General features: G+C 43.4%; 5 protein-coding genes across 18 annotated transcripts; 2 read left to right on the top strand and 3 right to left on the bottom strand.

Moving 5' to 3' along the window:
- Positions 1-639: 639 nt before the first annotated feature.
- LOC142107208 (protein FAM118B-like) lies at positions 640-57,512 on the bottom strand. 13 transcript variants are annotated; one of them, XM_075190443.1, is made up of 19 exons: positions 57,423-57,510; positions 45,983-46,124; positions 38,287-38,375; positions 32,648-32,921; positions 31,360-31,587; positions 30,706-30,834; positions 29,334-29,619; positions 23,899-23,958; positions 8,954-9,174; positions 8,089-8,199; positions 7,096-7,214; positions 6,387-6,481; positions 5,600-5,701; positions 4,505-4,581; positions 3,614-3,774; positions 3,150-3,279; positions 1,947-2,051; positions 902-1,175; positions 640-816 (listed from the first exon to the last, which is right to left on the bottom strand). In XM_075190443.1, exons 3-18 carry the CDS (start codon positions 38,361-38,363, stop codon positions 921-923), a joined length of 2,430 nt encoding a protein of 809 aa, XP_075046544.1. In that variant the 5' UTR covers positions 38,364-38,375; positions 45,983-46,124; positions 57,423-57,510; the 3' UTR covers positions 640-816; positions 902-920. The 13 variants fall into 13 exon arrangements, with proteins under 13 accessions (XP_075046544.1, XP_075046549.1, XP_075046547.1 ...); XM_075190448.1 differs by having other exon boundaries at positions 32,648-32,900; XM_075190446.1 differs by lacking the exon at positions 45,983-46,124 and having other exon boundaries at positions 57,423-57,512.
- Positions 10,805-18,755, top strand: SRPRA (SRP receptor subunit alpha). The gene is made up of 14 exons (XM_075190457.1): positions 10,805-10,934; positions 12,508-12,591; positions 12,903-13,066; positions 13,304-13,458; positions 13,707-13,845; positions 14,435-14,591; positions 14,833-14,954; positions 15,033-15,151; positions 15,693-15,779; positions 16,264-16,436; positions 16,534-16,747; positions 16,836-16,999; positions 17,163-17,261; positions 17,453-18,755. The coding sequence occupies exons 1-14, from the start codon at positions 10,818-10,820 to the stop codon at positions 17,579-17,581; spliced, it is 1,923 nt and encodes a 640-aa protein (XP_075046558.1). The 5' UTR covers positions 10,805-10,817; the 3' UTR covers positions 17,582-18,755.
- A 3,717-nt stretch (positions 57,513-61,229) lies between the features above and the next one.
- LOC142107206 (surfactant protein C-like) lies at positions 61,230-69,623 on the bottom strand. Its single transcript, XM_075190439.1, has 6 exons — positions 69,403-69,623; positions 64,790-64,927; positions 64,492-64,629; positions 63,078-63,194; positions 62,561-62,683; positions 61,230-61,759 (listed from the first exon to the last, which is right to left on the bottom strand). Exons 1-6 carry the CDS (start codon positions 69,412-69,414, stop codon positions 61,676-61,678), a joined length of 612 nt encoding a protein of 203 aa, XP_075046540.1. The 5' UTR covers positions 69,415-69,623; the 3' UTR covers positions 61,230-61,675.
- Positions 69,624-91,949: 22,326 nt separating this feature from the next.
- On the top strand, positions 91,950-100,022 carry LOC142107204 (surfactant protein C-like). Its single transcript, XM_075190436.1, has 6 exons — positions 91,950-92,055; positions 93,878-94,015; positions 94,896-95,033; positions 95,241-95,357; positions 97,177-97,299; positions 99,719-100,022. Exons 1-6 carry the CDS (start codon positions 92,014-92,016, stop codon positions 99,809-99,811), a joined length of 651 nt encoding a protein of 216 aa, XP_075046537.1. The 5' UTR covers positions 91,950-92,013; the 3' UTR covers positions 99,812-100,022.
- Positions 100,023-102,399: 2,377 nt separating this feature from the next.
- LOC142107205 (surfactant protein C-like) lies at positions 102,400-110,679 on the bottom strand. Of its 2 annotated transcripts, XM_075190437.1 has the most exons (7): positions 110,623-110,676; positions 109,222-109,371; positions 108,932-109,048; positions 105,497-105,634; positions 103,974-104,090; positions 103,320-103,442; positions 102,400-102,831 (listed from the first exon to the last, which is right to left on the bottom strand). In XM_075190437.1, the coding sequence occupies exons 2-7, from the start codon at positions 109,312-109,314 to the stop codon at positions 102,748-102,750; spliced, it is 672 nt and encodes a 223-aa protein (XP_075046538.1). In that variant the 5' UTR covers positions 109,315-109,371; positions 110,623-110,676; the 3' UTR covers positions 102,400-102,747. The 2 variants fall into 2 exon arrangements, with proteins under 2 accessions (XP_075046538.1, XP_075046539.1); XM_075190438.1 differs by lacking the exon at positions 109,222-109,371 and having other exon boundaries at positions 110,623-110,679.
- Between the last annotated feature and the right edge of the window lie 7,014 nt (positions 110,680-117,693).

Genomic DNA, 117,693 nt, shown 5'->3' with positions numbered 1-117,693 from the left:
CAGTAGACTGGTAACTAGTTTCATGGTATGCCCTGTAGGAGGAGGTGCTAATATCCACCGCTCTTGTTGCCCCTCCCCCCACAATGCAACTAATATATTGTAAAAAACATTTTTAAAAATATCTTTCAATTTGAAGCCCAAAAATTTGCAGAAAAAAAGCAAACCCTGGTGACAAAGAGAGTACCCAGTATTGTGTATTTTACTAACTGGTGACAATCTTAATGAATGGGTTAAATGTCATTCCTTGTTTTAAAGGGACCCTATTGGCTAGAGGATATTGTCTGTATTACACAGGGATTGTGCATTATTCCTGTATAAGGAATGAGACAAATGACTGAGCACTAGACACCGCACAACGCATTTTGCTCACTGACGTCCTTTATGCATTCCCTCTGCGTAGGGGATTGTGACGCTGTGAGGAAGTTACAGGAAGTATAGTTTGTGCTTAGTTTTAAAAGGTTTTTATAGCATTTGTCATACAAAATATTAACTGTATATATCATTTCACTGTGCAGAATTTGTTATGTATTCATCACAAACCTGATACAAAGAATTCTCTTATTTGCCATTTTGAATAAGAATGATCATTTCATTCACATTATTAAAAGAAGAACAAAAAGATTTGTCTTGAACAAGGTGGACGATTCTTCACCTTTATACCAAGCGGTGACACGAATCACATTACATTCAGGTGCTGTTGAGGATTTTTCAGTTCGTTATACATTTGGGTGATATATTGTGGTGGTTTGTGCTGGAGTAACCCCCGCGGAGTCTGAGGATTGTGCTGTCCCAGCCTCAGATGATCAACACCTCCAGCTGTGGAAACAAAACCCTCCGTTACTGCGATGTTTGTAGCGGATCGGACGCACCACGTGGCTGACGCTATAGACAGACAACGCACCCTGTGATCTCCACTCGAATCATACGATGTTACTTTCCAGGAGCGGCTGGTGGAACAGGAATCGGTGGAAGCCGAAAGCGTTCAGATCCAAGGACTTGAAGTATCCATCGATAAGTAGCTCCGCCACTGCGCGTCCTACGGCCGGAGCGTGCTGCAAGCCGTGCCCGCTGAACCCGCACGCAAAGTACATGTTTTGCACTGAAGGGTGAGTTCCGATTACCCCGTTTTGGTCATACGTGTTGTAGTCATAATACCCAGCCCAGGCTGATTTGGCCTAAAAAAAACAAAACAAAAAAAAAAAAACCAGTAGAAAGATCTCAGCTTTAACCATCTATTGTCCAGAGATCAGAACTGGATAGCAGCAGAGGGCGGGTCGTGGGGCTGCTCTGTTCAAGCAGCCAATCGGCTCATTTTAATCTCATGAGGCAGATTTGGAGCCTAATGCTATTGGTGCAGACTAGGAGGGCGTGACTCTGAGCACCAATAGGCTCTTTATGGCTAACTACTTATCAGCGTGATGGCCACCAGCACAAACTTTCTCAGTTTGAGGCACCCTTAGGGTCTCCATAATTTTTTTCAAGGCACCACTAAGCCAAAATAATTACCAAGTAGTCCCCACCTTGCATTCCCAGCTTACCACCCTGTGTGATCTCCAAGGCACCCCAGGGCACCGCTGGTATACACTATTGTAGTCTTATAATTAACTCTCTAACATACATGTATTATAATCAGAGAGACTAATCGGTAGATCGTAGTTTGTGCCGAAACATCATTTTTATAAGTGTGTCCAGGATGGAATTTTACTGACAATGGTCATTACGTTTATTTTTATTATAATGTGACGATTGTAGCTGTAAAAACTGTATGTACAGATTTGTGGTCTTTTTAGATTTATTATAAGAAATTATTCTTTTGTATAAAGTTTTTGTCCTATAAGTGCTGGGATTTGTTTGTTTTTTGTTGTAGATTTTTGGATTTACTGTATTTATTTATTTTAAATCATACTATTTTTAAAATAAAATAATTTATTTCAGGGATTACTTACTTTTAAGCATTCGAAAACTGGCACTCTGTGAGCCAGGAGCGGCCAAACCTTCTGCTCAAAATAATCGTGGTCCACGTCCAGATTACTGGGGTCCGGCTCTTCCTCCTGCATGAAGAGGTCGGATAATGAGTTAGTGGGGTGTGTGGACATCCTGTCTCAGGGGCATACTGATAATATGTTACAGAAAGCATTCTAGTGTGCGCTCGTTGGATAATAAACAGACAAAGGACACCACTGCTAGTGGGGTTATACCCTCCTAAACATGACATATTCCCCAGTCCCTTACAATACAACACAATAGAATATATTATATTATATCACACTGTATTAGGTAAAGGGGCGCAGATGACGTTGTGGCAGAAACTGCTCTGAGAGACAGTATTGGGGCAGAGAGGAAAACTCCACGGATCACAGACCATGGTTCAGCTAGGCCGGAGTTATCGCAGATACCTGGATGCCCTCATTCCAGACTTCTCCAATGTTCTGGGAAGATGTGGAAGGGGATAAATGCTCTACCCTCTGTATAGGTAACACCACCGTGCGCCTAGTCTTCCCCCCCCCTAATCACTTTCCTGCAAGACTGGAATATACACCCCAGCACACGGGGACAGAGAGAGACGGTCTTCTTTCCAAAACCCTATTACACTGCTTCCCCGAGGGACAGAGAGGCGCAGGAGGAGGAGAGCCCACGGCGGAAGCAGATGGTAGAGGGCAGACCAGGGTTTCCTCTGCCCCACGACTCACATTGCTAACAAGGAAGGAAGACTAAGAACGCAGGACGTGTCTGTGGCCCTAACCTCTCCTCCAAGGGCACCTACAAACTGATCTCTGTGGTTAAAGGAGGGGGGAGGTTACGTTGGCATAGGAGGGAACTGCCTTTATCTAGGTGACCTCCTGGAGGTGGTACTTAATTATATCAGTCTGTGCCCCCCCCCCCCTTGGCAGAGAAATGGCAGAATCTGATTGGTTGCTATAGACAATTGGTTAGCAGAAAATGCCCGTACTCCAGTAGATAAGTGGGCGCTGTTTAGCGGGTTACACTGAACTCTCCAACAATCCGGGAACTTTCATGTGTAACAAAATCTGTGTGAAGCCCAGCGCAGTAAATAAATCCAACTCTATTATTAAAGATTGTCCACGTTACCCATCTATCCATCGTCATAAGAGATACCGTGACTCCTAGTACGCTCCACAATCACTTACCTCTGGCGGAGAGAGGCCTCCGATATAGTTGCCCCCAAATCCTTCTCTTCTGAAGTACGCCCCAGAGCTGTCTATGAGCAGCGGGCAGTCCATGCCAGGACCGTCCGGACAGTGAAACGTGTAGATGTATCTGGAAGAGATTTATTTTTTTCACGTTTAAAAAAGGTTTTGAATTCTTAATAAGATCTAAGAGATGAACTAAGTCCTGTTCTCGGGTTTCCTCTCGCTCACCCCGATTATCCCACTATACAGAGAAGTCCTGAGGCCTCTACACTAAGACAATGAGGATACAGAGTTACCCAGGGAGGAAGCGAGACTGAATTTATGGACCATGAAATCGTGTTATACTTGGGGGCCACACGGACGTGAATGTGTCGGGATCCTCCTGCTTCTCCGAATGTTTGTAAAACAGACAGAAAACATCCAAAAATCTATAATGACTCTGAAATTAGTGACAGAAATACCTTTTTCTGGGTTCGATCGGAAGTTTAACTTCTTCTATTGACCCCGGACTTCCGACGCCAATTCCGGCTAACTCCGCCACCTTAGAGGACCAGGCGCCGGCAGCGTTAATGACGGCCATACATTCCACCGTCTGGCTCTCCAGACTATTCTGCGTTCTTACCTGGAAAGACAAACCTCCGCTAGTAACGATGGACAAGTCTTTAAGGACAACTCCGCCTGTAGTGGACCTCTCGTAAATCAAGTATTGCCCGAGAATAGCAGGTAGTCGGTGTTCCTGAAGGAGGGAGCAGCGCTCAGCTCCAGGTAATGGGGGGGGGGGGGGGGGATTATTAGTTATCCATGATGGCCATGTTTGATTTATGAGGGGTCCATTAACGGAGGAGCTGTCCTTTAAAGATTCAAGTCAGTCCCCACGTATTATAATGTATTTCTCATTTAACATTACATGGTCTTTTTACCCGTTGTTTGAGGGTGAACCCAATTTCTTTACTTAGCTAACTTAGAAAAAGTTGCTCAGTACAGATATTTTTTTGCTGTCTAGATTATTCTTTGCTGTCAGCCCATACGGGGCAGTAATACCAATATAGGAGATGTCATTTGATCATTTAGTTTCAATTTAGGATTTGTCAAATTAACTTTGTGATCTCGCCATCCTGCGGCCTCCTGTATGTCTGCGACGCAGGTCTCCGTACTCAGACGCGTTGTACAGAACGGCTGCAGGAGATGCGATGTTGCAGCTGTTACATTAGGAGGAAGTGGGTAACGAGTCACATTCACTGCACTTTACATGAACAAACTTGTATTCCATTAAGAATTAGTTTTTGTTCATGGAAACACGGATTAGTAAAAGAAAACAATATTTTGTAAACCGAAGAATCCTCAGGACTTACTATAACCTCTTGGATGGTTTTCATGTTCACAATCTCACCGTCGCCCGTCACCATTTTATCTACGCTGCTGTTGAATCCTGCCGACAAGTACAGAGTCAATGGGAGAGGATGAAGCCAATATTATATAAAACTACAATAACTACAGGCAGAGCAGGACAGGCGGGGCTCTGAAATCTGGATAAAATTTGGGTAAACGCATTACACTTACCCAGGAGTAAAGGGACCAGCAATCTGTGATGGGTGTTGTCTAATAACCCAAATGGTGAATAATCCGTCATCCTACGTTTCGTGCTGAACAATAAACATCATCAAACCAGATGGCCAGAGGTTATGGACACGAATTGTCTATTGAAAAATATTTACTTTTTAAAATGTAGTTCCCACCAGCCCCCTCCTCTCCTCTGTGTTCAGGACCCCTGCTAAAACTTAGCCTCTGATAGAGGAGCTGATGTGCAGAGCTTGCTGTGCGGAGTGTTGTGTCTTGGGTACCCCCCGAAACATCGCTCTGCCAGGGTAATGGGGAAGTCTCAGGGAGGGACAATCGGGGCTTATTAACTCCACAGGCCAGCGTGGTGGGTGGTCAGCCCAGCATAGCAGACCCTGCATATAAGGAGCTTCGTTGTGGATGACATCCGGGGTCCTCCTGGAGCAGAGGGTGGGAGCCCTAAGGAATAAATAATTCAGGGCCGGGGTAAGGGGGCAAATCAATCATTAACTTTAGAAAGTTAAATCATCCTTGATGCATTGCAGCTGGACGTGTGGAATATAACAGGAGACTTTTAACAGGGAGCCCCACAAGCGTTTATACAGCGATAGGAGCCGGCGTTACCAGCGATCCTACATGAACGTTTACTCCCAGATCTCTGGGTCCCCAAGAGAAGACTAATGGTAGCAGCAGAGATTTGTCTCTCTCGTGGGGAACGGTCCTCGGGCTCCCACTGGACTCAGACTGGGATTAAACCATTATCGGAGCAGATTATAATAGGGCTCATCCTGCTATAATACAGTTTGGTTTTAGAAAGACATAGCGGACAGCCGGATCTGCATTCACTTCATGTCACAACGTAGAGAGGCGCAATTTGAGAAGTCACTCACCTACCACCTCTCCATGACAATGTAATACCCCCATAGACAGAGCCTTACGCCGGAGAGCATGGAGCAGGGTCCAGGGGTCAAACCAGCCCTCGTTCTCTAGACCTAATGGAAGTAAAGACCAGGTTAGTAGAGTTCCGGATACGTGTAATAAGGGTGCTGCCAATAATCACTAATCCCAATGCAAGACATCAGCATGAAGTGCACAACACATAGTCTGGACAACCAGCTGAACAGCCACAAATGTTTCCAAACAGCTCAATCAAAATCAGACGGGGTAAAGGTTTCAATGTGGTCATTTTGATCTAAAAACAACTAGATTGGCCAAAATTGCTGCACGTGTCTCCAACCGAAGCTGGACCTCACTACTATGTATTGTCTTTACTGACAGGTGGACAAAGCCGGGTTCTTAAAATCCCCAGAAACACGTTACTTTACATAAAGGTTTGTCCCATAGATTGTAAGCTTGTGATCAGGGCCCTCTTACCTCTCTGTCTGTCTGTATTACCCAGTATTGTTTTATCAGTGTTTGTTCCCAATTGTAAAGCGCTACGGAATCTGCTGGTGCTATATAAATAAATGTTGATAAAGGTGTAATATTCACAAATGTGGGTGATTAAGGTGATAATTGGACGTATTCACCGTGATCCCCATGAATCAGGGCTGTGCATTCAGCAGCCAGTGTATAATTGTAGCTTCACCCTCCGGGGCAGACATGATGGTACTGGTGGCCCTTTAACCATTCAGCCCAGCATGGAGGAAGTGGCACACGGCCCGGAACACATCTCACCGTAACTGCCCAACGCCACATCCTGGGTATTAATCCACGGAAACTTCTTCTGCAGCTGATCCGGCGACATAAGTGCAACTTTGGCTCCTTGTTCCCTGAGGGTAGAAGAACAGAACAAAATGTATCACAACTGCCCCAATCTATCACTTTATTCCACTTTACACTGAAACCTGTAAGTAACTATTACTAAGAGATCACCGCACTATTCAGCTGCATAACCAGTTCTCTTATTATTTATCAAGGGGTGTTTTACTCGTTTGTGCTGTTGTTGTAGTAGCGAGTGGAAGTGCGGCCTGGATGAACTACACAGGCCGCCCCCTCCTCGTTACACAGACGCGGTTATGGGGCAAGAGACGATCTCCTCCCCTCACATGTTTTATTAGTAAGATAAAAGTAAATAATTACAAGGCAATAAATTATCAACTCAACACTGAACCGTGAGTCACACATCGGACTGACATTTAACCTGCCAACGACTGGCTATAAACCTCTGTTTTAGTCTTAGTAAATTCTGAGTTTCTGAGAAAGTAACTTCATGGGAAGAGTGAAGGTAACATACCCTGTTCTGTCTTATAATACTAAGCCCATGTGACCGGTGCCTTCCCCCCACTACTAGAAATACAATAATCAATGCCTGGTCCGCTACCCCCCACCCAATACTAAGCCCATGTGACCTGTGACCTCCCCTCACTGGGCGATAGATCCGCACCTCTGGATTCTGTAGTTTTCCTGCAGGATCTCAGCTCCTTTCTCACTGGCCAGGAACAGGTATCCGGAGGGATTGAACTGGATGTCAACAGGATCCTCATCAGTAACATCCAGATATTCCTGCAAGGGGCCCAGACACTGACTTAGCGGGTTCAATATGAATTATTTTGTCAATGAACATAACACAGGAGAACCAAACTTTGAATGTTCATATTCGAAGTTGCCAACATCCTCCCCCCTCCCCACTGATCCTCCCACAAAACCCCACAGATCAGTTGTTTGTGCAGAGAAATGTTCCAGACTGACTGATTGATATTCCAAATGATTCGGTCAGATATGATGCTTTTCAGTCGTCTCCCACACATAGAATAATTTGAGTAAATTGAACAAAAACCTGAAATGTGGGTGACCAAGTGATGCAATTGTGGCCACCTTAAGTGTAAGACCACGAGAACCTATTACATAGACAGGGCGCTGCCCTCTGTGTCCTAACAGACATGAGGTTTCATTTTAGGACCATCAGTTATTTATATAGCACCAACATACATCATAAAGCTGTACAATCTAATCTCCATACCACAGGCACAGAAACACAGCCGGGTGAATGAACCCATTTTGCAGCATCACAATACTCTATAAAGAACTTCCACAAACACCGATTCTACATGCAGAATTATTACATGATCACTAAACCTAGAATATAAGTTTCTAGTCAGATATTACAGACGACACAATTAACATTCACAGACATATGAGACAGTTCCAGGTACTTGAAGCTGGTCTGTAATTCAGGGGGGAGATATTAGTGCGTGCACACCAGACTTCCTGTCTGTATATCTGATGGGTGGGGATAAGGTAGCTGCGCTCTGCTAGATGTGGGCCCATGTCCTTCTACCAAGGCGTCTCTTTGTCTTGCAGTAAATGGCATGTTAGACAGCGTGGTCCTATAAGTGACAACCTGTACATTGCAGTAACTCATGAATTGGGGTCTTACGTTGATATTTTGCAGGAAATGTGCCCCGAAGAGCGACATCTGGATGTTTTCTGGACGAGAGAACTGCTGCCGGATGCCGCCTGCCGAGAGAACGGTGGAGGCATGAGAGTACTAAGGAGCGAGAACGAGAGACAAGTCATTATATAATAACAGCCCTAATAACGCTCATCTATCAGCGGACCTGGGAAACACACAAACAAGGTTTCCAGAAATGATATATAACACAAACACCCCGCACTTCTACCCTCCTCTCTGGGGCACTCAAATGGTCTCTATGATGTGCCCTCGGGAGAAAGTATCATATTACCGTCCCATTTATTCTATACGTGCTCAGTTCTGGAACACAGCTCCAGAAAATAAAATCCACATACGTGTTGATATATGAAATTTGGACCTTTTTCAACCCTTTAGAGTAAGGTCTAGTTTGCCCACATGGTTGATTAGATACACTCTTGTGCAGTGTGTATCTAACGGTAACTGAATCAGCAGATGTAAAAAATACTTTTTTTTTTTACAGGAGTTTTCAATTCTTAATACTATCGCTGATTCAAAAACAACAACGTTCATGGGTAACACAGAGCACTATGCCCTGGAGAGAAAAGAAAAAAGTTAAATTCACTCATTATAATATTAATAACTACTTTACCGTTAATTATGTTTCTCTATGAGAAGTACCTATGGGTCTATATTTTAAGGGAGCGATCAACAGTTTAAGGGTTAATAGTGATAAATGAATTGACACATAATAACTTCTGCCTATGGCAACAAGTGAAAATAGTGGTAACAGATAGATACAGCGTATTCCCCAATGGGAGAAGGTTTTTGACCTTCGACTCATTCCTGCCGGCTACGCCAAATAACACACCGTGGGATCTCTTTCCACCACCACAATGTTGTACGCTCTCTTCAGCCGATACATTCTCTTCAGCCAATAAGCGATTGACCAGCCGACCACTCCGCCCCCCACGATGACGATATCTGCGTGCTCCGGCGGGAGATGGTCCGTGGACTTTAATGGACTCCAGTCACTGCCGGGCAGAAAGGTCTTCACTTTTTTATGAAACTTATCGAATTCTTTGTTCATGGCTGAGGGAGAAAACTATAATTAGCTATCTGGGCAAAGTAATTATGTAATGGCAAACACAATGTCAGTGATCTTAAGTTTTGTAAAGGTATGGGAACTTTTACATATGTTTGTGAATGTTACTACTAATTCCTACATCTAGGGCAATGTGTATGATAGATTTAGTGGTCTCATGATTTCTAAAAGAAGCAAATACTTTAAAAAAACAAAACAAAATCAATACAATAACGTTATCAGGGAAAGGTCAAAACAATGTAGTAGGCGAAAACAAAACCCCTGTTAAATTAATGAAAAACCAGCACCCAGTTAATAATATATAACGATTATAATAATAGATCTACAGGCCATAAGACAGGTTTAATACATAATACTTTAGTTCAAGAATTAACCAAGGCTTATTTGTTAACCGCCATTTGTCTAATCGTGCCAGTAATGTACGGTGGGATGAATGCCATATTGTGCAGTGGGCATTAATCTGGAGACCCCCCCCCCCAGGAACCCTGATGGGTCCCGTAGAACTTACTGGTTCTGCATTTGATTCCACTTATACAGATCCCATTGTTCAGTCTGATTGATATAAGGAGCTGAGTAACCCTAAGGGATCCAAGACAACACACACAAGGCGGTCTAGGGTCAGACCAGGGCCAGGGTGAGGGCGCTGGACGCCCTCCACCTCTTACCTTGTCTGGAACTCTAATTAAGTAAAATAATTAAACACCCCCCCCCTTTCTTTTGTCAGCTAACAAATTGGGGTATGTATAACACTGCAGGCAGATGGACACTAGATGAAGAACATGTTGTGGTCTAGGCGCTCTAGGCGACCGCCATAGTACTGATGGCAGTGCCAGCTCTGGGTCAGACGTGTGAGGCATGGTGATGGCATCATGTAGGGACCATCCATCCCTATGGAACAGGACATCACATCCTTACTGCCTCTATGTGACGGCCATGAGGGCTCCTCTGCAGGGATCACTGATCCCTACTCCTACATGCACCAGGGACTCAGGACTGGAGAGGGGAGAGACAGAGGGGGACATCCTATGTTCTGGGGGTCACTCACCGTCAGAGAAGTCCCCGGCAGAAGCTGCCCCCCGCTGGCTCCATGATAGGACCGCCCGGGGCAGTAGCCGGGATCTCCCCCAGCCCACCCGCAGCACAGACATAGCGGCTCTGTCACTGCCTCTCACACACTGACACATTCCCCCCCACCACCTTCACGTCATCACTGTACGACCGGGGCAAAGTCTGCAGCACAGCTGTCCATTACATGTTAGAGGGGTGGGTGCAGCAAGATGGCGGGCGTAGAGGTGATGGGTGCAGCAAGATGGCGGACGAAGAGGCGATGGGTGCAGCAAGATGGCGGACGTACCCTCGATGGGCGCAGCAAGATGGCGCACGTAACGCCGATGGGTGCAGCAAGATGGAGGACGTAGCGGTGATGGGTGTAGCAAAATGGAGGACGTCAAGCCGATGGGTGCAAGAAGATGGCGGGTGTTGATGTGATGGGTGTAGCAAGATGGCCGAATCCCCCCGGATGTTCCCGTGTCTCACCGCTGGGTACCAGGCGGAAGTGACGTAGTCCGGTGTTTCTCTGACGTGTCCCCGGCTGTGATCTCCTTAGTGTCACTGTGACGAGCACAGGAAGATGTTGGATTTCTTCACGATCTTCAGTAAAGGCGGCATCGTGCTCTGGTGCTTCCAGGGGGTGCAGGGATCCTTCACCGGCCCCGTCAATGCGCTCATCCGCTCCGTCATCCTGCAGGTGACCGCCCGGGGGCGCTGTGCCCGCTTTGTGCTAGGAGATAGGAGTCCCTGATTATATGGGTGTGGGGTGTCATGTATCGGGTTTCCTGCTGTCATTGGGGTTCCTGGTGGGATGGGTATATAGGGTGTGATGTATTGGGGTCACTGGTGAGATGGGTATATAGGGTGTGATGCATTGGGGTCACTGGTGGGATGGGTATATAGGGTGTGATGCATTGGGGTCACTGGTAGGATGGGTATATAGGGTGTGATGCATTGGGGTCACTGGTGGGATGGGTATATAGGGTGTGATGCATTGGGGTCACTGGTGAGATGGGTATATAGGGTGTGATGTATTGGGGTCACTGGTGAGATGGGTATATAGGGTGTGATGCATTGGGGTCACTGGTGAGATGGGTATATAGGGTGTCTTGTATTGGTGTCACCGGTGGGATGGGATTAAGTTCTTGCACTGTTGGGGTGTACACTGTAATAGGGGACGAGGGCTGTGTGTTCCCTGTGACATTATAGTCTGTAGTGTAGTAACCCATCTATATGTAGCAGAGTGACGGTCAGTAGAAGCGTTGCTCGGTCTTACAGGTCTGTTACAGGTGAAGGGAGGTTGGTTACATCATGTGGGTTTAGGAAGGAGACAGCCGGGTGATGTGTTGTTGGATCTGGAGAGTGTCAGAAACTGGGGGGCTGAGGGGTGACAGGTTATTGGGAGCCTGTGCATGCTAGGGGATTATACTAATGGGGGCCTAGAGTCTAGAAGTCCTGGCATGTGACATGTTTTAGGGGTGTGGAGCACGTTGGAGGCGCAGAGTATACTGAAGGTCCATGATTGGGAGCAGATTGTCAGTTCACATGTCATGACTGTAGGTGACACTGTAGTTGTATCATTACATAGTACAGACATGTCAGCCTGGTATGTAAATGTCTCATCACTGGGCTGTGTGGGAGCTGAGACACGTGTTTTGTTAGATATTTATTCAGATCTACACATCATGCAGGACTTCATACAGAGAACATGTGGTGACAGTGTCCATGTTATATCATACATGCAGGGGCTTCATGCAGAGAGAATCCATATTATATATAATGTATATAACGTGGTGTATATAATAGTGTATATAACGTACGTAGCATACATGATGTAGTCTATATAATAGTCTATATAACGTACTGTATATAATAGTCTATATGATGTAGTGTATAGTAAGATCAGTACAGTACAGACACTATATTACAGTATGCAGAGTTCTCATTGGAGAAGCCGCTGTAGTAAGGGAACCCCAAACAGACTCTGATTAAACTCAATATTTTGGTGATTTATGGCCCCTGCTGTCAGCCTTCTATATCTAACTAAGACATCTGCATGTTATTTCCAGGCAAAAGGCAGCTTTATAGTGTCCTGTCCTGGATGACAGACCCCCCCCCCCCCTGCTCCTTCTTGCACCTTACAACACTCTACGTATAAACTGATTGAGCAACTTCCATCGTGTGTATCACTAGTTCTGTCACCATTGTCCTGAATGTAACGTAGTGCTACAACATGGCTCCAATTTGTTGTCTTCTCTCTTGTGTCTTAGGAGAGAGGTGGGAACAACTGCTTCAACCATGACTCTCTCACCCTCAAGTACAAATTGGACAATCAGTTTGAGCTGGTGTTTGTGGTAAGTACCTTACTTACCTACTGACCGTAATTCAGAAGGACCATCTCCAGGTCCTATAATTATATTTATTTTGCTTTATTATATTGTGCACAATGTTTCCAGCAAGAATAGAGGTTCCACTGTAAACCTGTTCCCCAGGATAAAGCATCTAATCCAGCGCGCTGCCTCCATCCGCTCAGCATTGTTTCCGCCTACGCCCATCTTGCCCCTTTCAGAAGCTCCAGTAGGAGGATTTACTTGTGGGCTTGTGACACCTCTATGCAGGGACCTCGTGTCTCTTCTCTTTAACCTTCTGATATATAACCCCGCAGGTGGGATACCAGAAGATTTTAACACTGACGTATGTGGACAAGTTAATAGACGATGTCCATAAAGAGTTCCGGGATAAATATCGCAATCAGATACAACAGAACGGTGCGCTGGGGTTACTGAACGGATCCTTTGATTTCCAAGATGACTTCTCCTTTCTTCTCAGGTACCTAGAACTATCTCTATCTGGTTATTAGTGAGTTTCAATTACAGAATCCTCCCACAAACTGGCGGCTTCGTGGTGTATAGACGACTAGTGTGATTATGTGAATACTTTAATGTTATTTCTCACCTGGGCAGAATGTTTTCCCTTTTAAATTTAATTTTGATTGTTTTTTTGCTATTGTTTGGCTTGAACAGATCTGTAATTGTCTCCGACTTACAAGTCTTCTGTTTCCCCCAGGACAGCAGAGGACAGCAGGAAAGCTCGAGCCCCTGCCGCCATGAAGACATTTGAACAGTCGGAGAAGTCCAGGAAGACCGTCAAGTCCATGATTGAGAAGCCCGGGGACAAAGCCAAGGAGAGCAACAAGAAGACGAAGGCTTCAAAGAAAGAGAGTGAGTATAGGCGGGCGAGAATTAAACACTGAGACCGGCGGGTGCTGTGACCTGTGTCTGGCGGGATCTCCCCGGTGTCTGGTGGCTGCTGTGACTTTATCCCGTAGAAACTTATGTGGGGGTACCCAGAAGAGGAACAGGTTTATATTTGTGGGGACTCCCTCTCCACCAGCACCCGCTCCTCTGTCCTGGCAATCGCACTATGCAGTTTGTTGTTGGTGTTAAATTTGCATGGATCTGTCTTCCAGACACTGCACCAGAAGCGATCACGGCTTCAAATAAAGGAACAAAATCTGGGGACAAGGAGGAGCTGACCTCCGAGGAGGCCATACAGCGGAAGCGGGAGGAGTTCTTTAAAAAGAGAATGAAGACTGGAGACAAAGTCAGGTGCGGGCACTGGGGCCATCTGTTCCTATAAATTAGGGTTCTTTCGTGGAGCTAAAACTCCCACAGGGCCTGCTTAGACTTGTAGTTCAACAAAGTCTTTCCCCAGCCTACTGCCAATGTCGCTCTCCTTGTATGCAGAGCAGTTCAGGGAACGTACATTTAGACTTGTCAGTAAAGTGTGTGTGTGTGTCACGGTGACTCAGTGGTTAGCACTTCTGCCTTACAGCACTGGGGTCATGAGTTCAATTCCCGACTGTGGAGTTTGTATGTTCTCCCTGTGTTTGTGTGGATTTCCTCTGGGTGCTTCGGTTTCCTCCCAGACTCCAAAAACATACTGGTAAGTTAATTGACTGCTAACAAATTGACCTGTGTGTGTGTGTGTGTGTGTGTGTGTGTGTGTGTATATATATATATGTTTTAGGGGATTTAGACTGTAAGCTCCAATGGGGCAGGGACTGATGTGAGTTCTCTGTACAGCGCTGCGGAATCAGTGGCGCTATATAAATAAATGATGATCTCCGTGACGTCACTGTGTCTCTGTACACGGTCAGACTATTGTAAGTACTCATTGCTCTTCCATTTTTTACAGCAAATCCCCAAAGCCGGAGGCTCCGAAAGAAAAGGGAAAACAGCCCCGCATCTGGGGGGGCAAAACTTCAAACACCAAAGAGCTTGACTACAGCAAACCCACCACCAATGGCAGCGCAGAGGAGCCGGCAGTGCCGGACGACGACCTGGAGGCCCTGGTGAGGGGGGTATTGCTGATTACGAAGGGGGCACTGTTTTACTTTCTGAATGAATACAAATCTGATCGTCATGTAACCGTGTTTCTCCTTAGAGTGAATGTTACATTTGTTTGGAATGTTTGTCGTCTTTTAAGGATTGTTTGTTTACTCGATTTGCTGTTTTCATTAAACTCTAATAAAAGAATGTCATCAGTCTAGATGGGGGGCGGTATTTGTAATTTGGCCTCGTTGTCTCTTCCAGAGATCACGAAGTGGATTGATGTCAGGAAACCCCCCTGACGTGGAGTATGAGAGTAGCAGCGAGGAGGAGGAAGACCTTCCCTCTGTCACCACTAAAGCTGCCGCGGCCCCAACCAAGTCCAGGTAACACGACCGTCTGTAGCGGTAGTATAGGTGTCGGGCGCGGCAGCGTTGGCTCACCGCCATCTTTCTTCCTGGCAGTGTTAAAAAGAGCAGCTTCGGAGGCATGTTTGGGATGTTGAAGGGCCTGGTGGGGGCTAAAAGTTTAACTCTGGGAGACATGGAACCTGTTCTAGAGAAAATGAAGGATCATCTTATAGGTGAGTGAGAAATTGAGTCTTTAAAATGTATATTTTCCATGGTAAACTGAATTTCTTGACTATTAAATTGCAACTCATCAAGAAAACAACCCAGCCGCCCACAGTAAAGCGCATGCCACTGGTTTATCATATAATTAGGTCAGCACAAGAGTTTAACCAATGATCATACTAGAGTTTATTCAGCCTATTGTTAGTGGTTCAAAGAGACAAGGTCCTAACAGCTTCTTGACTTGAGTAGTCCCAAAAGAGGGAACAGCAGCTGCCCCCAATCCCTACTGGACCACCAGTAAACTTTACAGTGTTACATATTATACATACATCGTAAATCTATACATGTTTATACATTCGTAGTGAGAAGGTTCCGTACTGCACCTGACATACAGCGTGAGCTGGGAGACTGGGGGGACCCAGCGACACGTCCCATCTAGCGTCTTCTTCATGTTTAATGCCCGAGAAGGTCTAATGCTGGGTGCAGACGTCCCTGTTCTTACATTACATTTATATATTATCCCTTCCCTGTTCTTCCATTGTCTCCTTGTAGCCAAGAACGTGGCGGCAGACATCGCTGTGCAACTCTGTGACTCGGTGGCCAAGAGACTGGAAGGAAAAGTCATGGGAACGTTCTCCAGTAAGTGGGACACAAGGTGGATGGTTGTATTCTAGTTATAGTGATGAATTATTGGTTTGATCTCCTGAACAACTAACAAGGCAGATAAGGGTCCATCACCAGGACCTCAACCATTATTACCTGCATCAGATGTTTATGGAGCTCAAAAAGCAACCAGCCTGATCTCCAATACAAGTAACCCTCCGCTCCGCTCCTGGAGAGTGCTAGCTCAGATGTCCGAGTGAGTTGGGGAAGCTGATTGGATGAGCACATGCAGCTTGTCCAATCAGCTTTCCCAACACATGGACAATAGAGCAGCTTAGATGAAGAATTCCCCAGGTGTTGCAGTGGTGCGAGCATGACAAGGGGGAGGGGGGGTACACCATGTGATTACTGGGTGAGGGTAGGATAGAGGGGCTTTTCTTTCTTTGTTTTTTTTAAACATAATTACTTACCTGGAGAGCGAGACTTTGAAGCTGACCTCTTCCTCTCTGTCTGTTACTAGCGGTGACCTCGGCCGTGAAACAAGCCTTGCAGGAGTCTCTTGTGCAAATCTTGCAGCCAAAGCGCAGAGTTGATGTCTTGCGCGATGTGATGGAATCGCAGCGCCTGCGTCGTCCCTACGTCATCACTTTCTGTGGGGTTAATGGAGTGGGGAAGTCCACCAACCTGGCCAAAGTAAGTGATCCTCATCAATGGCTGTATAACTGCGCCACGGTATGTGTGTTGTCCTCTCTCCCCCGGTCACTGACCCCTTCCCGTCTTCTGGCTGCAGATCTCTTTCTGGCTGATAGAGAACAACTACAGCGTTCTCATAGCGGCTTGTGACACATTCCGAGCCGGGGCGGTGGAGCAACTGCGCACTCACACAAGACGCCTTAATTCCTTGCACCCTCCCGAGACGCACGGCGGCCGGAGCATGGTGCAGCTCTATGAGAAGGGATACGGCAAGGACGCGGCTGGCATCGCCATGGAGGCCATAGCGTACGGTAAGCACCTTCTGCAGAAGTTATTCTCCGTCTTGGCACACGAGTGATGATTATAAACATTTATAACCATCATATCCCCCCCCTGCAGCTCGGAATCAGGGCTTTGACGTGGTGCTGGTGGACACCGCTGGGCGAATGCAGGATAACGCCCCTCTGATGACTGCGCTGGCTAAACTCATCGCCGTCAATATGCCCGACCTTGTCCTCTTCGTTGGAGAAGCCTTGGTAGGCAATGAGGCGGTGGACCAGCTGGTGAGTCGTGGACGAACGGCCTTGTCCATAATAATAGTTTAGATCTTGTAGTGTTGAGAATTTGATCAGTTGTCAGACAGAAAAGTGTTGTAGTAAATGTGGCGGTTTTAGTCCATTTCTCAGATCTGATCTTTCTCTGTGCGATGTGTCTCTGGTTTCTCAGGTGAAGTTTAACAAGGCTCTAGCTGATCACTCTATGACCGAGAAACCGCGTCTCATTGATGGGATTGTGCTAACCAAGTTTGATACCATCGATGATAAGGTAAAGTCCGCTGTCTGCGTTTAGTGTGTCATGTTGTATTACTTTAGGCTTCTGTCTGCTATCAGAACACATATTGTATTTATCTTTCAAAACGGGGATCATGGTGATGTCGGCAGGTTGTGGGGTGTATGAATGTCTGTATGAAAACTATGTCCAACTTCTTACTACATCGTCTTATTCTGCTTTTCCAGGTTGGTGCGGCCATCTCCATGACGTACATCACCGGCCAGCCCATCGTGTTCGTCGGCACCGGCCAGACTTACTGCGACCTGCGCAGCCTGAACGTCAAGGCCGTGGTTGCTGCTCTGATGAAGGCCTAAGTGGTTCTCCTGCAGAAAACCTCTCCTTTAGCATTAAGTGCTTGTACCATTAAACCATGCCTATGGTCCACCATACTGGAACCCTGATCATAACCGAGCAACTCTGTCCTTCTGCCAGAATTCAAGATGAGCTTCTGCCCACGTATCATATCGTATTCCTGTACCGGGGGATAGGTCCTTATCTGCTGCTACCAAGTGTTACCCCACCAATTTAATTCGGTTTCCCTTACAGATATCTTACTGGTGCCCATGAACCTCGGCCTATCTTAATGGTTGTGTAAATACTGTTGTCTACATCACTTTCTTGTGAGCCACAGGCTCGAATCTCTCCGCTCTTGTAAACGTGAGGCTAACAATATATGGAACATGCAATATTCAGTTATCCACAAATCTCTTTAGAAGAGTGGATATATATATATATATTCATTCAAAAAGCCTGCTATGGGAACTTAAGGGTTGATACCTAGGATCAAAATAAATATATAATATATATATATTAGATCCTGTGGTCCCATTGAACATTTAATGATGGCTAAAGAGAAACAGTAACCAGTTTAGATGTGTAGAAGGATCCATGCCTCTGTTTCCACTTCAGTTCAATTTTATTTAATTTTGCAGAATTTCTTATAAAATACTGTATATACCGGGAGCCTCCCTGCCCTTATGACGAGACGGTGACAACCCTCTACAAGTAGAACGGTCCCCGAGAATCTGGCTTTGTGTGATTTGCACACAAATTGCGATGTTTCCGACAATAGATGCTGCATCAAGAATGGCCGGCAGGTGGCGCTAATCTTATTTGCATCTTTGTATTGCTGCTAAAAAGAAACTGCACCCCTTAAAGTGTACTCTTTGCCCCCACCGTGGAGGCACTTAGTGCCTCATGCCTCAGTAAGTTCCCTAGTGAAGGCTGAATATAGTCTGCCACCACTGTGCGCAGCAGATCAGCACATTTTGTTCAGTATATTACTGGCTCGATGCTTGTCTGTCTATGTAATAAATATATGTTCCTGCAGCCCCTGCAGTGTTGCTATAGGGGGGAATGGGGCTTATTATAATGTTTCTTCTTGTACCTCATCCAGTGGCACCATGCTATGCTGATGTGCAATATACAGATCAGAGTCCATGCAAGAGAGTAAAACCTTATTTATAAGAGAATACATTTCTTAAATAATCTGGTTGTGTGTGTACATTTTGTTACAACGTCGTGCAATGAAACCTCCAGCCCTCTGTTTAATGTGAAGCTTTTATTTCTTACGCAGGAAAATACAACAATGGTTCTGTAGAGATATAAAAAAAAAAAAAAAATCCAGATGGGAGTGTTATAGTGATGTCAGGTTTACGATCAAGCTTGGACTAAACCTTGCACTTTATTAACCAAGCAGAGATCAGCTTTCATATCTGTGCAGCAGGTAAGCTTTATGAAAGCAGATGACTGACTGGCTACACCGTGTGTAACTGTTGTTATGAGATGACTGACATGTCCATGAGAACAGTGACGTTTATCATGGTTTCTTGGATGATGAACTGGTGGGTGGGTCTGTACTGACCTAGTAATACATCTATTGGAGAACCCTAAGTCCTATGTGGGCCCATGAGATAACATGGCCGGATCAGGTAAGGATTAGACACTTTCAGACAGGGCCAAAGGCTCAGCTCAAGCAGACGGTATTATTAGTGTGATTGGACGATGACCACATACAAGGGTCAGAGGTCATCCAGTACCATTTACATCTGATAGATCCCACTTGTGGTCTGTATGAACTAATACAAACTGGGATTTGCAGCCACCTGAAAGGGGTAGGCTGTTGGAATTGTAGTGTATGTGGGCACCTTTTGGAGAAGGGGCTTAGTTAATAAATATTCACAGAAATGCCCCCATGCCGTTGTGTGATAGGCACGCCGAGGTGGAAAAGATGCATGTTGTACATTGTTGTGTCTGAGATAACCAGCCACAAGGTCTGTGCTTTGAGCAGTCCATACATATATATTGCTACAATGAACGTAAACGTAAAAACAAGTGCAAGAGTGTAATATACAGACGTGGGAACAGCTGAACGCCACGACAGGAGACAAGGAACCATCGTACAAGACCGCCACTCCCTCGTGGTCTGTCTGCCGTGCCTCCCAGTATCTTCACCAGGACGCTCGCCCGCTGCAGCTTCGTCCTCCGACCTTCATACAACGTATTAATGGCTGGATCATGTACTGTAACCTGGAGGAAGAAGTGAGGAAGTACTGAGTAAGAGAGATAGGAACTGGCTGCTAGATGGCGCTCTAAGGCTGAGACGTGGTCATGGAGGATGGTCCGAGATAGACAAAGCTCTAATTTGTTGAGTAATAAAACTTTAGGACTGACCCAGAACTCGGTGTCCAGTGTAGGACATGCTTAGAAGTCGTCCCTGCTATGTATAAATGGTTCACCAGCTGTCTAACCCATCTACATTATACATGCTACAGCTTTCTACCACTTCAAGTGATAGATCTGGTATATGGGCCTTAAAATCAGTTTAGGTGACACGGTAGATGAAGAATATATTTTTGTTTTGAAGTTGACTGACACAAATATTTGTAGGTTTTCTATTTAGTTACTGATGTAATATGAAATATATAGAGGATGATGAAGCAGACCTGACTCAGTGGTTACAGGAAGCTTGTGGGGTAAACCATTATGCATTAGAGGGCAATCTATGCGTACACTAAGACCAGTTACTGGGATGAGACACGATCATTATCTCATCAGGAGCAGATATTGGTGTCAGCTGTGGGATAGTTGTACCCATAATGTGATGGTGACAGCAGGTTTAAATAAAGAAATGTAAACAAAGTACACACAACACAATGGCAAAAGAAGAAGAAGTAGTGAGTGATAGCTGATGGGGAAACCCAACAATAGGTGGAATAGAAGGATAAAGACATTGGGCCTTGGAGCTAGGTAACAAGACCACCATCATCCTGATAGGTATATCAGACCACAGATCAGGGTAAGAATAGGATCCATTGGAACGGAGATCCATAGGAGGACGTCAAAAACCCACAGTCATTGCTGGAGAGGGCCGGATATAAAACACATTCTCTAACCCTTATCACTGAAATTGTATTTCAAAATGGAAATCTTTAAAAGAACTACGCCCCCCACGACTTACAATGCTGTATTGGTGGAGTTCACAATGACAATATGAGCGCTAGAGAGATTATTCTCTACTCTGCACCACTACAACTACTATAGCCGGGCAGCGGTGCCAATACCCCTCCCCTTGTCAAATTGCCAATTTAACCAACCAAAAGAAACAATAGCACACGTCCTGCACTCAGCAGCAGTTTTGGTTTTAAAGTAAATTCACTGTCACTTCAGTGGTAATGCTGGTGCTACAGTGTGAACTCCCAAAACTATTTTTCATTTTCCTAAATTACTAAACAATAAAGTCACCGTACCCTAACACGGTCTATATATAACATACATCTGCTTACAACATTGCAGTAGACAGTAGCAGAGTGTGACGCACCAACACAGCTGCTGTGTAAACAAACAGAATGGTACAACTCAGCCCGGTGCGGCGATGGAGCCTTAGTGGACGCTGAGAAGAAATCATTCTACGTATCCATGCGCTATGTATCCCAGACGTTGAAACATTTACAAAATAAAACTGCAAGATTTGGGAAGAGTTCTTTACCTCTTGTCATTACCCCATATATTACTCTGAAGGCTAGACTGTAGCAGCTCATACATTGCGTCTCTTCTGACTCCTGTATCGCCCCTTGCAAGCAAGGTGAATTTCTCCTCCTCCGATTGTTGCAGTAAAACAAATAAATGCTCTAATTTTCAAACATTTTAATAATATTACACACAAAAATAGGTATTTCGGATGTTTTCCTTAAAAAAAAGTTCTTTCCTTCAAAAATGCAAACTACTACCCAAGTAGAAGAGTTCAACATGTGTAAACTACATTTTATTTCCGCCCTCGTTTTGCAGGACGTTGTCTGGTGTCGTTGCCATGTTTTACAGTAGATGGATGCCCCGTTCTGGCTCGCATGGAGTATCGGTACTGGGTGGGCGGAAGAGTTAAAGCGACAGTAGAGGCTACCGGTGGACTTCCCCTTGACGTTTCTTCCAGTGAAGTGGAGATACTCGCTGGGGACGCTGCTCTGTGCATGTTGAACAGGCTGCGCAGCTCCCGCTGATTGACATTTTGTTGGATGGCCAAGAGCTGTAAGCTTGCGGCCAACTTACCAACGTTCGTATTCATCTGGGAGAGCAGATGGTTTCGGTCGGTCTCCACCTTTAGCATTTTCCTAAACACGGCACTATTTCTGTTCACTCCCCCGGTCAGCTGGCACAAGTCTAAATGCAACGCATTCATCTTTTCCATCATTCCTTTTCTCAATCCCTCCTGTGTGACGATAAAGGTCTTGAGATGCTCCTCAAAGGACCATGCAGCGGGGTCATCGGATGAAGACCTCTGGCACTTATCCACGGAGTTTGGATCATTCTTATGGGTACAGTTTGTCCACGATGGATCCAAAGACTCTGCGGACAGATGTGAAGGAGCATCAGTCTGCGTAGACCTGTCCATTATAGATTTTGTAGGCTCCTCAATGTGAAATGGTAGAAACTCGTACTTGGGCTGACAAGATGCCTCCTCCTCCTGCTCCTCGTAGTTACATGAATATCCTAAAATAGTAATGTGCAAATATTAAAATAAGGAAACGTACCACTTGCCTGAAAAAAACAACACAGGGGTTTAGGAGTAGATTTGGCTCATTTTTAGTTGCAATACGACTTCTTTACAAGTGGGACTTTCAGTGGGTTTAAAGGGGCAATTACTCAAATCCTTAAACAACATTGGTGCGTGGACACGAAGGTTACTTATGCGGTTTTGGGGTGAGTTGACGCGGGTGTCAGTCCTGTTTCTGGCGATCATTTCTTATAAAGTGTGTAAAGAATTAGAACAGTTCTGTACATGGGGCTTTTTATCTCAGACGGATGACAGAACCTAAATTAAGAGCAGCAATGGATGCTCACGTGTACGTAACCCGCAATTATTACAAAACGTCTCAAACTAGTAACAACCCCCCGTGGTGCACAGGACAAACCACTAAAAGGAGCAAGTCATGTCAGAGTGGTGGGGGCGGTCTCGTTCCTTTCCTCGGTGTAGTTAAACATTGAATGTCTCTCGGTTATTCTTGACTTGTAGGAACAATCTGACTTGAGATGATTTTCCGGAATCCAGGAGAAAAGTTCCACCAACCAGCTTACATTGTATCAGAGGACCTGAGCAAGAGTTGGTTCCTATTGTGGTAACCGTTGGTCATCTCGTCATCTCCCATTGTTCCTCCTATTGGCAGACGGAAAGTGATTGCTATATACGAGATGTTCTTCTTTCATTCTATGTTCCGAAATTTAATGTGGTTAAATAACTTCTTCTGAAAATGTGGCTAATTAGTAAAAACCTCCAAAGCACAAGGCCCCACCAGGTTCCATATGCACAGGAGGGGATATTTAGGCATCAAGGGAGCAGATACATTGTCTGTAGCTGGAAGTTCTCAATCAGATGTCTTCTGACACTTTCTACCAGAATATCATTCATTTAGAATATCTGCCCAAGTATCTTCTCTACTATCCCAAAATTCTCCCACAGTTTGATTAATCACAAAACATAGTTATAAAGAATACAAATCATAAAACCAAACTCTGCGGAAAGATTCTTAGAGTGAAAAAGTCATATCTGCATGTTTTATATATGAAACTGGCCCAGATTATAGGATCTATACTACATGCATCTGTGACTTCACTTTAAACATAGAAACACAAAACCGTCAATGTAAAAAACGACACACCTACAGAATAAAGACATATATAATTCATCTAACTCATTACGTCTGTACCACTAGTGCCGGAACGCTGACATTAAAAGAGTTCCGATAAGCAGCATTTGTCAATTTTCCAGGTTTCAAAATCAAACATTAAGGAGGAAATTTAATTCAACGTAAAATCCGTCTGGACACATTACGGGCAAGGAACCTCTGCTCATTTTTCGGCACTCCTCTGGGGTGAGCGAGGAAAGATGAGAGAGGATCCCTTGCCAGACATCGCCTCGTAGGCTCCGGTTACTGGATAAGTTGGTTGTTTTTATGAAAGAATAGAATATAGTGCTAAAAAAGGATTTAAATAGTATAATCAAAGCAAGCTAAAGAATTATAGCAACACCATAACTCCAGCTTGTCCTGAGACGGAAGATTCGCGGTCATCTACAAACCTTACTCACATCCCAGCAGGAATATGTATGAGAGACAAGACAGGCGTCTCTAATCCCTACCTTTATTCTGACAATTGGCAAGGCTTGGGCCATTTCTCTGAGGGAGATCTCTGCTCATCCCTGTTATACAGAGGAAAGAAGGTGATCAGTTATCGGCTCAGCTCGTCTTAAGCTCAAGATACAATTGTCTCTTACAAGGAAAATTAAACTAGTATTAAAATAGGTCTCCTAATTACTACACAGCCAAGAACACAATTACCACTGTAGAAAATTACTGATGTCAATATAAGACAGAAACAACTGGACCGTTCTACTGATTGTTTCCAGTAATCTTTTCGCCAGAGTAGAGAATTCTCCAATGTGATATATTACCCCTCTCCCGGGATGCAGTTTGGCCTGACCACCTCCCCTGGGACCCCAATATGAGCAGAAAGCAGCTCCCACCAGACCCCCCTGAACTATGACCTGCAGTGGCGGATGCTGGAGTCAGGGCAGCGCAGGATTGCAGGCTGCATCTGATTGGACGGCCGCATAATATTTACATTACTATTTGCAGGATGATTAGAAGACACCTGGGGACCTGTTTACAGCCCTGTGTCTCCCATTTACTGTAAGGGTGATTAAGATATTGTGCTTTTTATTGCCATATATACCATAAGCTACTGCTTCTGCTTGGATGATGTACCCATTAACTGGTATGCCATGCTGAGCGAATCCTATATATACAATAATATTATTCTCTTATATGGCCATGAGTCAGGGAGCTTCTATATAACAGGTATAGAGCAGCCTCTCCCTGGGACTAGAGGAACTGACGGTGTCCAGACCACTCCTCCATAAAGACTACGGGGCTCCCTGGACTGTGACCTCTGCTCGTACTGCTGAAATGTACTACCGAAGCCGAGTATAGCCCTATTACTTAAATGATTTTTGTTAGTTTTTATTAACACTCCTGTCTGTAATTTACTCACTAAATCACTGACATTGTAAAAGGAACCTGTTCCACTGGGAAAATTTATATTAGGATTATTGCCCAATACACTTCCTCCAGCCCCGTGTACCTGTAGGAGGATCGGCCCTCAGTAACATATCTGCTGGCGACAATAAAACATCTAGGAAAACAGAAGTTTACAAAGTTCTGGACAGTACAATACTGCCGGCTTTATTGGGGTCTCTGAAATCTGTTCCCCCTTCATTTTCATCTCACAGAATTGTCCCTGATTTCCTGAATTCCCCCCTTGTCCCATCTGCCCTATTTATTGCCTCTGCCCAGTAATGAAGACTCCATGGGGCCCTAGGCAAGATATTGGTTTGGGCCCCTTCCCACACTCTGTTTGTCTAAAAGATATGCAAAAAAAAAAAGGGTTAGAATAATCCGGGTCCTCAGTACCCACTGGGCCCTAAACAAAAGCCTAGGCTGCTTAATGGATGATCCGCCTCCCCCCCCACTTGTCTCTACTCCTTCCCTCCCCCATTATCTCATCTGCTCCAATCATACCTCTAATACAGAAGTGGAAGTTGCTCAGTCAATTTATAGGTTCACAGCAGGTGCTTGAAAGGGCGGGGTTATCCAATCACACCTCCCCAACTAATGACTCCTCCCTCTTGTCTGTTCCATTCATGTCTCACTCCACTCATCTTCCCCCACAATTTATCTTTTGCCCCCAGCTCCGATATCTAATTGCCCCTCTCTTAATCTACCCCCCCCCTGTATTCCACGTGACGATGGATGACCCAGCACAACCTGTTCAGTATCTACAGGAGTCTTTCATTGTGTATTATTGTGGCAGTGAGGTCGCAGTATAGAGATATAACGGAGGCTGGGCTGGTGCTGTCAGATCCGGGGGGAGGTCGCAGCATGGCGCCAGAGCCCAGACCTACTAACCAGACACAAGTCAATAGCATGGGCTGTACAGGATACACATGGAGTTACTGAACGCAGCATGAGTTGTGCGAGTACAGTCCTATAGGCTGACAGATCTAACTGTCAGCTCCTATGTCTGACCGTGTGAGGGCTACAAGGGTACGTGGGTCATGCACAGAGAGGGGGATTTACTGGGCTGGAAGTTATGATTTTAATGAAACCACTGGCACCATGAAGAACACGATAGGAGTCAGGAACTAGCCCACTGCTAGTCCATGGACTACTGAAATGACAATAACACTTATAATAAACTCTTGATGAAAAGAAATTGCCTTTTCCAGGACGTGACCAATAGGGGTCCCACCCTAGGGGGTAAACGTATTAGCCAGCGGTTTTTGCAAGTCAACAATATCCGGCGGCTTTGCAGGGAAAATTTAATACGTCAATGGCCGTCAAGGCAAAATTTTGTTTTGAAAATTTGGCCAGAAAAGCCGCTATATATCGGCGACTTGCAAAAAAATACTGGTTAATACATTTACCCCTAGGACTCCCGTAATGTGATGATCCCAAATGTAATCTGTGCTCCACAATGGAGGACACAATTATCAGAGCAAGGGGCAGCTCCCCCCCCCCCCCCCCCAGTCATTGTGACATAATAACATTATAATGTTCCAGCTTGGTTATTATGTGTTTGGAGTGAAGCAGAGAAGCGGTTCTGGGGGGCACGTAGCCTGGTCTACAGATCGGGTCCTCCCTTGTGATCCGCAGGACAGGCTGCCAGGTGCCCCAAACACGTCCTTGTTGTACTACAGTCAGCCGGCCGCACCACATAATACCCATGTCTGCTAATAACTGTGGGTGGGGGCATAATGCCCAGCACACTGGGTCCTCCCTTGTGGACTACAGATTAGTGTTGGCAGTGCCCCAGGTTTGCCAACTACAGATCCAGTCTGGTTCCATCAGCCTCACTTAGGCTTCGAGCTTGATCCAAATCCAAGACCAGCTTCCAGCTCCGGATCTGCCCCAGCTCCAGAACCAGTAATACATTCATGTATTATTTTTTTTCTGTAAGTAAATGTAATGTATTTGATGGTAATTGTACATATTGTTTTACATTTACATTTCAAAAGTTTGATAGATATCAGAAAGAGATTCAGGGTTCCAGATCTTGGAGCGGATTCTTAGTTACAGAACACCCTCTAATCTAGATTTGATGAGAGGTAACACAGTAAGGAAGGAATCCTCATCAGTCAGATAATGGTGCTGGGAGAGTTCTGCTCATCAAGAGTTTATTAAAAGTGGAGTTATTTTATAAAGTCCAGTGTACATTATTACGTTACTCACAATGCTCCCACAGCAAAATTACATTATAAACCAAGGAATGTATTTAATCTGCACCCAGCTGAGATGTCTATGAAATGTGCCCATGACTCACTTGTTTGCTGCAAGGAGAAGGGATCTGTAACAATCCTGGAGGAGAACGATTATTAAGGAGGACTGTACCCTACATGGTCATAGAGGGCCTGAGTCATTAACAAATGGAATATAAACACACGTAGATTGGGCGTACACAGGTCTGTTGTATACGGGTCTAGGTGCGCTCTGCTCTAACAGACAATACACTGCAGGATTTAAAGTCACAAAACAACGCACAGAAAAAAACTATACAATTAATGTCACCTGTTAGTAATATAGTCATTAATGATAAAATATTTTAAAAAGTTAATTTAATTAAATACACAGCTGCCATAGCTAGTAATCAGTACTTACACCAAGAATGTACCTGGTGCGAGTGATACATCTGAAAAACACGTACCTTAGAGATGCCCTAACCTTGAATCGGACGCTGCGTGCACTCGAGTTTGGCACGCCCTGACTGTACACTGACGACGGGGGCGCGCCCTGACTGTACACTGACGACAGGCGCGCGCCCTGACTGTACACTGACGACGGGCGCACGCCCTGACTGTACACCGACGACGGGGGCGCGCCCTGACTGTACACCGACCACGTGCGCCCGCCCTGACTGTACACTGACGACGGGGGCGCGCCCTGACTGTACACTGACGACAGGCGCCCGCCCTGACTGTACACCGACCACGTGCGCCCGCCCTGACTGTACACCGACCACGTGCGCCCGCCCTGACTGTACACCGACCACGTGCGCCCGCCCTGACTGTACACTGACCACGTGCGCCCGCCCTGACTGTTCACTGACCACGTGCGCCCGCCCTGACTGTACACTGACCACGTGCACACGCCCTGACTGTACACTGACTACGTGCACCCGCCCTGACTGTACACTGACCACGGGGCGCGCCCTGACTGTACACTGACTACGTGCACACGCCCTTACTGTACACTGACCACGTGCGCCCGCCCTGACTGTACACTGACCACGTGCGCCCGCCCTGACCACGTGCACCCGCCCTGACTGTACACTGACTACGTGCACCCGCCCTGACTGTACACTGACTACGTGCACACGCACCCCGTGCACACGCGCTTACTGTACACTGACTACTTGCACACGCCCTTACTGTACACTGACTACTTGCACACGCCCTTACTGTACACTGACTACGTGCACACTCCCTTACTGTACACTGACTATGTGCACACGCCCTTACTGTACACTGACTACGTGCACACGCCCTTACTGTACACTGACCACGTGCACACGCCCTTACTGTACACTGACTACGTGCACACGCCCTTACTGTACACTGACTACATGCACACGCCCTGACTGTACACTGACTACGTGCACACGCCCTTACTGTACACTGACTACGGGCATACGCCCTTACTGTACACTGACTACGGGCATACGCCCTTACTGTACACTGACTACGGGCACACGCCCTTACTGTACACTGATTACGGGCACACGCCCTTACTGTACACTGACTACATGCACACGCCCTTACTGTACACTGACTACGTGCACACGCCCTTACTGTACACTGACTACGTGCACACGCCCTGACTGTACACTGACCACGTGCACACGCCCTTACTGTACACTGACTACGTGCACACGCCCTGACTGTACACTGACTACGTGCACACGCCCTGACTGTACACTGACTACGTGCACACGCCCTGACTGTACACTGACTACGTGCACACGCCCTTACTGTACACTGACTACGGGCATACGCCCAGCCCCCTCCCCATACCGCCCATAAAGTCATAGGCTGTAGTAATGGTCCCTTGCGCTCTAAGATGAATTGGACGTTGCGGCGTTCTCTGTGTTCTGGTATGCGCAGAGCGATTTTACACAAAATAAGGCACTTATTGGCATTTCCGTTCCTTAATAAACCAGGCCCATAATGTCTTACGGAAAATAATGATATAGCTCTATAACTATAACAGGATGAAGATGCAGCTTTTCAGCACAGCAGCAGTTGAAGACATTCAATAGAGTTTCAGATTAATTGTCAAATCAATACATTTATCCATAACTAGAAACCTAAACAGTAGCAGTGATCCATGACCGTGAAATGGACGTCCCTGCCGCACATAAACCTCTCACCGGCATTAATAAAAGATGGTATCTGAGGAAGCATTGGAATGGATGCAGGAGAGGACACAACCACTGTGAGGCGCTAGTGAGAACATGTCGTACCTGTGCGTCCCTTGGTGGAGATTTCATTGGCCAGCCTCTCGAAGTACTCGGGTAAATCGGTGTACTCCGTGCCGTAGGAGATGACCTTAATGCCTTTGTCCAGCATGTTCTCCCGCAACTTCTTGAATTCATCCACGTCCTCCCGACGAACCAGCATGAAATGTTCCAAATCCGACTTGTGTTTCACCGCCTCCAGGAACAGAGCCTGGAACGTGGTGTCGTCCACAGTGCGGCCACAGCCCAGGAACAGGAAGGACTTGGTCTCGTACAGCTTCTGGATTTCCCTCTGCAGGAGGAATTAATGATATTATTCCCTATTGTATGTTCTACGTTCAGACCAACAGTAATGCCAAGTGCCCGTATACGTCCAGTTGGTTATGCCCTGTGCCCGTCTACGGCCAGTTGGTTATGCCCTGTGCCCGTCTACGGCCAGTTGGTTATGCCGTGTGCCTGTCTACGGCCAGTTGGTTATGTCCTGGGCACGGTCAGTTGGTTATGCCGTGTGCCCGTATATGGCAAGTTGTTTATGCCCTGTGCCCGTCTACGGCCAGTTGGTTATGCCCTGTGCCCGTCTACGGCCAGTTGGTTATGCCCTGTGCCCGTCTACGGCCAGTTGGTTATGCCCTGTGCCCGTCTACGGCCAGTTGGTTATGCCCTGTGCACGGTCAGTTGGTTATGCCCTGTGCCCGTATATGGCAAGTTGTTTATGCCATGTGCCCGTGTACGGCCAGTTGGTTATGCCCTGTGCCCGTCTACGGCCAGTTGGTTATGCCCTGTGCCCGGCCAGTTGGTTATGCCCTGTGCCCGGTCAGTTAGTTATGCCCTGTGCCCGGCCAGTTGGTTATGCCCTGTGCCAGTTCATAGAACTGTCAGAGTGTGTTTTATGCTGGTCTAACACGCAGCAAATTCATCTACCAACTTGACTGTTTTAGACCATAATTATGCTGCAATTACTGCGCATGGTCGTAAAACGATCTTCTCACCCTCACAAAAGAGTGGATCAGCGTTGATTTAAGGACACCTTGCTAATATGTGCGTACGTGGAAATCAGCCACCAGCATGGGCAACCTGTGAGCCGGATGCTGGGTTGGACCACTGAATGACGGGCATGCAGTGTGGACATGATGGCCACAAATCCGGCTGATTGTCCATCAGGATCCGCCAGTGGGGACAAGACTACGAGGGACCTCGGCAGTATATCTGCTGTGTACGAGCAGCTGAAGTGATAACTGACCCCGGGGCTGTAAGCTTCTGGTTACAGATAGATCACTGCTGCAAATAAACTTCCGCACAAATGGTTGGAAACACAGAGACTGAAACGCTGTATCTACTGACGTACTGTAACACTGACATTGGGAGGGGGGGATCTCACCATGACCTCCGTGTTCCTGAGCACGTTCTGATATCCGGCCGGGTGAAGGACGATCCCGCTGGGGTTAGTGTACACTCCGTGAATGTGCAGGACACTCAGTTTCTTCTTCTCCTGGGCCCATTCTAGTACCTGGTAACAGAACAACATTTCAATATGGCTGAGACAAAGGATTTTGTACTGTAACAATGTATCACATGGGATATCTGTAAGCAGAACTGTTCCTCTTCTTTGCCCAGTCAAATTACTTTCCAATGAAAACAGAACATCTGCTGAGTAGAAGGCTCCACAACGGGGCTATATTTGGGGATTACTGGGTCCAATAGCAACATTTTAAGGGTTCTCCTCACCAAACCCCTGCCAAAAAGTAAACTAAACAAAGGGAGCAGCAGTAACAAACATGGGCCACCTTCACTTCCAACTCTTGTAGGATCTACATAAGATTGTCGAAGAGCAGGGCCAGGACATTGCTCAGAGGTCAGACCACTCAGAAGCTAACCGGTTCTCTCGGCGCTGTGGTCATCATTTTTCCACACAGAAGTGAAACTCCATTCTGTTTAATCCGCGAATGAGGCATCATTGTATAACCAGTGGGCATCCAACGCTATGAGATGCCACCACACCACTGAGCCCATACCCGTACGAGCCCCGTTTTACCTTCTTTTCATCTGTCAGGTCTATGGACTCCAGCTGTTTTCCCTGATGAAACGCGTAGATCTCCAGCAAGTTATCAAAATTGGTTGTTAGTACCAAGGCCCCATGTTCCATCAGCTGCAGCACGGACTGTAACAACTGCTTCCCCGAATCCTCCATCTTTGACTCGAGGTCATCAAATACTTCGTATAAACAGTCTTTGAAGAAGGTGGAGCGCACATTACTCGTCCGCTACAGAGACAGGAGGAACAGATGACAAGACAGTTAGTGACAGCGGTAAATAAAAACAAATACAAAGTATAATATATATTCCTTCTTATAGACAGGACTGAAGAAAAATGTATTTCAGCATTATAGAAAAAAAGTTATCTTTATGTTTAGAATGTAACATTTGTTATCGATGGTTTAAAGGCCTCATACATGCAGATGTACATATTACATGTTCTCAAAGGGTATTTAACGTGTTTTAGTCCAAATAAGCTCATGTAAGTGAATGGACAGATACACACGAGCTTTCCGTCAAAATGTCCCTTCATGTTCAAGTTGAGGTGTGTTCAGAAGTGTTTAACACATGCGAATACTACCACGGAGTTGTGTGTGCTCACTTAGTGCCGTGAGCACATTCAGCAAGTGTTTATCAGGACGCGTTTCACCTGTTGCCAGAACAATTCCCTGAGTTGTTACCATAGAGCAGGCAGGGGTGGCGCGAGGAGCATTGAGTCAAATGTATTCATTGTAAAAAGGGCCACATCAGACTGGGGTCATATGTCCAGAAAGGAGAATAAAGGTAATAAAATCTGATCAAATCACATTGTCTGTGAAATTCCTGCTGAAGTTACCCAAATCTGCTATCCCTGGCAAAGGCAGTCCTTTTTAAAATCCAGTTTGCATTGGATCTACTATAGCAATAAAAATAGGTGGGTGGGGGCTACTGGGGTGTCAGGGGGCCTTTGGTTGTTAAAAAAAACCAAAACACATTTATTAAAAATAAAAAGTTAAAACAAAACACTGAATGTGGCATGTGCAAAAGTTAGGTCACCCTTCCAGGTAAGGTTTTTTGTTTTTAAATGTTTCAAAGCCCTTACTCCTGCCAAATACTGACTGGAGGGTTCCCCAAACCTGTCTGTCCAATTCAGGAAATGAATGAACGTGTTATCGTCCTATGACTTAGAGACTCAGTAGAACACGGACATCGTGGTGCCCTAACGTTTGCATACAGCGGTGTGTGTTTATACAGAGACATACAATAAATGTAAATACAGTTATATGGTCGTGTCCGGACTGTACTGACCGGAGACAACTTCTGGATGAGGTCATGAGCCACATGAATCAGATTCTTGTCTTCGTGGAGACATTTCTGGAATTTTTTGCTTTCTTCTTCTTCTAGAAGGTCAAAGTCATTAGCGGCATCCAGCAGAGCCTGGATTAATCCCTTCCAAGACTTCAGCGCAGGAACCTGGGGCGCTACAGCCGCACTGATACCTGTACCGATCACCAACACCAGCTCCTGGGGTTTTTTCGTTTTTAGGCTTGGTAAGAGCTTTCTGGAAGACACAATATCCAGTCTAATAGAATTAGTACCAGTTAGTGACATTGGCAGGGCCCACAAATCTCCAGTTACATAATGTAAATGTCTCCATTCCAGGGCTCAGAAGTATCCAATCTATTCTAATGAGAGACAAGAGGTCTGATTATTACTACTAGGCTGTGGGAATACTGCACAAAGGTCAGATTATGACATCACAAGACATCTATGCTTAGGCAATAACACAGGCAGAGAGAGAAATGGTAACAATGTATACTTAATCAAAAGAAACAGAGTAATTAACCAATTACTGAATTTGTGCCGATTGGGGTGAAGGCCGGGATAATGAACAGATGGCGAAGGGTCTAATGGATTGTAGAGCTAACGATCTAGGTGCTGGATCTTGGGATGGTGACCCATTAGCCGGTCTGACCGTATCTTAGTATGGGGAGCGGGGAAGACTGAAGGAGTCTGGGAAAAGAACAGGAATGATGATTGATGGATTGGGGTTACAGCATGGTATACTGGTATTTAGGGTTAGAGTAGGGATGATGATTGGGGTTACAGCATGGTATACTGGTATTTAGGGTTAGAGTAGGGATAATGATTGGTGGATCATCATCATCATCACCATTTATTTATATAGCGCCACTGATTCCGCAGCGTTGTACAGAGAACTCACTCACATCGGTCCCTGCCCCATTGGGGCTCACAGTCTAAATTCCCTAACACACACACACACAGACTAAGGTCAATTTTTTGATAGTAACCAATTAACTTACTAGTATGTTTTTGGAGTGTGGGAGGAAACCGGAGCACCCGGAGGAAACCCAGGCAAACACGGGGAGAACATTGGAGTTACAGCATGGTACACCAGTATTTAGGATTAGAGTAGGGATGATGACTGGGGTTACAGCATAGTATACCAGTATTTAGGATTAGAGTAGGGATGATGATTGGGGTTACAGCATGGTATACCAGTATTTAGGATTAGAGTAGGGATGATGACTGGGGTTACAGCATGGTATACCAGTATTTAGGATTAGAGTAGGGATGATGACTGGGGTTACAGCATGGTATAGCAGTATTTAGTATTAGAGTAGGGATGATGATTGGGGTTACCGCATAGTATACCAGTATTTAGGATTAGAGTAGGGATGATGATTGGGGTTACAGCATGGTATACCAGTATTTAGGATTAGAGTAGGGATGATGACTGGGGTTACAGCATGGTATAGCAGTATTTAGTATTAGAGTAGGGATGATGATTGGGGTTACAGCATAGTATACCAGTATTTAGGATTAGAGTAGGGATGATGACTGGGGTTACAGCATGGTATACCAGTATTTAGTATTAGAGTAGGGATGATGATTGGGGTTACAGCATGGTATACCAGTATTTAGGATTAGAGTAGGGATGATGATTGGGGTTACAGCATGGTATACCAGTATTTAGGATTAGAGTAGGGATGATGATTGGGGTTACAGCATGGTATACCAGTATTTAGTATTAGAGTAGGGATGATGATTGGTGCATTGGGGTTACAGCATGGTATAGCAGTATTTAGGATTAGAGTAGGGATGATGATTGGGGTTACAGCATAGTATACCAGTATTTAGTATTAGAGTAGGGATGATGATTGGCCATCTGTACATACTGTACTATTGGTTTTATTAAAGTGCACCATCTTTGAGATGCTTCTCTTTATATAAGCAGCCTTAGTGAGTGAGAAAACACATCCACAGCGACTGAGAACAGAGTTTAAATCCAGGACCAGGAGACCTCGGACCTATAGTGAGTGTTCCAGCAGCAGTTGTACTACGTAACAAATGAGTATTACATTTCTATACAGTTCTGACTACTCGTTAACCAGCTGGTAGCCAGAGTGTAATCTGGTGTGATGAAGCTCACTTATTAAACATGATGGAAGGTCAGCCTGTAAATGTCACTCCTAGAAGATGCTGATTGTATAGTCACAGAGGAAAACGTACATTATTCCTACATGTAGCTTCATAAATAATAACACTACCAGCAGAATACAGCTGGACAGTGCACCATAAAAATCAATGTACAATAATTCTCCGCTGCATGAAATATAGTCTTAGAAACACAGACTGTGTGTTCCCACACGGAACAAATAATGGTCTCCTGTGATACTGAACGTAGGATGTCCTCCTAATGCTATTATATGGATGTGGACCTGGTGAGATCACTAGTTCCTTGAGAATTTATAGACAAAATATTGTTTTAGCCCATAAAATCGTTCAGTGTACATAACGGATCTACTTTAAACGTTCCGATTGTCATTAGGCTTCATCATGAATACCTTGTACAGAATTCTCAATCTACAAAGGGCAGTACAACTAGAAAGACTGCACGACAAGCAATACAATTAACAAGCATTGTTGCAGAACTAGTAATTCGGAGAAAGAAGTTTTCTAAGAGATTATTTTACACGCGTCTTGTGACCTCACACTCCTTTTTACAACTACATTTGATGAAAAACACGACATGGTTTTATTAGACTGAGCAAACTCCACTCCATCTTTTCTGTTTTTAAAAAAATAAATATGGGAGGCCTGATCTGATCAGAAATAAAGTCGAGGATTTAAACGGCAAACCTCACTTTTATCTAAACTATAACGACTAGTTCTTAGTAACAATCTCTTAGATGTCTCAAGTTACTTCCAGTGTTACTAGCAGTGTGCAATGATACTTTGTATCTGAGGATGGAGGAGCATGGAGGAGGCAGAACAGGTAAATTAGGACCTAAGCGTGAGAAGGAAGATAAACGTGACCGCTGAACAAGTCATTTTACTGTGAGGAGAGATGGATCCAGCATCTGAGTTAATAAGTTGGATGATTGGTGTGCAAGGCTCACACTCCAAGTGTGCAATGAAGGAAGTTATTTGGCCTTAAGCCCGATCAGCTTCAGAAAGTTCATGTCTGACTTTGAAGCGGAAGAACAGGCGGTGGGAGGTCGGAGCACACAATACATGGTCTGACCTCTACAGGAATTCTTATACACCCCGTTGCTTGACTTGAAAAGCTGCAGCTTTCTGCAGTGTGATCAGAGGAGCCGTCAGTGCATCTAAGGCTTCTACAAGAATAATCTCATAGGGGGTCTGATTACTGTGTTTTGGCAAATGAGATGTGGAAGGGCGTTGTTATTGTTATAATCATCATTTATTCCTCCAATATACTTGTTGTCTGTACTGTTAACCCATGCACGGCTAGAAAAACATCACCACGTGGACCCCAAAATTCCAGACACCGTGTAAGAGCTCAGTTACATGTAGGCTGATCCCCAGAGAGCGGAGGTGCTGCAGATAACCTCTTAATCTGTGCGAGGCGCTGATTATAGGGACCTTGGAGGTCCTAGGTGCAGATGTTTTAAGGCATCCAAAGACCCCGCTAGTTTGCCTCAGCCGGTCAAACACGTTTAAAGCCAATCACTTGGCATGAACACTGAGCGACACAATGTTACTTGAATAAATCCAGTTATTTGTCAGGATGCCCAAATTCCGTGGGCTTCAAAATCCATGCTGACAACCGACGTTCCCCCCCACACAAGCACACTGGGGAAGAGGGGGGGGGGGGGGGGGGGGGTTCACTTGTTGTTTATCCACCAGGAATGGTAAAGGTTAAATAAAATCTTTGTGTGCAATCGGGGCAATTGGAGAAGCCTAAGTATGCGGATATTTCAGGACAGTTTGACAAGTGTGTAGTCAGTTTTGCAGGACACTGCCCCAGGGTCAGTGTGGCAGAAAGATAAAAGGTCTAAAGCCTCTGATATGTCTAATAAGGAGACTGCTGTGTATAAAGGGTGGGTGCAATCTGGGGAGTGGCGGAAGGATTTGAGATGTATAATATAAGTGTGGTGTTTTATTACATATTTGATGGCTGCTGTGTAATTTAAAGTGACCTTGTGATACACCGCTGGGTGCTGGTCTACGTACAGAGCAATGATACCTAACTCAGATGCGTCTGTGTGTTTCTCCGTGAGGATGAGTGTGGATCAGGCTGCATATAAAGACTCGATGTTCGTTCCTATGGCGCTGGTCCTTGTGTTCAGGGAGGACGATGGGAACATCAGGCAGAAAGCGGAGGTCAGAACATCCTACGGGGCCCGTGGTCTTCTAGTGGGTAGATGCAGCATTACCCTGAGGTATGATGGAGTAACAGCAGGTAACTGTGCAGAGGGACTGGAGAGGTGTCACTACCTAAAGATCATCTTTGGGGTTTGTGGTGTGTCCATGTCACACAAGGCTTCCTGACTGGCTGTAATACTGCACCCAACTTCTAACATTGGCCACATATTAATATATAGAGGGCATGTGCTATATGGACAGGAACTGCCTTCATTACGGGGAATTATTAACACAAAATAGGTTAATACATTGCGGCTTCTAAGTGTGGACGGTGGTAAAATGAGGCCGTCAACAAAACTGCACCGACATACATCTCCTCCCTTGTCTCACAATATCTCCCAACTCGGCAACTCCGTTCTGCACAAGATCTACGTCTCTCTTCCACTCTCATCACTTCCGCCCATGGTCGGTTACAGGACTTTTTTTCGGGCTGCATCCACTTTGTGGAATTCCCTCCCTCACACAGTAAGACTTTCCTTTTAGTCTTCAAACCTTCAAGCGTTCTCTGAAAACCCACCTCTTCAGACAAGGTTATAATATTCCTCTACCACCCTCTTAACCTCCCTAGGTTACCCTATTACCACCCTCTACACAGCGAACACAAGACAACAACCCTCTGACCAATATTGCCACACACACAGCCCACTCAATACTTTTACCTTTGCATTCTAGCTGGTTGTGCAATATGATGTAGCACATGTCCTTGTGTATCAAACCACTGTCCCATAGATTGTAAGCTTGCGAGCAGGGTTCTCTTACCTCTCTGTCTGTATGTATTACCCAGTATTGTCTTATTAATGTTTGTTCCTAATTGTAAAGCGCTACGGAACCTGCTGGCGCTATATAAATAAATGTTGACGATGAAATGTACGTATAATTATGCAGGAATCTGGAATCTGTCGAGGTTTAAGTTTTAATCTTTTACACTCTCTGATGTTTACAGATCTTTATTCACCTTGTGACGATGTTTTTTAGTATTTAATAGTAAAAGTATTAGAACAGTTTAGACTCCATGTTGACATGAACTTCATATATGTTCTCATGTACATGACATCCTCTCAGTGTGACGCTCAACGTGTACTTGGTCCTGTCATCTACAATCCCAGGTCAGACAGAGAGGGCACATTGATACCACTGCTAATAGTGCGTTATAAACGCTATACATGAATCAATGCATCCACATGTGGACGAAGGTTGGATATAATTATTATTTCTAGGGTCTAACTGCAACAGGATTCGTAGTGAACATTTACCTGGGTTTCTTGGGTAGGGGGATCCCGTCCTCAATCAGCATTAGCCTCTCCGACTTCAGATTCAGCGCAGAAGCCATCTAATCGCAGGACTGAGGAACAAAAGACAGAAACATACTGACGGGGTGTGCAGAATGAAGACGCGGCCCTGCATGAATTAACACAAGTTTCCAGAGGTCATCTCCGGGCACTGGCGTAGGGGACCTGCTCATCCCCCAGACTCAGCTGTCACTAAGTCAGTAGGAATTCCCGTAACAAGTCACATTCCAGCCGCTCACTCATCCAGGTCCACACAACCTTACAGACAATACCTACAATCTAACCAGCTTCCCCTCATACACCCTGAGTTCTCCTCGTCTGAGGAATAAAGTCACAGATCCCCTATGACCCCCCAGACTGCGCCAAGCGCTCCACAAACTCACCGCACTGGAGTCCGCTGTCAGAATGTAACAGTGGACAGGTTTACCGAGTGTCCTGGCTCTTATACACTAAAGAGGGAGAGATTTGACCCAGCTGAAGGAGAACTGCAAGGAGACTGAAACTGTTCCAGCATTGCAGCAGAAGCCTGCAAGTCGCAGATTTATACATCCGTAACGTGGAGAAAGCTCTGTCTGTCTCTGGGCTGGAAGTGATTGTTCAGAAGACCGGTGGTTGTCAGACTTCACCATGGTAGCACAGGGCGAGGAAGGGGGGCGGCAGGAAGTAAGATCTATGCCCAACATTAGGAACATTCTTCTATCAGCAAGAACAGCTGTTTACCTTGCTGTGCCAATCACTGTGTGTATATGAGGCCTCTGTACGTACAGGACACCCCGTCACATCACAGCCTAGTCTATTAGCTAGAGAAACAAGTCTGCTTATACCTTATGATGTATTACAGCTCCCGCATGGGTACTGGTTATCTATCATTTATATTGTTACATTAACATGCAGATAATCCCCGTAATATAGATCATCAGCACTGATTTACTACAGAATCTGACAATAAACGATCACATGGACTTTAGGGAGAGAGCCATTGATGACAGAGGAGAAGCTCGATCTTCTCTCTTGCAAAAATTAAGAGAGATAAATAGCAGCAGAACAAAACAGGGGCTCATCGCATAGGTGCACTTCTGATGTGTTGTTAGACGGGAGGTCCCGTTTTAGAAAGTAGCAGGATTGACGTTTGGATGGCTGCCCCGAATTAGCTTAAGAAATACATGAATTACACGTGACAATGATGAGAGAGAAAGAAAGCGATTTTTGTGCTTTATACTTCATCAGACGTAGTTTAAAGAGAATAGAAGAAGTGTTCACACTGAAACCTGCAGAACACGGTACATGCATGAAAATGACAGACGTAGAGGGTCTACAGTGCTCGTTACATTTCACACAGCAATACTTTCTCCAGGGCATCATATATATCTATATCTCTCATATATATATATATATACACATACACACAGATAGCCTGCAGCCTCTTCCACATGCCTCTTTCCAGCTACATGTAGATGCAGATCCCGCCTGTTACACACACCTCGATACACCTAACCCATGATTAGACATAAGCCAGTGATTCTACTTACAATAATATCCACCTAGGTGGACCTTTAACCCAACATAAGCAGCACACCGCCTCATGTAAAGGACAGAGCACAGTAATCACATGTACTCCAGCAAGATCACATCACATTCCACATATTTCAAGCAGCATCGATAACTTGCAGAAACTCTCCAATCGTATTTCCAAGCTGGCAGTCAGTGCTGGGCTGTGAGATTCATCCCTTCTGGACCACGTACAAACAATATAAACATTTTAAATGAAACCAGTTTAAAACTACTGCAGCAACTAAGTCAAAATAACTGCAGTAAGAGGAGCGCTCTGTGCCTGCAGGGGGGGGACTGAGGGATATCAGCGTTACCTGCAGTCAGGATATACCAGGTGAGCAGCGTGACCTCTGTGTTTGCTCGGGGGATGTATTTGGGGAGTAGATCCAGATCAGTCCGGCCCTGTCTGGCCACGGCTCAGATTTACCTGGGAAGTGATGTAACCTGAGGCCAGAAGAGTGTGTAATAAACAGCAGCTGATGCTTTAAATGCTGTGATAAAGCACCTTACCGGGACTGATTTATTACTGCAGCCAGTTCCTCATTCCCAAACCTGTACTCAGCAGCAAGGCAGGGGTTAAGGATTACCTCACACCAGGTAAATACACCTGTACTAACCACCAGTCCACCTGGCAGATTGAGGCAGCACATGTGTAAATCTGATGGTGTCCTTTATAAAACTACTGGTCACTAATGGTGCCCAGTAAAGCACCCTTGTTATTATAATGGTTATTGCTTATATAGCGCCACCAATTCAGCAGCGCTGTACAGACAATATTTGTCATTTACATCAGTCCCTGCCCCATTGGAGCTTATAGTCTAAGCCAGGGCCGGACTGGGACTAATAATCAGCCCTGGCATTTAAAGCACACGGGCCCACCTCTGTTGATGAGCAGGAAAAAAAATACGTGCCGCAGCGCATTTGGTGCGCCGCCAAGGGCGGGGCTACATTATGTTGGGGGCGTGGTCAAAATGGTGCATTGATACATACATTATAATAAAACATTACATTTATCAGGCCCTCCTCATCCACATTACATCACCCCCCCAGATACATTATGACACCCCCAGCCCACTGTACTTATCAATGCTTCTAATGCTGCTGACATTGCTGTAGAGTGAGCAGTGAAGCTCTTAGTCTCACGAGATTAATAAATCTCATGCAACTTAGAGCTCCTCGGCTTGCTCTGCAGGCTGTGCCCTGCCCTGGACTGACCAGAACTGGATTAAGGCTCGGGGGGCCCGGGCACTTAAGTCAGGGGGGCTCCTATGATGTAATTTGGCTATTAGACACATTTTTGACAAATACACAGGCAATACTGTGTGCACTACTGTTAGGTGCACGCAGTTCTGCCTTAACAAGCAATGACTAAGCGGGACAGTCACCCACCAAATTCAAAACAGTTGGCAGACTGTCCTGCTCTCTCCTACCTGTCTTGTCATTGTCACCACTTGTGGCTGCTGGTGTCTTTAGATCAGTTGCTGCTTGTCTGGATCCTGGAATGTTGGATGCCCTATTTGGAAAAATTAAAAAATAAAAATAAAAAATTAAATTTAGCCCCGGTGTTAAATCAATATAGCATCCACGTTTTAAAATTATGCCTCACTCCTGCCCCAACATTAAAATACTAGTATTCACATTTGATAAATACATCAATTTCCCTCCAACTAGCCCTGACATTAAATAGTATTCCCATTTAATAAATAAAACTATTTACCTCTCTCCAAACAACTCCAGCAAGAAATTAAAGAGCATTTACGTTTAATAAATATATCCATTTCCTACAACCACCCCAGGCATTAACTCATAATCACATTTAATAAATAGACCTCATTTTCCCCAAACAACCCCACATTCAATTAATAGCTCCCAAACCACCCCAGCATTAAATTAAAAATCCAATCACCCATCTTAAATTATTAGGCCCCATTATTAAATTGCTCCACCATCACCCCACAAATAAAATAGCACCTAATAATTACCCCCTAGCTGCAATTCACCATTAGATTAATAGCCTACCTCCCACATTATATTAAGACCCTCCCCCCTCACACATTATAGTCATACACCGGCCCCCACACACATACAGTAGTCATACTGTCACACACACACAAAACCTATCATAGATCCCCTGTCACACACACAAAACCTATCATAGATCCCCTGACACACACACAAAACCTATCATAGATCCCCTGTCACACACACAAAACCTACCATAGATCCCCTGTCACACACACAAAACCTACCATAGATCCCCTGTCACACACACAAAACCTACCATAGATCCCCTGTCACACACACAAAACCTACCATAGATCCCCTGTCACACACACAAAACCTATCATAGATCCCCTGTCACACACACAAAACCTACCATAGATCCCCTGTCACACACACAAAACCTATCATAGATCCCCTGTCGCACACATACTATAGATCCCCTGTCACACACACAAAACCTATCATAGATCCCCTGTCACACTCACAAAACCTATCATAGATCCCCTGTCACACACACAAAACCTATCATAGATCCCCTGTCACACACACAAAACCTACCATAGATCCCCTGTCACACACACAAAACCTATCATAGATCCCCTGTCACACACACAAAACCTATCATAGATCCCCTGTCACACTCACAAAACCTATCATAGATCCCCTGTCACACACACAAAACCTATCATAGATCCCCTGTCACACACACAAAACCTATCATAGATCCCCTGTCACACACACAAAACCTATCATAGATCCCCTGTCACACACACAAAACCTATCATAGATCCCCTGTCACACACACAAAACCTATCATAGATCCCCTGTCACACACACAAAACCTATCATAGATCCCCTGTCACACACAAAACCTATCATAGATCCCCTGTCACACACACAAAACCTATCATAGATCCCCTGTCACACACACAAAACCTATCATAGATCCCCTGTCACACACACAAAACCTATCATAGATCCCCTGTCACACACACAAAACCTATCATAGATCCCCTGTCACACTCACAAAACCTATCATAGATCCCCTGTCACACTCACAAAACCTATCATAGATTTCCTGTCACACTCACAAAACCTAACATAGATCCCCTTTCACACACACAAAACCTATCATAGATCCCCTGTCACACACACAAAACCTACCATAGATCCCCTGTCACACACACAAAACCTACCATAGATCCCCTGTCACACACACAAAACCTACCATAGATCCCCTGTCACACACACAAAACCTATCATAGATCCCCTGTCCCACTCACAAAACCTATCATAGATCCCCTGTCACACACACAAAACCTATCATAGATCCCCTGTCACACTCACAAAACCTATCATAGATCCCCTGTACACAAACTACCCCCCCCCCCCCTTACCTTGTGCGCTCCGCGGCGCGCTCTGTAGTGTCTTCTATCACATGGGACGGCACCTATCACATGGTGTGCACCTCCCATGTGACAGTCATCGGCAGATCCATTCATCGGAGGGGAGGAGGTGACGCGCGGCAATCAGTAAGTGTAGGGCCGACCCCATCGCTCAGCGCACAGACTGTCATGCCGAATTCTGGCATGACAGTCTGTGCGCTGAGCAATGGGGCCGGCCAGCTAGCAACCGGCCCATCTGGCCATCGGCCCTTCTGGCATTTTCCAGAAGTGACAGATGGCCAGTCCGGCCCTGGTCTAAGCTCCCGACACACACAGACAGACACAGACTGGCTGAATTTTGTCAGCAGCCAATTAACCTACTAGTATGATGTTTTTGGAGTGTGGGAGGAAACCAGAGCACCCGGAGGAAACCAACGCAAACACGGGGAGAACATACAAACTCCACACAGATAAGACCATGGTCGGGAATTGAACTCATGACCCCAGTGCTGTGAGGCAGAAGTGCTAACCACTGAACCACCGCGCTGCCCTTATCTATACAGTTATACATTTCCTGTGCCCCCCCTTGCCACTGAGTATAAAAAGAGGGTGGTCTTATCATGAAAGGACAAGGGGTATCAATGGGATACTACCAAAAAGGTACTAAGGCTTCGTACATAGGGGCACCAATAGGGATTCCGCATTGCGCAGAGGATGCTTTCGATGCACTGTGAAGGCTCATAGAGTTAGGCTTCAATGTGGCATTTGGTGGATGCGCTCGCTGTGAAGGAGGCAACACTGTATGTATCCACCACAGACCGCCGCGTGTCCACAGTGAGCGCTTGTGGACAGACAGAGTTTGTCACAGGTTGTGGTCAGCTTATGATGGTGGACGTGTCCTACGCCAGGTCAGTCTTGGCACAGGTTGTGGTCAGCTTATGATGGTGGACGTGTCCTACGCCAGGTCAGTCTTGGCACAGGTTGTGGTCAGCTTATGATGGTGGATGTGTCCTATGCCAGGTCAGTCTTGGCACAGGTTGTGGTCAGCTTATGACGGTGGACGTGTCCTATGCCAGGTCAGTCTTGGCACAGGTTGTGGTCAGCTTATGATGGTGGACTTGTCTTATGCCAGGTCAGTCTTGGCACAGGATATGCACAATGTGGCATCTGGTAGATATTAATAAAAATGGTCAGTGTAGTTTTTATACACAAAGGACACTCTGCCCATTGCACAGTTACTTTTATGTGACTCTTGTCATAAAGGTTGTGTCAAGATGAACCTGATCTCTAAGCTTCTCTATCTTTTCCAGACTCTCCCGGTGGTTTTTTGGGACTCACATTCCTCTTTTCTTAAATTTGTACGTCATGGCAAATCCCCTATAACTCGGTGGCAGTGCTCAAGAAGCCCAGGACTAAGGGAGATACGGGTTTTCCAGATATCAAACTCTATTACTTGACATCCTATTTGTCCCAGGTTGCGGTCACCTATGTCCCCCGTCAGACCATAGCGTAGGTGGACCTGGAGACCTCTCTCATGAGGGTCCCCTCCCTGGCATCACTCTGGGGCCCCCCTAATGCAGACAGATCTCCAAAGGCTTCCTCCCTCCACTGTCTCTGTGGGACTCACGTCGGCCGCTTTGCTTTGAATATTTCCAGGTCCCTGAGCTGCAAGCTGAAATCCAGCGAGTAAATTACTGTATTAACGTTTTTTCCGCGCACGATTACCGTAATATCGCTAATCGGACCGCGGGATTTTCAGCAATCCCGCCGACAATTGAATACCCCCCAAAGTATTTTCCAAACGAAAAGCCAACCTGGATGTACCCTAATACAGAAAAATAATACTTACACTGTAATCATAGAGTTACAGAATGCTCCACCTCAACTTACAACTAATAAGATGGTTCATTATATATGATCACAGGAGACATTTTTTGGCCTAAAGCACAATTCAAATGGAAGCATTACTAAGGCCACGAAGCAGCTAGTCCCAGTCATGTGATAGGCTGCGCTGTCAGTAGTGCTGGATTAGCTGTCTCCTCTGTGCCCCAGGTCTGGAGGCAATGGGATTTATATATGGAATTTAAACTCATTTTCCACATGAGAATAACAGCAGTTTCTGACACCGGTGTGAAATGAATGAACTATCAGATTACGTAACGAGAGGGTAAAGGGCTGGAGTGGACGTGAAATAGATAAACTATAGATCTGTGAGATAATATAGTATAATACATATCAGATAAGAGCCCCCCTGGTCCCGTGGCTGAGAGGTGAGGGAGGGGAGAGACGTCCATCCACTGTGTTTAACCCGGTCCCAGAACACACTACAAACCCTCTTCACTGACACAATCTGTGCAGCAAAATATAATTTATAAAACATCTATGTAGAGGGGATAAATATACAACAGCGCTGCCATTGTTGGGAAGACGCTGTGAATGGAGCGACACTGTATAAATCGTCTGACTTGCGGTAGATGGTTTCTCCTGGCCAGGGGGGTAAGGACTAGGGGATGGATCTACTAAACCTTCTACAAAGCATACGGGGAGATTCCGGACGTTACTGTATAGAACGTAGCAGACAAATGATCGCTAGAATCTGATTGGTTGCCACGGGCAACACCTTTAAGTCTTGGAGTCAGAGCTGTGGCTGCTGGTTCCCATCATCCATCTGCATTATTCATTCTTTCTGTAAATGTGTTGTGACCACGTCCACCACTTACCTGATCTTCCAAACAGAACCCGGCCGTTCCAAGCCACTGACCTCCCACGTCACGGAGGCCACAATCCAAGGATCAATCAGCTTTGTGCAATTGTCCGCTCACAGCATGTAAAGGACCCTCTACCTGTCCTGGGACCCCGACACTGGAACACAAAGGGAACTTTTTACTGAACTGAACCAGCTATTGTTTCACTTTATGTCAATGTAAGGAAACTTTCCTCATATATTTCCTGAACTCTGTGCTTCCTATACAGGAGATTATTCTATGAGGACTATAAACTGCATTTACATGTGAAAGTAACATAGTAATAAATGTGTTAATAAGAAGACACTTTATACTCAGCGGTTCGCTGCTTACAGGTATCCTAGTAGTTCCCCACGGAATCTCGCGCTGTTTATTAGGTATTACTGGGTGATACTTTGTCTCAGCAGAACAGGGTTATTATCACCAGTGTTAATGCAAATATTAATTCATGATCATAAATCACAATGTGTGTTACAATAGTATGGTGTATTTAATGGGACAATGAACCTAAAATACAAGGAAAGAATTGCTAAATAGACTGAGCTATATCCTGTGATTATTCTGGGAAATTATTCATCATCATCATCACCATTTATTTATATAGCGCCACTGATTCCGCAGCGCTGTACAGAGAACTCACTCACATCAGTCCCTGCCCCATTGGAGCTTACAGTCTAAATTCCCTAATATAGACACACACTCACACACACAGAAAGAGAGGGAGACAGACAGACAGACAGACTAGGGTCAATTTTGATAGCAGCCAATTAACCTACTAGTATGTTTTTTGGAGTGTGGGAGGAAACCGGAGCACCCGGAGGAAACCCACGCAAACACAGGGAGAACATACAAACTCCACACAGATAAGGCCATGGTCGGGAATTGAACTCATGACCCCAGTGCTGTGAGGCAGAAGTGCTAACCACTGAGCCACCGTGCTGCCCATTATTAGAAAAGAATATATTCCAAGGGAGGGGGATCGGGAATCTTCTTCTCAATGCACATGAGACTTGCTGACTGTAAGACTATGGACTGAACAACAATGAGAGCCCAGTATGGTTGATAAATACTGCTATCCTGTACTCAGCCCCCAATCCCGCACCTCTCAGTCACTATTTCTGTACACTTAGCAAGGTCCTCTTTACTCTCTGCTTCTGTTTGTATGGATTAATACTATAGATATCAGAGTGTTGCACCTATTGTCATCGTTCTTCAAAACTGGAGACATACGAACGAGCAGGACAGAAAGTGGGCAGGGCTAGAAGCTGTAGCCAATTAGACGATTATAATGCTACCAGTGGCACAGAGTATTTCAGCACTTTTATGAGTGCAATATGTAGGTCTAGGACGAGGTGCAGCCACTCTATACGCTAATAACGGCACAGAGTGGTAACGTGAGGCTCTCGCTACGCTGGTGCAGACAGACTGAGGCGTCATCTATATAAGAAGCTCCACACTCTGCCTGCTGCACACAGCGACATTTAGAGCCGCTGTACAGAAACGTGGGCAAATATTTGGCTTGTTTGGTCTGTTAGCAGCACCTTATTAAGGATAGCGCTTATCTTATATTCTTCTTCTTCCTGGTGTTAACACTAATCAGCAGGCAAAGTGCATATTTACTGTTCTATAGACAGCACTGATCCATGTGCACACATTAAACAAGATGGGATGAAAGAGGGCAGCGGTGGGTTAATCCCGATATATTACTGAGGTTACAGCTCCCACAGGAAGGGACTAAACACACAGATGTCTGGTGCATTAACCCTGTGTCATGTGGTGTACGGTGCAAACGGCATTCAAAAGGTGTGCAACGCTCTGCGCCCTGACCAGACAGAGCAATGCCCTGCATCTTAACCTGCCTGTGCACAACAACTACTACTACAGAGGGTCATAATGCAGAGAACAACACTAAACATGATCTTATTCTGTGCCCGAAGCAGCTGACTTCTGTATCATGTGACCTCACCTGCGTCATGTGACCTCACCTGCGCCATGTGACCTCACCTGCGACATGTGACCTCACCTGCGTCATGTGACCTCACCTGCGCCATGTGACCTCACCTGCGCCATGTGACCTGCTCTGCAAGAACTATCAAATCGGGTGGGAAATCTGGTCACCCAGAAGTCACACTGTCCAATTGTCAGATTTATTTATTAGACCTTGTAACACTTGTTTATCTTACGATAAAAAGCCTGGTATGTTATCAGATTGGTGCCTATCTTGGATTAAATGCAGTTTTAACTTTTTACTAAGACTGAGGGTAATGTGTGGCCCTTACAGGTTGTAGGTGGCCCCTGAAGAGGATCAGGATGCCCATCACATCTCTAAAGGCCCAACCCCCAACTGAGGTCACGTTAGGCCACGCCTCCTATGCACCCAGGCTATGCCCCTGACTCAACCCCAATGTGTCTTAGTCTGGACCCCCAAACCCTTTAACTGCTCCCTTTATAACCACAATGAAATGGACACATCTAAAGGTCACATTACATAATGCCCCCGACCTGGGATCCAAATGTAACGCGACGTGAGTAACCGGACGGCAATGAAATAAGCCGCACAGAAGAGAATCCTGAATGTTGCCCTAACTTCCTGTGCAGACATCATTTCCTCGTGTCCTGATTAACCAAGGGTTTAGATTATGTTTAAATCCTGCTTAGTGTTTCTCAGGTTAATTGTACTAAAATCAATCTGTCAACTACACGATTGAAGCAGCCCTTTTTGGGCTGAACCAGTAACCTTAAGAATGCAGCCTATCAAGTCACCAGGAATTAGAGAGGCACGAGGCACTTGGTGATGTCACTAATTCCTAGCGAGTGGTCAGCCCTCACTGTGCTCAGGTGACCGGTTCACTTTAAAACAAAATATGAAGAGGAATTCAACTTAATAGAAAAACTACTGTGCTGCCTGAAATCACCTGTGGAAAATGGAAAAAACACACTGTTTGCCATTTGGTGAACGAGTGACCTCCTTTACCAACATCCGTAACTATGGAAAGAACTGCAAGCAAATTGTTTCCATGATTACAGATGTTGCTCCGTAAGGTCAGTTATTTACAATTTGTCCGTCAACTGGCAAAACAGTGTGTTTTTGAGATTTCAACAGGTGATTTCGAGCAGATGTTTCAAGTACCATGAGATAACAGTCGGTTGAAGTACCCAGCACAGTGATTTCAATTAAGCAACGTCAGTTTCAGTGGAGCGACCCTTAAACGGAACCCTAGAAATAAAATGGGATATATTATATAAAAATGAATGTATAAATATATACAATACAAGGCTACCTCTTTATAACAACACCTCCTTTGCTATAATCCTAGTTTTTACCTTTATTTTAAGACAGTGATACAAGTGGTAAGAACTGTATTATATGTTAGTGATGTACAGCATGTGTCATTTTGTGACTGTTTAGCACAAGTCTTTGTACATAGACTCACAATGTGTATTGTAGTTACGACCAGCTCTTGGAGCAGACCAGCTGGCTGTGCATAGTTCACCTGCTCGGTACAGCTCGTACATTATGTAACTTCCTCGGTGCCTTTATATGGTATTCTGCCACGTTTGGCACATTAATCCACTGACGCTCAGCTGCTCCTTCCACTCCTGTTTTCCGGGAGGAAGGCAGCCGTGTGCTTTTATAAGGAGATTACTGACTTAATAGGGGTTATTGTATAATAATATACTTTTTATTGCTTTGTAGAGTATACTCGTAAAATACTGCCACAAGGATGTGCTGTAATGTCCTTAGTGATCAGAGCGCCGGTACAGGAAACGGCACCACCGTAGCGAAAGGGCCAAACATTTGTTAGTTACATACATGTAATAAGGATGACACATGTATGACTTGTTCTGTTGTAAATAACAGAAACTACCACAAGGCCACCTTTATACAATACAGCACCGTGTACACTAAGTAATAATCCGTAGCCCATCATCACGGAGTTGAGTGGAGCGTTAGACTGCACAACGCCCCCAGTCTCCAGACATCACTTCTCTCCCCCTGTGCGGTCTACAAGAAGTCGACTCGGCATTTATTCGATATTCTGGTTTTCATTTACTACAGTATTTTATATTAGTTACCAGAAAACAACCAAACAATATATGTCATTAGTCACAGCATGACGGAAGTTGGAATGTGTTACAACAGTGATCACTAGATGATGTAACTGTACTTACAATGTGGCTTTCACCATCCCTCTGTGTTTATTGTTTGTTATCATGCGATGAGAAATAGAGTGCAAGCTTTCTGCTTCTACACTGGACACTACGGGGGCAGTCTGGATGTCCCTGTATGAACATTATGGGCCCCATTCATTAACAAGCACAAAACAAACGTAATGTGCGTGCACATCGGACACAGACACGTCCATATTCAACAAGTACTTTTGAGATGCCCAAATCTTGAAGCAGACGCTGCTGTGTGCGCTCCAGCTTAGCACAACTTACTGTACACTGACTACGTGCATACGCCCCCTTACTGTACACTGACTACGTGCATACGCCCCCTTACTGTACACTGACTACGTGCATACGCCCCCTTACTGTACACTGACTACGTGCATACGCCCCCTTACTGTACACTGACTACGTGCATACGCCCCCTTACTGTACACTGACTACGGGCATACGCCCCCTTACTGTACACTGACTACGGGCATACGCCCCCTTACTGTACACTGACTACATGCATACGCCCCCTTACTGTACACTGACTACATGCATACGCCCCCTTACTGTACACTGACTACGGGCATACGCCCCCTTACTGTACACTGACTACGTGCATACGTCCCCTTACTGTACACTGACTACGTGCATACGCCCCCTTACTGTACACTGACTACGTGCATGCGCCCCCTTACTGTACACTGACTACGTACATACACCCCCTTACTGTACACTGACTACGTGCATACGCCCCCTTACTGTACACTGACTATGTGCATACGCCATTACTGTACACTGACTACGTGCATGCGCCCTTACTGTACACTGACTACATACATACGCCCAGTCACCTCCCCCCATTCCGCCCCCGACATTGTAGGCTGTATTAAGGGTCCTGTGCGCTATTAGATGAACTGGACGTTGCTGCGTTCTCTGGCTATGGATCGTTTCTGGACATGCGCAGAGCAATTATACGCAAAATACCGCATGTATCGGAATTTATGTGTCTTAATGAATCAGGCCCTATGAGTCACATGAATCACAATAGCACCGTCCTATACATTATCCTATAAGGGAAAACGTTATGTCATATTACACAGGAAGCACATTCATAATACATCTAAGAACGATATAACCATACGAGGATACGGATGGCAGACATGGAGGGTTAAGCTGGGTACACACCTAGATGCAATTATTGTGTAGATCACACAATTCATCCGAGACATTGCTAGAGTACGTACGCTCCCACAATTATGTTGTATTGTACTAAAACACATCTCATTTGTTGATTTTTTTTCTAAACTTCCTAAAATTCACGATCAACGATGGAAAGATGTTGGCAAATGTAGCAGTGTGTACGACTCAGCAGTGTAGGCAGATATCTGTAGTGTGTACAGAGTCACCATCTTCTCAGCAGATGGTTATGAGAGATGCAGATCACAGATCTGAAGGTAAGTCATGTAGGTGTGTACACATGTACAGACATGATCATCGGGACTTTCAGTCGTTGGTGAAATCATTACAGAAATCGCATCTGAAGTAATATTATATAGGTGTTTACCCAGCTTTACTGTCTGAGTAACAATATAATACATATACACAGTGCACACGAGCTATGGTAGTGTGTGGATATCAGAGAAATCTATACATCCAGTGTGATACACAATGTGTTACTTGTATTACCAGGTAGGAACATTTACAGTAATGATTGTAGTTGTGAGTCTGTGTGTCAGTCAGTGTGTGATGATAACACAGCAGTGTGTGTCAGTGTATATAACACAGAAGTGTCAGTCAGTGTGTGATAACACAGCAGTGTGTGTTGCAGTGTGTGATAGCACAGCAGCAGTGTGTCAGTCAGTGTATATAACACATCAATTTATATAACACACAGTGTCTCAGTTACCTGGGTGCCAGTCAGTATAGTACAGTACAGTATAATATAATATAATATAACACAGTGTCTCAGTGTAGTATAGTATAGTATAGTATAATATAATATAATATAACAGTGTCTCAGTTACCTGGGTGCCAGTCAGTCAGTATAGTACAGTACAGTATAATATAATATAACACAGTGTCTCAGTTACCTGGGTGTCAGTCAGTATAGTATAGTACAGTACAGTATAGTATAGTATAATATAATATAACACAGTGTCTCAGTGTAGTATAGTATAGTATAGTATAATATAATATAACAGTGTCTCAGTTACCTGGGTGTCAGTCAGTCAGTATAGTACAGTACAGTATAATATAATATAACAGTGTCTCAGTGTAGTGTAGTATAGTATAGTATAGTATAACAGTGTCTCAGTTACCTGGGTGTCAGTCAGTATAGTATAGTACAGTACAGTATAGTATAATATAATATAACACAGTGTCTCAGTGTAGTATAGTACAGTACAGTATAATATAATATAACAGTGTCTCAGTTACCTGGGTGCCAGTCAGTCAGTATAGTACAGTACAGTATAATATAATATAATATAACAGTGTCTCAGTGTAGTGTAGTATATAGTACAGTACAGTATAATATAATATAACAGTGTCTCAGTGTAGTATAGTATAGTATAGTATAACAGTGTCTCAGTTACCTGGGTGTCAGTCAGTATAGTACAGTACAGTATAATATAATATAACAGTGTCTCAGTGTAGTATAGTATATAGTATAGTATAACAGTGTCTCAGTTACCTGGGTGTCAGTCAGTATAGTACAGTACAGTATAATATAATATAACAGTGTCTCAGTGTAGTATAGTATAGTATAACAGTGTCTCAGTTACCTGGGTGTCAGTCAGTATAGTACAGTATAGTATAATATAATATAACACAGTGTCTCAGTGTAGTATAGTATAGTACAGTATAATATAATATAACAGTGTCTCAGTGTAGTATAGTATAGTATAGTATAACAGTGTCTCAGTTACCTGGGTGTCAGTCAGTAGTATAGTACAGTATAGTATAATATAACACAGTGTCTCAGTGTAGTATAGTACAGTACAGTATAATATAATATAATATAACAGTGTCTCAGTTACCTGGGTGTCAGTCAGTATAGTATAGTACAGTACAGTATAATATAATATAACACAGTGTCTCAGTTACCTGGGTGTCAGTCAGTATAGTACAGTACAGTATAGTATAATATAATATAACACAGTGTCTCAGTGTAGTACAGTACAGTATAATATAATATAATATAACAGTGTCTCAGTCACCTGGGTGCCAGTCAGTAGTATAGTACAGTATAGTATAATATAATATAACAGTGTCTCAGTTACCTGGGTGTCAGTCAGTCAGTATAGTACAGTACAGTATAATATAATATAACAGTGTCTCAGTGTAGTGTAGTATAGTATAGTATAGTATAACAGTGTCTCAGTTACCTGGGTGTCAGTCAGTATAGTACAGTACAGTACAGTATAGTATAATATAATATAACACAGTGTCTCAGTGTAGTATAGTACAGTACAGTATAATATAATATAACAGTGTCTCAGTTACCTGGGTGCCAGTCAGTCAGTATAGTACAGTACAGTATAATATAATATAACAGTGTCTCAGTGTAGTGTAGTATAGTATAGTATAACAGTGTCTCAGTTACCTGGGTGTCAGTCAGTATAGTACAGTACAGTATAATATAATATAACAGTGTCTCAGTGTAGTATAGTATATAGTATAGTATAACAGTGTCTCAGTTACCTGGGTGTCAGTCAGTATAGTACAGTACAGTATAATATAATATAACAGTGTCTCAGTGTAGTATAGTATAGTATAACAGTGTCTCAGTTACCTGGGTGTCAGTCAGTATAGTACAGTACAGTATAGTATAATATAATATAACACAGTGTCTCAGTGTAGTATAGTATAGTACAGTATAATATAATATAACAGTGTCTCAGTGTAGTATAGTATAGTATAGTATAACAGTGTCTCAGTTACCTGGGTGTCAGTCAGTAGTATAGTACAGTATAGTATAATATAACACAGTGTCTCAGTGTAGTATAGTACAGTACAGTATAATATAATATAATATAACAGTGTCTCAGTCAGTATAGTATAGTACAGTACAGTATAATATAATATAACACAGTGTCTCAGTTACCTGGGTGTCAGTCAGTATAGTATAGTACAGTACAGTATAGTATAATATAATATAACACAGTGTCTCAGTGTAGTACAGTACAGTATAATATAATATAATATAACAGTGTCTCAGTCACCTGGGTGCCAGTCAGTAGTATAGTACAGTATAGTATAATATAATATAACAGTGTCTCAGTGTAGTGTAGTACAGTACAGTATAATATAATATAATATAATATAACAGTGTCTCAGGTACCTGGGTGTCAGTCAGTCAGTATAGTACAGTACAGTATAGTATAGTATAGTACAGTACAGTATAGTATAGTATAATATAACACAGTGTCTCAGTGTAGTATAGTACAGTACAGTATAATATAATATAATATAACAGTGTCTCAGTGTAGTGTAGTATAATATAATATAACAGTGTCTCAGTTACCTGGGTGCCAGTCAGTATAGTACAGTACAGTATAGTATAATATAATATAATATAACAGTGTCTCAGTTACCTGGGTGCCAGTCAGTATAGTACAGTACAGTATAGTATAATATAATATAACACAGTGTCTCAGTGTAGTATAGTATAGTATAGTATAATATAATATAATATAACAGTGTCTCAGTTACCTGGGTGCCAGTCAGTCAGTATAGTACAGTATAGTATAATATAATATAATATAACAGTGTCTCAGTTACCTGGGTGCCAGTCAGTCAGCATAGTACAGTATAGTATAATATAATATAACACAGTGTCTCAGTTACCTGGGTGTCAGTCAGTATAGTATAGTACAGTACAGTATAGTATAGTATAATATAATATAACACAGTGTCTCAGTGTAGTATAGTATAGTATAGTATAGTATAATATAATATAACAGTGTCTCAGTTACCTGGGTGTCAGTCAGTATAGTATAGTACAGTACAGTATAGTATAATATAATATAACACAGTGTCTCGGTGTAGTATAGTACAGTACAGTATAATATAATATAACAGTGTCTCAGTTACCTGGGTGCCAGTCAGTCAGTATAGTACAGTACAGTATAATATAATATAACAGTGTCTCAGTGTAGTGTAGTATAGTATAGTATAGTATAACAGTGTCTCAGTTACCTGGGTGTCAGTCAGTATAGTACAGTACAGTATAATATAATATAACAGTGTCTCAGTGTAGTATAGTATAGTATAACAGTGTCTCAGTTACCTGGGTGTCAGTCAGTATAGTACAGTACAGTATAGTATAATATAATATAACACAGTGTCTCAGTGTAGTATAGTATAGTACAGTATAATATAATATAACAGTGTCTCAGTGTAGTGTAGTATAGTATAGTATAACAGTGTCTCAGTTACCTGGGTGTCAGTCAGTAGTATAGTACAGTATAGTATAATATAACACAGTGTCTCAGTGTAGTATAGTACAGTACAGTATAATATAATATAATATAACAGTGTCTCAGTTACCTGGGTGTCAGTCAGTATAGTATAGTACAGTACAGTATAATATAATATAACACAGTGTCTCAGTTACCTGGGTGTCAGTCAGTATAGTATAGTACAGTACAGTATAGTATAATATAATATAACACAGTGTCTCAGTGTAGTACAGTACAGTATAATATAATATAATATAACAGTGTCTCAGTCACCTGGGTGCCAGTCAGTAGTATAGTACAGTATAGTATAATATAATATAACAGTGTCTCAGTGTAGTGTAGTACAGTACAGTATAATATAATATAATATAACAGTGTCTCAGGTACCTGGGTGTCAGTCAGTCAGTATAGTACAGTACAGTATAGTATAGTATAGTACAGTACAGTATAGTATAGTATAATATAACACAGTGTCTCAGTGTAGTATAGTACAGTACAGTATAATATAATATAATATAACAGTGTCTCAGTGTAGTGTAGTATATAGTACAGTATAATATAATATAATATAACAGTGTCTCAGTGTAGTATAGTATAGTATATTATAACAGTGTCTCAGTTACCTGGGTGTCAGTCAGTAGTATAGTACAGTATAGTATAATATAACACAGTGTCTCAGTGTAGTATAGTACAGTACAGTATAATATAATATAATATAACAGTGTCTCAGTGTAGTGTAGTATATAGTACAGTATAATATAATATAATATAACAGTGTCTCAGTGTAGTGTAGTATAGTATAGTATAACAGTGTCTCAGTTACCTGGGTGTCAGTCAGTAGTATAGTACAGTATAGTATAATATAACACAGTGTCTCAGTGTAGTATAGTACAGTACAGTATAATATAATATAACAGTGTCTCAGTTACCTGGGTGTCAGTCAGTATAGTACAGTACAGTATAGTATAATATAACACAGTGTCTCAGTGTAGTATAGTACAGTACAGTATAATATAATATAATATAACAGTGTCTCAGTTACCTGGGTGTCAGTCAGTATAGTACAGTACAGTATAGTATAATATAACACAGTGTCTCAGTGTAGTATAGTACAGTACAGTATAATATAATATAATATAACAGTGTCTCAGTTACCTGGGTGTCAGTCAGTATAGTACAGTACAGTATAGTATAATATAACACAGTGTCTCAGTGTAGTATAGTACAGTACAGTATAATATAATATAATATAATATAACAGTGTCTCAGTTACCTGGGTGTCAGTCAGTATAGTACAGTACAGTATAGTATAATATAACACAGTGTCTCAGTGTAGTATAGTACAGTACAGTATAATATAATATAATATAACAGTGTCTCAGTTACCTGGGTGTCAGTCAGTCAGTATAGTATAGTACAGTACAGTATAATATAATATAATATAACACAGTGTCTCAGTGTAGTATAGTACAGTACAGTATAGTATAGTATAGTATAGTATAGTACAGTACAGTATAATATAACAGTGTCTCAGTTACCTGGGTGTCAGTCAGTCAGTGTAGTATAGTACAGTACAGTATAGTATAATATAATATAACACAGTGTCTCAGTGTAGTATAGTACAGTACAGTATAATATAATATAATATAATATAACAGTGTCTCAGTTACCTGGGTGTCAGTCAGTCAGTGTAGTATAGTACAGTACAGTATAATATAATATAACAGTGTCTCAGTGTAGTATAGTACAGTACAGTATAATATAATATAATATAACAGTGTCTCAGGTACCTGGGTGCCACCAGCCGGACACAGAACTCCTGACATTAGCCGGACTACGGCAGCCGGGATGGGACAAATCTTCCTCCTCTACGTGTGCAGTAACTGCAGAGCTCTGCTGCCCTCTGGTGTCCGCTCTCTGGTACTGCAGCCACAGCGCATGTCACCTGTTACACACTTACTATTACATGTACAGGACATTATTATCTTATTACAGGTCACTGAGGTGTTCTGCAACTATATAAATACACGGGAGTCCACGATATGTCCAATGTCTACAATCATTTACAGTATTGGATGCTTTAGTCCTTATAATATACTTTTCCTATAGAATGCTGAAGTGATGAGGTCAAAAAACTCACGGATTATAATAATTGATGACATCAGAGCTCGCGGTTTATACAGATGTTATATTCTGGCCTTTATAGAGATATTAACATCATTTGTATTAAATAATCACAATATTCTTTTAATAAGCACTGAATGTGTGGGAATGGAGTGCAAATATTTCTATTATTATATCACCTTCCTCACTTTTTTGTTTTATTGGCTAAGACCCTCCTTTAAACTTTCTACGCAACTTTTTTTGGTTTGTGGGCCCAGATAGAAAAGCACATGATGGGATACGGAAAGTTTCACTTCCGCAAGTCCTGCTTACTATTATTAATAAACCCCATTATCTTGTGATTCATCCCCTCTGACTCCCCACTGTGCCTGCTGTCTGTTTGCCCCCCCTTTAGGATGTAAGCTCTCACAATCAGGGCCCTCGTCCATCCTGTTTCTCTACCTATTCTTCTGCTCCTTCCTCAATATGTATATGCTATGTTTGGAGCTTTGAAGTCCTGGTAATTATTGTTTACTGTTCTGTATGGTTCTACCCTGTATGATCCGCTGTCTGTATTCTGTACGGTGCTGCAGAAACCTTGTGGTGCCCTATTATTAAAGATTAATAATAATAATCTGTGGGGTGTATATCCTATTCTGTCCACTCTATGCTGTCCACTCTATGTAGTCCACGCTATACTGTCCACTTTATGCTGTCCACTCTAGACTATACATCCTATACTGTCCACTCTATACTTTTCACTCTTTGCTGTCCACTCTAGACTGTACATCCTATACCGTACATCCTATACTGTCCACTCTATACTGTCCACTCTATGCTGTTTACTTTATACTGTCCACTCTATGTAGTCCACGTTATACTGTCCACTTTATACTGTCCACTCTATACTTTTCACTCTTTGCTGTCCACTCTAGACTGTACATCCTATACCGTACATCCTATACTGTCCACTCTATGCTGTCCACTCTATACTGTCCACTCTAGACTATACATCCTATACTGTCCACTCTATGCTGTCCACTCTAGACTATACATCCTATACTGTCCACTCTATGCTGTCCACTCTAGACTGTACATCCTATACTGTCCATTCTAGACTATACAGCCTATCCTGTCTACTCTATACTGTCCACTCTATACTGTTCACTCTTTGCTATCCACTCTAGACTGGACATCCTATACTGTACATCCTATACTGTCCACTCTACACTGTACATCCTATACTGTCCACTCTATGCTGTACATCCTATTCTGTCCACTCTATCCTGTCTACTCTAGACTGTACATTCCATACTGTACATCCTATACTGTCCACTCTACACTATACATCCTATACTGTCCACTCTATGCTGTACATCCTATTCTGTCCACTCTATGCTGTACATCCTATTCTGTCCACTCTATGCTGCCTACTCTAGACTGTACATTCCATACTGTCCACTCTATGCTGTCCACTCTAGTCTGTTCATCCTATACTATCCACTCTAGACTATACATCCTATACTGTCCACTTTATACGGTCAACTCTATACTGTCCACTCTATTCCGTCCTATGTTGTCCACTCTATACTGTCCACTATATGCTGTCCACTCTATATTGTCCACGGTATACCGTCCACTCTATGTTGTCCACTCTTTTCTGTCCACTCTATACTGTCCACTCTATACTGTCCACTCTATACTGTCCACTCTATACTGTCAGAGGACCTTGGAGCACTACAATCCCCAGCATGTCATGTTTCCTCTATTTGATTATAATATGCTGTTTACATTTTATATCCTTTTTTTTTTTTTTTAAATATCAACTTATAAGTCCCAGAAAATAAAAAATACATCAAAGAGACAGAACACAGAATGTTATTGTGCAGTTGGTTAATACTGAAAGATAGCGACATTTCCAGAGACAAATCTCTATACTCTGCATCTGTCTCTGGGAACTATGCCACACGGCAGCTACATTGTACCAGTGAGGAAGACCATCCAGGGGCCCTTAGAGCCCCTTTATTTGTCCCCAGTCCTGGCTGCGGGGACCATACACCTAAATGCCCACAACCCTGAGGAGAGCAGTAAATAGTCTCCTCCTCATAAGTAATGTGCCAAGATGGTGGAGTTTGCCCATCCACACCGCCCTCCCACAGTAACAGAACACAACCCAGTCCTCAGGCCCACTAACAGGGCAGGTTTTCCAGATCTCCTTGCTGGAGCACAGGTGTGGTCATTACTGACTGATACAATGTAACACATCCACAGGTGGTATAATTATATATCACTGGTCACCTGTCAGTGGTCCCTGAGGACTGGGTTTGGGAAACACTGATATAGTGAGTGAGGGCTCTGGGAGCTTAGATTACAATGTATAATTGAATAAGCACAATACATATCCCAGGATATTTCATGGGGATTTCTGTCCCTATTTCCATCCAATCTATCTCTCTTATCGGTCCGATATACAGATTTGTATGGGCAATGTTCTCCCAAGTCCATTCAGCATCTAAGTATAATAAATAAAGCACAGTACATCTACTAAGCGGATTAGTGAGGGATATTGTGGTGTATATATCTGTGTGTCATAATGTGTATTATACAGCCTCTATCTCTTTATGGTAATGATGTGTAACAACTTAGTGAGAAGACGTGAATCCATTTGTTACATCCATGTGACTGTTCTCACAACATGTAACCAGTCCTAACCCTTCTGTTTTCTGACAATATCCTAATTGCTATTATGACAAATGTATCATTCTGTTACCTGGAATTGTCAGTGTCAACACAGTAGCAGATCGGGATAATTTATGGTGTAAATAAAACAGAGACACGTTCTGGTTTATAGATATAACTGTGCCGTGGATGTGCATTGTAAAACACTGATATTTTGTACACGTGCACCTAGGCAGTCCGACCATAGCACGATAACGCACATGGCTCCTCTCGGGATGTGTAGACAGACTAGAAACACCTAATATGATGATATTTTGTAGATTGGGAAGTTACATCTAGAAATGCGTTTTTCCAGCAAATGCCCCTGGAAGGCACAGAATGTGACTCATTAATCACTATAGGAAGAAACCCGATCTCCTCCAGGTGTGAGTGGAAATGTCTGTACTCCCATCTGCCCCACAATATATGCCCCTAAAGTGCCCCTTCTCCCCCCATGTATGTCATTTAATTCATCCAACTCTGCAAAATCATCTGAGGGTAAATGTATCAAGCTGAGAGTTTCCGGCAGGTTGGAAAAGTGGAGATGTTGCCTATAGCAACCAGTTAGATTTTAGCTATCATTTATTTAGTACATTCTATAAATGACAGCTAGAATCTGATCGGTTGCTATAGGCAACATCTCCTCTTTTCCAACCTACCGGAAACTCTCAGCTTGATACATTTACCCCCTAGGCGTACCAAAGTCTCTGCTCCCTATCTCGATCCGGGACCCTCTGGACGCACTCCAGACACTTAATATTAAGGATAGCAAGTCATAATATTACAGATAAGTTTTATTTATGTTTTTTTAATATACAATTTAAAAAATATGTTGTTTAATGAATCTTTGTAGATAAAAAAATAATACAAGACATTAAATTACAACAGCAGTGATGCTTCGTCTGTAAATCTACAGCTTCCGATGTCTACCTGAGACTCTCTATATAATATATGTACATAGTTCTTCCTATGTGACCTGTAATACACATCCTGAGCTCCTTATGACACATCGGTTCTCTGTACAGGACAATGAGGTTGCTGTCAGCCGTGATTATCATCGCAGTTCATTCTGAAGTAAGTCCCTTGTCCATCAATACAGCGAGATTATCTGGGCTTCTCTGGATGATGGGTGCAGTGTTGGAAGGTAGATATACGTCTCTTATCAGGGAACGTGGGAGGAAATGATGTCCTAATAATCAGACAAATCAGAGGTATGATCCCCTCAGGACTCGAACTTGAAGGACACCTCTACACCAAAGATATTGAAATTGATTGTGAGCTTCCAGCGCAGGTGAGGGGAGTTGTCCTAGAGAGAGGAAACATACACATATAATTATCTGCTGTGTAGGTGTGAGGGAGGGAGACACCCGCTAGACACTATAACAATGGACATGTTGTCACGATACAGAGCGCTGCGCTGTCTTACAAGAAGCCACTTGTTGGTGAATGTCCTACTCGCTACCACAGACTAGGAAACTAGTATATAAACCGTACAAAGCACAACAATGTTTTTTAGTTTATATTCTCTATGGGCTTGACGTGCGTTACTTTAAAAACGTGCGTAAATCGGCTCTGCGCACTCTCAAATTCAACAAGGAGCAGATCTAAAGATACAAGCGCTGTAGCTGGAACAAGAGATACGGCAGTAGAACAGGTAACTTTGAGATACCCAGAGCCTGATCCGGGCACTGCTCCGTGGGCTCCAGTTTGGCACGTCCGTACTGTACATTGACTACCGTCAAACACCCCTTCCCCTCCCCGTTCACTTTGTGTATGTAGATGCAGTGAACGTTGCGGCATATAGTTGCGTACGCTCCAGCGATGTTGCGTGCAATATGCACAATAATGACAGATACGTGCCTCGATCACTCAGCCCCTATATGTTGATCTGCAATGGACTGCCAACCAGTCTCACCCAGCAGTACACGATGACTACTAATGTGGCTGTAAAACAAAGAACTAATAATACAGCTATGATGAACAATACATGTTTTGACCAAACAAACAGTAACAGAAGTATTTATAAATGGATACTGTATCTCTGCAGTTATAAATAACCACTGATGTATAAACAGACACAGCGGCGCAGTAACCAGAGGTCGCTCACCTGCGTGGCCCAGTAGATGGGGAGGTCACTGCACAGGATGTTAATGGAGACCCCCAGTTTGGTGCGGTCGGCCTCCTCTCCTTCCACCAGACTGTAGGATAAATCACCGTCACTTGTGATGTTCTGCCGGAAACAAGAACCAGGGGGCTCATTACATTACCAGAAGGTGGCTGAACGTGGATTTAAATCGGATCCAATATAACAGGAATGTAAAATGACTACAAGGTTTTATAACGCTGCTCCCCAGGGTAACGATCATTTGCTTCTAAAGTCAGTTTTGCCATTACTGTAGGTTGGGATAGTAATCCTTATTATCCACAATGTAGTTATTGACATTATTGTTAAAAACTATTTTTTAAAAAGGTATTTTAAAAGAAAGTCTGTGAGACCAAAAAGTAATTTATAGTGTTGTTCTACCCTTAATTTCCTAAAGGCTATCACACTACCTCGCTCTCACCTTGCAGTGATTTGTTGTGTTTACAGTTTTGTGTTGTTAGAATTTGTGAGATCATTATACCTGTTTCTGAAAGTGTTTAATGCTCTTCAAGACATCGCTCATTGTGGGTACGTTACTGTCCTTCATCTCCATGATGTAACATTTGCGGCCGTTCATACGTCTGAACCCGATAATATCCTGGGATGAAACAAGGAAACTCATAAACAGCTGTTGGAAAATGTTGGTGCAGTTTTCTTCAAAATCTAATGTACTTATAATATATAAGGAGATTTATGACCATAGAGAAGTCTCAGCACACAGTAGAGGATAATCTAATTATTAAAATACACAAGTTTAACCTTAGAACAGAACGTCTTGCCTGTATGAAGTGGGTCCTTATCTCTAGGAGTGACGTGTCATACATTCTATAACAGAGCACTTACTCATCATGTGACACAAGAGACATCACCGTACTCTTACCCACTGAGCCATATGGCACAGGAGCCATCACAGCGCACTTAGTCACCGAGTTACGTGACACAAGAGAGGGCCTGTCCAGAGGTAGGAGCATACATGCCAACTTTCAAAACTTCTCTCCCGGGAGAGAAGTCATGTGACAGGGGGTAGGAGGGGGCGTGATGACTTTGTTGCAGCACCATAGCCGCCCCCCCATACAATGCCAAAATTCACGGCATCGAATAGCGGGGACAGGGTTTAATGATGCGATTAATGCCGTGAATTTGGGAGAATCCGGCAGGCTTGCCTACTCTTCCGGGAGTCCGGGAGGACTCCCCGAAATTCTGGGAGATTAGGCAAGTACAGGTAGGAACAAAGCAACAACAACCACAAAAGGAGCAAATTTGCACCTTGGCAAAACCATCTTGTACTGCAAGAAGGGGGCAGGGGCACATTTCAGATGCGCGGACACATCTAGGGGTAAATGTATCATACCCCGGTTTTTGCAACTGGCGGGAGATCGGCGTCTTCGCAGCTCAAATTTAAAGTGGCGCTGCCTTGTAAAGGGAAACTTTCCCGCAAGTTGCAAAAACCGGGGTATGATACATTTACCCCCTAGAGTTGGGAGGGGACGTGTTCTAGCTAAACTCTAAATTGCAGTGTAAAAACAAAGATGTCCAATATTTGTGAGCTACATGCAAACCAGCCAGTATTATCCCTGCATGCAAAGAAAATAAATAAATGCATTTGCACCTCTTGTATTGCAACATGGTCTGTCCGGGAGCAAATCTGTATCTTTTTTTTTTTTGCTTGCTCCTAACCTTACATGAGGCGTCTTATAGTCCACATCCAGCGTCCCTGGAACAGCCTACAACTTACTGCTAGTGTCTGCAAAGGATCGACTCTATATAGCCACCTTCTGACCACAAAAAGCGGTGGGGGGCAGACAATATTTCTTACCTTGGGGAGCAGGCAGACTCCTGTAACCCTCCCTCATATCATCCATTCTCCTGATACCATCATTATAATGATCACTTACATGTTTGTAGTCGTACAGGACGGTCGATGACACATTGTTGGTGTTGACATAAAACGCTGCCACGTTCTCCAAATTATTGACCATGACCGTCTGTTGGACCTTCTCCCCGTTCTTGGACTGGAAGGCCATCTCCACCACCTGGAAACCACAATGGCCGGTTACAGCGTTATTTGCACATGGAAATGATGGTCTATCACAAGTTATAAACCATCAGCTACGGTGTTGGGAATCCGTCCGCTCTTCATTTACGTAACATCCACTAAAGCAATTCAATGTCCTAAACATCTGATTTACTCACCGCTTCAGTGTGTTTCTGGGTCATGAACACCCCAATTAATGTGGCCCCCACTACAATAACAGCCAGGAGCGTTAACACAACGATGGACCACAGACACGTCTTCCTGTTCTCATTCATTTTGGGGAAAGAGACGAATGACTGGAAAATGAAGGTTTGGAAACGTTAACTTACGTATGATTTATACAATAAATGTTCATTTGTTCAGTGGTTATTGTTGTACTCAAATGCACCTGAATCTATTGTGATCACATTAGATTGGTTTTGCAGGAGTTTAAGCCCACAGGAAGCCTGCACCATCATCCAATGTATTAAAGAAGGAATTAAAATATAGAGAGGTGTTTATCAAAGCTTCCTCAGACTGTTAACAGCCGCCATAGATTGCTTATTGTTTTTCTAACACTACCCCGGCAAACACAGCCCCAGCCTGCCAAGACAAGCCATGGTGCTATTCAGCATAGTAAAGATTGCCTCTGGGAAGGGGGGGGGTTATATAAAGAGGGGTACAAACATTTTTTGTCGCCCCATTTATCCTAAGGAACCCCCCCACCCATACTGACCAGGTTGGGGCTGTTGCACATATTGACGGAGGGACTCCGCGCCGTTATCGTGTGACCTCTTGGCCTGGTACTAGTGGCCACGGGACAAAGAGCGCGGGGTCCCCTCACATAAGCGTTAACCAGCCCGGGCTATAAGCCCTGGCGCTGGCTTCATTTCATTTCATTTCAATTTTGGTTACATTTTCCTACACAGCGCGGCAAATCGCATTTTTGGCTGCGTTCACGTATGTAATGCCCAAAACAGACAAATACGGCATTTGTACAAAATGAAAAGCACTGCGTGGTCGCGTATTTTAGTTAGTAAGTGGCCCTTTGTGTCTGTACTTCAGTATTCAAGGAACAAAGTAGTTGAAAATCTCTTCCGCCCGTTGCTCCCTCAGTAGCACATAAAGTGGTAACGTTTCCGGGTGATGGCAGAGGGAGAGCAGCTGATAATTGTATATTAAACATCTTTATTTTCCTCCTGTCTGTGTTGCAACATTTGGGACAAAGTTTATTCCTTTACTTGTTGCATAAATATATTCAGGACCCATCCCTTTCCTGATGGCACTTAATGACACAGAACAAGCTCATTTACAGCTTAATAAGTGCCCTCACAGGTAACGTGGGTGTAAATAACACGATTCATGGGATACAGAGGATTACAGTACAGATTATGTAAATAGGAATACATCTTGGAAAGCTGCCAATCCCATTATTGCATCCGTCCTGGCTTCATCCGTCCTGGCTTCCAATGACACATTAATTATCCGATAATCAGCACATGCTTCATATAGATAAATATATACTGTACTGAGGGCTCTAGATTCAGACACCAAGCAGTAAATGTATCAAGCTGCAAACTGGTTTGAAAAGTGGAGATGTTGCCTATAGCAACCAATCAGATTCTCATTATCATTTATTTAGTACATTCTACAACATGACAGCTAGAATCTGATTGGTTGCTATAGGCAACATCTCCACTTTTTCAAACCCGCCAGAAAACTCTCAGCTTGATACATTTACCCCCAAGTCTCCAGTCCTGGAATAGGAGACTGTATCAGAGTATTTCTAGTATAGGAGGAGGATTCTGATGAAGAGGATGGGATGAGGGAAAGACAGAATAAACGCACTGAATGTAATACATTTATTTCTTGCACATGGAAACCAACAGAAAGTTGCTGCTTTTGCACAGCTTGTTAGATGGACTTAAAGGAAAAAATAAACCCGATATAGAGAGATGAAGGATATGTCTGAAACACTGTTCTGTGAAACATTCTCTTTTTTTCTGCAATTGCCCCCAAAATATTTCACGTTTCACTGGCAGAATTTGTCATTTGTCCTCAGTCCTTCCCCCGCCACTCTGCCGAATGAACGACTGACATCATTACAGCTCCATTCATAGACTATACGTTCCTCAAAGTGAAGGTTTAATGCCGGCCTCAGTACTGTAATCAGTGTAATCAGTCATGAAGAGCGACTGTATATAAGACCCGTGTGCTGACCATTCACCAGAAGACCCCACACACTTACAGACCAGGCCGAGACTATTGAGCATTTCTAGTACAGTTACAGGATACTTTCTGCAGGGCGGTGAGATTTGTAGGATTTATCACAGCAGGACTTATATACAATGATTACTGTGTGGGCTGTGTGTAGTTTTATGTGTCTGACATGTTATTGTGTATATATTACTGAAGCAGTTTAATGGGTATGGCCTCTTATAGGGTTCCAGGTCAATGGCATGTTGACATTCAGGGTCCCAAGATAATGACACACTGACACTTGGGGGTCACAGAACAATGACACACTGACATTTGGGGATCACAGAACAATGACACACTGACACTTGGGGATCACAGAACAATGACACACTGACACTTGGGATCACAGAACAATGACACACTGACACTTGGGGGTCACAGAACAATGACACACTGACACTTGGGGGTCACAGAACAATGACACACTGACACTTGGGGGGTCACAGAACAATGACACTCTGACACTTGGGGATCACAGAACAATGACACACTGACACTTGGGGCTCCCAGAACAATGACACACTGACACTTGGGGATCACAGAACAATGACACACTGACACTTGAGGGTCCCAGAACAATGACGCACTGACACTTGGGGGGCACAGAACAATGACACACTGACACTTGGGGGTCCCAGAACAATGACACACTGACACTTGGGGCTCCCAGAACAATGACACTCTGACACTTGGGGGTCCCAGAACAATGACACACTGACACGTGGGGATCACAGAACAATGACACACTGACACTTGAGGGTCCCAGAACAATGACACACTGACACTTGGGGATCACAGAACAATGACACACTGACACTTGAGGGTCCCAGAACAATGACGCACTGACACTTGGGGGGCACAGAACAATGACACACTGACACTTGAGGGTCCCAGAACAATGACACACTGACACGTGGGGATCACAGAACAATGACACACTGACACTTGAGGGTCCCAGAACAATGACACACTGACACTTGGGGATCACAGAACAATGACACACTGACACTTGAGGGTCCCAGAACAATGACGCACTGACACTTGGGGGGCACAGAACAATGACACACTGACACTTGGGGGTCCCAGAACAATGACACACTGACACGTGGGGATCACAGAACAATGACACACTGACACTTGAGGGTCCCAGAACAATGACACACTGACATTTGGGGGTCACAGAACAATGACACTCTGACACTTGGGGGTCCCAGAACAATGACGCACCGACACTTGGGGATCACAGAACAATGACACACTGACACTTGGGGATCACAGAACAATGACACACTGACACTTGGGGTCACAGAACAATGACACACTGACACTTGGGGGTCCCAGAACAATGACGCACTGACACTTGGGGTCACAGAACAATGACACTCTGACACTTGGGGGTCACAGAACAATGACACACTGACACTTAGGGATCACAGAACAATGACACACTGACACTTGGGGATCACAGAACAATGACACACTGACACTTGGGGGTCACAGAACAATGACACTCTGACACTTGGGGGTCACAGAACAATGACACACTGACACTTGGGGTCACAGAACAATGATGCACTGACACTTTGGGGTCACAGAACAATGACACTCTGACACTTGGGGGTCCCAGAACAATGACACACTGACACTTGGGGTCACAGAACAATGATGCACTGACACTTGGGGATCACAGAACAATGACACTCTGACACTTGGGGGTCCCAGAACAATGACACACTGACACTTGGGGTCCCAGCTGTAAAGAAGCTTTGAACCATTGCTTTATACAATAGTGTCAAATGGATATATTCTTCTTTACTAATAAAAAGTGTGTTATTGATGTTATTAGTTTATGTCACCATTTAACATGAGGAATTATTCATGCTGCTTAGTTCCATTTCATTACCAAGACTATTTACCATTCATTTACCTCCTGGCAGCTGTTTTCTGGCTCCACTACAAAGAAATGTTTCACTTGGCATTGGATTTTTATAGAGAGTAGTTAAGAAGCGCCCAATCTAATTTATATTCTGTATATAGATACTATTATGTATATAGCTCTGTCTGCTCAACCAACATCTGATTATCACCTTATTAAGGCGCTTTTCAGCTGCAATCTAACACCTGAAAATCGTTAAAAAATAGGATGAATGATTTCCAACGGGCTTTTTTCTACCATTGTGACCTTAAATGTTAACATCATGTTTATAAGTTTAGAACACTGCACACTCAGCATTAAAGCGCAGTGCACTAAAAGTGTATGTAAAGCACACTGAAAATGCATCGCTATAGTGCACGTTAGTAACCCAGCGCGTCTGTGTGAATGAGCCCTTAATGACACACGATGGAACAACTTAATCGTTACCGAGATCTTGAATGAATAAAACATAGACCGGTCAATGGAAACAGGGCCAGTGAACCTTCCCAAAATGCTGCCTCAGAGTAGACAAGCTAATAAAGGAAGTGGAAGCCAAGGCTGGACCAGAGGAGGCCGATACTGTGTCTGTTTGATGAAGGATCCCAGCAGTGGACCTACCTTAACTTGCATCAGGATAGTCTTCTGCCAGAAGCCGGGGAGATTGCAGTGTGTCCGCTGCTCATGATTATTTTTATATGGTGTAATGTGTTGCTTTACTCTTCCTGACACATGTTGGGTGGAGGTCCGGAACACCCATATAAAGAGATCTGTAAAGAGACGTACAGGGCTCACCTGACCCGGGATCAGTCCAGACCTGCAGGTGAAGGTGCTTTCCTGGGAAGTGGATAATTAGTGTTATTATAACAAGACTGACAACTATGGACAGGAAACAAGTACTGACTGGTCTGTAGGGTTGTCTGTCTGACTCATCATCATCACCATTTATTTATATAGCGCCACTAATTCCACAGCGCTCTACAGAGAACTCACTCACATCAGTCCCTAACACAGGCACAGACTAGCGTCAATTTGTTAGCAGACAATTAACCTACTAGTATGTTTTTGGAGTGTGGGAGGAAACCGTAGCACCCGGAGGAAACCCACGCAAACATACAAACTCCACACAGATAAGGACATGGTCGGGAATTGAACACATGATCCCAGTGCAGTGAGGCAGAAGTGCTAACCACTAGGCCACCGTGCTGCATGGCATACCTGATGCCCACTGCGGCATCATGGCCCGCCCACAGCGCCTGTGTTGTGAATTGCATCAGTGGGTGGAGCGTGATGACACAATGTCCATGCCCACCTCTAATCTATCTATCTCATATATGTAATATCCTATGTATCTGTCTTATTATCTATTATAATAATGATTCAAATGTTCCTCAAAAAATGTTAGGAGCAATAAGAGTATTGTTTCACAAACATATGGTTAGGATTATTGGCACCCCCAAAGAATATTTTAAATAAAACCAAAGTCATTTGTCTCTTGGTCTTTTTATTGCTCCTAGTCTCCAGGAACTCCGTTGTTGGCGATGACCATTTCCTGTTTCCCTGGGGTATAAATATGAGGTTACACATATGTAAAATCCCTCTGCTATCCCTCAAGGTGGCTAAAACCAAAGAGTTGGACACTCAGAGGAGACAGGAGGATGTGGACCTGCACAAATTAGGAAATGGTTATAAACAAAATGAATGGTCAGATGAAATTACATTTACCAGGAAGAGGACGCATGTGCTTACTGTGCCCAAAAAATTGTTTAAAAATAAATTACATTTATTAAACAAATATTAAAGAAACACTTTATTCACTATAAAGCAATCTTTCAATGATTTGTCTCTGTTATCTCCATCCTGCAGTCGTGTGACCTCTATTGTCAAACCTGTGATATCCAATAATCAAATGTGTTCTCATCTTGCATGCACAAGGGCCCTTTCCCCATTCTCACCCACTGAGCCCGGGGACGTAGGAGACTGTGCTGGCTCAGTGGGTAAGTGCATCGGTACAACCTGGCACTCACTTCAAGCACGCTCTTAGACGGATTTCCTGTTGTCCAACTTCTTTCTTTCTTTTTACCAACTAATTTGTCAAGTATAACCAAACACATCTATCACAGACAATAGGTACATACGTAAGGGCAAAAAGTTCACATAAAATAAGTAGCAGAGTCCTGACTGGCCACTGCTAAGTGAAGTCAATAACACTGATTATCTTGTTACAATGACGCCTATCAAGGGCTGGGATATATTAGCAGCAAGTGAACAGTCAGTTCTTGAAGTTGATGTGTTGGAAGCAGGAAATGCGTAAGGTTCGAGTGACTTTGACAAGGGTCAATGTGTGATGGCTAGACATCTCGGTCAGAGCATCACTAAAACGGCAGGTCTTGTGGGGAGTTCCTGATATGTAGTGATTGGTACCTACCAAAAGTGGTCCAAGGAAGGACAACTGGTGAACCGTGACAGGGTCATTGTCACCCAAGGATCATTGATGTGCGTGTGGGGAGCAAAGGCTAGCCTGGCTTGTCCAATCCTACAAAAGAGCTACTGTAGACTAAATTGTTTTAAAAGTTAATGCTGGCTATGATAGAAAGGTGTCAGAACACACAGTACATCGTAGCTTGTTGTGTAGTCATAGACCGGTCAGAGGGTCCATGCTGATCCCTGTCCACCACCAAAAGGGCCTTCAATGGTCACATGAGCGGCAGAACTGGAGCATGGAGCAATGGAAGAAGGTGGTCTGGTCTGATGAATCACGTTCTCTTTTACATCATGTTGACGGCCGGGTGTGTGTGTGTCGTTTACCTGGGGAAGAGATGGCACCAGGATGCACTATGGGAAGAAGCCAAGCTGGTGGAGGCCGTGTGGTGCTCTGGGCAATGTTATGTTGGGAAACTCGGGTCCTGGCATTCATGTAGATGTTACTGTGACACGTACCAACTTCCTAAACATTGTTGCAGACCAAGTGCACCCCTTCATGGCAACAGTATTCCCTGATGGCAGTGGCCTCTTTCAACAGGATAATCCACTGGGCAAAAAAATTCCCGCAATGGTTTGAGGAACATGACAGAGAGTTCAAGGTGTTGACTTGAACTCCAAATTCTCCAGATCTCAATACGATCGAGCATCTGTGGGAGGTGCTGGAAAAACAAGTCCGAACAATGGAGGACCCACCTCACAACTTACAGGACTTAAAGGATCTGCTGGTAACATCTTGGTGCCAGATACCACAGGACACCTTCAGAGACCTTGTGGAGTCCATGCCTTGTCGAGTCAGAACTGTGTTGGTGGCACGAGGGGGACCTACACAATATTAGGTAGGGGGTTTAAATATTGTGGCTGATGGGTGTATATCACCATGCCACATTCTACTTTAAATGAGGTCATAATGTATAGAGCAAATAAATGGTGCCCTCTCCTGACAGTTATGAGTATTACAGTGCAAATCACCAACGTGATAGGGATCTGAGCCCACGTCTCCCTCTCTCCAACAGGCACACAAACCCACAGTAATTTCGGATAGAGCAGAGAGTTGTGGCAATAAGATATGTAGGATACTTGCGGGTTCAATGCAGGATCAGATACAGGGATCACTATGGAGCTGGCGAGAGACAAAACTCTGCACCAAGCTCAAGGATCCCTGAAACACCCTGAAGTCTTCCCTGCAGGCCATTTCAAGAGGTCCAAATGTCCCATGTTGGGAATCCCTCCCTGCAGGATCATCCACAGGTCAGCGATGCTGGGATTGGCTGGGAGGTGTTAGTGGGACGGAGAGGGGTAGGGTCCTCCCCTGCTCAGCTGTAAGAGTCCTGGGTAGAACAATGATGATCTGCACTGGATAATGAGATTCCTAGTCCCTGTTGATGAAGAGAAACTGCTTCTTTTCACCCCTTACAAACATTTGTGACATTGAAGCGGCCGCTCACTTCCTGCGTGTTGAAGATTGGGGGGATGGATGCCGGGAAGTGACCCTTACACCATTTTGTGCTCCAAAGTGGAATGAAAACACATGAGGTATTAGTGTAACCCACCCAGAAACATTTAAGAATCAGGCTGGGTTTAGGTCTGTGTCATAACAAATAAAGGATGCAAACAGCAAACATAAGAGTTCATAATATATACTCCAGTTTGAATGTTTCGGGGTGACCGATGGGAAGATGAGGACTGTCGGGTCCATCTTGTCACAAACTTATCTATTGCCCTAAATCCTCCCCTCCAACGCTTACCTATTCCTTGTATACTGACAGCATCTCATCACCTTCCCTCCCAGTATCATCCCAGTTCCAGCTTCTCCCCATACCAACTGGTTACCTCCTGACACCATGACAGCCTGGGTCTAAACTGGCCGTCTGTCACTCTGTAGCATTGTACTAATCTCCTCGCTGGACTATAAAGCCTTTACTGTACAGAAGTACTAATCTATGTATGCTGTTGTATTGGGTATAAGTCTTAAATCCGCTCTTATATTGTTACACATTTCATACTCTCTGTCTGATACTTGACCCCAAGTATATTTTTATTTATCCTGTAGGTCTCCCTTTAAAATTGTCATGTTGTATCTACTGTCTACGTAGATATATTGTGCACCATAGAAGATAGATGCAGGAGATCAACTCAAGTGTGTGCAAATGGCCTAAACTTCATTATAAATCCTCTGGTATTATAAAAACGTGTTTCTCTTTTATTAGTCACATGACTAAATATCCCAGATACCGAGATACTTCAACAATGCACATTGACACATGATTGCTGTTATCTAATATATGAAACATCTTATTATATGGTTTGGAGTGTGTCTGAAAAATGCAACATGGACGAGCAAATAGGATGAGAACCAAATTCCTCAGTTCTAAGCAGGTGCAAAATTATAGTCCATTTGCACAGTGGAAATGGCCAAACTCAATCTGCGTGGCAAGTAAGGCCCTTAGAAGCCAAATCTAGGTGCAGGATGATCTAGAGCTGTATTTGAGCTGCGGATCGGCCATTTTGGGCTTTGTAAATGTCCTCGAATGCAGGATTGAGTCACAGTAATAAGATTTGCAATGGTGACGCACAGAGTTCTCCCAGGAGGACCAGAATGTAGCTCTCTGGGGTGTGAAACTATCTATGTATCTTGCATTAGATGTCTGTAACCAAAAGCTGGGTGAGCTTGTGGCCCCCACTGCCCAATAACACAGCAGAACGTGTGCTCTGGGGCCGCCCTCAGTTCCCTACTCCAGGGGGACTCGGGGAATCGCTGGACTCAGAAATGGTGGGATTATAAGAGAGGATATGGAGATATGAAGCTATATGTCACAGTGTATAGTGCAGCGACTACTGAATAAGGAAATTAGTGTTTTCCCTATACACAGTGCCAGAAGGTTATGGCTCAACAACTACAAAGTAGATTAATGGAATAAGGTGTGTAGAGGACAGCAAACACTAAGGACAGAATGTGGCACGCTGACAATTTACTTTCATAACACCTGAAACTCCAATAAAACAAACACCCTAGAGTGTCTGCAGACAACAGACAATGGTGCTGACACAGAATTAGGCGCAAACTGGGAGCAAATTACTTTAAAAAAGTATACAGAATAGTAGCGTATATCCTCCCGAGCAGAGCTGTACACATCTGGACATACGTCAGCGGCATACTCACAGAATTCTGTATGGGCGCATATGATACTTTCTGGGAATGTGCGGAGCAGTTTCGCGCAGGATACTCTATCCCGTATGTCCTGCTCTGCATCAGCCGCTATGTATCAAAGTCTACGTACAAATAATAAGCAATGTTTTTAGAAGTGCTCAATCCAGAAACTTGTCTCTTGTTGCACATCTCGAATAGTGCAGACATGTTCACATTGTCAGATGGGGCAAAACAACGACATTCCAAAACTTAAAATCTAGCATTGGGTAAAATTTACAAAGTGACCATTGAACCCGGTGTTGACGTTACCCCTGACTCTCAGTTTGAAGCCTCCAAATGTCCCACGTTGGTCTACACTAGCCCGGCTTGCATGATTCAAACGGACAACAGTGGTATTAACGTCACCGGACATTGACAACATCTCCGTTTGAAGACGAATGGGTCAAGTATATAGGACACAGCGTGGGACTGTAGGAAGATTCGTGGAGATTTAATGTAAACACAGAAAATGGCACAAGATATTACCTTTATGCCTCTCTCTCCAGTATCCCTCTGGCATAATGGAAGGTTCCAGGAAATAGCTGTAGAGGGTGATATATTCTAGAACCTGAGTATGGAGAGGTGCACAGAGGAGCTGGTGATGACGCTATGTGTCGTAGTCAGGATTAGGAGAGGTTACATTATATGAAATGTATAACAAAGCAGAGAATACGTCAGATCCGGAGCAGCCGGCTGGGCCTCCGGTGAAGGCTCGCTGGTCACCCGCCTCATGCCCACCACTGAGCCTGCACTCACCCTCACTCCTGTCCCTGAGTTCTTACACTTGGATGTAATAAAGCTGCTGTTGAACTGTACACCTGTCCCTCGGACCCTGACCCCCCTCCGCCATCCACAGGCGCCATGTTATTATTTCGTAAGTTGTTTCTTGATAGCTTCCTTGTTTTTACCTACTTTTGTTCCTGTAATCCTTATTTACACAGATTGTGCCTGGTTAATATTAAATATTTGGATCCATGCCTTATTTACCAGCTATTTCATCCATTGTTTAAATCTTAATAGTACTAAATCCCAAATTCCTGAGGGGAGGGGGGAGGAAACACCCCACATTTCTGTCCATAAATACCCCAGGTGGTGCCTGAGATCTCCAAGTGATCACACAGTGCAGAGATGGAGCAAAAATCCCCGGAGCAGCTCAGCATGGATCTTCCAGTGAGTATTACTACTCTCCATAATACCCCTTCATACGGTATTATTAGAGTCGGGGTAATAACATATAAAAGTATGCAGAAGCGGAACTACAAGTGCCAGTAGTGCATGCTGCCACTTTTAGTGCCACAAGTATATAAATTAAATGTTGTCCCCATCTGGAAATATTAAGTGTTGCCACATCAGAAAAAAAAATATTATTGCCCCACTGGTAATAATGTAGTATGCGACTATAATATAATAAAATATTTTTTTTCCCTAACACTAATTTATTCATAAAATAATTGGACCGCCCATAGAATAATTAATAATAATTCTGCCCCTCTAAACATGAAATCATGATTACCCTCATAGATTAAAACTTGCATTGTACCTCCTGTTATTGTACCATTGGCCAGCCGCGGAGAGCTGACGTGTTTGCTAATCTCCCTGATCCAAAGCAGCGCGTTGATTCTGTCGATTTTCACAACAATCTCGGGAGCGGGGTTGGGGGGTTGCAAAATCGCAGCTTCATACATATGGTGACTTGTATTCTTAGAATGGTCAAAAGTAGGGATTGCAATTTGTAGTGTGCCGATTTAAGTTATATCGCTTTAGTGGCAATTTACTATCATCTCGCACTTTCATACACTGGTGGGTTCAAACTCGCCCGAGAAAATCGTTGATAAAGGCAAATCACAGCTTGATACATTTTGCCCTAGGTGGGGTAAGAATAGAAGCGTTGGAGTAATGTGTTGGGGTTTAGACAGGTCATGACCACCGTCTTACAAGCTAGTAGGAGAGGGCAAGTAGCAGGGAAAGAAGAGTATGTTGGGGGTAATGTTAGGATGGGGGGTGAGATCACTCTGGTAAAGGTTGTTATGTGAAGGTCACAGTGGGGGTAATAAGGGAAGGATTAGATCTAGTAGATAAGATCGAGTGAAATTAGGATCATGTTACCCAATGGGGTTATTATATAACCATGACTGCAGGATAATAGAGTAAAGAAAGGTGTAATTACTGTACCCCATGTTCTACAAAAACGGGAAGAATGATTATTAGGATAGTTTTGTTCATTTTTGGTGCTAGATTTAATCTCTGCCATGGAAGTCAATAAACAGTACACGGTGACTTACATACAAAATATCAGTTACAAATATATATATATATATATATATATATAAATTTGTTGGTTTGTTTATAATAACGTGTTTTTTTTCTGACATTTTTTTTGTAGTTTATTTACAGTTGTTTTTTTGCTGAATGTAGGTCAGTTCGACAAAAATTGTCAGTTTTTTTGTTATAGACTATGAAGCAGAGATATCGAACCTTCGGAAAAGTAAAAAGTGGAGGTGTTGCCCATAGCCACCAATCAGTTCTTTGCTCTCATGTTCTAGAATGTTTTATATGAATATCTAGAATCTGATTGGCTGCTCTGGGCAACACCTTCACTTTTCCTTTTTAGAAGGGTTGATAAAGCAACTTGTTACAATGTTTCTACAGAATAACCCCCACTAATAGGGAAATGATGTGTGGCTAATACAAGATACGGGGACGGCTGTGGTAGTATCAGAGAGCCACGATAGTGGTGGCCACGGGAGCCCAGCTGCAATAATAGTCGTGGATACCTTGAAAGTCGTTTTATTTCACTGGTTCCTTAGATGTATAACGTTGCAGCAAATCATATCATAACAGATATGATACATTGTTTATTTCTCTATTCCTTCAGCCATACACCCGATTCTCCAAACCGACACAGAACGGGAAGAAGTGGATTGTGGGTACAGCACTTGGGGTGCTTCTGGCTGGGATAGTTGTTGGCGCCACGTTAATTGGAGTCTACATGACGCAGAAACACACGGAGGCGGTAAGATGCGATTAACCCTTTATAAAATACATAATTGTTAGTTGTGGAGAGAAGTCCTATCATCGAATTAGTGATCCCTATGATAACACAGGAAAGACTCCCCCTAATGTTATACAGATGACACCAGGAGGAAAGGATAATACACACCTCGCTGTACATTATAAGGATATTACAAGTCACAGAGGAGGTCTGTGATAATATAAGGCTGCAGGATGAGTGGATTGATCACTGACAGTGATATCCTCAGACCGAGGAGTATACATTGCTGGTTGTACAATTACAATCCTCCTATGTTACATCCTTACAGCCTATGATACAGCAGCTGTAATATAAATACAATAGTTTTATAGATCACACATCCCGTGATCATTTCTGTCTCCTTCGGCCATCACACCCAAATGTAGTATAAATAATTGGTCTAGGAGTGATCAGATTTACACAGTTACAGACTTGATACATTTATGTTTTGTGGTTTGTTGGGTTTGGACGTCTGCCAATAGCAGAGCTTCTCCATGGTATAGTGAGTGAGAACAGTACTACGTACTGACCAAATCACAGCACAGATCACAAGACCACGCCCCTTTCCAAACAGAACACGCCCCTTTCATTGCTGCAGGTGTAATTTCAGGCATGGATATATAAGATACACCTGTACCTTTATCATACAGTCAATGGGCTGGGTGAAATATTCCACTGTATTTGCAAAATATATTTTGTCAGCACAATTTACAATTCAGAAACATGGCAACCCCTCCCCCCCACCCAAATTGCTCAAGCTGTACACAGCTTTATTACATTCTAGAAATAGTTCATTTAAACCTGCAGTATTTTTGATCCTTTACTATTGGCTTTTTGTTCTTTGCAAACTATCCCGTCGACTTACAAACGATCAATACATCACTCTTACCCTTTGCTCGTACAGATGGTAACAATGGCTTTCCATTCCAACGATGGCGCCAGCAGCCACCAGACGGTTTCGGTAGATGAGCAGGAAAGCACAGCCTTCATCTTTATAAGTAACAGTAACTGTTCAGTCAGCGTTCTCTTCGATTATAAACGGGTGAGTAACGTGTGAGGTTTCTACAGTCAGTAGAATGGGAGCGATTTATTAGGTTGTAATAATAAGATTGTCTAATAAAGATAAATATTCAAACAAAAAGAGAACTGTGAAGAGAAAGGCTTCATGTTTATTGTTTTGTACTTTCTAGTTCTGGTTCTTGGTGGATGGAAAGAATGTTACTGTTATTATCATGTTTCATATAAAGCAGTGACTGATTGTTGACAATTTCTCTCGTTCCTTATAGAACATCATTGGGATCCGGATTTCAAACAGCAGCAGCTGTTATGTACTGAGAATGGATAAATTCAGAACCCCCTCCCTACATGATATACTGAGCAGGATAAAATACTTCCAGACAAATGTAAGTGTAATATCTGTATTCCTGTCCGCATATAACTTTCCTCACATCCTAATGCACTTTCCCAGGGACACTTTGCTGCTGAGCCAGAACTGGTCATATGCGATACAGTCTCGGGCAAAACTTGGAGCACTACATACCCCATCATGTCATCATCATTATTTATTTATATAGCGCCAACATATTCCGTAGCACTTTACAATTGAGGACAAACACAGTAAACTAATAAACAAACTGGGTAAAACAGACAGAGAGGTGAGAAGGCTGCTCGCAAGCTTACAATCTATGGGACAATGGGAGTTTGATACATGAGGTTACGTCTACATTTTTATTTCGGCCCAGCCAGACTGCAAAGGTAAAAGTGATTCATAAGCTAAATGATCCCGTCACACAACAATGTTGGTCAGGGGGTGGTAGTTTTGTGTGAAATTGTGTAACGGGTGGTAATAGGGTAATCTAGTAAAGTTAAGAAGGTAGTTTAGGAATATTATAAGCTTGTCTGAAGTCATATTTACTGAATGTCATAAGACTTATTTTCAATAAATATTAACTTCCAAAACCTAAAGGATACAAACAGACACTGCTTGAGAACCGGCAAGCACTTAAGACTGGCTGGCTGAACGGTAAGACTACTTTTACCGCAGCCAGCCAGTAATGCCAGGAAGCTGAATATCGTGCAGCGGCTCCTGTAATTGCGGTGACAATTGACTTTCAACCTCTGCAACAATCTTTGTTATCGCTACATAATAAGAAATAAAGGCCTGAGAGTTAGATACTAGAAAGAGCAGGGTCCCCCCAACAGCACAGAGTAGTGATGTGAGCTTCACATTGATGCGGGAAGATTGTGGTGTCAAACTCTCCTCTGTCTGAATTGATGTTTACACTTCCAGTGTTATTTTTCTGTTGTACTTATTCCTGCTTCTCTGTGCACAGTCTATGAGGTTCTAGCTGCTCTGTTGCTTGTTTGACGTTGGAATGGTATAGCTGAAATCTGCAGATGTTTGATTGCTGGTTTATTATATATTATATACCGTATATACTCGTGTATAAGTCGAGTTTTTCAGCACATTTTTGTATGCTGAAAAAGGCCACTCGGCTTATACACGGGTGAACTTACCTGGTGTCCGGTCCCTCGGCTGTTAACTTCTGCATATGCGTTCCAACAACAGGAAGTTCGGCATTTGGAACGCAAACTTGCGTTCCACTGCAACTGCGGGGTAAGTGAAAAATCTGCAGTGCTTCATTCATGTCATTCATCTCACCATATGTCACTCTCGGATCGTAGCAGGCATATCCTTGTCGATTGGTCGCTTCTGGTAATTTCAGAGTTTGTTTTACCTCGGGACACGGACCTGTGTTCAGAACAGAAACAGCTGAGGAATCTTTCACATCAGTATCCAGACACTCACCTCTACTTCTCACCAATCTCTGAGTCTGATCTATTTCTCACCCAGAGATACCAGCGGTTCAGTAGCCTGGTCAATCTCAGACATAACATCAAAGTAATCAAAAGTATATGTGTAGGGGTTATCCTGACAGGTATTAACGCATTCAATAATTATCACAATAAGCTCCTTCACAAACTCCTCCTCCACCGTGTGCAATTGATTACTTTGATTTTAAATCTGCCACTGTAGTACATACCCAAAATCAGTGGGTGAGAAGTTCTCATCTAAGTCTGTCTCCCTCACCTGTACATCCAGAGACTGATCTCTCTCTCTCTCTATCTCTCTCTTTCTCTCTCTCTCTCTTTTCTTTTTTAATTTACTGTGCACTGTACATTTTCAAAATAAGGTTACACTTCAAAACTTTGCTTCAAGGTAAATCAAATTAGCTTACATTAGATAATGAACAAACAGGTTTTTAAATTAGCGCTCTTTTCCACCCTAGGCTTATACTCGAGTCAATACGTTTTCCCAGTTTTATGTGGTAAAATTAGGTGCCTCGGCTTATATTCGGGTCGACTTATACTCGAGTATATACGGTATATTGAAAATGTTGCCAGCTAAGGAACACAGTTATCTTAAAGATTATGAGCCCAATTCATCTTTGTATGCAGCTTACAGTTATAAAAAAAAAAGCACGGTACTTGAGCGTAATTTAGGCCTGTATTCAAGTTTGTGCGCTCTTTGAATGGTTCCCATCAGCGCTGGAATGCCCTGTGCACGGCCTTGGCACACCTTTCCTGTACATTACTTACATCCTTCCGTCCCTTCTCACCCCCGTTCTGCCACTTAAGTCATAGGCAGCCGTAAATGTCATTTCTGTTCCAATATGAATTGCACACAATTGTGTTCATTGGTATAAGTCCAGTTCCGGCGATGCGCAGAGCGAATTCACACATGATACAGCACGGAAATGGACTTATGTCTGTACATTGAATCAGGCCCTATGTATTTCAACGCTTTTATTTTTATTATTATTTATTATTCTTTACCTTATCATGTAACATTATCGTTACTTATCATTTAACATTTTCATTTGACATTATTTTTATTTCTTATTTCCACAGAAAACTCCTCTTGATGACAAAATAACCTACAGCTTTACGTTGGGTGAGGAAGCAAATCGTAGGGATCTGGGGATCAACGTAAATGTTCTCTGCAGCGATGTCGCCATCTACTGGGCTAAATTGGTAAGTTCAGTCTGTATTAGTATTGTAGAAGGATGGAGCTGGCTCGTTAAACATTAGAGGTGATTACTTAATTGGGGATCTGTGCACACTTCTGTGGAAAACATTCTACATATACAAATACATTATTATTCAGCTAAGCCCTATGCTTTAACGTTTGTATTGTTTAGCCGACGGCTCCATAGCAGTAGGACACACAATTATTTACTTTTCAAACCTAGTTTACTTTTGTTGCCCAAATTTTTTTTATTTGCTACTTTACCGAAGTACATTTTATATTGCTTTGTGTTCCTTATTTTAGTACTCAAATTTAAATCATTTGTAAACAAATGAGCAGTTTGTTACATTTTCAGCCGGTTTGTACATAGTTACATAAACTGCATTCTGGTTTCTATCGGCTCAATCCCCAAACTGGCCGCCTCCAAGTTGTGAGTTGATGATTGGACTTTATTGGAAAACCGTGTAACAGCTCATTAAACTGTGCAGTGACCACTCCTCTTACCGCAGGACTCCTCCCACTTCCTCCAACCTCATTGGTTAGCGGCATCCAGTTGTTTCTCGCTGTAAACCAGGAGCCCGGTTGAGGAGAGGAAAATGGGATTTAAAATAAACAGGGCCCCCATTCTGACCGGTCATGTGTGAATGGTGATATCAGCAGTATAATTGTACAGATCAGTCACATAGATCCCACGGCAGCCAGATTTCCACAATCTATACATTGGCAGACACTTTACATAGGACCCGTAGTGTACAGACCGCACAGACCCCTGTACATAGCATCCAATTATGGTCAGACACTGTACAAAGGACTCCACAACTGCACAGACCAACCATTACCTGCCTATATACAGACACACTGCACATAACCCGTTCCACAGAGCCCCCCATTACCAGACACTCTCCACTGAGCCTCCATTACCAGACACTCTCTACAGAGCCCCCCCATTACCAGATACTCTCTACAGAGCCCCCATTACCAGACACTCTCTACAGAGCCCCCATTACCAGACACTCTCTACAGAGCCCCCCATTACCAGACACTCTCTACAGAGCCCCCCATTACCAGACACTCTACAGAGCCCCCCATTACCAGACACTCTCTACAGATCCCCCCATTACCAGACACTCTCTACAGAGCCCCCATTACCAGACACTCTCTACAGAGCCCCCATTACCAGACACTCTCTACAGAGCCCCCCATTACCAGACACTCTCTACAGAGCCCCCATTACCAGACACTCTCTACAGAGCCCCCCATTACCAGACACTCTCTACAGAGCCCCCCATTACCAGACACTCTCTATAGATCCCCCCATTACCAGACACTCTCTACAGAGCCCCCCATTACCAGACACTCTCTACAGAGCCCCCCATTACCAGACACTCTCTACAGAGCCCCCCATTACCAGACACTCTCTACAGATCCCCCCCATTACAGACACTCTCTACAGAGCCCCCCATTACCAGACACTCTCTACAGATCCCCCCCATTACCAGACACTCTCTACAGAGCCCCCCATTACCAGACACTCTCTACAGATCCCCCCCATTACCAGACACTCTCTACAGAGCCCCCCCATTACCAGACACTCTCTACAGAGCCCCCATTACCAGACACTCTCTACAGAGCCCCCCATTACCAGACACTCTCTACAGAGCCCCCTATAACCAGACACTCTCTACAGAGCCCCCTATAACCAGACACTCTCCAGAGAGACAATACAGAAGTGGAAGTTGCTCAATCAATTTATAGGTTCATAGCAGGTGCTTCAAAGGGTGGGGTTATCCTGAAAGGAACGAATACATAGAACAATCCCCCAGCACACTGCTATAGCCAGCAAAGGAGTTGCTATTTATACTTGTACATAAACATGCAGAAGTCTCAGTTGCACATATTTCCATTCCAAATGTATGGAAAGCCACCCGCCACTCCACGGCGCTTCTGGTAATAGGGTGGTCCTCACTCTATAATTATATCCTAGAGAGGACAGATTAGGCTCTCTGGTTATGTATTAAACGCTGGTTCTCCTTCTTTTTCCAGGTGGTTCAGAAAAATATGAAACGGGCTGGGACTGGTGGCGTCATTATTATCGTAATCAGGTAATGCCCCTAACGGCAGTGTGGACACTTTATCAACATTGTGCCCAGCGCATTCCACTACCGTCTACAAGTCAGACCGCCTACATAGCAACAATACGCAAAGCGATAAATCAAAATCACCTTCATGATGGAATCAGTTCAATCCCGCAATAATCTCAGTTACCGTGTAATAGTGATGAACATATTATTAGTGTTTTATTGTGTGGAAAATCACTTTGTTCAAATAAATATCTTTTAAAAGGGTTCTCCACCTCATTCAACCTTATCAACTTGTGCCCTCCTGAATCTTGTAAATATATTGCTTTAGCTCGTTCTGTGCTTTGCAGCCATGTTTATTTCATCAGGCAGCGGTTATTTATCTGTATTACTCATGGAGATTATATAAATCTCCCAACTCATTCCAAATGGTGGTACACCAGCACTCTGAGGATACCCTGGGACCGGCCAAGCTGTACTTCCTATGTCTTGAATAGAGGATGCAGAGTCCCTGTAAAACTAAAACAAATTGCCTCCTGGTCAAACTGCAGTAACACGTTTACCAGCCGTGCTGCAAGTACGCATTTCACGGCCAGGCTGCAAATAACCTCCTCCTGGCCAAACTGCGGAGATAGGTCTCCTGACCAAGCTATATGCACGCTTCCCCCTGGCCAAATAGTAAAAAAGTTTCCACCAGCCAGGCTACGAATATGTTTCCCCCAGTACAGCTGGTACAATTTCCCCAAACAAGCCATAAATTCCTCTCTGTTGACAGAACTAGAAATCTCGCTCTTAATGTTCCCGGGAGCTCAGCCAATGCTCTCAGTCTCTACCAATGTGATGGGGATCTGAATTCCAGTCTCCCTCCTCTAGCAGGTGCACAAACCCACAAGGAATCACTATGGAGACGAAACTCTACACCAAGCTCAAGGAACCCTGAAGTCTTCCCTGCAGGTCATTTAAAGAGGTCCAAATTTCCCACGCTGGGAATCCCTCCCTGCACAGGTCAGCGATGCTGGGGGGTGTTAGTGGGACGTAGAGGGGTAGGGTCCTGGATGTTCTCCCCATGCCGTCCTGGTGCCTCCCTGTCTGTTATACCCCATTCATACTGCACCAAAAACCCAGGTCTTGGTGCAGTATGAATAGTCCAACCACAAAATCCCGGGTCTAAAATCCCGGGACTTAGACCCGGGATTTTGCGAGGGGTAATTCCCGTGTCGGACCCCGCTCGCCTACAGCATGAATGGTGCAACCCGTGTAATTCCCGGGTCTCACCATTCATACTGTAAAAAAAAAAAATTGTTAAGTAAAAAAAAAAAGATTTTAATTAATAAAAAATACATAATTTCTAATGGACTAGAAATGACGTCATTTTAGTACCCAGAGGTCCCCCTGACAGCCGGCAACGCACCGGAGACACCGCTGGCTGAAAATAAGTTAAGTAAACATTTCTTATGTATTTTTTTTAAATTAAAATCTTTTTTGACACTTTTTTTTTTTCTAAAACCCGGGTCGGGCAGGTGCAGTATGAACCCGCCCGACCCGGGAATCTTGTTATCTTTATTGCCCTGTGCCCCGGCAATATCCCAGGTTAACAACCCGGGATATAGAGTTCAGGGGAGAACAATAGTGATCTGCACCGGATAATGAGACTACTAGGGCTAGATTTACTAAGCTGCGGGTTTGAAAAAGTGGGGATGTTGCCTATAGCAACCAATCAGATTCTAGCTTTCATTTATTTAGTACCTTCTACAAAATGATAGCTAGAATCTGATTGGTTGCTATAGGCAACATCCCTACTTTTCAAACCCGCAGCTTAGTAAATCTAGCCCCTAGTCCCTGTTGATGAAGAGAAACTGCTTCTTTTCACCCCTTACAAACATTTGTGACATTGAAGGGGCCGCTCACTTCCTGCATGTTGAAGATTGGGGGGATGGATGCCGGGAAGCGACACTTACACCATTTTGTACTTCAACGGGGAGACGAAGATATGAGGTATTAATGTAACCAGCAATATTTAAGAATCAGGTGGTGCTTAGGTCTTTGTCATAACAAATAAAGGATACAAGTAGCAAACATAAGGGTCCATAATATATACTCCTGTTCTAATGTTTCAGGGTGACCAATGGGAAGATGAAGACTGTTGGGTACCTCTTGTCACAAACTACTTATCTATTGCCCTAAATCCTCCCCTCCAACGCTTACCTATTCCTTGTATACTGACAGCATCTCATCGCCTTCCCTCCCAGTATTATCCCAGTTCCAGCTTCTCCCCATACCAACTGGTTACCTCCTGACACCATGATAGCCTGGGTCTAAACTGACCGTGTGTCACAGCAATCAGGTATCTGGGATCCGTCTCAGGACCCTTGGGACTAGCTGTGGCCGGTATGAAGGGGAAACTAGGAGGCCGAATTAAGGTCTTGCTCATAGAAGGAGGATGTGCTCTGTAAATGTATACCAGATGTCAGGAGGACCAATGCTGGACTGGACTCCGTACTGGAATGAATAAAGCAACTGGTATCTGGACCCAGTGAACTGGACGTAGGAACAGATGGACTGAACCCACGGCCAGAGACTCAGTACCCCCAAGGATCCAAAAACTTAGATAGCACCAAAACAGGGAAGGCACAGAATTCAGGCAGTGGATTATCAGGTGTGACTACCTCCAGAACTCGATAAGCCTGGAACTGGCCTTGAGAAACTCAAAACCTGCATTAAGTCTGGAACTGGAAACCGGTACCCAGAAACACAGAGATGGCTACAGAAGTTGGAAGACTCAGAGCAGTAACCTACTACCCCAAATAGCCAGTAGGTAAGTCATGTGAATAGGCTGAAGAGAGCTGGAACCACACCGAGGGGTGAAAGCTGGAATCTGTACAACAGCAGGCAGAATGATGCTGAATTCCCATGAAGGGTTAATGGCTGAGGTCTGTACGTCAGCAGGCAGAATGAAGCAGCAAGCAAACAGCAAAAGTGGTAAACTGAACCTACGAAAGTGTTGCACTGGCAATTAGTTGAGTGTAGGAGGTGACTTTTATAGTCTGCAGAGGGAGCTAATTGGTGGATGAAGTCAGGTGCTCAGAATAAGCAGGATGTAGCAAAATGTCTCACCCAAGATGGCAGCCTCCAGTACAGCAGACAGAAGTCACGCTTTGTCTCATGATTTAGAATGCTCCATTCTGACAGGAGGGAGATGCACGGTGATATGATACCATTGAGTGGCATAAACATAGCTAAGACCCCTATTCATGACACTGTGTTGCTACTCTTTAGCATTTTACTAATCTCCTCGCTGGACTATAAAGCTTTTACTGGTTAGAAATATTAATATATGTATGTTGTTGTATAAGGCATACTTGCCAACTCTCCCGGAATGTCCGTGAGACTCCTGAAATTCGGGTCAATCTCCCAGGCTCCCGGGAGAGTTGGCAAATCTCCCGCATCCCGCTGCAGCCACCACTAAATGACACGATTCAGCCAGAATCGCAGCATTTTGGCCCCGCCCCCGCGACAAAACGTAATTTCCGTCTCGGGGACGGGGCTAAAATGACGCGATTTGTCTTGCCCTGCCCCCTTCCGCCCTCCAGTCACGCCCATCTCCCGGAATCAGAATACAGAAAGTAGGTAAGTATGGTATAAGGTATAGATTTTAATGCCGCTATCACATTGTTACACATGTCATACTCACTGCCTTATACTTAACCCCAAATGTATTTTTATTTATCCTGTAGGTCTCCCTGTAAAACTGTCCTCTTGTATCTACGTATATATATATATAGTGCACCATAGAATATAGATGCAGGAGATCAACTCAAGTGTGTGAAAATGGCCTAAAGTTCATTATAAATTCTCTGGGTTTATAAAAAAATGTATTCCTCTTTTATTAGTCACATGATTAAATATCCCAGATACCGACATAATTCAACAATGCACATTGACACATGATTGTTGTTATCTAATATATGAAAGATCTTATTAGAATGATTGGAGTGTGTCTGAAAAGGTAAATCACAGCTATGGAGCCCAGGATGTAATGAAGCATATAGGTGTTTATTGTTCAGAAAATTCAGATAAATGGTACTAACACAGGGAAACTTCACAGGGAATACTGCAGACACAGAAAGAATGGTAGGCAGAGAGAGATCCAGAGAAGTGGTGTAGCAGCAAGATGAGAGCGCAAGAGCGCAAGAGCGCAGGAGCGCAGGAGCAGCAAGGAAACCAAACTATAAGGAAGGCAAAAGAACAAAAAAAAGACCAACAAGGATAAGAGAGAGAGCCAGGTATAAATAGGGAACACACAGGTGCAGGAGATAATTAGTGCAACTGATTAATTAGTGCAGCAAGGTGACTCCAAGTAGTAGGAAGAAACAAGCACAATAGCAGCACCTCTGGTGACTAGAGGTACTGCCATAATATATATAATGATAAAGTCCAAGGTCCTGGAGGCAGGATCTGCTAAAATAAGGCTGCATGCACTGCAGAAAGCTGCAGGCAGATCCTGACAGATGGACAAGCAAAATAGGATGAGACCCAAATTCCTCAGCTGTGGAAAATGGGCAAACTCAATCTGCGTGGCAAGTAAGGCCCTTAGAAGCCAAATCTAGGTGCAGGATGATCTAGAGCTGTATTTGAGCTGCGGATCGGCCATTTTGGGCTTTGTAAATGTCCTCGAATGCAGGATTGAGTCACAGTAATAAGATTTGCAATGGTGACGCACAGAGTTCTCCCAGGAGGACCAGAATGTAGCTCTCTGGGGTGTGAAACTATCTATGTATCTTGCATTAGATGTCTGTAACCAAAAGCTGGGTGAGCTTGTGGCCCCCACTGCCCAATAATACAGCAGAACGTGTGCTCTGGGGCCGCCCTCAGTTCCCTACTCCAGGGGGACTCGGGGAATCGCTGGACTCAGAAAATGTTGGGGTTATAAGAGAGGATATGGAGATATGAAGCTATATGTCACAGTGTATAGTGCAGCGACTACTGAATAAGGAAATTGGTGCTTTCCCCATAATCAGTGCCAGAATGTTATTGCTCAACAAATACAAAGTAAGTCAATGGAATAAGATGTGAAGAACACAGCAAACACTAAGGACAGAATGTGGCATGCTGACAATTTACTTTCATAACACCTGAAACTCCAATAAAACAAACAATGAAAACACACTTTAGAATGTCTGCAGACAACAAACAATGGTGCTGACACAGAATTAGGGGCAAACTGGGAGACAATAACTTTTAAAAGAAAGTATACGGAATAGTAGCGTATATCCTCCCGCGCAGAGCTGTACACATCTGGACACGCCTCCGCCTCCATGTCAGCGACATACACACAATAGTCTGCATGGGCACAAATGCTATTTTCTGAATGTGTGCGGAGCAATCTCGCGCAGGATACTCTATCCCGTATGTCCAGCTCTGCATCAGCCGCTATGTATCAATGGTTTAAGTCTATTTACAAATAATAAGCAATGTTTTTAGAAGTACTCAATCCAGAAACATGTCTCTTCTTGTACATCTCCAATAGTGCAGACATGTTCACATTGTCAGATGGGATACACCAACATTCCAAAACTTAAAATCTAGCATTAGGGGATGCTTACTAGGTTAGTGTTGTTGTTGGAGAGGCATGTTCTGCTATCAGCAGCTGCAGCAGCTGATGGGGAGTGCTGGTGCTGTATTGCCAATTGGAGGCTCCTGGGGTACTTCTTGGTAAGTAAAAACACATGAATGTATCACCCTATATAGAGACTCACTGTTTAGAGTTAGGACCACCCTATTAGCAGAAGCTCCTTGATGGGGCGGGTGGCTTATCATACATTTGCAAATATGTGTAACTGAGATTTCTGCATTTTATGTACGAGCAGAATAGCGGCTCTTTTACTGGTTCACAGCCGTGCGCTGGGGGATTTTCTCTGTATTTTCTTGCTTTCTAGATAACCCCAACCTTTCATGCACCTGCTGTGAACCTATAAATTGATTGAGCAACTTCCACTTCTGTATTGTTGTAAGTCAGCATTAAATCTGGTGTTGATGTATAGAAGGGTACACACTACAGGTTTTACACCGATCTTCGTGCCAATCAGCCGACATACGACTGTTCGGTCAGATATTATATGAGTTTGTATAGTGACACGATGATCTAAAGTCGTCCCAAAGTGCCGATCATCGGCTCACTTGGTTGGTCGTACTGTTTAATATCTTCCGACCAATCACCAACTGATCATGCAGTGTGTATGTACTCATGCTCATGATCTCCATAGAGGTTACAGAGTCGGGCTCTTTTCAGCCGATGCTAGTGATGAATGTCCTGGTGAATAAATGTAGAGAGCGCTGTAGAAGGAATAATTAATTTGTTCGTTCTGAAACAGAATATTTTGTTTCAGAGTCTAACGAAATTCATTAGGACATGTGGATAACTACAACAAGGCCTTTTAATCAATGTGACAATAATGAATGAATAATTGAATATTGTGCTGTCATTCTCTGAAGATTAGACCTGATGAAGAGCTCAGATCTGAAGGTAAATCGTGTCAGTGTGTATGGATGAATCATCAGACTGATCGGACCTTCAGTCGTAGGTACAATCGTTTGAGATAACACGTCAGTCGGAAAAATTCTTCAGTGTGTTACCTCTGACACTCCATTTGAAGCCTCCAAATGTCCCATACTGGTCTACAATTCAATAATAACTAGGAAGAAAAAAGAGAGCTGCCTGTAGGAAATATATATCTTTACATATCGGTAAGGTTTGGGGGGAATAAAGGGTGGAGGGACACGAGAGTGGGGAACGGGCTGTGTAGTTATCCACTACTGCCTAGAAAAACAATCTGTTCTCTTAGGCAGTAGTACCTTCTTTCATACAGTGTCATGGGTATGAAGATTAATCTATATGTATTCTATAGATTGTAAGCCCTCTTACCTCTCTGTCTGCACTACCCAGTATTGTTTTATTACTGTATTTGTTCACAATTGTAAAGCGCAACGAAATTTGCTGGCGCTATATAAATAAATGCTGATGTTTATTCTCACCATGTAACAGTATGAATACATATATTTCACAATAAATGTTAAATGTATGATGAACAAAAATTGTATATCAAACTCTTACTGGATATAACTTTTATATAAAGTAATGATACATTTGTATCATGTATCAATACACATCATCATCACCATTTATTTATATAGCGCCACTAATTCCACAGCGCTGTACAGAGAACTCACTCACATCAGTCCCTGCCCCATTGGAGCTTACAGTCTAAATTCCCTAACACACAGAGAGAGAGAGAGAAAGAGACGAGGGTCAATTTGATAGCAACCAATTAACTTACTAATATGTTTTTAAATACACAAACTTTCTTGCATTCATTGATCGTAAAAAGACACAATGTAACAATGTGGATTTATCACAGGATGTCTGCGTCTTCAATGTACTTTTCTGTACAGTGCATCCAGTGTAGCACGTCAATCTTCCTTATAGTTACACAAGATAACAATGTATTCCTGTGTTCAGGTGATTTGAACAGATATCTATTATCCTTAGTGGTCCAGTTACGTGTTGGCTGCTGATCAACAGTTTCTTTAAAGCCTGTGTCAAAAGTTATTATTTATAGTCCCGTGGTAGGAACGGATATAATGTGGTAACAGGACCATGTTTTCTCATAAAGAAACAGTGATTTATCTTTGCTCACAGTTCCACGTGAGGTTGTTGTGTTCTCTTGTTCACGTGGAAGAAGATACACTGGTTTGTTGTCCTTTGGAGACACCGACAGCCAAGGGTGTTATTCCAGAGGCCGTTCTGGAAAGGGTTGCTCTCCTAAAGAAGTATCTGGAGAGAAGTAAGTATGTCAGACCCATCCACCTGTGGGTAACGTGGGTGTCAGACATCATAAAAATTAAGGTTAATCTCGCTTGGCGTCCCATTACGCCAATGCTGAGGTTACATTACATGCAACGCAAAGCAGAGAATACGTCAGATTGGGAGCAGCTGGCTGGGCCGCCGGTGAAGGTTCGCTGGTCACCCGCCTCATGCCCACCACTGAGCCTGCACTCACCCTCACTCCTGTCCCAGTGTTTGGAGTTCGTACACTTGGATGTACAGTACGTTTGTACCCTGGGGTCCTGGCCGCCATCCACAGGCTCTGTGTTATTATTCTGTAAATTGCTTCCTGATAACTTCCTTGTTTTTATCTAACTTCCTACCTATAATCCTTACTGACGTAGATTGTGTTTGTTTAATATTCAATATTTGGATCCATGCCTTATTTATCAACTATTTCATTCATTGTTTAACTCTCAATATTACTAAATCCCAAATTCCTCAGGGAGGAGGGGAGGGGGGGGGGGAAACACCCCACATTTCAATCCATAAATACCCCAGGTGGCGCCTGAGATCTCCAAGTGATCACACACTGCAGAGATGGAACAAAAATCCCCGGAGCAGCTCAGCATGGATCTTCCTGTGAGTATTACTACTCTCCATAATACCCCTTCATACGGTATTATTAGAGTCCGGGTAATAACATATTGGGGTATTGTTATAATGGGAAAGTCTTGCAGTATTACAATCTAGCAGTAGATAGTAATAGAGATACTAGGTGGAGTAACAGTGTTGGAGTAATGTTTGGGTGAGCTGTGTCAGCAGCTTACAATCTAGTAGTAGATAGTAATAGAGATACTAGGTGGAGTAACAGTGTTGGGGTAATGTTTGGGTGAGCTGTGTCAGCAGCTTACAATCTAGTAGTAGATAGTAATAGAGATACTAGGTGGAGTAACAGTGTTGGAGTAATGTTTGGGTGAGCTGTGTCAGCAGTTTACAATCTAGCAGTAGATAGTAATAGAGATACTAGGTGGAGTAACAGTGTTGGGGTAATGTTTGGGTGAGCTGTGTCAGCAGCTTACAATCTAGCAGTAGATAGTAATAGAGATACTAGGTGGAGTAACAGTGTTGGGGTAATGTTTGGGTGAGCTGTGTCAGCAGCTTACAATCTAGTAGTAGATAGTAATAGAGATACTAGGTGGAGTAACAGTGTTGGAGTAATGTTTGGGTGAGCTGTGTCAGCAGTTTACAATCTAGCAGTAGATAGTAATAGAGATACTAGGTGGAGTAACAGTGTTGGGGTAATGTTTGGGTGAGCTGTGTCAGCAGCTTACAATCTAGCAGTAGATAGTAATAGAGATACTAGGTGGAGTAACAGTGTTGGAGTAATGTTTGGGTGAGCTGTGTCAGCAGCTTACAATCTAGTAGTAGAGGGTGATAGACACACTAGGTGGAGTAACAGTGTTGGGGTAATGTTTGGGTGAGCTGTGTTAGCAGCTTACAATCTAGCAGTAGATAGTAATAGAGATACTAGGTGGAGTAACAGTGTTGGGGTAATGTTTGGGTGAGCTGTGTCAGCAGCTTACAATCTAGTAGTAGATAGTAATAGAGATACTAGGTGGAGTAACAGTGTTGGAGTAATGTTTGGGTGAGCTGTGTCAGCAGTTTACAATCTAGCAGTAGATAGTAATAGAGATACTAGGTGGAGTAACAGTGTTGGGGTAATGTTTGGGTGAGCTGTGTCAGCAGCTTACAATCTAGCAGTAGATAGTAATAGAGATACTAGGTGGAGTAACAGTGTTGGGGTAATGTTTGGGTGAGCTGTGTTAGCAGCTTACAATCTAGTAGTAGAGGGTGATAGAGACTCTGGGTGGGCTAAGAATAGAAGTGTTGGAGTAATGTGTTGGGGTTTAGAAAGGTTATGACCACAGGCTTACAATCTAGTAGGAGAGGGTAATCAGGGCAGTAGCAGGGAAAGAAGAGTATGTTGGGGGTAATATTGGGATGGGGGTGAGGTCACTCTGGTAAAGATTATTATGTTAAAGTCACAGTGGGGGTAATAAGGGAAGGATTAGATCGAGTTGATGATAAAACGGACATAAGTGTATTAGTTCAATTAGGATCATATAACTGTATGCGGTTATTATAAAAACATGACTGCAGAGTAATAGAGTAAAAAAAGTGTAACATTTTTACAGTAAGAAATATCCCATATTATATTATAAGCCATGTTTACAGTGTAATGCGATGGTGTCAGTTCTGTTGATATAGACTATACGAGATAAATTTATCAAACCTTCTAAAAAGGGAACGTGGAGGTGTTGTCCAATCAGATTTTAGCTCTCATGGTCTAGAATGTACTAAGTAGATATATTTCTCCGGTTCCTTAGATGTATAACGTTGCAGCAAATCATATCATAACAGATATAATAAGTGGTTAATGGTTATGTCCCTATTCCTTCAGCCATACACCCGCTTCTCCAAACCGACACAGACCAGGAAGAAGTGGATTGTGGGTACAGCACTAGGGGTGCTTCTGGCTGGGATAGTTGTTGGCGCTGCGTTAATTGGAGTCTACATGACGCAGAAACACACGGAGGCGGTAAGATGCGATTAACCCTTTATAAAATACATAATTGTTAGTTGTGGAGAGAAGTCCTATCATCGAATTAGTGATCCCTATGATAACGCAGGAAACACTCCCCCTAATGTTATACAGATGACACCAGGAGGAAAGGATAATACACACCTCGCTGTACATTATAAGGATATTACAAGTCACAGAGGAGGTCTGTGATAATATAAGGCTGCAGGATGAGTGGATTGATCACTGACAGTGATATCCTCAGACCGAGGAGTATACATTGCTGGTTGTACAATTACAATCCTCCTATGTTACATCCTTACAGCCTATGATACAGCAGCTGTAATATAAATACAATAGTTTTATAGATCACACATCCCGTGATCATTTCTGTCTCCTTCGGCCATCACACCAAAATGTAGTATAAATAATTGGTCTAGGAGTGATCAGATTTACACAGTTACAGACTTGATACATTTAATGTTTTGTGGTTTGTTGGGTTTGGACGTCTGCCAATAGCAGAGCTTCTCCATGGTATAGTGAGTGAGAACAGTACTACGTACTGACCAAATCACAGCACAGATCACAAGACCACGCCCCTTTCCAAACAGAACACGCCCCTTTCCAAACAGAACACGCCCCTTTCATTGCTGCAGGTGTGATTTCAGGCATGGATATGTAAGATACACCTGTACCTTTATCATACAGTCAATGGGCTGAGTGAAATACATCAGTATATTTGCAAAATATATTTTTTTACACAGCTTTGCATTCTAGAAATAGTTCATTTAAACCTTCAATATTTATTGATCCTTTACTATTCGTTTTTTGTTCTGTGCAAATGATCCCGGCCGCCTGCAAACTATCACTACGTCACTGTTATCCTTTGCTTTTACAGATGGTAACAATGGCTTTCCATTCCGACGATGGCGAGAGCAGCCAGCAGACGATTTCGGTTGACGAGCAGGAAAACGTAGCCTTCATCTTTATAAGCACCAGCAAATATTCAGCCAGCGTTCTCTTTGATTATAAACGGGTGAGTAACGAGTGAGATTTCGAACGTCAATATAACAGGAGCGATTTACTAGCTTATAATAATAAGGTTATGTCTAATAAAATCAAATATTCAAATAAAGAGATAACTGAAGAGAAAGGCTTTGTGGATGGAAAGAATGTTACTGTTATTATCATGTTTCATATAAAGCAGTGACTGATTGGTGACAATTTCTCTCGTTCCTTATAGAACATCATTGGGATCCGGATGTCAAACAGCAGCAGCTGTTATGTACTGAGTATGGATAAATTCAAAACCCCCTCCCTACATGATATACTGAGCAGCATAAAATACTTACAGGCAAATGTAAGTAAATATCTGTTTGTCGGTCCGCATATAACTTTCCTCACATCCTAATGCGCTTTCCCAGGGACATTGTGCGCCTGGGCCAGAATTGGTCACATGCGATACGGTCTCATGCATGTTTACTGAATGTGATTACTCCTTTTCAATAAATATTAACTTCCAAAGCCTAAAGGAACTGGCAAGCACATAAGACTGGCTGGCTAAACCTCCTACCGACTACTCTTACCGCAGCCAGCCAGTAACGCCAGGAAACTGAATATCATGCAGCTGTAATGTGTTCTCTGTAATTTGCGGTGACAATTGACTTTCTACCTCTGCAACAATCTTTGTTATCGCTACATAATAAGAAATCAAGGCCTGAGAGTTAGATACTAGAAAGAGCAGGGTCCCCCCCAACAGCACAGAGTAGTGATGTGAGCTTCACATTGATGCGGGAAGATTGTGGTGTCAAACTCTCTGTCTGCATTGATGTTTACACTTCCAGCGTGTTGTTTTTCTGTTTATAAGGAGTGTCTATGAGGTTGTACCTGCCCTGTTGCCTTTTTGAAGTTTTAATGGTATAGTTGAAATCTGCATATGTTTGATTAGGTTACTATTTATATTATATATTTAAGAGGACTGGATTACAACCCGCTTCTGATAACCTGCTATGATGAGGGTTATAGTGCACTATAGTGTCAGGAATGATTACATGCACCTGTTCAGCAGTAAAATGTATCTGGAAATGATTTGAAAATGTTGCCAACTATGGGACTCTGGTATCTTACGGCCCTGATTCATCTTTCTACGCAACTTGCGGTTAAAAGAAGAGCACGGAACTCGAGCGTAATTTCGCCTGTATTCAAGTTCGTGCAGATCTCGAGATGCGTTTCTATTTTAATCTGGGGACAAATACGCTCTGTCTAAACGTTACTTGCCGTTTGTAGACAGACGCTATAGATTGCAGTATATACACAATGTATACGTGCAATGTAAAGTCACATGACAAAGCATGACAAAAGAAAGATATTTATAGCAAATAAATGAACATCACATAATAATATAATTATTTTTTATAAAACATATTTGTATTAATATTTTTTTTCCCCATTTCATACATATAGGAGGATGTTCTTAAACGTACTGATTATACACACTGCGTTTTTATAGTCTCTCTTACCTGCATACACATTATCTGTGATATCTATTCGCACGCATACTGTAGTTTGCAATTCAAAGACAATGCTGTCATCACTAACAGTCAGCACTTACACCCGCCCTGTATCTGGTGAAAATAATACGGCTAAAATAACGCATTCCGCCCCTCAAGTCGTAGGCAATCTTGTCATTTGCGTTCAGACATGAATTGCATGCAATTGCCATAGGCAAACCGAGGAAGGGGGGGGGGCTAGTGCCTGGAAACCCCCCTCAAGCCTGGGGCACTGTATAATTGAGGTGGCTGGACCCTGCCACCACTACACATGGCTCTGCTTGAAAAGGGAGAGCTGCGTGCACCTAACAGTAGTCCACGCAGCATTGCCCATGTATATTATAGGGATAGGAAGAGTTGGAGAGCAGCCAAACACTGTTTACAATATAGCCACGCCCCCATGCATGCTGGTCACGCCCACTGGTGGCGTGGTGTGGAATCCCTCCCTCTACAAATCCTGCGTTTGCCCCTGCAATTGCGTTCCATGTCGTACACTGAATCAGGCCCTATGCATTCAATGTTTTTATTACATATTTACTTTATCATGTAACATTATTGTTACTTATATTTTTGTCACTTATCACATTTACCATTATTATTTGACATTATTTTTATTCCTTATTTCCACAGAACACTCCTCTTGATGACACAATAACCTACAGCTTTACGTTGGGTGAGGAAGCAAATCGTAGGGATCTGGGGATCAACGTAAATATTCTCTGCAGCGATGTCGCCATCTACTGGGCTAAAACGGTAAGTTCAGTCTGTATTAGTATTGTAGAAGGATGGAGCTGGCTCGTTAAACATTAGAGGTGATTACTTAATTGGGGATCTGTGCACACGTCTGTGGAAAACATTCTACATATACAAATACATTATTATTCAGCTAAGCCCTATGCTTTAAAGTTTGTATTGTTTAGCGGACGGCTCCATAGCAGTAGGACACACAATTATTTACTTTTCAAACCTAGTTCAATTTTATGTGCAGTAACATTTTTATTTGCTACTTTACCCAAGCACATTTTATATTACTTTGTGTTCCTTATTTTAGTACTCAAATTTGAATTATTTGTTAACATATGAGCAGTTTGTTACATTTTCAGCTAATTTGTACATAGTTACATATACTTATGGTGAGATATTAGTGACAAACTGCATTCTGATTTCTATCGGCTCAATCCCCAAACTGGCCGCCTCCAAACTGTTAATTGATGATTGGACTTTATTGGAAAACCGCGTAACAGCTCAGTAAACTGTGCAGTGACCACTCCTCTTACTGCATGACTCCTCCCACTTCCTCCAACTTCATTGGTTAGCGGCATCCAGTTGTTTCTCGCTGTAAGCCAGGGGCCCGGTTGAGGAGAGGAAAATGGGATTTAAAATAAACAGGGCCCCCACTCTGACCGGTCATGTGTGAATGGTGATATCAGCAGTATAATTGTACAGATCAGTTGCATAGATCCCACGGCAGCCAGATTTCCACAATCTATACATTGGCAGACACTTTACATAGGACCCGTAGTGTACAGACCGCACAGACCCCTGTACATAGCATCCCATTGTGGTCAGACACTGTACAAAGGACTCCACAACTGCACAGACCAACCATTACCTGTCTATATACAGACACACTGCACATAACCCGTTCCACAGAGCCCCCCATTACCAGATACTCTCTACAGAGCCCCCCATTACCATACACTCTCCACAGAGCCCCCATTACCAGACACTCTCCACAGAGCCCCCCCATTACCAGATACTCTCTACAGAGCCCCCATTACCAGACACTCTCTACAGAGCCCCCCATTACCAGACACTCTCTACAGAGCCCCCCCATTACCAGACACTCTCTACAGAGCCCCCCCATTACCAGACACTCTCCACAGAGCCCCCCCATTACCAGACATTCTCCAGAGCCCCCCATTACCAGACACTCTCTACAGAGCCCCCCATTACCAGACACTCTCTACAGAGCCCCCCCATTACCAGACACTCTCTACAGAGCCCCCCATTACCAGACACTCTCTACAGAGCCCCCATTACCAGACACTATCCACAGAGCCCCCCCATTACAGACACTATCCACAGAGCCCCCCCATTACCATACACTCTCTATAGATCCCCCCATTACCAGACACTCTCTACAGAGCCCCCCATTACCAGACACTCTCTACAGAGCCCCCATTACCAGACACTATCCACAGAGCCCCCCCATTACAGACACTATCCACAGAGCCCCCCCATTACCATACACTCTCTATAGATCCCCCCATTACCAGACACTCTCTACAGAGCCCCCATTACCAGACACTCTCTACAGATCCCCCCATTACCAGACACTCTCTACAGATCCCCCCATTACCAGACACTCTTCACAGAGCCCCCCATTACCAGACACTCTATACAGAGCCCCCCCATTACCAGACACTCTATACAGAGCCCCCCCATTACCAGACACTCTATACAGAGCCCCCCCATTACCAGACACTCTATACAGAGCCCCCCCATTACCAGACACTCTATACAGAGCCCCCCCATTACCAGACACTCTATACAGAGCCCCCCCATTACCAGACACTCTCCACAGAGCCACCCCATTACCAGACACTCTCCACAGAGCCCCCCCATTACCAGACACTCTCCACAGAGCCCCCCCATTACCAGACACTCTCCACAGAGCCCCCCCATTACCAGACACTCTCTACAGAGCCCCCCCATTACCAGACACTCTCTACAGAGCCCCCCCATTACCAGACACTCTCTACAGAGCCCCCCCATTACCAGACACTCTCTACAGAGCCCCCCCATTACCAGACACTCTCTACAGAGCCCCCCCATTACCAGACACTCTCCACAGAGCCCCCCCCCCATTACCAGACACTCTCCACAGAGCCCCCCCATTACCAGACACTCTCCACAGAGCCCCCCCATTACCAGACACTCTCCACAGAGCCCCCCCATTACCAGACACTCTCCACAGAGCCCCCGTTACCAGACACTCTCCACAGAGCCCCCCCATTACCAGACACTCTCCACAGAGCCCCCCCATTACCAGACACTCTCTACAGAGCCCCCCCATTACCAGATACTCTCCTAGAGAGCACAGATCACTATATGTCAGCGATGGGCTCTTTGGTTATATATTAAATGCCGGATCTCCTTCTAATTCCAGGTGAATCGGCAAAATAGGAAGACGGCTGAAGGTGACATTACTGTTATCGTAATTGTAATCAAGAATGATGAGAACAGTTTGGCCCTTTCATGAATGTTATTCCCAGCGCATTCCACTACCGTCTACAAGTCAGACCGCCTACATGGTGACAATACGCAAAGCGATAAATCAAAATCACCTTCATGATGGAATCAGTTCAATCCCACAATAATCTCAGTCACCCGTATAACAGTGATGAACATATTATTAGTATGTTTTATTGTGAGGAAAATCACTTTGTTCAAATAAATATCTTTTAAAAGGGGTTTTTGTCTTCATTCAACCTTATCAACTCCTTCATCTTGTACTAAATATATTGCTTTACCTCTTGTTCTGTGCCTTCCAGCCATGTTTATTTCACCAGGCAGCGGTTATTATCTGTATTGCTCATGGAGAGGATATAAAGCTCCCTTCTGGATACAACAGAGCCCAGTGCATATAGTACAGCAGAGCTCTGCGTTATCCGGGGCACCGGAGATAAACATCTCTCTGGTAGTAACAACAGAGCCCAGTGTATATAGTACAGCAGAGCTCTGCGTTATCTGGGGCACCGGAGATAAACATCTCTCTGGTAGTAACAACAGAGCCCAGTGTATATAGTACAGCAGAGCTCTGCGTTATCCGGGGCACCGGAGATAAACATCTCTCTGGTAGTAACAACAGAGCCCAGTGTATATAGTACAGCAGAGCTCTGCGTTTTCTGGGGCACCGGAGATAAACAACTCTCTGGTAGTAACAACAGAGCCCAGTGTATATAGTACAGCAGAGCTCTGCGTTATCCGGGGCACCGGAGATAAACATCTCTCTGGTAGTAACAACAGAGCCCAGTGTATATAGTACAGCAGAGCTCTGCGTTATCTGGGGCACCGGAGATAAACATCTCTCTGGTAGTAACAACAGAGCCCAGTGTATATAGTACAGCAGAGCTCTGCGTTATCCGGGGCACCGGAGATAAACATCTCTCTGGTAGTAACAACAGAGCCCAGTGTATATAGTACAGCAGAGCTCTGCGTTTTCTGGGGCACCGGAGATAAACAACTCTCTGGTAGTAACAACAGAGCCCAGTGTATATAGTACAGCAGAGCTCTGCGTTATCCGGGGCACCGGAGATAAACATCTCTCTGGTAGTAACAACAGAGCCCAGTGTATATAGTACAGCAGAGCTCTGCGTTATCCGGGGCACCGGAGATAAACATCTCTCTGGTAGTAACAACAGAGCCCAGTGTATATAGTACAGCAGAGCTCTGCGTTATCCGGGGCACCGGAGATAAACATCTCTCTGGTAGTAACAACAGAGCCCAGTGCATATAGTACAGCAGAGCTCTGCGTTATCCGGGGCACCGGAGATAAACATCTCTCTGGTAGTAACAACAGAGCCCAGTGTATATAGTACAGCAGAGCTCTGCGTTATCCGGGGCACCGGAGATAAACATCTCTCTGGTAGTAACAACAGAGCCCAGTGTATATAGTACAGCAGAGCTCTGCGTTATCCGGGGCACCGGAGATAAACATCTCTCTGGTAGTAACAACAGAGCTCAGTGCATATAGTACAGCAGAGCTCTGCGTTATCCGGGGCACCGGAGATAAACATCTCTCTGGTAGTAACAACAGAGCCCAGTGTATATAGTACAGCAGAGCTCTGCGTTATCTGGGGCGCCGGAGATAAACAACTCTCTGGTAGTAACAACAGAGCCCAGTGTATATAGTACAGCAGAGCTCTGCGTTATCTGGGGCACCGGAGATAAACATCTCTCTGGTAGTAACAACAGAGCCCAGTGTATATAGTACAGCAGAGCTCTGCGTTATCCGGGGCACCGGAGATAAACATCTCTCTGGTAGTAACAACAGAGCCCAGTGTATATAGTACAGCAGAGCTCTGCGTTATCCGGGGCACCGGAGATAAACATCTCTCTGGTAGTAACAACAGAGCCCAGTGTATATAGTACAGCAGAGCTCTGCGTTATCCGGGGCGCCGGAGATAAACAACTCTCTGGTAGTAACAACAGAGCCCAGTGCATATAGTACAGCAGAGCTCTGCGTTATCCGGGGCGCCGGAGATAAACATCTCTCTGGTAGTAACAACAGAGCCCAGTGTATATAGTACAGCAGAGCTCTGCGTTATCCGGGGGCACCGGAGATAAACATCTCTCTGGTAGTAACAACAGAGCCCAGTGTATATAGTACAGCAGAGCTCTGCGTTATCCGGGGCACCGGAGATAAACATCTCTCTGGTAGTAACAACAGAGCCCAGTGTATATAGTACAGCAGAGCTCTGCGTTATCCGGGGCACCGGAGATAAACATCTCTCTGGTAGTAACAACAGAGGAGGAGGAAGAGAAGACAAAGTTACAGAAAGGCAGTTACAATACAATATGTTGGTGGAGAACTGAGTATGTGCTACATGAACAAACAGTCAGTATTTAACTTATGTGCAAAACAGAACACTAATTTGCACCCCTTGCATTGTAAGATGGTTTTGTCCAAGAGACTGAAATAAGAAGTTTCTCAAGTTAAGATCCTTAATGAATCAGGCCCTTAGTGTTTAATGGACTACTTAGAGGTCCTGAGAGGATACGGTACACATATATTATATATTATACATTAATATATCCAGGAGGTTATACTTTTAACAGCTTAAGAAATTGGTTTAATCAAATATCTTTATTTTCCCTTCACAAATTGAGAACACTTTCTTTATGTGTCTGTGATTACAATAATACATAATACGCTTAACATTTATAATCAGAAAAGTTATATTATATATATATATATACTCTAATACATGTTTGAGTCTACTGAAGTTTTGTAGTTCATCAGTGTAATCATGATCATGGGAAAATATGTACTCATTGTCTTACACTGGTCTCTTATGGGAGGGATTAATAACTCATTGGGTCATGCTGTCACTCTGAAACGCTCTACATTCCGCGCTACTTATCGGCCAACACCCACTAACACAATCCTGGTACGAGGAGCTTACAATCATCTCCTCAGGACTTGATGGTGAGTTCCGCCTTCAATTTGAAGATCTTGAATTTGAAAGAGACCTTCCAGCGCTGGTGAGGGGAGTTGCTCTAGAGAAAGGAATATACACATATATTTAGCTGCTGTGTAGCTGTGAGGGAGTGAGACACCCGCTAAACACTGCAGATAGTACAGAAGGAGAGAGGTCAGGGGAAGACACATAGATTTGTGTGTCATCAGCGTAGAGGTGGTATTGGAGGCCGAATGAGCGAATTAGTGCCCCAAGAGAAGAGGTGTACAATGAAAAAAGTAAAGGGCCAAGAACAGAACCTTGTGGGGCCCCATAAGATAGTGGGAGTGGAGGGGAGGATGTGCCAGAGGTACAAACACTAAAGGTTCTATAGGTAGGAAGTGAACCATGATAGAACTGTGTCACACAGACCAATGCAGTGAAGGGTGAGTAGGAGAAGAGGGGGATCAACAGTATCTAAAGCAGCAGAGAAGGTCCAGGAGAAGGAGTATGGGGAAATAAACAAACACTTATGTATAACCAGCTACAGCGCATTACCATGAAGTGCAATAACCAGAGGTCGCTCACCTGGGTGGCCCAGTAGATGGGGAGGTCACTGCACAGGATGTTAATGAAGACCCCCAGTTTGGAACGATCGGCTTTGTCTCCTTCCTGAAGATTATATGATAACTCACCGTCACTTGTGATGTTCTGCAGGAGACGAGAATCAGGGGGCTTATTAGATAAAAGGAGGTGGCTGAAAGTGGATTAAAATACGGTCAATTATAATAATATAGTAAAATTACTACGTTTTATAACACTGACTTCTAGGGTAACGATCATTTGTTTTTAAAATCATTTTTGGCATTTCTATCTGTTACAGTAATACTTATTCTTATAACAGGTGCTACAATGTTGTTAAGGAAATTATTGTTAAGAAGTATTGTTTTCAGCAAAAGAAAAAAAGGAATTTAAAAAGTCACTATGCGACCAAAAAGTAATTTGTAATGTAATACTACCCTTAATTTCCTAAAGAGCAACACCCTACCTCGTTTTCATGCTGGGGTAATTTCTTGTGTTTACATTGGACTTTATGGGGTATATTTACTAAACTGCGAGTATTTCATGGTAATTGAAATATAATTTCACATATTTTGTTATATCTCCATTCAGTGCATCATTTAACAGTCCTGATTTTAGATTTATCCATTATAACACATCTAATAGTGAAAATGACTTTACCTGTTTCTGGAAGTGTTTAATGCTTTTCAAGATACCGCTCATTGTAGGTACCTTACTGCCCTTCATCCCCGCGATATAACATTTGTGGATGCTCATAGGCCTGACCCCGATAATATTCTGGGATGAAATTAGGAAACAGGGAAACAGGTATTGGAAAACATTAGTACTAATATATATATATATATTGTTGTTTATACAGTAAAGGACATTTTTATCATGTACCGCATATTAAACACAATCATTTTCATTTCTTACCACAAAGGTAAGGAATGAAACATTGTGACTATTTATTAAAATTATTCCCCATTGACAGCAGTCACGAAAAACTGCTGTTCCTGCAAACTGACAAACGCACCTTTTTCACGGTATCTTCACTCCCGATGACATATGCGATCCGGCGCAGCCTTGAACGTAGATGTGCGCATACTATGTCCAAAAACCTTGGACATGCGCACAAACATATCTAAGGAGACGATGCAGCGCGTGAGAGGGAGGGATCATATGATCCCTCTACACCGGCGCTGTTCAACAAAAATGATAGTGGACGCCAGCCTGAGCTGGAGTACATTAAGGAGAACAAGTCCTGAAATGGGACTCAATGGGGACTGCTTTTGCGCGCGAAGAAAAAGGCAAAGCAGTAGATAGCGATGCCCTAATACTAAATAAGAACTATGCTTAAAGATGCGGCTATTGGCAGCTTTCAGGGGATTTTTAAGTAAAAGTAAAAGTGATTGATAAATAGGCCCTGTGGCTCTGCTACTCAGTGCTTTGGGGCTACCAACAGTTCATGTTTTCAGGATTTCTGTCTGTAGAAACAGGTGAGATAATTTACTGACCCAGCCAAATAGATTAACTCATCTGTGCCTGATTAAAGAAATCCTGAAAACATGACCAGTTGGTAGCCCTGGAGGATGGAGTTTGGACACCTCTGGTTTAGCCAAATAATACAATGAAATGATAGATAAGATGGATATAAAGTAAAAATCACAGAGCACTTATACACCGAGTCCTGTGACATCACAGAGCACTTACACACAGAGTCCTGTGACACAAGTGACATCACAGAGCACTTACACACCGAGTCCTGTGACACACGCGACATCACAGACCACTTACACACCGAGTCCTGTGACATCACAGACCACTTACACACCGAGTCCTGTGACATCACAGAGCACTTACACACAGAGTCCTGTGACATCACAGAGCACTTACACACCGAGTCCTGTGACATCACAGAGCACTTACACACCGAGTCCTGTGACATCACAGAGCACTTACACACCGAGTCCTGTGACATCACAGAGCACTTACACACCGAGTCCTGTGACATCACAGAGCACTTACACACCGAGTCCTGTGACATCACAGAGCATTTACACACCGAGTCCTGTGACACAAGTGACATCACAGAGCACAAAATAGATGGATATATTCTACATCAGTTTCAGTGGACATAAATTGATAACAAAAACTACAAGACTATAATGACTGGTAATGAAAGTCGACCTCTGATCACTCACATTATTGTAGTCGTACAGAACTGTCGTCGATTCATTGTTGGTGTGGACATAAAACGTTGCCACATTCTTTATATTATCGACCATGACCGTCTGATGGACCTTCTCCCCGTTCTGGTCATAGAAAGCCATCTCCACCACCTGGAAGCCACAACCGGCCGTTACACCGTTATAGACACCTGTCAGGAGTGTGTGAGGGTCTATACACGTTATAAAGTTGACCTGTCTTTAGATCATCAATTAAGGCGTCATGAATGCAGAAATTGTTTTTGTAACTTTTTTGGCAGTCATCTCCCCAACCCGTTACCGTGTGATCATTGTCATCATTCCTTATCAGTTTACATGTTCAAACGATCTCCTTTACATGTACGTAATAACCACTGTTATCAAGAGTGTAAAGGAGAGGGAAACAGCAGCCATGTGAATAAAGAAGAATTATGAAACAGGCATGATTATATATATACATATCCATGTATTTTATATAAACACACTTCTTTAAAACACATTAAACGCTTGCACAAAGTAACAAGGCCATGTGGGTTTAGAACATTATATGATTATACGAAGCAGAAAGCAGGGAAAGGAGAATAAGGTGCACTGAATCTCTCATAGGAAACCTATGATGAATAATATGGAACCTTAATAAAATATAACTTTTAATGGTAAATTAAAACCAGCGATTTATACTGATATATCCTCTATAAAAACAAATGTGTGATTTTAAAACTAACTGGATGCACTGTTAGCCATATATGAAATACAATAAGGGGAATGGCATGTATATACAGAAAGGTACTAAAGTACTCAACTATAGATTAGGAAGCCTCATAGAATAGATGCTGCCTATAGCAACCAATCAGATTCTAGCTGTCATTTTGTAACATGTACTAAATAAATGATAACTAGAATCTGATTGGTTGCCATAGACAACATCTCCACTTTTCAAAACTCTCAGCTTGATACATTCTCCCCCCCCCCCCCCCCCGGGGCTCACTGTTTGTATAAACTATTTAATCACTTAATTGTGTATTTTTATTGCTAGTAAGTTTCCTATAGTCACTTAATAAATCACTGGTATAATTTGAACATACGTTCCACTGGGAACAATGATTCAGAAATTACAATTAAGATCTTAACCAATTATTGCCCTATATTAAAACTGGACCCAGCTTTATCACAGCATATTCTCAGTAAGCCTAAGGGGATTTATTTATTTTTAAAGAATGACATAACCCTAAATTCTTTTCTTTTTTCTACTAAGTGAGAATTAAAATGTAAACAACAGTTGGGCAATTTGTTAAACATTGGCAAATATTTAACAAATTACAAAATGTTGTTTTTTTTCTTTGCAACTATTACAGAGTTTCTAAATATTGTCACAAGGATACAAAAGAATTCTCAGATTCAGATAATAAAAGGTTTAAACAGATAACATTAGTGATCATAGTATACAAGACATGTTTCTATATTTTACAGCTCAAATACAGAAGGTTGGAAGATCAGAGTCATTGAACATATTAAACAACAGAGGGGGTGACCCAATAATGGGCAAAAGACGTTCCTAGGATGATATGTGGCCCTCCGGGCTCCTTACCGCTTTATTGTCGGATGTGTGTGTTATAGCTGTAACATTTGTATAAAATGCTGCTGATGTGTCATTACAGATGTCTCTTTCTTTTATTAAATGTATTGTTTTAACTTATTACTGAGATTAGGGGTGATGTGCGGCCCCTTTTGAAGGTTAGAGGGCCGCCCATGTTGCCCCTGAAGTGTCAGATTGCCTATCGCTGGGGTAACTGGCTCCTCAGTTTAGCTCAACGAGAAACATATTTGATTTTCACATTCAATAATTTTATTATAAATACCATTAATCCCATATACTGCTTTTACAAGTGTAAATAAACACAATAAGACAGCAAAAATAGGTACTAACAGACAAAGAGGTACAAGGGTGCTGGTCACAAGACTTTTACCCCTAAACGGCTCAATAAGGGCCCCTTAATTGCAATACTTTTATTCTTAAAATATTATATTTTTTTTACCATACATAGACATTTATCAAATCAATTATGTTTATTTTTCCTCCAGTACCATCGTCTAACCTGTAGCTATAAAGCAAGATTTTTTTAATCCTAATATCTCAGGGATACTTTACTAATGTCCTATATGAAGACTGATATAAGATAAATCTGGGGTTATCTTATTCATGTATTAGATTATATATTGTTTTTTTAATACATTTTACATAATATATAATATTTTTGTTTATAAAAGTAAAAAATTGTGTCTATCTGATATTGGTGGAATATGTATTATTGAATATACAGGGCCTGATTCAGAAAGGAACATATTGCTGATGCATGCAGTGTTTTGCGTTAAATTGATATGAGCGTGCCCAGAAACAGACAATATGTCCGAGAAGTTCAGTTTACGTCATCCTACAATTTCATTGGTGCACCGGGGAGGGGACTGGGCGTTAGTTCGTAGTCAGTGTACAGTAAGGGTCTGCTAAGCTGGAGCGCACATAGCAGTGTCCGATTCAAGCTTTGGGCAACTCACAGGTACGTGATTTTCTGTCGTATCACTTGTACCAGCTACAGGTCGGGTGTAAGTGCTGATTACTAGTGATGACGGTTGTGTGTGCAGCTAGAACATGTGTTTGTATCAGCAGCTACAGGTCGGGTGTAAGTGCTGATTACTAGTGATGACGGCTGTGTGTGCAGCTAGAACATGTGTCTGTATCAGCAGCTACAGGTCAGGTGTAAGTGCTGATTACTAGTGATGACGGCTGTGTGTGCAGCTAGAACATGTGTTTGTATCAGCAGCTACAGGTCGGGTGTAAGTGCTGATTACTAGTGATGACGGCTGTGTGTGCAGCTAGAACATGTGTTTGTATCAGGAACAACTGCAATAATGCATTTTACATACAGTAGACATTAATAAAATCCTGATTAATGTATTTCATAGGATTTTTTTTTTCTTTTAATTGTTGTTTTAATAATGACTAGGGCCTGATTCATTAAGGAACTTAGGCAAGAAATTTCTTACTTAAGTCTCCTGGACAAAACCATGTTACAATGCAAGGGGTGAAAATTAGTGTTCTATTTTGCACATAAATTAAATACTGTCTGTTTTTTCATGGGAAGCTGCAGATTTTATTAACCGGCTGTAGCGGTGGATCTCCATTTGGGAAAATCACCTAGGATAATTATTAATAAGCGTTGATGTTGAGGTAGACTTATATTTCTTATCGTTTATTTGTTCACTAATGGAATTGTCTGTGATATATCAGATTGTTGCTCATACCAACATTTTCAGAATACAGAAATCAAAATATAAATAAAACGTTGGCCACTTAAACACCTTACAATCATTTAAAATGACACAAAAATATTTTATTCCCTGGAAACCACCAGAGAGATCATCCGATTTACTCACCGCTTCAGTGTGTTTCTGGGTCATGTACACCCCAAGTAATGTGGCCCCCACTATAACAACAGCCAGGAGCGTTAACACAACGATGGGCCATGTCTTCCTGGGGGAAGCACTAGAGAGCTGGAAAATTAAATGTTCATGAGCAAAATTTTATTATATATATATATATATATATATATCCCTCCGTCTCATATCTATCTATCTAGTTCGTGCATCATTATTAGTACTTGACAATATTGATCTGTGTAATATATATATAGGACTGCCCCACTGTACAAAACAAGTATTTTTACCTTATGTCTAGTTTCCCACATCTGTTGTAGACTGTAAGCTCTAAGGTCCAGGGCCCTCTCACCTTTATTGTGTCTTGCTGGTTTGTGATTCATAATATCTTATAAGTCCTCTCCCTGGCGACCGTACTGCACAATGTTAACCCTATTTAACTGATTTATTTTACACTAATAATCAGAATATTATCACTTTTCAAATTTAAAATTCCTTTATTGAATTATCTCCTAAAGTTCAATCTTAATCCTCACGTTTGAATTATTTGTAAACAGATCAACAGTTTATTTTTAACCTTGGTTTCTATATACTTACATGTACTTATACGGCCTGATTTAAGCTTAGATTTATCAAACCTTCTACAAAGGAGAAGTGGGGTCGTTGCCTATAGCAACCAATCAGATTCTACCTATCATTCTCTAGAATGTAGCAGATAAATGACAGCTAGTATCTGATTGGTTGCTATGGGCAACAACTCCACATTTCCTTTGTAGAAAGTTTGATAAATCTACCATTTAGAGTTAGGAGCATGCAGGGAAAATACCGCCTACTTCTGCATGTATAACTGACATAGGGACTTATTTGCACCCACTTTGTGGAATTCCCTCCCTCGCACAATAAGACTTTCCTCTAGTCTTCAAACTTCAAGCGTTCTCTAAAAAACCCACCTCTTCAGGCAAGCTTATAATATTCCTCTACCACCCTCTTATCCTCCCAAGGTTACCCTATTACCACCCTCTACACAGCTAACACAAGACAACAACCCTCTGACCAACATTGCTGTGTGACTGATCACACAGACACTGAATACTTTTTACCTTTGCATTCTAGCTGGTCCAATGTGCAATATGATGTAGCACATGCCCTTGTGTATCAAACTCCCATTGTCCCATAGATTGTAAGCTTGCGAGCAGGGTTCTCTTACCTCTCTGTATGTATTACCCAGTATTGTTTTATCACTGTTTGTTCCCAATTGTAAAGCGCTACGAAAATTGATGGTGCTATATAAATATTGATGATGTTGATGATTTACGTGCACATTCCATACTGCACGTGTACCACAAATTCATATGGATATGTCCATATATACCTTTTTGCACATCGTTGACTGGGGTCTCCTTACTCCTGGCTGCAGGAAGCACAGGCAGAAAGCAGTAAGAGCGTGGTCACGTAATTAAGTCACATTTAGATATGTCGCAATTATGTGAACACATGCGCAGAGAAGCCTTTTAGAAGGCAAATCTCTTGCAGGTCTGGAGTATTCCTAACACTAACTGAGGCCCTAGGTGCGTATCTTATCCTCCTTTACTAGACTGTAAGCCTGCTGGGTTATGCCATCCTGAGAATTCCCCAATGCTACAAAACAATCAGGTAACAATCATATTACAAGGAGTATTCTGACAACTTACAGGAAGGACCAATCTGGAGCGGTCTGTGCATTTCTGGTCCATGGTACCGCTGTATGATCAGCCCTTTTTGCAGGAACCATATTTATGGACAGAAATGTGGAGGGTGCTTTCCCTCAGAAGGAACTTGGGTTGTGTGCCAGCGAATGCAAACAATAGGCACATGGCACGCTAGCTACAGTCAAATATTTTGAAGAACAAAAGACATGAGTCCAAAGACAAACAAGTATAACAAGGAAGCGCTATATCCATCCGGATAACAGAACAATGTAACATTTAGAGGGATATAAATCAGATGTTTATTTAGTAGCATCGCTTCAGATGGTCCTATAGGTGCCCTAGATATTATATATGTATCGTGGTGTTTTGGGATTATAGATCTGTACAGGGCTTTGGTTTCTCATCTCAGGATAAGTAACTAGTCATGAACACAGATCAGGACAGAGGCGTTTCCCCTCGTCAGTTCCCCCAGATTCCTGGTATCTGTCTTATTGGGTTACTATAAAACATGTATAATACCCAGTCCAACATAAAGCACTGTATTGTACTGTATATACCTGTCTTGTTGTTTGTGGCTCACTAGAAAAAATATTATTATTAATAATAATAATTAATGTAGTTTTATTGTGTGAACTTGCATTATTTAGATACAGTATATATTTTGAATTACTTTACACAACTTTGTTTATCATTTCAAACCAATACTGGACACATAGGCTTCAATACTGCTTCAAAATGCTTTAAAAAATTTATAATTGTATTCAATTAAAAGTAAGCAAATCGGTTAATAAACCCTGAAGCATTACCTTGATGCCTATGCTGGTAGGTGAACTTGTGCTCTATATAATAAAAAAAAACAGCAGTGTTTTCACACCTGACATTGACACTATTTGAGACTGAGACCAGAGGGGAAATTTACTAAGGGGCACTTTCCAAACTCACCTAAATTGTATTCCGTTTTTTAGCCACACCCCTCTAGACTTTCATTCTTGCGCTTCCAGTGGCTGAAGCCGCAAACCGCATGTGATGTGTGGAGGTTTGAAAACCCCCTAAATCGCATAAGGTTTGGCTTAATCTCTGGTGAGACCGCCCATTTACCCGCAGGACAGCCAATCAAGAGTGGTTTCTTATTCATGATTTGCTGAGTGGGGGAAGAGACTGCTCCTGATTGGCTGCCCTGCAAGTAAATAGGCAGGCTCACCCATTAACTCATTTTGGGTCAGGGAGATCTTGTGCAAGTCTGTCTCATCTAAATGTTTTTGTTTTTGTTTTTTTAAATTGAAATTTTATTATAAAGAATTGAGTAGGGAAAGATCATTTATTAATAAAATATTGGTGCCATTTGTTTTTGTTGCTAAGGCAACAGTCGGGACGCTGTCCTTTCTAGCGCCGCATCACGGCATCGGGTGCAGCCGGGCACTTGCGCATTTGTCTAAAATGATTATTATTCACCTGGGGGCATATTACCCCCTCTTGGGCTCCCCTGCTCCCATTGGCCAACCTGTGTATATAAGGCAGGGAGGGCTTAGCCTCCCTGCCGGTTATAGCGCTCAGTTACCTGTCTGCTTGCCTGCTCCTGTTGCTTGTGAAACCTTTGGATTGATTATAGTGTATGACCCTCTGCCTGGAGCCTGGACCTTAACGGTTTGCTAGTTGCCCTGACCTTTTGCCTTGTTACCCGGATCACCATTGCTCGCTGCCAGCCCTGACCATTTGCTTGTACCTGACCACATTTCCTGCTTCAGACCCCAAGACCTTTGGCTTGCCCCTTACTCCGCTTGTACCATCTCCCAGCTATCTAGGGTGGCAGTACGTTCATAAGCTTGTACTACATTGAGTTTAAGTCCTGGGGGCTTCTGAGTACCTGTGAGCATATTCAGCTCTACGGGAAAGGCGGCTGCTCTAGGTGAAGACCTCTACAACTGGTTCTACAAGCTCATGGTAATACTGTCAGCCGTAACATTATAACCGGCCGTGAAGAGTGGAAAAGCCATTTCCATGGATGAAAGCGGGACGAATTCTTCTCCAGCTCAAGTTTTGGTGGGCCAAATCCAAACTTTATCCCAGATGGTCCAAGGTCTGTTGCATCATTTGTCTATGCACGAGGAAGCTGCTAGAGCCTCACGAGCCCAGCAAGCTCCCCTGGCCCCTACTGTGAAACCCAAATTGAACCTGCCTGATTAGTTCTCTGGAGATAGAACCTTATTCCGCAACTTTAAGAAAAGTTGTTAACTTTATTTTGGAGCTTCAAAAGAGTTGGCATCATTATATCCCTTCTGCACAGTGATCCTCAGTCCTGGGCATTTAGTCTTGCTCCCATGAGCCCACCATTACAGTCCGTTGATGCATTCTTTAATGCACTGGAGCTGCTCTATGATGATCCGGACAGAGTGGATTCGGCTGAATCTCATCTCAGGGCCCTGAAAGAGGGCTGTCGCTCTGCTGAGGAATATTGTGCGGAGTTCAGGCAATGGTCCACGGACAGCAAGTGGAATGACCCGGCACTCCTGAGCCAGTTCCGCTTGGGTCTTTCCAAACAGATAAAAGACTCTCTGGTGCAATACCCAATACCAGCTACACTGGAGAATCTAATGCAATTGGTCATCAAAATTGACCGCAGATTTAAGGAAAGAAAAGCTGAGAGGGATACTACCGTTCCCTCATACTGTCTTCTGACTCCTTCTGCTGCACCATTTGAAGCCGCTGAGCCCATGCAGCTAGGTGCTTATCGCCTTACTTCGGAACAAAAATGAGGCGACGTACCTTAGGCCTTTGTCTTTATTGTGGCAGCAGGGGCCATCTCCTCCAAAGCTGTCCCAATAAGCCAGACAAGTCGGGAAAAGAGCAGGTCTAGAGAACAGCGAAGAGGTTCGTCTAGGACTGCAGATAATATCTTCCAAGAATGCACTCCTGGTACCTGTGGAGATTTCCTTTGGTGCACAATCTACCTCTGTCTCTTCCTTCCATGACCTTGGTGCTGCTGGGAATTTTCTGGATCTGGACTTTGCCCGTTCCTTGGGGATTCCTGCTATTAAGCTTAAGTCGCCCATCACTGTCTGTGGCCTGAATGGTGGTCCTCTATCGGGTGGAAAGATAAGTTCACAGACACCTCTATTGCAGCTCACCGTGGGAGCGCTACATTCTGCAACCTAGTCATTCTATCTTATTAATTGCTCTTCTGTTTCTGTAATTCTGGGACATCCCTGGCTGCAGCTCTACAGTCCACTCATTGATTGGAAGACAGGAGACATCAGTCACTGGAGTCCTTCTTGTTCCTCATCCTGTTTATCTTTGCCCGTTCATTTGCTCCAGGTCCCGCTAGATCAGCTGCCTCTACCCTACCATGAATTTCGGTATGTATTCTCCAAACAGGCAGCTGACACATTGCCTCCACATCGCGATTACGATTGCGCACTTGACCTAGTTCCCGGCTCTAAGCTCCCTAACAGAAGACTATACTCTCTCTGTACCGGAAACGCAAGCCATGGAGGATTATATTAAGGAGAATCTATAAAAGGGCTTTATTATGCCTTCTAAATCCCCTATAGGAGCCAGGTTTTTCTTTGTCTCCAAATAGGACGGGACTCTTCAACCCGGCAAAGACTTCCGCAGGTTGAATAAAATCACCATTAAAAATACCTACCCGCTTCCGCTTATATCAGTCCTCTTTAATAAGCTCAGAGGTGCCTCAGTGTTTACAAAGATCGATTTACGTGGAGCATACAAACTTATACGTATCAAGGACGGGCACGAATGGAAGACCGCATTCAATACCCACTCAGGCCACTATGAGTACTTGGTCATGCCCTTCGATTTGTGCAACGCACCTGCTGTCTTTCATGATCTTATTAATGATGTTCTCCGAGAATTCTTAGGTCGCTTTGTTGTAGTATATCTGGACGACATCCTGATTTAGTCTTCATCCATGCACGAGCACCGCCTTCACGTGAAACAGGTCCTCTCAACTTCGGGAGGCATCAACTTTTCGCCAAGCTGGAAAAGTGTGAATTCGAGGTCCAGAAGGTCTCATTTCTAGGATATAGTATCTCTCCAGGTGGGTTCTTAATGGACACTAGCAAGGTCCAAGCAATCTTGGAATGGGTGCGCCCAACCAATCTGAAGGCCCTCTAAAGATTTCTCGGCTTCGCAAATTATTACCTGAGATTTATCCATTCTTTCTTGGACCTTGTAGCTTCACTTACTGCCCTAACCCGTAAAGGGGTTGATGATACTAACTGGACCTCTGATGCAACAGCTTCTTTTGAATCCCTGAAGTTAGCCTTTGCCTCTGCTCCAGTCCTAAGACACCCTAATCCTGAATTACCTTTCGTCATTGAAGTGGATGCCTCCGACATGGGTGCCGGTGCAGTTCTGTCCCAGAAGGATCCTCAGGATCACAAATTACACCTATGTGCCTACTTTTCACGAAAATTCTCATCTCTGTTCTCTGTTATGGAGATTGTGCCAGAAACAAGTCTGCCAAAAGCAATCCGTCGGGCCAATTTATGCGTTTGTCCACTCCAACTAAACCTTGGTCATATCTTTCATATGGATTTACCCTGGTCATCCGGACACAACACAATCTGGGTGGTGGTAGATCGATTTAGCAAGATGGCCCACTTTATTCCATTGGCAGGGCTACCAAATGCCCAAACTTTGGCATTACTGTTCATCCACCACATTTTCCGCCTCCTTGGTCTGCCTGAGGATATTGTCTCTGACCGCAGGTCTCAATCCATCACTCAATTTTGGAGATCTTTCTGTACCCACCTTGGCATCAACATCAGTCTATCATCTGCCTATCATCCACAGTCAAATGGACAGACAGATTGAATCAGTCTTTGGAACAATTCCTTCGATTAAACATCTCCAAATTTGAGAACAATTGGTCTACTTTACTTACATGGGCCTAATTTGCCTATAATAATTCCTGTCATTCTTCCACCCGCATATCTCCATTCTTTTGCAATTTTGGCTTCCACCCCAGGGCCAATTCTCTTTCTTTAATAAATCCATCTGGTTCTCTTGGTATACGTCCAACAGTCTCTTATCTCACAATTATTTGGGAGAAGGCCCATTCCGTTTTGCTCCCGGCCTCCTTTTGATCAAACATTTTTTCGGATCGTCATTGCAGGAACTGTTCTCTTAAAGTAGGAGACAAAGTCTGACTGTCCACCCAGAATATTAGGCTCAAACAACCCTGCAACAAATTGGGACCTAGGTTCATTGGACACTTTTCTATTATTAAAAAGGTTAATTCTGTTGCCTTCAGGCTAAAGCTTCCATCTCCATTGAGAATCCCTAATAGGGATTGTTCACTCTTGAAACCTTTTGTCTTGTCCACCAAGTTTGAAACTCATGAACCATCTAGACCTCGACCAATCAATGTGCATGGTTCCCATGAACTTATTGTGGAGAAGATTCTCGACTCTAAGTCCAGGGTCAAACCATTTCCTGGTGCATTGGAAGGGCTGCGGCCCAGAAGAACGCTCTCGGGTTCCTCAGAAGCGCCTGCATGCTGACAAACTTCTCAAAGAATTCTTTAAACAATTCCCTGGAAAACCTGGATTTTCTTTGACCCCTCCTCAAGGGGGGTGGGGTGCTGTTACGAGCCGCAACGGGGCCCAGACGTCGCGACTCACTGCGTCCCGGCCGTCTCCATGACAACCGGGACGTCACTTCCGGCATTCGTCCCGGCCGTTGCTATTGTGTTTAAGTCCTGGGGGCATCTGTGTACCTGTGAGCATATTCAGCTCTACAGGAAAGGCAGCTGGTATAGGTGAAGACCTCTACAACTGGCTCTACAAGCTCATGATAATACTGTCAGCCATAACACCCAGGCACCATAAGTAGAATTTACATTTTATAATGTAGTACCATACGAGTGTTCTAGTCCATTGTCTCCTTTTCCAATCTAGAAAATGATATACCGGTTGAGTATAATATAATATTGTGTGGGCATTCTATTGGGCCATTATATTAATCTTTAAAGCAAAACATGTTATTGTATGGACAAATCCATGAGATACCTTTAACCCTCGATGACAGGCTGTTCTAAACACAGCTGTCCAGCAGATGGCAGTATATATTCAATTATTTCATGCCCGCTTTTGTTCACCCGTTAATCCAGGCATGGAAGAACATCGCAGACTCTTAAAAACAATTACATAACTTACACAGAAATAAAACAGATGTTTTATAACCTGTCAAATGCATTAAAGTATAATGTATTGGTTACAAGATGATACCATTTTAATCTTTATTCAGAAATATAACTCCCACAAACTTCATGCACTAGATGTTGCTCACTGCTGTCCAAGTTTCTCAAGATGAAGTTAGACATTTCTTGTAGCGTTCCCAATCAGAGGAGAAGACCAGACTAATCAATATTCAATACCTCTAGGAAGACTCGGTACAGAAGAATAATAGTACTTAATGTCCCCTCTCTTGATGTTTGGGAGGACATATTGAGGTAGGTACTGTGTGATCTTACTACATGGAAGAAGAATGTGATATTGCTGGCGGCTATGCTCAATGTGCTGTTTATAATGCTTAAAAAGATTGCTACAAATTGTTTTCCACCATTATATTCATGCAACAGGAAATGTTTCTTTGTGAACACACCACTAACAAGAGGAAATCTTTTAGTATTTTGGTGTTTATTTTATAGCAGTGCTGCTTATTTAGTAAAAGTAATGCACACGTGAAAAATATATCTAATATTTGCATATAATGAAACAGGAACTCTCGCTTTTCAGCTCATATGTTTTGTACAGAGTGTATAATATTCCTGCGATTGAGGACAAAGTGATAAACAGAACCACTCCAGCGATGAGCCTGAGTTTGCATAAAAGGTGCATTATATTTCCATGCCCCCCCAAGAAGCACTAGTGTAAAAAATATCATCTTTAAATGAATAAAAATATATCCAATCAATGCTTAGCTATTCTAACGAGATACCAATTTGAATGGTATAGGTTCTCTAATTTATAATATGTAAGTTAAATAAAAACATATACACAATTATTAAAGCGTTCATTTAAAGCTGGACATGTTTTTTGTATTGTTTGCATC

The sequence above is a fragment of the Mixophyes fleayi genome, chromosome 11 (assembly GCF_038048845.1).
Source record: "Mixophyes fleayi isolate aMixFle1 chromosome 11, aMixFle1.hap1, whole genome shotgun sequence".
NCBI lineage: Eukaryota > Metazoa > Chordata > Amphibia > Anura > Limnodynastidae > Mixophyes > Mixophyes fleayi.
Note: the sequence above shows the minus strand (reverse complement) of the source record. Positions and strands in the feature narration are given on the sequence as shown.

Bases quoted from the DNA above. Each gene is read 5' to 3' on its own strand.
- LOC142107205 (XM_075190437.1), bottom strand. From the start codon at position 109,314: ATGAATCACAAACCAGCAAGACACAATAAAGGTGAGAGGGCCCTGGAC. The intron at 105,635-108,931 runs GTGAGTAAATCG...TGTGGCTTCCAG, and splicing joins CCCAGAAACACACTGAAGCG to GTGGTGGAGATGGCTTTCTA. The intron at 102,832-103,319 runs GTGAGCGACCTC...TCCTTTCTCTAG, and splicing joins CCATCTACTGGGCCACCCAG to AGCAACTCCCCTCACCAGCG.
- LOC142107208 (XM_075190446.1), bottom strand. From the start codon at position 38,363: ATGGCTTCTGCGCTGAATCTGAAGTCGGAGAGGCTAATGCTGATTGAG. The intron at 6,482-7,095 runs GTGCGGATCTAT...TTCTACCCTCAG, and splicing joins GAAAACTACAGAATCCAGAG to GGAACAAGGAGCCAAAGTTG. The intron at 4,582-5,599 runs GTGAGTGACTTC...ACTTGTCGGCAG, and splicing joins TTGTCATGGAGAGGTGGTAG to GATTCAACAGCAGCGTAGAT.
- SRPRA (XM_075190457.1), top strand. From the start codon at position 10,818: ATGTTGGATTTCTTCACGATCTTCAGTAAAGGCGGCATCGTGCTCTGG. The intron at 14,955-15,032 runs GTAACACGACCG...TCTTCCTGGCAG, and splicing joins GCGGCCCCAACCAAGTCCAG to TGTTAAAAAGAGCAGCTTCG. The intron at 17,000-17,162 runs GTGAGTCGTGGA...CTGGTTTCTCAG, and splicing joins ATGAGGCGGTGGACCAGCTG to GTGAAGTTTAACAAGGCTCT.
- LOC142107206 (XM_075190439.1), bottom strand. The intron at 63,195-64,491 runs GTAAGTGATCAT...GTTTCATCCCAG, and splicing joins TCCTGTACGACTACAAACAT to GATATTATCGGGTTCAGACG. The intron at 61,760-62,560 runs GTGAGCGACCTC...TCCTCTCTCTAG, and splicing joins CCATCTACTGGGCCACGCAG to GACAACTCCCCTCACCTGCG.
- LOC142107204 (XM_075190436.1), top strand. From the start codon at position 92,014: ATGGAACAAAAATCCCCGGAGCAGCTCAGCATGGATCTTCCT. The intron at 92,056-93,877 runs GTGAGTATTACT...CTATTCCTTCAG, and splicing joins AGCTCAGCATGGATCTTCCT to CCATACACCCGCTTCTCCAA. The intron at 94,016-94,895 runs GTAAGATGCGAT...TTGCTTTTACAG, and splicing joins CGCAGAAACACACGGAGGCG to ATGGTAACAATGGCTTTCCA.